The sequence below is a fragment of the Malus domestica genome, chromosome 08 (genome assembly GCF_042453785.1).
Source record: "Malus domestica chromosome 08, GDT2T_hap1".
Taxonomy (NCBI): domain Eukaryota; kingdom Viridiplantae; phylum Streptophyta; class Magnoliopsida; order Rosales; family Rosaceae; genus Malus; species Malus domestica.
This window is the reverse complement of record NC_091668.1, coordinates 7,011,735-7,155,913: the sequence shown is the minus strand read 5'-3', so window position 1 is coordinate 7,155,913 and position 144,179 is coordinate 7,011,735. Positions and strand designations below refer to the sequence as shown.

General features: G+C 37.6%; 7 protein-coding genes, 4 long non-coding RNA genes and 1 pseudogene across 14 annotated transcripts; 3 read left to right on the top strand and 9 right to left on the bottom strand.

Moving 5' to 3' along the window:
* Positions 1–394: 394 nt before the first annotated feature.
* LOC103441251 (F-box protein GID2-like) lies at positions 395–1,697 on the bottom strand. Its single transcript, XM_029106851.2, has one exon. It carries the CDS (start codon positions 1,218–1,220, stop codon positions 630–632), a length of 591 nt encoding a protein of 196 aa, XP_028962684.1. The 5' UTR covers positions 1,221–1,697; the 3' UTR covers positions 395–629.
* Positions 1,698–27,273: 25,576 nt separating this feature from the next.
* On the top strand, positions 27,274–104,408 carry LOC139198241 (uncharacterized). The gene is made up of 3 exons (XR_011583593.1): positions 27,274–28,269; positions 104,000–104,178; positions 104,310–104,408. It is a non-coding gene; the product is annotated as an uncharacterized lncRNA (long non-coding RNA).
* LOC103441077 (MFP1 attachment factor 1-like) lies at positions 36,663–37,387 on the bottom strand. Its single transcript, XM_008379771.4, has one exon. It carries the CDS (start codon positions 37,286–37,288, stop codon positions 36,812–36,814), a length of 477 nt encoding a protein of 158 aa, XP_008377993.3. The 5' UTR covers positions 37,289–37,387; the 3' UTR covers positions 36,663–36,811.
* LOC103428793 (cytochrome P450 81Q32-like) lies at positions 45,215–48,528 on the top strand. The gene is made up of 2 exons (XM_008366910.4): positions 45,215–46,248; positions 47,767–48,528. The coding sequence occupies exons 1-2, from the start codon at positions 45,334–45,336 to the stop codon at positions 48,382–48,384; spliced, it is 1,533 nt and encodes a 510-aa protein (XP_008365132.4). The 5' UTR covers positions 45,215–45,333; the 3' UTR covers positions 48,385–48,528.
* LOC139198372 (uncharacterized) lies at positions 57,152–60,923 on the top strand. The gene is made up of 3 exons (XR_011583820.1): positions 57,152–57,711; positions 60,511–60,578; positions 60,672–60,923. It is a non-coding gene; the product is annotated as an uncharacterized lncRNA (long non-coding RNA).
* Positions 64,217–67,035, bottom strand: LOC103421124 (putative cyclin-A3-1). Of its 2 annotated transcripts, none has more exons than XM_008359157.4 (8): positions 66,536–67,035; positions 65,792–66,024; positions 65,627–65,702; positions 65,446–65,522; positions 65,300–65,333; positions 65,057–65,218; positions 64,842–64,976; positions 64,217–64,749 (listed from the first exon to the last, which is right to left on the bottom strand). In XM_008359157.4, exons 1-8 carry the CDS (start codon positions 66,833–66,835, stop codon positions 64,678–64,680), a joined length of 1,089 nt encoding a protein of 362 aa, XP_008357379.3. In that variant the 5' UTR covers positions 66,836–67,035; the 3' UTR covers positions 64,217–64,677. The 2 variants fall into 2 exon arrangements, with proteins under 2 accessions (XP_008357379.3, XP_008357380.3); XM_008359158.4 differs by having other exon boundaries at positions 65,057–65,206.
* Positions 76,862–79,596, bottom strand: LOC103441076 (cyclin-A3-2-like). The gene is made up of 8 exons (XM_008379770.4): positions 79,100–79,596; positions 78,631–78,863; positions 78,462–78,537; positions 78,274–78,350; positions 78,127–78,160; positions 77,882–78,031; positions 77,663–77,797; positions 76,862–77,570 (listed from the first exon to the last, which is right to left on the bottom strand). Exons 1-8 carry the CDS (start codon positions 79,406–79,408, stop codon positions 77,499–77,501), a joined length of 1,086 nt encoding a protein of 361 aa, XP_008377992.3. The 5' UTR covers positions 79,409–79,596; the 3' UTR covers positions 76,862–77,498.
* Positions 80,394–82,918, bottom strand: LOC103441248 (probable LRR receptor-like serine/threonine-protein kinase At3g47570; annotated as a pseudogene).
* On the bottom strand, positions 83,637–87,036 carry LOC103441247 (probable LRR receptor-like serine/threonine-protein kinase At3g47570). The gene is made up of 2 exons (XM_070826750.1): positions 84,378–87,036; positions 83,637–84,167 (listed from the first exon to the last, which is right to left on the bottom strand). The coding sequence occupies exons 1-2, from the start codon at positions 87,034–87,036 to the stop codon at positions 83,806–83,808; spliced, it is 3,021 nt and encodes a 1,006-aa protein (XP_070682851.1). The 3' UTR covers positions 83,637–83,805.
* On the bottom strand, positions 101,258–102,360 carry LOC139198244 (uncharacterized). Its single transcript, XR_011583597.1, has 3 exons — positions 102,271–102,360; positions 102,125–102,191; positions 101,258–101,451 (listed from the first exon to the last, which is right to left on the bottom strand). It is a non-coding gene; the product is annotated as an uncharacterized lncRNA (long non-coding RNA).
* Positions 104,409–107,215: 2,807 nt separating the features above from the next.
* Positions 107,216–108,557, bottom strand: LOC139198261 (uncharacterized). 2 transcript variants are annotated; one of them, XR_011583628.1, is made up of 3 exons: positions 108,278–108,557; positions 108,078–108,144; positions 107,216–107,409 (listed from the first exon to the last, which is right to left on the bottom strand). It is a non-coding gene; the product is annotated as an uncharacterized lncRNA (long non-coding RNA). The 2 variants fall into 2 exon arrangements; XR_011583627.1 differs by lacking the exon at positions 108,278–108,557 and having other exon boundaries at positions 108,078–108,271.
* Positions 108,558–116,352: 7,795 nt separating this feature from the next.
* LOC108173858 (MADS-box protein AGL24-like) lies at positions 116,353–120,211 on the bottom strand. Of its 2 annotated transcripts, none has more exons than XM_070827011.1 (11): positions 119,546–120,211; positions 119,348–119,401; positions 119,180–119,195; positions 118,825–118,886; positions 118,589–118,622; positions 118,445–118,506; positions 118,219–118,321; positions 118,040–118,081; positions 117,550–117,686; positions 116,778–116,971; positions 116,353–116,631 (listed from the first exon to the last, which is right to left on the bottom strand). In XM_070827011.1, the coding sequence occupies exons 1-11, from the start codon at positions 119,728–119,730 to the stop codon at positions 116,519–116,521; spliced, it is 1,002 nt and encodes a 333-aa protein (XP_070683112.1). In that variant the 5' UTR covers positions 119,731–120,211; the 3' UTR covers positions 116,353–116,518. The 2 variants fall into 2 exon arrangements, with proteins under 2 accessions (XP_070683112.1, XP_070683113.1); XM_070827012.1 differs by having other exon boundaries at positions 116,353–116,610.
* Between the last annotated feature and the right edge of the window lie 23,968 nt (positions 120,212–144,179).

The window sequence follows — 144,179 nt, the reverse complement described above, 5'->3', positions numbered from 1 at the left end:
CTCTCAGATTGAACACATAATCTATTGAAACAAAACAAGATGCCCATTCTGAGAATGCAAGCAAACATTACAACAGAAACCAATGCGGCAGCAAGCAGTCTGGCAATTCTCCAAGAAATTCGAGCACTTCCAATACATACGACAACTTCGTCCTTCCCAGTTGCCGTTCGGATCATCTCAATTTTCTAACCTATTACTACACTCATTCCTCTTGTCCTTTTCCTATTCACGCCCATGCGAACCTGCCAAATGCCCAGAACCAAGCCTTTTATTACAACCGTACCCCCTCCGATTTCCCTTTCTGTTTGTTCGTATTCGCCAATCGAATCTCCGGACCGCCAATCACAATCACCAGCGCCAAAATTCCTCCAAATCCCCCGAAACAAACAAGAAATTGAAGCAAACCCAAATTCCAATACATCAAATTATGGAATTACAGTGCATAATGATTCAGAAATTACCTTAATTTACACAAAAAAGCTTCAAAGTTTAACAAGAATTACAGATCCATTTTTTAGGGAAATTTAGAGGAAAAAACCCAAATCTAAAGAGGGAAAATCCAACTGAAATTACGAAATATATAGATATATAATTATATATATAATTTTATTTTGGGGTTTAATTTCTGATCATCTTCCTCTGTTTGCGTAGTTCATCTTCTCGTAAAACCGAATCGAGAAGAGCGAGAGGGACAGATTCACCTCGTCCTTTCCCCACCGAGCGCTCGGCGGCTTCGGGTTCAGCATCGGCTTCACCGGAGCCGCCGCCCAAGGCGAATCAGAGGAGGACGCCGCCGACGAGAATGAAGGGACGGAGCTCGAGGAGGAGGAGGCCTTGCTGAGACGCCAGATGTAGTGGGCGTGAAGCCGCCGGAACCCACCGAGAGCGAGGACCACAGATCTCAGCTGCTGGCTGCCGCAGCCCGTGTTGGCCCAGTGCCTGGTGCATATCAGCTCCCAGAGCCGCTCATCCTCCGCCGTCTTGTGCCACTGCTTGCTCACGCACGACGCCATCCCCAACGTCCGCGCATCCACGTGCTTGAACACCTCGAAGATCAGATTGTCGTCCAGATTCGAAAACCCCGCCCCTTTCAGCTCATCCATGTCAACGCAGTCAGCCACCTCCACCTCCTCCTCCTCCACCTTAACCCTCTTCATCTTCACATCCGCCAAGCTCTCCGTCGCCGCCATCGAATCGTCCCCCGATGATGCTCGCTTCATCGAACGATTACAACCCACCAGTCCGAATCTTCGAACCGATAGCTTCCACTCGGGGGTTTCTAAGTAGTTCCGGGAGGATTTGGTGGGGAATCGGAAAACCCAGAGCCCAAATTGTATGAGCTGTGGGATGTCTGGAAAGAAGAGGTGGGTAATATGGAGGGTGGAGTGTGTGTGGAGTGGCCCAGTGGGGACCTGTTTCCGTGCGTTTTCGAAGACGACAATTTTCTGAAATGAATGCGCCTTGTTTTGGTTTTGGGTTTCTGTCTCTGTATTGACGAATATGTCCTGCTCCTCCCACTTCTTTTTACTCTGCTTTTTCTCTTTTACCTGCCTAATTTGTTTCTTTCTCTGTCTGCTTGCTTCTGTTGTTTCCTGCGCTAACAACAAAAATTAAATTAGATTAATATAAAACGTGTCGCAAACTGTGTCGTAATTTGCGCATGGGATTAAATGTCAAAATGATCTATGTATCTTACCTTGCCGATCATTTTAGTCTTTGTATTTTTAATTTAGCCAAATTGGTGTTTACCATAGTCAATTCTAGATAATCGGTTACCAGTCATTTTAGTCTTTCTGTTTTTAATTTAGCCAAATTGGTGTTTACCATAGTCAATTCTAGATAATCGGTTAAATGACCGTTAAATTGACATGTGCCTTGTAAGTAAGAGGACAAAAATGTAACTTCACTATAAACTCATGCAAGATCAAACGATTAAGATGACCATCTCACATGCAAAGCACATGTCAATTTTAATGATCTTTTAACGCATTGTCTAGAATTGACTAACGAAGGTAAACACATGGCCCATTTGGCCAATTTGAAAACTTGAGGACCAAATTGACTAGTAAAGTAAAATACATGAACCATTTTGCCATTTAAGCCTTGCAAATATATAGGTTAAGATCCGGGACACATACTTTTCAGGGCTCACTCGGTAATATATTTCTACGATTCAATTGATTATCTTTTATGTCTTTTCTTAAATGTTATTAACAAAAAAATCACCTAAATCAACAAACATATGACTGATGGATTAATTTAGGTTTCTTTGTAGAACCGTATCTGTCTATTTTATAACTACAAATAAATGTCTTAGTGATTTTATATTTGTCTAATATTTTGCAAAGATGATCTATGAGTGAAAGATTGAAATATAAACAACTCAAATTCTTGAAAAAAGTTACGCAATGAGAGCAACAAAAATGTATCACAAAATGTGTAAAACTCTGGTCCATATACATATGTAACTTCTAAGATAGTTGTAAGAAAATTTGAAAATTCTTTTAACCCTATTTAATATTGAATGAAACAGAAAATGAATCCGTGAGATTGACAAAGAATATCTAAACATTCATACAAATCAAATCTAGCAGCCAGAACAAGAACAAGAACATTGACAGGTACCATTAAATTCCACCCAGAAATTCGAAGACATTTTGCCAAGATTTTTTTTTTAAACGACATTATGGTAGGATAACTACGTCTACGTATACGTATACTAATATTTTTGGGAGTAACCTTGTTAGGTTTTATAATCCTCTAAAGTCGGTGAGAAGCTTTGGTTTAACTTGGTACGTGCATCAATTAGACAACTGCACGTGTAGACTTGGCTTTACCTTTACTAATGGAACATAGGTTTGTATTTTTTTTTTTAGTACATCGATATTTTTACATTAAGGGAATGGAAGAGTTCGGCAAAGTCACACAATGAGTAGCCTAATTTGGTATCGAATTCGCCATATATGAGATTTGAACCTAAGACATTTCATTTCCAAATGAAGTAAAATACTACCAGACCGTAATTACTAAATGACGTGGTTTGTATTTAGATATGGCAAAATGATGCATCATCTTGTAACATGTCATGTATGGAAAACCTCAGAGAGCGTTAGGGCGGGAGGGGAAGCCAATCAGCCATTGCCTCCGCCACCCTTTGTACTGTTTTATTGGTTGGTCACTTTGCTTGGTCGAATGAGCAAATCTTTTGCTGAGAATCGCCTATGAAATTGACGTACCCACCCAACTTTCTTGCCCAAGTCAACCCGATATTTATCCCGTTTCCTTCATCTTTTCTATGTTTTAATGCCTCCCATTAGGTTTATTACGATGAAAATTTTATTTGAACTTATATAATTTTATTTTTTTATCAAATTTATTCTTTACGGTTATAATATTTTCAACTAAATTATCAATATCCCTTTAAATTCAAATTACTATCTAAATTATCTTCACAAACCTAATTCAATATATAAATTTATCTTTACATCTATTAAAAAAATAAAAATATACATTGTCTCCTTCCAACAGGTATATCATCTTTCCTTTCAATTCTACTTTATTTAATAGAAATCGAAATCGAAGTTAAAATAATAAGTTAGTTTAAGTAGACCATTTCATTCAACATTTGAAGAATTGTAAATATTTGAGCCAAAGTATCATAGAATACCAAAAATCATGTATGCAAACAGCAAAAGAAAGGCGGAAAAAAAATCGAAACAGAGTACTCATGTTGATCAATCCCTTTCTCGTTCCCACCATACTACCAAACTTCTAACTCTGACAAGCTCCCTTCCATCAAAGAATTTGGCACTACCCAATTAGTTAAAACCCCAAAATTTATCGGTTACTCAGAAATAAAGGTTGAAACGTGAGAATTAAAAACATCCAAGTACTGCTACTAGAACTACGTCACAATGATATTCATCTTTACTTATAAGTGATAGGTCTTAAGTTTAATTCTCGCCAAAGGCTTTGAACTACTTTATTGCTAGCTCATTTTGAGACTAAATCCACCATTTTTCCTTAATACAGATAATATCGATTGTTAAAAAATAAAAACAACTAAGTACCAAGTGATGGGGTCCAAATTAGTTTGCTTTCATGGCCAAGAGTCAAACCTAGACCACGTGGTTATATTCGAGATGTAGATTTATGTAAATTTAATGTCACAATACATTCGTTAAAAAGAGTTATCCTCTATGAAAGCATTTTAGAGTTTTGACCAAAACATAACGTAACAGAAAAATTGCGTGATGATAAGGGTTTGATTATTAAGTGTAAGTTTATTGATAAATTTTAATTTTATTATTAATTTCATTTTGTATTTGATGATAATTATACAATAGGATAGAAATGACGATTCACACTCAAAGTTTAAGTTGGATATGGAGTATTAATTATTTTTAAGCGGATTAAGCAGACGATAGTTTGACCATATCGATTTATAGAGGATGTGCTTTTACCCCCGCACTCTAATGATAACCTATTAAAACTCACTTTGATAGTGTGGACTAGACTTGGCATTCGTTCCGTGTTTTTCATGTTCGTGTCGTTTTTGTATCATACCCGATATCTTAATGGGTCATAACATCCGTTAAAGTAAACGGGTAATATGATTCGACCAGAAATCGACCTGTTAATATTATCAGATAAAGTGATCCGACCTGTTACCCGTTCAAGAAAATATATTTTAAATCAATAAATAATGAAAATGAAAAACATAATTTGACCCAAAAAAATAAAAAACATAATACTAAATTAGTATATGCATACCATATTGTCACATAAATATTACTCATAACATAAAAAATAAAAACATATGTCATTCAAGTATTACGTACTCCAAAATAAGAGCCTAATGAAAAAACATTAGTATATTACTATAAAAACCAAATGTTCAAGGATATCCAAAATGAAAAGAGCTGCGTTTCAAGGTTGATGAACCTTGCATGTTTATATATGCTTTCACATTTTTTGCATACTCCAAAATAAGAGCCTAATGAAAAAACATTAGTACATTACTATAAAAACCAAATGTTCAAGGATATCCAAAATGAAGATAGTTGCGTTTCAAGGTTGATGAACCTTGCATGTTTATATATGCTTTCACATTTTTTAGACTTGTACATTAATGATTATGAATTTTATTTATTTTGAACTCCCTTAAAAATACTATTTGTAAGGGTTTGTATGGTTTTAAAAATTCAAACGACGATATACCCATACTCAAAGCGGAGATGATGCAATCACGAGCCTTTGCATATTTTTTCACATTGTTCGCACTTTAAAATTAATTATTGTAATTTTTTTAATACGTTTGGTATTTTTAAAATATCTGATACTTTTATTTTTAATGTGTTTTATAATTATACTATAAAAATAAATAAATAATGTTTAAATTTTAAATTTATATAGAATAATAATATAATAATACATATTTAATATACAATTATATATATACACAATGACCATTGTATTTTATAGTAAGTTTTTTTAGTAGTTTAAAAAATTAAAATCATCGAAATAACTTTTTTCTTAACATGTCGAAACAAGTTACCGCGTGTCACCTTGTGTAAGCCTGTTAAGAATCCGTTATTAAAGGGTTCTTATCGTGTCACCCGATAATAATCCGATTAGTTATCGTGTTGATCAAAAACCAGTTATTTTCGTGTCGTTTACGAATCGAATTAACAGACCGTGTAAAAAATTATCAGATTTAATGTGGACGTCGGAGTATCTTTATTGGCTAGAGAATTGCTTCTTCTCTTACATCCAAGCCCGAATTCCCTTCGTATTATCGTTTTAATTAAAATAAAAAACTTACTATGCTAGAGAAAACTCACAGACCAATTGTTATTTTGCACTAAACCTTTTCTACCTGGCTGTACAAAGCATTTGACCGATCCTCATTGCTCACAGTGGACTTTACCGGGTACAAAACTAAGCCCAATTGATAAATTTAGGTAGAAGCCCAACTCAATTGCAAGATTCTAACACAACTTGAGATCCTATTACCATCTCCAAGTTAGTTGTCACAAGGCCCAACGGCCCAACCCAAACAGGGGATTGACTCATTTCTTTACTTGCAAATAACGGATCATAATTGTAGAAATTTATAATCGGAATTGTTCGATTTCTTAATCTTATTTGGAGATCATTCCTACAAAAAATTATGCAAATTGGATATCGTTTAGTCATCCCATGTATCAGATAAATAGAGGATTCATCTTGAATATGTTACTTGGTATTCATACGGTCAATTTGCTCCACACAATTTTGGACTGCTAAACGATATCTAATTCAAATAATGTTTTTGCTAGAAATGATTTTCAAATAAGATTAAGAAATTTAACAATTCTGATTATAAAATTTATATGGTGAATATATGTTATTCATAAAGGGTGGGATATGTGCATTCCCCGTGAAGGAATGCAAGTTTGTAAGTATTGCAAACAAACTTTGGAAGGAAACTTGTGAAATATTACATGCATGCTAAAATTAAGAAAGAGCTATTTACACACTCATTTTTACGTTTAACACACCTTTATTAATTTTTAGTCATTGATCTTCTTAAACTCATTTGATTTGACGGCCGAAAATTAAGAGATGTGTGTGAAAAGTAAAATAAGTGTGTGAATAGCACTACCTTAAAATTAAAGTGAAGTGATAATTTTCATTGTATCCAGCTCCTCATTATTTTTTAAAATTTCCAACAAGTACAACCTCACTTTTGCCATCACGAATCTTATTTCCCGCATACAACCACCACTCCTTGTTTACACTTCTCTCGTTTTGAGGGAAATAAAAACTTTAATTTAACTTGGACATGGACATGGAGACAACATCAAGCTTGCCATCCCAACAACATTTTAGGAGACCAAAAGAGTAAGCGGTAAAAAGAGCGCATTTCTGCACAAACAACTGCCAAATGTTGCTCAACAGAAACAAAAAAAAAAAAAAACTTGAAAGATGGAAACTCTGAATAAAATTTCAAATTAAAAAGAAAAGTATGATGATCCATCGGGGCAATTGCAGCACGATGAGTTATTTGATGATCTAGTGGCCAACCCTAAAGACTCTAGTAGTAATTGTATAGTTGGAGTCAGTTAGACAAGGGTGAATGTGTAATTAGTTTCTGAATGTTGAGGTCAATTATGTCAATAGAATTGTATCTATATATACTGATGTAAATGTCTTGTTGAGTAAGAAAGTGAAATAAGAAGAAGATATTTTTTATCTCTGTACTCTCTGGAAGATAAGACTCAATATGGTATCAATCGCCACCGCCTCACGGCCTTGGTGAATCTTCGATCCCTCTGGTCATCGTCTTCCTGCTTGGTGACTCTTCGATCCTCTCGGCATCTTCGATCTGATCTCTGGTTCGATCTGATCTCACAGTCTCACGGATTTTCTGCTCAGATCTGATCTCATGGCTTCTCCGCTCCGATCTCTGATCTCACGGCTTCTCTGCTACGGTCTCTGGTTCGATCCGATCTCTGGTGCTTCTTTTCTGTCATTAGTGTGGTTATTTGGTTGAATCTTGCCTGTATCTTCCACCATGGCGTCTGATTCGTCATCTTCTCTCCCAAATTCCTCTTCTCCAAACCCTAATTTGGTGCAAAGCTATACCTCTCTCACGATTCAGAACATTGGCAGTATGGTTCTGATCAAGCTTAAGAGTTCAAATTATCTTCCATGGCGAGCGCTCTTTGCCCCAATTCTTCGTCGCTACAAGCTTCTCGGTGTTATTGATGGTTCTGAACCTTGTCCCTCTTCTCTCTTGTCTGATCGCTCTGTCAATCCTGCGTTTGAACAGTGGTACGAAAAAGATCAAAATCTCTTGATTTGGTTGAACTCTACACTCTCGGAGGAGATTATTCCTTTCACAGATGAAGTTTCTTCTTCTCGTGATTTATGGCTCAAATTGGAACAGAGGTTTGGTGGCATCTCCGATGCTCATATTCATCAGCTTCACTCTCGTCTTCAATCTCTTCAGAAAGGCTCTCAATCGATCTCTGAGTATCTCCAGCAAATTAAAGCAATTTCTGATTCTTTAACAGCTGCTGGTGCCTCTGTGTCCGATCGTGACTTGATTGCTGCTACATTGCATGGTTTACCAGAGGAATTTGACTCATTTGTTGATTCTATTACTCTTTGCCTCTCATCTACTACTTTGGATGAACTACATGGTCTTCTTCTTACTAAAGAATTGTCATTGGCTCGTCGTAAGAAATTAGTTACGGCTGAACCGGTTCATGCTTATGCTGCTCAGAATCAACCACCTCTCCTTCCTACACCACATTCTTCTCAAGCTTATGCCGCTCAACATCACCCTATGCAGAATTCTTCTCGCTACAACTCTAATCGTGGACGGAACAATAATCGCTTTCCCAACAACAGAGGCAATCGAAACTATCAGGGCAACAATAATAGGGGCTCTCACTCTAATTCTGGTTTCCAAAGGTCCAACAATCCTGGTTTTCGTTCTTCTAGTACTCCTGGAGTTCGTAACAATTGTCAAATTTGTGGATCCTCCAGTCATGAAGCTATTGATTGCTATGATAGAATGAATCCCGATATCTTTGGTAGAGTACCCCCTACTAAACTTGCTGCCATGTATACTCATTATGCTTCCAAACCGTCTCCTTCATGGATTTTAGATTCTGGTGCTACATCTCATATCACCCATGACATCTCCAATATCTCTTCTCCTACTCCCTACACTGGTGAAGATAAGGTGTATATCGGCGATGGAAAAGGTTTGTCCATTCATCATACTGGCAGTACATTGTTAAATACTGCTCATGCCTCTTTTAAGTTGAACAATGTGTTACATGTTCCGCAAATGAAGCACAATTTACTCTCTGCATATCAATTTCTCAAGGATAATTCCTGCTCTTTGACTTTGCATTCCAATGGTTCTGTTGTTAAGGATCGTTCTACGGGGAAGATGCTTTTGCAGGGAACGGTTAACAATGGTTTCTATACTTTTCAAGGTATCCCTGTTTCTTTCTCTTCATCTTGTTCATCCCCTCATGCTTTAGTCGGTACTAAAGCCCCTGTGAATATTTGGCACAGTCGCTTGGGGCATCCTTCCTCTGCCATCTTCAGGCGCGTTCTATCTGCAAATAAGCTTGCACTGCAGGGAAAACACTCTGTTGATTTCTTCTGCTCGGACTGTGCAGTTGCTAAGAATCACAAGCTCCCATTTCATCCCTCTAGTTCTATTTCTACTACTAGTTTAAGTTTGTTACATTGTGATGTTTGGGGTCCTGCTCCTGTCATTTCTGCATGTGGTTACCAATACTATCTTTTAATAGTGGATGATTACAGCAAGTACTCTTGGTTATTTCCTTTAAAGGCCAAATCTGATGTATATTCTACTTTTGTTGTATTCAAGACCTATGTTGAGAATTCTGTTGGTAATAAAATCAAATGTTTGATGTCTGATTCAGGGGGTGAATTTACTAGTAACAAGTTTAAATCTTTTCTTCAAGATCATGGTATATCTCATCAGCTCAGCTGTCCTCACACACCTGAACAGAATGGCTGTGTTGAACGGAAGCACCGCCATTTAGTTGAGACAGCACGAACTCTATTAGTTGCCTCGAAAGTTCCTCATTTGTATTGGGTTGAATCCTTCTCTACTGCAGTCTACCTGATCAATCGCCTGCCTATTTCCAGCTTGCATCAGTCTCCATGGGAACTTTTATTTCACTCTGTCCCTGATTATTCCAAGTTGAAGGTTTTTGGTTGCTCATGTTATCCCTGGTTAAAGCCATATGTTCACTCCAAGTTAGATGGGAAGAGTACAGAATGTGTATTTTTGGGCTATAGTTTGCAGCACAAGGGCTATAGATGTCTTGATCCTACTACTCAGAGAATCTATATCTCCCGCCATGTTCAATTCAATGAAAACAGGTTTCCATTTCTTTCTTCTTCATCTGTGGTGGTTTCTCCGGGATCTCCCTCTCCACATTCCCCTTTTGATTTACACTTCTCTATTCCCCAGCGACCTTCTCCAGTTCAATCCATTGTCCCTTCCACTGAGCATGTTTCTTCTTCCCCATCATCCTCCAATTCTGTCTCACATTCTGCAGCTCCTCCTACTCATCCTCCTGTATCCCATTCTACAGCTCCTAATACCCATCCTATGCTTACTCGTTCAAAGGCTGGTATCTTTAAACCAAAAGCATATTCTGCCACCAAACATCCTTTACCTGTTGATGTTGATTTTGTTCCTTCCACATACTTACAAGCCTCCAAGTATGCCCACTGGAGACAAGCTATGCATGACGAGTTTAATGCTCTTCAACTCACTGGTACTTGGCATTTGGTACCCCACTATCCGTCTCAGAACATTGTTGGCTGTAAATGGGTGTTCCGAATTAAGAGGAAACCTGATGGTACGGTGGACAGGTATAAGGCTCGGTTAGTAGCCAAAGGATATCATCAAAAAGAGGGTGTTGACTATCAAGATACTTTCAGTCCAGTAGCTAAGCCAGTCACCATTCATATTTTATTAACCTTGGATGTTCAACATGACTGGTTTCTCCATCAATTGGACATTAGCAATGCCTTTTTACATGGAGATCTCAAGGAAGCTGTTTTTATGACTCAGCCACCTGGTTTCATTGATTCCAATCTTCCTACTCATGTCTGCCACCTCAAGAAATCTTTGTATGGTTTAAAACAAGCCCCCAGGGCTTGGTTTGATAAACTGTTCCAAGTCCTGTGCACTCTTGGGTTTAAGCAGTCCTCATCTGATGCTTCTCTATTTGTTCTTCAAGCTTCAGCTCCTGTTCTTGTTTTGGTCTATGTCGATGACATTCTTGTCACCGGCCCAAATACCATTCTCTGCCAACACTTCATTCACAAACTTAGCCAAGCATTTCCTGTTAAGGATATGGGCCCTCTTCATTATTTTTTGGGTTTGGAGGTGCAGCGCAATTCTGAAGGCCTCTTCATGCATCAAAGTAAATACTCTCTTGATCTTCTTCACAAGGCAAATATGGCAGGTGCCAAGCCTTGTGTCACTCATCTTCGGTACCACTAAACTTGATCACAGTGGCCCTTTACTCTCTAATCCCACTGAATATAGATCTCTAGTGGGTGGTTTGCAGTATCTCACTTGGACCAGGCCTGATCTTTCCTTTGCTGTAAACCAAGTTTGTCAGTTCATGCATTCCCCACGGGAACAACACCTGCAAGCTGTTAAACGCATTCTCCGGTTTCTCAAAGGCACTCTTACCCAAGGTCTTTGGTTTAAAAAGGGCTCTCTTGCCCTCACTGCTTATTCTGATGCTGACTGGGCCGGTTGTACTTTTGATAGACGATCTACTACTGGCTTCTGTGTGTTTTTGGGTCCCAATCTGATCAGTTGGAATGCTAAAAAGCAACCCACTGTTGCCCGGTCCTCCACCGAAGCTGAATATCGTGCTTTAGCACATACTGCAGCTGAAATCACCTGGATTTGCAAAGTTTTTTCTGATATCCACTTTCCTCTGTCTACTGTTCCAACTCTTTGGTGTGATAACATTTCCGCCATTTCTCTTGCCTCCAATCCCGTGTTTCATGCTCGGACAAAGCATGTAGAAGTGGATTATCATTACATTTGGGAGTTAGTATTGGCGCATTTGATTAAAGTGCTTTATGTCTGCAGCCAAGATCAATTGGCTGATATTCACACCAAATCCCTTTCAAAACACAGATTCTGTTTTCTGCAATCCAAGCTTCCTCTTGGCCATTTTCCTGTCCCAAGTCTCAGCTTGAGGGGGTGTAAAGACTCTAGTAGTAATTGTATAGTTGGAGTCAGTTAGACAAGGGTGAATGTGTAATTAGTTTCTGAATGTTGAGGTCAATTATGTCAATAGAATTGTATCTATATATACTGATGTAAATGTCTTGTTGAGTAAGAAAGTGAAATAAGAAGAAGATATTTTTTATCTCTGTACTCTCTGGAAGATAAGACTCAATAAACCCCGCCTTTAGCCGGACCAGAAAATACTTTAGCCGTGGTCAACTTCTTGACTGGAGCTCTAGGAGACAGATTAACATGCAGAAAAGCATGGCCAGCCCCTCTCCTACTAGGACCAGAGTATGCTTTCACTATCTTCAACCTGCTACTAATTGAACTACTAGAAGATATCAGCTTATCTACGAGAGACCTCGAACCTTCGATTTCCATGGCGGAAGAGAGGATGAGGAGAAAGATGATTACAGAAAAAATGGAGAACTTCATTTGGAAGGCATGATTAATGGTGCCAATCATGCCATGCTGCTTCATTTTGTTTTGATATATTAACGCAAGCAACACATTGTGCAAGTATATATATATATATATATATGACACGCAACAATGGAGGCACAACCCTAAAATATTGGAGGACTTTTGGACTCTTGTGAAACATGATCTGTTTGTTTATTGTATTAATCATTCTTCCTCCAACGCGATCTTATAACAACCCCAATTTAAATTTTTTGGAGGCTTGTAGAACCAAAACATGCAAGCCATTGAGTTGGTTAAGTTAATTCCCAATTTTTTTTTTAATTTGGTTGGTACACGTTTCTTCTGTAGTTTTCGGTCATATATATATGAATAGATTTTTAGTCTTTAAATATGTACATGATTCACATGTTAGGCTTAACGACCACATTTACTGTTAAAATTTCAGAAAGATGGCCGTGATCTACCACTGTCCTATTAATCACCCATGAAATCGATAGGGGTAAGGTTTTCATGCAAAAGGCTTGATACAATTTAGAAGTGGAACCATTTAAATATAAGTTATGATTTGTTTTGTAAGATGGCTGACATGAGACTTTATACATTATTCAACGTGTCTTTTATATCAAAACTTTGCGTTTGTCTGTCATCTACATGATATATATGAGAGGGCGTACTATATATGCAATCCCAACTCCAATAACCTTAATATATAATCTATCAGTTGGTCAAGTCTGGTGGATAAATAATCAATATATAATCTAACCATTTATAGGTTATATCATTATTGCTCAATTAAGGTTCTATAGTATGTTTGGTTTCTGTTTATTATATATATTAGCATATAAACATCCATTCCGGCTGGTTCAAATAAAATATGAACAAGGAATTAACTCGAGCTATATCTAATACATGTATATATCTAAATCAGAAAGAAAATGTACAACACTGAGTTATAAGTTCCTTTCGGATACATTCATGGAATCGACCTCAGTTGAAAAAAGTAGAATTATATATATATGATCCCGTGAACATATGAATATATGATGGAGGATGTCAAGTGTCAACTGGGCAATCAGACGCCATCTTCGGCAGCTCGTGCCGGATACGGTGGTCCGTGGTCCTCAATTGCGGTCGCCGTCTTTGCCTGACATATCACTTAATAGTACTACTCTTTGGTTTGCAATGCTCACGAGAGCTGTGTTGGTGTTAATTTAGTTGACCAGAAACTAAAAACAAAAACATGTTGGAGTTCAAAATATATCATATTTCCATTCCTTTACATGCCAATTAGGTCACCATTTTATGGCGCATATGATACACATGTAACTCACCCATAAGTAGCAATTTTGTTTTAAGTTTATGACTTCAGTTGTCATTTGTCAACCTCATGAATCACGAGTTAGGGTTGCTAATTTTTTAAGGGCCTTATATTTCTAAGCTGTATTAACAAAATTGAAGTTGAGGTCCGTGTGATTAGCAAGTAATCTTGTCCAAAAGTTTGATCACAGTTGTACGGTACCTTGAAGATATACACATTTGGATCGAAAACAATAAATAGTCTATACAATGTGATACGCAAATTTAACAAAATTTGCTATATAGGCACGATTTTTCTGATCCAAGTATTTCATTTCAGGTTCGATATATGTTTTGAAATTAGGGTTCACTGAATTAACATCTTATTGTAGGTGACGAACACTCTGATATTGATTGAAATATTCATGTATTGAGAGAATGCATTCCGCAATAGGGAAGAAGAGACATTGCATATTTGGGGATGACTATTTAACCTGTTAAACTCAATAACCGTGAATAACTGCTTGAATGGGATGGATTTGGGGATGAAAAATTGGATATGTTTTAGATATGGAGAAAAATCGTGAATATTATTCGGTTACTGTTTCTGATAAGGTTATAGGGGTCTCTAATTCGTATCCATCCTCAAATCCACTCCGAATAATAATATATAATATATTCACAAGTATCTAAATTATTTGATAATTTGTTTCGTCGTTCTCCCGTAGTTGCTATTGTATTTGCTTTTGTCATCCTTTTCTTTTTTCATTAGACCAATTTGCTGTAATTTGCTATCATATTTGTCTTATCATGAATGCCTCTAAAAAGTATTGTTATGTTTTTGATGATTTGGATGAGGATATTTAATGACAGAATTAGTATCTATTAAATCATAACGTGTTAGTTGAATGAATATATATATATATATATATATATATATATATATATATATATATTGCATTGATTAAGATGGATAACACCATTAACTAATAGTGCATCCCTTACCCAGTGGGTATGGCTATGAATAACCCCGATGGTTAATTTGAGATTTTTGTCCCTATATCAAATCGTTGTCATCCCTATGCATGTTCTTATAAGTTTTTAGGCTCTCCTCAACTTTTTTCAAACTCGAGTTACGAAATTATGTATTAACCTAAATTAAATTTGCTATCTATTATCATTGGTAGCAGAATTTTCATAATCTGATCGCTTTTGTCCCTATTTTATGCCCTATTGACTATATGTAATTGTCATGCTCACAGAAGCTTAATTTATATACTTTTCTTTTTCTTTTGTAAAAGCTTAAATTAAATTATACACTTTCTACAAGATTTTAACAAACGGTCTGCATTTTATCCATAAATTAAACAAGTGGGTATCCGTGGCATAGTGTAATAGAACATCTACGAAACATCAAGTGGCATGATGGCATGGCTTGGAAATCAAAACGTCCAACTTTGCTGTGCAATATTACATGCTCCAAAGGACCAAATTTAATCACAAGTGACGGTTTTATACCAACTCCTCTTATTCTTACTTACCCGTAAAATAAGAGTTAGTTAGAAAATCCCCAAGTGGTCTTCCACACACTCAAAACAATAGCATGTTTTTGAAAAAGGGCTCGTTGAAATTCTTGCACAACCGAATGCCTCCCCTTGAACACCCTTTGAAATTAGCTCTCTTTGGATTAATTTAAGTATATGCTTTGAAAGTAAGAAAACACACCTAATATACACGTACGTACCCCTTTTTAAAGCAATTTAGCCAACCTTGATTTTGAAGAATCACTGTTCCTTACTCCCCATTTGCCCCGCACTACATACATCACCGTCTTATCTTTTATTTTCAGAGTAATATATTAGACTAATAAAATACTAATCGTATCTTGCATTTACACTATGACACATAAGTTAATAACACTACATAATCGTGTGATATGTGAAGTTCACCAAATCTTGCATGCAATATGTGGTTGTAAGGAGTTTGACTACTTTCAATATTGCTAATTGGTTTTACTGAACCTTAACTTCCTTCAACGCATCAAAGTCAGGTTGGTCCACATGTGAAGCTTAATAGCCACATGTGATTTTTGTCACCCAATTTAATTATGTTCTTCACGTATTAAGCTTGAAAGTTCTCTAAATGTGGGCATGTGTGTATGCATGTGAAAAATTGTTCTACAGCGGATCAAACCTTAGATGCCCTCTTGAACTATTCTTAATTAACTTTATGGTGTAAACTCAATTTTCTCGATGACAATCGTCTGATACTGTTCAACAAATAATAATAATAAAAAAAAGAATTTCAGAGAAAAGGAGATATATGTCATGCATGCCATGTCTAAAAAAATATGCTTTCAATTGTCCCTCTCAAATTGTCTGTCCTGCGTTTTATGAACAAGGATAGAAATAAGAATATGGAAAAATTAGTTTCCGGTCCTTAGTTTCTAATGTCTATTAACTAAGACCTTATCAGTTTTTAAATTTTGATCAAATTTCATATCATTAATATATTAATGAATTACATGTAAGTTACATAATTTTTATAAAAAAAAAATTAGTAATTGATTTAGAGTTTTAATACTCACACCCTTATTAAACTCCTAATTAATTGTCAATTCAAACATTTCCCAAATAAAAATAAATAAAATTAGAATAAGTTTGTACCGATTAAATTTTTATAAAAAACCGATCCATTCTTAAATATACCAATTTGTTAAAAATGTACTCATTTTTTTTATATAAAATTTCATTCAATCTTTTCTCTAATCCATTTTTAAACTTATATGGATACATTCTATTTTCGTTGATTTGAGAATGTATCCATGTCAATTTTAATAGAAGAAATTTAATAATGTTATTAAAGTTTTTTTTTTTTTTTTTGTGCTTTTATAAAATGTACCCATGCTTTGGTACAAAAATTTTTTGGTTAGTTTTGATGAACGAACCCATGTATACACACACACACACACACATATATACATATACACACACACACACAATATATTGGAGAGTATAATTCATCTTTAATATTTTTAATCCCATAAAATATGGGTTTCATTTAAAATCTCATTAATATAAATAACTACAAATTTTATTTTTAATTTGAAAATATAATAACCTACATAAAAATACATTATTACACTAATGTTAGGGATTTCAATCAAAAATTAAAAACCACCAAGGTTTCCTAAGAATATAAAGAGACCGCGTTACAGATGTAACACCACACTCGCGTTAGATCGATCATAGACGACGACGGTGTGAATCCATATTAATTAGGGTATCCAACATGACCATGGAAAAAAGTTCTTAGTCAAAACACACACACACTTAAAGATTTTCCGACCAACGAATATTTGCTTGCTCTTTTCGTTGCTGACGTACAATGGTTTCGTAATATTTAAATTCAAATTCCAACAGCACAAACGAACCAGAAATTTCAAAGTAAAAGCTCACCTCCCTCGCCTTGCTTGCCACGTGATCTCACACCAGTAAACTATAACAAAAAATAAAAGTAAAAAAAATACAGGAAAGCAAGGGAAAGTCAAACATCTTGTTGTTTTACCCCACTGCATTAACAGCTAAGCCACACCGTCATCAGCAACTAAAATTCTTGTATATATGAGAGTGGTGAGCCCTTCCTTCTCGACACAACAAAGAAAATAAACCAACCAGAAAAAAGTGAATAGAGATTAAAGATTTTGTTAGTTGAAACTTGAATATGTCAATGAAGAAGAACTCGGCAGGATCAAGTTCCAACTGCGTGTGGGTTGTAATGGGGTTGATGGTGCTGATTGTGTCGTCGCAGTTTGCTCAAGTTGATTGCCGAACCCTAAAATCGACGACGGCGAGTGTTAATGCCACCACCACTAGTGGCGGTTGCAAAGGTGGTGATGGGGCTGAGGAGGCAGCAGGAGGAATGGCTAGCTTTGCTGTTTCTTCTAACTACAACTCGAGCAGCAGTACGGATCTTTGTCCTTCGATGAGGAGCTTGGCGTTTAGATTGGCCTCTGGACCTAGCAAAAAAGGCCCTGGCCATTAGCTTAATGAATTCCAGCCTCTCTCTTCTCTCTCTCTCTTTCTCTCTCTCTCTAGATCTCTCATTCTTTTGTTTGATATTTATCTTGTTCATCATACAATGGCACAATTACGCAATCCGTAAAACAGATTATGGCTTGTTGTTAGTTATAATGGAACGCAATTATTACCCTTTGTAAGCATTGCAAACAAACTTTAAAAGGAAACTTGTGGAATATTATATGAATGCTAAAATTAAGTGAAGTGATAATTTTCGAATCCGGATCCTCTTCGTGAGTATCCGGAGATCCATAAATCTTATCCGTTCATTGTATATTGTGCGGTCAGAAATCATTTTAAACTTTTTTTTATTTAAAATTAAACATAAATAGTAACTAACAAAAACTGACTATACGATGTACGATAAATGGACATAATTTACCAATCATCCGGATCCTCACAAAGAGGATCCTCCTGTTGGATAATTTTCATATCCCAACCCTCATTTTTCTTTTTAAATTTCCAAGCACAACCTCACTTTTGTCATCACAATTCTTGTTTCCCGTGTACGACCACTACTCCTTGTTTCCCCTTCTCTCATTTTGAGGGGAAAAACTTTAATTTAATTTGCACATGGACATGAAGACAACATTATGCTTGCCATCCAAACAACATTTTAGGAGACCAAAAGAGCAAGCAGGAAAAAAACGCATTTCTGCCCAAACAACTGCCAAATGTTTCTCAACAGAAACATAAATAATAATAAAAAGACGGCACTATGAATAAAATTACAAATTAAAAAAAAAGTACAAAAAAAAAATTATGATGATCCATCGGGGAATGGCAGCACGGTGAGTTTGATGATCTAGTGGCCAACCCCGCCTTTAGCTGGACCGGAAAATGCTATAGCCGTGGTCAACTTCTTGACTGGAACTCTGCTAACTTTGAAGATTGAGTCGATGAAGAATAATTACAATAAGAGAGAGGAAGCGGGAAACTTAGAGAGAGAAATGTAAGGTGTATTATGTTTTTCAGATTACATTGATGAGTTGTACAAAAGGGATTATATAGTAGTTATACAATGACAATTACATAACTATCCTTAACCACCTCTAACTAACTAAACCAATACAAACATGACAAGTGTATGTATATAGCTATTAAGCTCCACGAGAAAGGTTAATATGCAGAAGAGCACGACCAGCCCCTCTCCTACTAGCACCAGAGCATGCTTCAACTATCTTCAACCTGCTACTTATTGAACTGCTAGGAGATATCAGCTTATCTACAAGAGACCTCGAGACTTCAATTTCCATTGCGGATGAGAGGATGAGGAGAAAGATGATTACAGAAAAAATGGAGAACTTAATTTGGAAGGCCTGATTAATGGTGCCAATCATGCCATGCTGCTTCATTTTGTTTTGACTTATTAAGGCAAGCAACAGATTATGCAAGTGTATATATATAGGACATGAAACAAGGGAGGCACGACCCTAAAATATTTGGAGACTTTTGGACTCTTGTGAAACATGATCTGTTTGTTTATTGTAGTAATCATTTTCTCCCTCCAACCCGATCTTATAACAACCCTAATTTAAATTTTTTTGGAGGCTTGTAGAACCAAAACATGCAAGTCATTGAGTTGGTTAAGTTACTTCCCAATTTTCTTTTCTTGAATTTGGTTGGTACACGTTTCTTCTTTAGTTTTCGGTCATATACAAATAGATTTTCAGTCTTTAAAAATGGTACATGATTCACATGTTAGGCTTAACGGCCACACTTACTATTAAAATTTTAGAAAGATAGTTGTGATCTACCACTAACCAAATCGATATTGTCCTTATTAATCACCCGTGCAATCAATAAGCGTAAAGTTCCTCGATACAATTAAGAAGTGGAACCATTTAATTTAAGTTATGATTTGTTTTGTAAGATGCCTGGCATGAAACTTTTACATTATGCGAAAGAGATCATGCTATGTATACAATCCCAAGTCCAATAACCTTAATATATAATCTATTAGTTGATCTGTCTGGTGGATCAATAATCGATATATAATCTAAACTCACTTACAGGTTGTATCATTAATATTGCTCAATTAAGGTTCTGTAAAATGTTGATTTCTGATTATTATATGTATTAGCATGTAAATATAAATTCCGGCTGGGTCACTATAAAATATGAATAAGGAACTAACACAATCTATATCTAATGCATATCTAAATCCGAAAAGAAAATCTACAACACTGAGTTATAAGATCCTTTCGGATCCATCATGTGGAAATCGATCTCAATTGCAAAAAGTAGAATTATATCTGAGCCCGTGAACATATGAATATATGATGGAGAATGTCAAGTTTCAACTGGGCAGATCGGACGCCATCTTTGGCAGCTCCTGCTGGATACGGTGGTCCGTGGCCCTCAATTGCGTTCGCCGTCTTTGCTTGACATATCACATAATATGTAGTACTACTCTTTGGTCTGCAAAGCTCACGAGAGCCTTATTTAACACGCTGTGTTGATGTTGAAGTAGTTGACCAGAAACCAAAAACAAAACATGTTGGAGTTCAAAATATATCATATTTCCTTCCTTTACATGCCAATTAGGTCATTGTTTTATGATGCATATGATACACAACTCACTCATAAGTAGCTGTTTTGCCTTAAGTTTATGACTTCAGCTGTCATTTGTCAACCTCATGACTCACGATTTAGGGTTGCCAATTTTTCTTGGGCATTATATTTCTAAGCTGTATCACCAAAATAAGTGGAGGTTCATGTGATTATTAGCAAGAAATCCTGTCCAAAAGCTAGATCCCAGTTGTACCGTACCTTGAAGATATGTACACATTTGGATCGAAAACAATAAATAGTTTATACAATATGATACGCATTTTTATCCAAATTTTCCTAAGTAGACCAGATTTTTCCCACATCCAAGTTTTTCATTTGAGGTTTGATATATGTTTTTGAAATTAGGATTTAGTGAATCAACATCTTGTGAGAGAAGAATAATTAAGTCTGCTGAAATTACAGTTGTCCTAGAGTTAGTAGCGTGCTTGGTTAGGTGATGATCGTTGTGATATTGATTTAGGCTGAAACTAAAATATTCATGTGATATGATGATATATATATATATATAGACACACACACACACATACGAATTCCAATTGAGCGTATGCAACCCGTATTAGGAACCGTGCGTGTTCTTATAAGGAATTAGCCTCTCTTTATATAAGCAATTTGTTTTGTAGTGACCTAAATTAAATTTGCTATGGTAGCAGAATTTTCATAATCTGATCGCTTTTGTTCGTATTTTATGCCCTATTGACTTTGTAATTGTCATGCTCATGGAAGCTTAAATTATATACCATTTTTTTCTTTTAAAATATCTTAATTTAAATATACTTCTACAAGATCTGATCAAACGATCTGCAATTTACCCATAAATGAAACAACTGGGTATGCTTGGCATATTGTAAAAGTAACACCCAAGAAAACATCAAGTGGCATCGCTTGGAAATGTACAATATTACATGCTCCAAAGGACCAAAGCTAAACACATGCCACGGTTTCATACCAACTCCTCTTTTCCTACTTACCTGTAAATTAAGAGTGAGTTCGAAAATCCGTAAGTGGTCTTCCACACACTCGAGAAAGAGCATGTTTTTTTATTTAAAAAAGGGCTCGTTGAAATTCTTGCACAACCGAATGCCTCCCCTTGAACAACCTTTGAAATTAGCTCTCTTTGGACTAATTTAAGTATGCTTTGAAAGTAAAGAAAACACACCTAATATACACGTACGCACCACTCTTTTTTAAAGTAATTTAGCCAACCTAAATTTTGAAGAATCACTGTTCCTTGCTCTCACCTTTGCCCCGCACTACATACATCACCGTCTTATCTTTTATTTTCAGAGATATATTAGACCAAAGGTAAGGGGTTATAAACTACTGATGATATATATCCTGCATTTATATTATAACATGTGACTTAATAACACAATACATGACTGTGCGATATGTGAAGTTCATCAAGTCTTGCATGCATGTGGTGGTAAGGAGTCGGACTACTTTCAATATTGCTAAGGGGTTTTACATTGGAACCTCAACTTCATTCAACATATTAGATCAAGTCGGTCCACATGTGAAACCTAACAGCCGCACGTGATTCTTGTCACCCAATTTATGCTCTCAACTTATTAATTAAGCTTGAAAGTTCCCTAAACGTGAGCATACATGTATGGATGTGAAAAAATATTTTACAATGCACCAAACTTTACATGTTTAATTTTACAGTATAAACTCAATTTTCTTGACAACAATTTTCTAAGACCGTTCAACAGAGAAAAAATAGATTTTCAGAGAAAAGTAGATTTGCATGCCATTTCTAAACAAAAACTGCTTTTAATTATCCCTCTCAAATTGGTTGTCCTGCATTTTTATTGGGAAAAAAAAAGAAAGAATAAAGAGAGACCGCGTTATAGCACACCCGCGTTAGATCGATCATAGACGAGGACCGTGTGAACCTATATGAGGGTATCGAATGTGACCATGCAAAAAAGCTCCTGCTCAAAACACACACACAGATACACTTAAAAGATTTTATGGACCAACGAACATTTTCTCGTTGCTGACATACAAGGGTTTGGCAATATTTAAAGTCAAATTCCAACAGCACAAACGAACCAGAAATTTCAAAGTAAAAGCTCACCTCCCGCGCCTTGCTTGCCACGTGATCTCACAGAAGTAAACTATGACAAAAAAGAAAAGAAAAAGTATTGTTAGAGAGACCAAAATTTTAAGGGTAAATTACATAGTAGTCCTTTAGGTTTGAAGTCTATTGCAATCTTATACAACATCTTTAAAACATTTCACTTTCATACCTCAAGTACTATTTTATTTCAATTTCATACAACCGTTACATTTTCCATCCATGGATCTATTAAATGCTGACGTGACTGCTACATGTATGCCACGTGGCTGTCAAATGTCTACCACGTGGCAAATAAAATAATTTTTTAATTTATTTTAAAAAAACCTGTTTGCCACTTTTTTTTTTCTCTTTCTTCTTCTTCTCTTTCTCTTTCTTCTTCTTCTTCTTCTCTTTTTCTTTCTCTTTCTTCTTCTTCTGGGTTTGGACCCTTTTTTTTTTCTCTTTCTTCTTCTTCTCTCTCTTTCTCTTTCTTCTTCTTCTTCCTCCTCCTCCTCTTTCTTCTTCTTCTTCCTCCTTCTTCTTCTGGGTTGCAGGGGTTCGGTCCCTTCTTTTTTTTTTTTTTTTTCTTCCAATTTCAGTTTTTTTTAAAAAAAATTTTTAATTATTTTATTTGCCACGTGGCAGACATTTGGCAGCCACATGGCATATATGTGGCAACCACGTCAGCATTTAACAGATCCATGGATGGAAAATGTAACGGTTGTATGAAATTGAAATAAAATAGTACTTGAGGTATGAAAGTGAAATGTTTTAAAGATGTTGTATAAGATTGCAATAGACCTCAAACCTGAGGGGCTACTATGTAATTTACCCAAAGTTTAAATTAAATTATGTAAACCAAATAATGTAGTTATTAATTATTAGATTATTAATCAAATATCGATTAACGTGCTTATTTCTTATTGGTGACACGTCATTTAATATATAAATTTGATTTGAAAATTTAGTCCTACTAAAATTACTTAATTAAAAATGAAAAAAACACACAGGAAAATAAGGGAAAGTCAAACATCATGTTATTTGACCCCACTGCACTCATAGCTAAGCAACACCGTCATCAGCAACTAAAATTCTTGTATATATATGAGTCGGGAGCCCTTCCTTTTAGACACAACGAAAATATAAACCAACCCGAAAAAAATTGAATAGAAATTAAAGATTTTGTTAGTTGAAGATGTCAATGAAGAACTCGGCAGGATCAAGTTCCAGCTGTGTGTGGGTTGTGGTGGGGTTGATGGTGCTGATTGTGTCGTCGCAGTTTGCTCAAGTTGATTGCCGAACCCTGAAATCGACGGCGAGCAATAATGCTACCACCACTAGTGGCGGATGCAAAGGTGGTGATGGGGCTGAGGAGGCAGCGGGAGGAATGGCTAACTTTGCTGTTTCTTCCAACTACAACTCGAGCAGCAGGACGGACCGTCGTCCTTCTATGAAGAGCTTGGCGCTTAGATTGGCCTCTGGACCTAGTAAAAAAGGCCCCGGCCATTAGCTTAATGAATTCCAGCCCCTCTCTCCTCTATCTCTTTCTCTCATTCTTTTGTTTGATATTTTTATGTTCATGCTGCATAAAGGTGTGACTTTTTGGATCTTGTTTATGATCCGCCCAGGATTTTCTCATATACACTGGTAATTTTTCAGTCTTAGTTCATCATACAATGGCAGAATTACGCAATCTGTAAAACAGAATATGGTTTGTTGTTAGTTAATTAATATGTTTGAAATATTAGTAACTGGATTTCGTTAATTCCGGTTTTTACTTTCTGATGGCACCTTACATTGGTGTTTCCATTGTGTTTATTCCATGCACCTGAAGAGTATACCAAATAATCAAAACCTTGCTCGGTTTCTATTTTCCTTCCATGAATAAGTTGAACTTCAATTCTTTCTTTTTTCTTAGTTAAAAGTTGAAATTTTTTTATTAAGAACTTTGGATCACATAATCACGTAATATTATTAATCAATTTGTTATAATATTAATGGACAAAAAAATCATATCGTCGCAGAATGTTACTAACTCATATTTTATAACATGAATTGACAAAAATATATCATCATTCAATGTGGCAATCACACTCAAATTTCACATTGATTAATGTAAGAGCGGGAAATGGAGATCCTTTTCGTTTCCTACTCTTTGGCATCGTTTGGTTTGTGGAATGTATTTCGGTACAGATATTGCTTTGAATTGGTCTTAATAGAAAATAAAAAACCACATTGAACGTTTAAAAATGTTTTGGAATCACCAAAGTTGATTATCTCAAAAAGCTAGCCTAAACTCAAAAAGCACTATAAAGAAAGAATCAAATATGGTGTGTAAATAATATATCAATATAACACCACCCACTACCTACCTACGAGATAATGACAAGCGTTCCATCTTTGACGCTCAGTTTTAATTTCATTTTAATCTTTAGTTGAATAAGTAGACCTCTAAATCGGCTACATTAGTACGTATCATTGTAGAGATTCATTAGATCTCTAGTTGTACAATATGGGTTTTATGTAAAGTTTAACCGTTGTAGAGATCTATTAGATCCTTATATACAAAATTTAATCGTTGATTTTTTAAACTACTGTATTAAGGAAGAAAAACTGCTGAAATCAACGACCCAATTAGCAACGCACACAAATTCATCCACTAGTTTAGACAACGGCCTGCTTACTTAGCAACGTCTCATCCTAAAAAGTCCAAGTCCAACCCACCTTAAAAATAATCAAATGCCTAACTATTCCAAGTCCAACCCACCTAAAAAATAGTTTGACAACATTCTCTTGCGGATTCACCCAGGACTGATATATTTGACCAATTAGTCAAGCATATAAAATAAATTGAGTTATATAATAACTTAAAAGTATTTGATTATTTTAATTTAATTAAAACTTGAAAATCTTGCAAGTAATAAATTGTCCTAATGAATAAGATTTTTTATTTTTTAAGCATTACGGTTTGGGTTGAAAGTCAAATTGACCGTCTCTCTCTTCTTATTTAGATAAAGTGTAACATATAGGATTGTAATTTGGCCATTTTTTCAAACTTTTTTTTGGATTGAGCTACTTCTACTTCTCCTTGGAGTATATACTATTGGGCAACTTGGAACAAAATACAAGTATTTTAAATCATAACCAGATAGATGGCATAAAAATGTAGAAGCTCCGAGTGTGTTGTGTTGGTGTCAACTAGTTTTATTTGTCCCACATCGCACAATGACAGTTTTGCGTATGAATTTAAAGACATGACTTCTCCAACCATTGGGTACCCGTTGTGGGTCTAGTTCTCATATTCCATTGTGGTGTCAGGACTATGTTATGTGAATGTTGTCACATAATATTGTGTTACTCGTATATATAACCTAGCTTTTATACCATAAACAAATTTAGATTAAGGCCCACCAATTTTTTGTGGCAAAAATTAGTTCACATATGTTTTTTTGGGAATTGGATGCCTCGGAATCCTCTTGACAAGACAACATGGGCCGTTGAATTTTGATCCAACGATTACAAACCAATTCCTTTTTTTTTTTTTGTAGTATCAAGGTTTCGTTATTCACATATTGGAGCCAAACTTTACAAGTTGTAGAGTTTACCTATATTCTTTACTTTTTTAACTTCAAGAATTTTGTTACGTTGTCGAGTGTATATTCTTTTGTAGTATAAGAGTTTTGTTATTCACATATTGGAGCCGAAAGCTTCGTAATCAATAAGTATTGTCCTATTTATGTGCATAACCGAGCTCCATGACATAATTGGAGCAATCGGTGAGGCCCTATATTTTAAATTTGGGTAATGTTAGGAAAATTAAATTTTAGAAACTAAAGGACTTGGAAGTTGATAGTTGGTTTATTACTTAAGCGTTGATAAACGTGGTTACTCTTATTCGTGACACATCATTTAATTTGAAATTTTTATCTTCAACTTTAGTCTCCCCAACATTATCCTTTAAATTTTTACTTGAAAAGTTTATAGCCATGTCATGTGAATAATTTTTTAGAAATTCTTTTACTAAAATAATATTCTAATCTACTTTAATACACACAATAGAGAGATTTAAAATTAGGTGCAAGTAGACGATCTGATTAGACACATTACTAACAGTCTTAACTTATATCTATTTCTTAAGAAATTCTTTAAAATTGATGCTACAAAGCATGATTATATACCAACAATTATAGCCCTAAAGTACATAATGTAGGCAAATGTTCTTTGCTGATCAGAGCATGCCAATTTCCAACCCGCTCTGGGAATCACAAAAATAACCCCAAGTTTCATAGCAAATATAAACACCCTATCAAATGAGTCCTCAAAAGAGCCATTAGTTTTCTAATTGAAGCATCAGATTCTAACAGAGAAGGATGAATTAAGAAAGGCCACTGCTAAACACAACATGGGGAGTGATGATGTAGTCGTCGATCACGTTATCCGGGGACGGATGACGAAAATACAAAGCTTTACGGAATTCTGAATAAAGAGGTAGAATATACAGAACATCTGTTTGGTATTTTCATCATACATCTTCAAAGCTTGATGAGGCATCGCATAAACCATCTAGCATGCCCAACCGCTGCACTCCCAGAAAAGAAACGCAGACAAACAAGTAAAGGTGTGCGGTCATCAAGACAAACAAGGTTTCAGCTAACTGAAAGACTAGAACAAATATCAATTCTCTAGACAAATTGGGAGCTAGTCCAAAGATTAAATTATGTACATAGGCCCCAAAAAACCATGGAGAAACTTGTAGTGTGAGGACATCAGAAAGCTAGAGAGCGACAGGGCAGCAAAAATCGCTTATTGTCAAACGAGACATGCACTAAAACAAGGCATCTGCAAGAGAAACATCCATAGCGGTAGCAGCAACACAATTAGAGTTACATGACATCAACCTAACACAACGACAAATCTTCCAAGGTGTGAGCCCGGAACTCACGATACTAGTGTAATATATACTCAACCATTTCACACCAATAATACTCTTAATCAAATCGTAGTTGACCTCAAGGAAGTTTGAACTTCTACAACAACAACAACAACAACAACAAAGCCTTTTCCCACTAAGTGGGGTCGGCTATATGAATCCTAGAACGCCATTGCGCTCGGTTTTGTGTCATGTCCTCCGTTAGATCCAAGTACTCTAAGTCTTTTCTTAGAGTCTCTTCCAAAGTTTTCCTAGGTCTTCCTCTACCCCTTTGGCCCTGAACTTCTGTCCCGTAGTCACATCTTCGAACCGGAGCGTCAGTCGGCCTTCTTTGCCCATGTCCAAATCACCGGAACCGATTTTCGCTCATCTTTCCTTCAATTTCGGCTACTCCTACTTTACCTCGGATATCCTCATGCCCAATCTTATCATTTCTCGTGTGCCCACACCTCCCACGAAGCATCCTCATCTCCGCTACACCCATTTTGTGTACGTGTTGATGCTTCACCGTCCAACATTCGGTGCCATACAACATCGTTGGCCTTATTGTCGTCCTATAAAAATTTCCCTTGAGCTTCAGTGGCCTACGACGGTCACATAACACGCCGGATGCACTCTTACACTTCATCCATCCAGCTCGTATTCTATGGTTGAGATCTCCATCTAATTCTCCGTTCTCTTGCAAGATAGATCCTAGGCAGCAAAAACGGTCACTTTTTGTGATCTTCGCTAGATTGCTCCGGTCATTAGTGTGGATAAGTATATAAATGAATAGAGATAGGAAAGCAAACACAAGATGTACGTGGTTCACCCAGATTGGCTACGTCCACGGAATAGAAGAGTTCTCATTAATTGTGAAGGGTTTACACAAGTACATAGGTTCAAGCTCTCCTTTAGTGAGTACAAGTGAATGATTTAGTACAAATGACATTAGGAAATATTGTGAGAGAATGATCTCGTAATCACGAAACTTCTAAGTATCGGAGTGTGGTATCGTCTTGACTTGCCTTATCTGTCTCATAGGTAGATGTGGCATCTTCTCTGGAAGTATTCTTCCTCCATCCAGGGGTGGTATCTTTAACTGGTGGAGATGCACAAGGTAATGTATCAATTTCACTTGAAGCTTACTTGTAGTTTCAGGCTTGGTCAAGCGCGATACAAACCATGTAGTAGGAGTCCCCCAAGTCGCCGAGCTAGGGGATCTGCTGAAAGAGGTGACAGACAAGGTAAGCAATCAGAGCTCCGGCTGATTGTTCACCTTCTCCCCATCTTGCAGCAGCATGAAGGATAAAGAGAAGAAAAATGAGAAGAGATGATATAGGATACTTTTGCTTTTGAAGAAGTAACTTTCCACAGGCTTATTCTTGAACTGAGCTGGAGGGTTTTCTGGTTTCCTCCAGAGCCGACTGAAGAATTTGAGGGTCAAAACAAGTCCATCAAATCTAGAGTACGTTCGACCCTGCTGATATGGGATACTTTTGCTTTTGACAGAGTAATGGATGTATCGGCACGTGTGCTGTTACGCTTATCTCCACATGCTTCCTTGTATCCTTCGCACTTGCCCTATCTGTTCCTCAAGCAGATGCGGTATCTTCCCTGGAAACATAAGATGTTGAAGATGAGTACTCGAGAGCAATGCCAGGTAAGTAATCAGGTAAGGGGTTCCAGGCAGTCAGTTCCTGGCTGGAAGCTTGATTCCAAGTGCTGACTGATTGCTCTCTTTCTCCTTGTCTTGCAGGTAAAAACAAGGCCAAAGGAAAAGACAGGGAAAAAGCATGATATGGGATACTCTTGCTTTTAACCCTGATGATATGAGATATTCTTGCTCTAGTAAAGCTTGTTTGCAGAGGTATTATCGGGGGGAAAGAAAGCTGAATATTTCGAAAGGCTTCGTTGGGAGTGCCCTCTCAGATATGAGGAAGGGTTGAGCATTTTTGCAGGTCTGCCTGTCCGTTGGGGATGGAGGTCGACATATATAGGAGTCTCCCTAACAACAAGTAGTAATGCTATTCCTTTACCCTGCTTGGTCATAGCACGATAGTGGGAGCTGCCAGCTTCACATGTTTTAACTCTGTCAGAGCACTTTGAAAAAGTGGTCTGTGGTATCTGGCTCTCGAGAGGTCTTCGACAGAATGCCCATAATTTCCGTAAAGCTGAGTGTGCGTGTGACAGGTGCTGACAAGGCTAGAAAAGTAGGTGTCTCTTCGATTTCTGAGATCGGCCCTCGTGGTCTCTGAGCAGCCCAGCTTTTGAGAAAGCGAGCGTCTCTTCGATTGATTCGGAGAACGATGCATCTTCGAGTTTTAAGAAAGCAATCATGCTGGGGGTCTGGCTCTCGAGATTCGGGGAGCAGTGTCACTTCGCTTTTTGAGAAAGTAATCATGTTGGGAGTCTGGCTTTCGAGATTCGGAGGGCGGTGCCTCTTCGATTTTGGAGCAAGCAATCTTGTTGGGAGTGTTTTCTCGAATGTGAGTAAAGGTTGGGCATGTTTGCTAGTCTACCTTGCCACGAAGCACAGAGGTTGACACACAGGGATTTTCCAATTATCCAGCAATGGTATTGTTCCTTTACCCTCTCTTCGATTTTTGAGAAAGTAGTCATGTTGGGAGTCTGGCTCTCGAGATTCGGAGGACGATGCCTCTTCGATTTTGGAGCAAGCAATCTTATTGGTAGTGTTTTCTCGAGTGTGAGTAAAGGTTGGGCATGTTTGCTAGTCTACCTTGCCACGAAGCACAGAGGTTGACACACAGGAACTTTCCAATTATCCAGCAGTGGTATTGTTCCTTTACCCTTGTGGATAATAATATGGTAGCTAGACCTTCAAAATTTATGGGTCTAAACTTTGTTAGTGCTGTTTCTTTGCTATTCTTTTACCTTTCTTGGTCAGAGCGATGTAGTGGGAGCTGCAAGCTTTACGTGCTCAATTTTGGCAGAGAACTTTGGCAAAGTTATCTGTGGTACCCATGAGCTATTGTTGCGTGTGGGAAGTGGGTGATTGAACAGTAAGATTCATGTGTTTTCTACTTCCTCAGAAGTCTTCGACAGAATGCCCATAATTTCCGCAAAGCTGAGTGTGCGTGTGACAGGTGCTGACAAGGCTGGAAAAGTAGGTGCATCTTCGATTTCTGAGATCGGCCCTCGTGGTCTCTGAGGAGCCCAGCTTTTGAGAAAGTGAGCGCCTCTTCGATTTCTGAGATCGGCCTTCGTGGTCTTTGAGCAGCCTAACTTTTGAGAAAGCAAACGCCTCTTCGATTTCTGAGATCAACCCTCGTGGTCTCTAAGCAGCCCAGCTTTTGAGAAAGCAAACGCCTCTTCGATTTCTGAAGCTCCGTCGAGTGCAGATTTTTATAGGGGCTGGCATTAAGTTCCAAAGCACACTTGAATCTCCACCAGTAGAAGCTCCATTCTTGCACTTCTAAGATCTTGATTTGTCCAACCTCTTCTCTCTTCAACACCTTTGAAAATGTCTGGCCCCTCCGACCGTCGTTTTGACTTGAACCTTGTTGAAGAGGCAGCCCCGCCTTCTCCAGACAACATATGGCGCCCATCCTTCGTCTCCCCTACTGGTCCTCTTACCGTTGGGGATTCCGTGATGAAGAATGATATGACTGCTGCGGTGGTGGCCAGGAACCTTCTCACTCCCAAAGATAACAGACTACTTTCCAAACGGTCTGATGAGTTAGCTGTTAAGGATTCGCTGGCTCTCAGTGTTCAGTGTGCAGGTTCTGTGTCTAATATGGCCCAACGCCTATTTGCTCGAACCCGCCAAGTTGAATCATTGGCGGCTGAGGTGATGAGTCTCAAACAGGAGATTAGAGGGCTCAAGCATGAGAATAAACAGTTGCACCGGCTCGCACATGACTATGCTACAAACATGAAGAGGAAGCTTGACCAGATGAAGGAAACTGATGGTCAGGTTTTACTTGATCATCAGAGATTTGTGGGTTTGTTCCAAAGGCATTTATTGCCTTCGTCTTCTGGGGCTGTACCGCGTAATGAAGCTCCAAATGATCAACCTCTGATGCCTCCTCCTTCTAGGGTTCTGTCCAGTACTGAGGCTCCGAATGATCCCCCTCCGGTGCCTTCTCTTTCTGGGGCTCTACCGACTGCTGAGACTTCTCCTAAGCAACCCCTGTGAAGGCTCCCTCTTGTTTGTTTATTTTGACTCATGTATATGTACATATTTGTAGCTTATCGGGGATATCAATAAATAAGTTTTCCTTCATTTCAACGTATTGTGTTAAATACACCAAAACCTTCTTCGCTAAGTTCTTTGAATTTTCTTTTGTTGAAGCTTGTATGTTGAAGCTTTCTGAGTGGAGCATTAGGTTGGGGTAGTGTCCCCTTAATTTCCCGAGTGAGGAAAACTTCTCGGTTGGAGACTTGGAAAATCCAAGTCACTGAGTGGGATCGGCTATATGAATCTTAGAATGCCATTGTGCTCGGTCCTGTGTCATGTCCTTCGTTAGATCCAAGTACTCTAAGTCTTTTCTTAGAGTCTCTTCCAAAGTTTTCCTAGGTCTTCCTCTACCCCTTCGGCCCTGAACCTCTGTCCCATAGTCGCATCTTCTAATCGGAGCGTCAGTAGGCCTTCGTTGCACATGTCCAAACCATCGTAACCGATTTTCTCTCATCTTGCCTTCAATTTCGGCTACTCCTACTTTACCCCGGATATCCTCATTCTTAATCTTATCCTTTCTCGTGTGCCCACACATCCAACGAAGCATCCTCATCTCCGCTACACCCATTTTGTGTATGTGTTGATGCTTCACCGCCCAACATTCTGTGCCATACATCATCGCTGGCCTTATTGCCGTCCTATAAAATTTTCCCTTGAGCTTCAGTGGCATACGGCGGTCACACAACACGCCGGATGCACTCTTCCACTTCATCCATCCAGCTTGTATTCTATGGTTGAGATCTCCATCTAATTCTCCGTTCTTTTGCAAGATAGATCCTAGGTAACGAAAACGGTCACTCTTTGGTATTTCTTGATCTCCGATCCTCACCCCTAACTCGTTTTGGCCTCCATTTGCACTGAACTTGCACTCCATATATTCTGTCTTTGATCGGCTTAGGCGAAGACCTTGAGATTCCAACACTTCTCTCCAAAGGTTAAGCTTTGCATTTACCCCTTCCTGAGTTTCATCTATCAACACTATATCGTCTGCGAAAAGCATACACCAAGGAATATCATCTTGAATATGTCCTGTTAACTCATCCATTACCAACGCAAAAAGGTAAGGACTTAAGGATGAGCCTTGATGTAATCCTACAGTTATGGGAAAGCTTTCGGTTTGTCCTTCATGAGTTCTTACGGCAGTTTTTGCTCCTTCATACATATCCTTTATAGCTTGGATATATGCTACTCGTACTCCTTTCTTCTCTAATATCCTCCAAAGAATGTCTCTTGGGACCCTATCATACGCTTTTTCCAAATCTATAAAGACCATGTGTAAATCCTTTTTCCCATCTCTATATCTTTCCATCAATCTTCGTAAGAGATAGATTGCCTCCATGGTTGAGCGCCCTGGCATGAACCCGAATTGGTTGTCCGAAACCCGTGTCTCTTGCCTCAATCTATGCTCAATGACTCTCTCCCAGAGCTTCATTGTATGACTCATTAGCTTAATACCCCTATAGTTCATGCAATTTTGTACGTCGCCCTTATTCTTGTAGATAGGCACCAAAGTGCTCGTTCGCCACTCATTTGGCATCTTCTTCGTTTTCAAAATCCTATTGAAAAGGTCAGTGAGCCATGTTATACCTGTCTCTCCCAAAACTTTCCACACTTCGATTGGTATATCGTCTGGGCCTACTGCTTTTCTATACTTCATCTTCTTCAAAGCTACAACCACTTCTTCCTTCCGGATTCTACGATAAAAAGAGTACTTTCTACACTCTTCTGAGTTACTCAACTCCCCTAAAGAAGCACTCCTTTCATGTCCTTCATTGAAAAGATTATGAAAATAACCTTTCCATCTGTCTTTAACTGCGTTCTCTGTAGCAAGAACCTTTCCATCCTCATCCTTGATGCACCTCACTTGGTTTAGGTCCTTTGTCTTCTTTTCCCTTGCTCTAGCTAATTTATAGATATCCAACTCTCCTTCCTTGGTATCTAGTCGCTTATACATATCGTCATAAGCCGCTAACTTAGCTTCTCTCACAGCTTTCTTCGCTTCTTGCTTCGCTTTTCTATACCTTTCACTATTTTCATCGGTCCTATCCTTGTATAAGGCTTTACAACATTCCTTCTTAGCCTTCACCTTTGTTTGTACCTCCTCATTCCACCACCAAGATTCCTTTTGGTATGGGGCAAAACCTTTGGACTCTCCTAATACCTCTTTTGCTACTTTTCGAATACAACTAGCCATGGAATCCCACATTTGGCTAGCTTCCCTCTCTCTATCCCACACACACTGGGTGATTACTTTCTCTTTGAAAATGGCTTGTTTTTCTTCTTTTAGATTCCACCATCTAGTCCTTGGGCACTTCCAAGTCTTGTTCTTTTGTCTCACTCTTTTGATATGTACATCCATCACCAACAAGCGATGTTGATTAGCCACGCTCTCTCCTGGTATAACTTTGCAATCCTTACAAGTTATACGATCCCCTTTCCTCATTAGGAGAAAATCTATTTGTGTTTTTGACGACCCACTCTTGTAGGTGATCACATGTTCTTCTCTCTTCTTAAAGAAGGTGTTGGCTAAGAAGAGATCATATGCCATTGCAAAATCCAAGATAGCTTCCCCATTCTCGTTTCTCTCCCCAAAACCATGGCCACCATGGAAACCTCCATAGTTGCCTGTCTCTCTGCCCACGTGTCCATTTAAATCTCCTCCTATAAATAACTTCTCCGTCTGAGCAATTCCTTGCACCAAGTCTCCAAGGTCTTCCCAAAATTTCTCCTTCGAACTCGTATCCAACCCTACTTGAGGTGCGTACGCACTAATCACATTGATAAGTTTTTGTCCTATTACAATCTTGATTGCCATGATTCTATCTCCTACCCTCTTGACATCTACAACATCTTGTGTCAAGGTCTTGTCCACGATGATGCCAACACCGTTTCTCGTTCTATTTGTGCCCGAATACCAAAGTTTAAACCCTGAGTTTTCTAGATCCTTTGCCTTACTACCAACCCACTTAGTTTCTTGTAGGCACATAATATTTATCCTTCTCCTCACCATAACTTCCACTACTTCCATAGATTTTCCCGTTAAGGTTCCTATATTCCACGTTCCTAAACGCATTTTACTCTCTTGAACTCTACCCTTCTGTCCTAGCTTCTTCACCCTCCCCCGTCTAATAAGATCAAAGTACTTCTTTTGTGTGTCCCGTGTAAAGTTGATAGGAGCATATGCTCCCAAACAACTTTGGGTGGAGTCGTTCGAAAAGAAGTTTCTATGGCCCCCTTGCTCATTTAACACTGCATCCGGGTGCCGATGGAGATACAGCGACCCTTGCTCATTTATCACTGTGTTCGGGCCACACAGCGCGCCACTTACGGGTGACGCCCTAGCTTTAGCGCGATTTTGTTCTGGATTCATTTTCATAAGGATTCGACGTGATCATGGAGTGCCGGCTGTCGACTACCTGACGCCCTCCCCCTCCTCCTTTATCCGGGCTTGGGACCGGCAATGTAAGATACATAGGCGGAGTTAAGTTCGAACTTCTATGAACTATAAAATATCAAGCAAATAACATTTACCCAAAAACATTACTCGCCTTTGCCTTCCAGATTATCTACTACGGGTGCAACAAAAAGAGAAAAAAATGAAATGAAATAAATTAGATTTGCTTATCACAGATAATGCAGATTACTTTTGAGTTTAACATGCTTGAACAACAAAAGAACTGGACAAGAAAGCTCTGAGCAAGAGCAACATTAGACAATCTCACTTTCACCCAAAGCTTAATTTGACAAGAAAATCGAACCTTTCCAAAAATGATATCCTGTACATTTGCTCACATTGGTTCCACAATTGTGAACTTTGTTTCCATAAACGAAACATAGAAAATAGTAATGACTACTTCTAAAATAAGGTTTAAAGCAATGAAGAATGGTTCTAATGAACTCTCATACCATTGCAATCACATCATATGGACAATCTAAACTCTCAAAACAGTACAATGCAACAAAAGTTCACCCAAAAATAAAAACAGACCAACATTCAGCGTCCTTGAGTATTACTCTCAACCCGGAGACATTCGTCAAAGTGGTTTGAGATGTGGTACATATATTATTGTTCTCCGGATTGCGTTGTGGATTTGGTGTCTTCGTTTGTACAATACCCATCCTTGGAAAATTCTACTCCTCATTCAAGGTGTATACGTCGGGCAAGAACCCCAGGAAAAAATGGAGTACAAAAATTATCAAAGACGACCAATGCGAGTGCAGATCCAACTACTTTCATCCATTCATAGTGCTCTGCAATGTGTCTATGACAATAATATGATGTGGCTATTAATAATGAATTTTGAATTACCACAGGTTACCTTCTCTGTGTGGTCTACATTATTTGTTGTTTGGTTAGCCTATTGTCTCTTTAGGAGGAGGCTGTACACCTGAGAGTGGAGTTTATGGATGTGACTTCAACTTAGCTATGGTGTGCTTCTCTCGTTGTTCGTCCTTTTAAAGTTGGTCCTGACTGAAATGGAAATGGCAAACAAAGATTTAAGGCTAAAATTGGCTGAATACAAAATGTGGAGACACAAGACACAGAAGTTGTCGAACCAATGATGGCTTTAGTCTAATCAAATCATCGGTTCAATAACTTATGTGTCTCTACATTTTGTATTCAGCTAATTCTTGAAAGATATTTACTTAACCTCAAATCTTTATTTGCCATGACGTGTGCAACTTTTCTATTTTTCAATCATGACCAATCTTAGGAGGACGAACAACAAGAGGAGGAGCACATTGTAGCCACATGCATAAACTCTGCTCTCGCGGGTACGGCCTCCTTGTGGAGAGACAACAGAATAACCAAACAACCAACAATGTAGACCACACAGGAAAAGTAACCTATGCCAATTCAAAAGTCATTATTAATAAGCCTCCACCATATTATCATCATAGATATATTGAAAAGCATCATGAATGGATGAAAGTAGTTGGATCTGCACAGCATTGTTCGTCTTTGATAATTCTTGTAACATATTTTCTCTTGGGTTGCACACCTTAAACCATCTCAACTCAGGATGCGAATTTTCAACAGAGACATCAAATCCACAACCTACACAGCACAATCCGGAGAACAATAAAAATATGCAATATTATCTACAACTGGTTTGACTGGTTTGACGAATGTCTCCGGGTTGAGAGTAACAGTCCACACATCAAGGCAGCCACTGCAGAAGGACGCTGATTCCCCGTGCTTTTCCAAATGCACCCGCACCCACTTGAGTACAAAACCTTCAGCACAAACATCTCCGAATAAAGCAGATCAAGAATCAGTAGATCAATACCCTCAACGGAAACCCAGAAAATTGAAGATTGCGAAATTACCTAATAATTTAAATTTGGAAGAGGTCATTAAGTATATAGGCATCACAAGAAATCCATGATTAATACGAAATAGATCTCGATATGAAAGCCCTAATACGAAGCTAAAAGTGACCTAACACACATGGAGAGATCAGTACTCTTCCGCCTTAACATCCTCACCGGCGGCGGCAGCAGTGGAGTCCACCACAGAGCTTGCAGTCTCGGACTCCGCCGCACCGTTTTCAGCAGCGGCGATCCTGGACTTGACGGTGTCGAGCATGCGCTTGCTGATCTCCTTGGAGTAAACCTGCAGGATCTGAATCCCGTCTTCCTCGGTCGCCGCGGAGCCGCCGGCGGCAGCGAAGGCGTCGGCCTCTATGAGGCGGGCGGTGGTGGAGGCCTCGTCGGCGGCCATGGTGCCGTAGCGCTTGGAGAGAGGGGAGGGCGTACTGAGGGTCTCGATGAGGCGGTTGACGACGGCGTCGCGGGTACGCTGGGTCGGCGGCCATATGCTGAAGGAGGTGAGGAGGCTGGGCTTCCCTTTGTGAGCTGGTGCATCGTGGTGGCGATGCTGTTGAGAGATTTGGTCTTGAGGCGCTGCTGCGGCGGTGCTCTCGGAGTCCGACATTTCGATGAGGATTTGTGGAGGCAAATACTAACTCTAAATTTCAAAAATAAATATAAAGAGAAAATGAGAGAGTAAATAAATTGTTGGTGAATTGAATTCAAATGTGGGAGAGAATTTAGAGTTGATTTTTATCACAAATGGTCCTTGATATTAATTAAAGTCATCATTTTGGTCCCTCACTTTTAAAATAAATCAATGTCGTCTTTGACATTCACTACGGTACATCAATTTGATCCTTCCATTAAAATTTCATCAATTATTCAATTAGTTTGTATGTGGAACCCACAAATCCAAGAAAATGATGACACATGCATTTACACAAAATAAGGGTTTTTATCGCAAATGATCCCTGATTTGATCCAACTCCTCATTTTATTCCATATGTTTCAAAAATCAATAAATATGGTTCATGACTTTCACTACGCACATCAATGTAGTTATTCCGTTAGAATTTCATCCATATTTTTCGTTTGTGTGCTGATGTGGTTCCATTAATCCAGTCATATGGCTCCATGTGGATTAAGTACAAGAAACTATTTTTTTAAGAGTGAACCAACGAATGAGTATTCCGCGCTGGCATTTTTCTCACATCTCACAACCCTAAATTGAAAAAAAAAATCAATCTAAATTCGATACAATTGAATCCAAATTCAATTTAAATTTGATAGGATTATAACCAACTAGAGAGAATGAGGAGTGAGTTCATGAGGCCAAGTACTTTAGTGGTGTCATAGTGTCTTCCTTTTCTTTTTTAGCATACCCTGATGAAAATGACGATGACTATTTTTTCTTTTAGTTTTGATTGTTAGTTTCTTATTTTACTTTTAGTGTAACGAATCATCCCCGAATGTTACGAATTTTATGACGTGAAATTACAAAAATGTCCTTCGAGGCAAAAACGTTGAATTTTGTTGACCACATTGTCGTGTCACGTAAGATTCATTTTCTTGGTGTATCCTTAGAGTACTCATAGCTACGAATGCATGGGCGCAAATGGAATGTAATTTGGAATTATAACGAAGAAGTTATAGGCGATCGAAGTTGAGGGCAAAATTGTCATTTGACCATAAATCTATAAGGCTCCAGATTTGATGGATCGGCAATCTGGGTGCCACATGGATGGTTGAGATGGAAAGAAAAGGAAAGAAAGAAAGGGGACGACCAATCAGAAATGAGAGAAAGAAGATAAAGGATGGGGGACGACCAATCAAAAAGCAGAGAAATGAGAGAAAGGAAAAAAGTGAGGAAACAGCCAACCAAACCCCTAAACTCTGACCCGTTTCAGACCCATCGACCCGATCGCCAAACCTGTTTTCTACGACTATTCCGATGGATTTTTCAGCTTTCTTCACCTTCCCATCACTAGCAAACTTCACCATGACATCCTAGCATCCAATTATAGCCAAAATCGACGAGATTTCATCATGGTTCCACAAAGAACACCCATGTCAGTGTTGTGAAACCTTAGCCGGTGATCCACCAATTCTGAAACGTTCTCCTCCAATTATCACCACCATTAGGCACCTCTTGAGCCCAAGAGCAAACCCCAAACAAGTTTGGGGGCGGTGGAACACTGGAGTGGACGAATGGTGGTTTGCCCATTTTTGGGTTTCCAGCGGATCGAGGGTGATGTGAGGTGTTTCCCGGCCGAATTGGACTTCGGCCCAGGTGCATTAATGGGAAGCAACACCATCCTCACTAGTTTGAGAGGCTTCTGGGCAATGGGAAAACTTGTGAGTGGAGCCCTTCTTAAATTGCATATTTTTATAAATTCCTAGGCTTGCATGCCTTTCATATTTCATGAATCGAGCATGGTTTCTATTATGTTTTTACGCATTTCTATATTACGATTTATTTGAATTAGATTTATTTATTTATATTGCTTTTACGAAACCTTTATGAATTATTGGTTTTTTCATATATGCATTATATGGATTTACGGAATTGAAATATTATGAATTTATGAATATGATTTATATTGCGGATTTCTTAATATAAGTTATGAATTTTTGGATTTTCGTATATGAGATTCTATGGCTTTCGAATATGATTTATATTACGGATTTATGAATATGGATTTACGAGATGAGATTTTGAGGTATGTTTTCGGTATGTATCTAGTGGGTTATCATATAGCACATCCACACAACACATGTATGTAGATGTCTATGGGCATAGGACATCGTTGAGGAGATTCATGTATATACCTCTGCTCCGACGTAACTCGAAGTCGTACAATTTCAACTTCGGGTGATGGACCATGGTTTCTTCACCGACATAACCTAGTGTCGTACAATTTCACCTCTTCACCTTCGGGTGATGAACATGTATTGCTTTTGGGGGAATAAGGAGTTGATGATATTGATGATATACCCATTAGCTTCACTAGCCCGGGGCTAGTGTCGGTGTGTGATGTTATATATCATCTTCTCTGGCATAACCCGGAGTCGTATAGCTTCACCTTCGAGTGATGAACATGTAATTCCTTTGGGCGACTATGATACCCTTAGACAGTACAATATGATGTATTTTACAGATTTACCTTCAGGTGATGATATTCATTTCTGAGCACGTTTTATATGTATTGATTTTATGAACGTTTGCATAGCATGTAGAGTTTTCGAGAAAACCTATATGTAGTATTATACTGGTTTTCAAAACAGGGGGTTAGTAAGTTTAGAAATAAAATTGTTTTCCTATTATTAGTAGTATTATAAACTTTGGTCCACTCACATTTTCTGGTTTGCTCCCCCTCAGGAGTTAGGATCGAGGCACACAATCCTGGCACCAGGGCATGTCCGCGTAGGGATCTTCAAGTCTTTTCAGGGTAGGACCCATTCCTTGGGTTATTCTTTCACATTATTTTTTATAGTCGTATGCTCTGAACACATTCATACATTAGTAGATTTCTTCCCAATCACATATTTTAATTTGCATGCATGTTTAAAATGGTTTCGTCACCCTAGGGTGTCGACCAGCACGTGCTTACCCTGATAGTTGGGGATATCGGGGTTGGGGCGTGTCATTTAGTTTTAAATCTTAAAAAAAAAAAGTTTCTTGTAGCTAATCCACGTGGCACCATATGCTTGGATTAGTGGGACAAAAATACTAACGAAACTATAACAGAAGGATTAAATTGAATTGCGGTATTGAAAGTCGTGGACCAAATTTATCGATTTTTGAAACTCAGGGACCAAAATGAGGAGTTTGATCAATTTCAAGGACCATTTGCGATAAAGATTCTTATTTTGTGTAAATCCACGTGTCACCATTTCATTGGATTTGTGGGTCCCACATACAAACTAATAGAATAGTTGACGGAATCTTAACGGAATGACCAAATTGATGTGCAGTAGTGAATGTCAGGGACTACATTGATTGATTTTGAAAGTGATGGACCAAAATGATGAGTTTGGTCAATCTCAAAGACCATTTGTGATAAAAACCCTTTAGAGTTATAGGCGAAGATTGAAAGCTTAGAAGGATGGATTACCTTAGGCGCGTGTTTACGTACACGGAATCAAAATGAGTTGAGTGGGAATGATTCCAATTCCGGATCAACCCTTCGTTTATCATCCCAACAGGAATGAATAGTGATGCGGGCCCCAGGTAAAATGAGGAATCGGTTTCCTACTTTTGGAGGAATTCAATTCCTCAGGGGAGGTGGGTTTGGGCATGGCAGAATGGGAATCAATTTTATTGGTTGCTGGGTTTGGTTGGTTAAGGTTAGGGTCTTTGGTTTGAATTAGGCCCTTCGAATGAAGTGGCGTTTATGTTTTCACATTTACTAAATAGTTTGGGCTAATTACGTTTTACAATTTTTGGCTTTGCAATTATTTTCAAAATGAGATCACATAATCTCAAATTTTCATATTTTTTATATCGTACCAATTCGTACCTTCAATTGTTTAATCGTCTGATTCTTTATTAAAATGACGACGTTGCAATTCTATGACATGTTTATGAGCTAACACGTAACCACATTTGCACCATGTGGACAAAAAAAACTTATCATTATTTTTTGACTATCCTAAATCGGTGCATTATGTCCCAAAACAACAACCAATTGAATAGTTTGATTTAATGAGTGCAAGTGCAGCTTAGATGTCAACCTAAAAGTAGATCCCACAGGTAATGGAAGATTAGACGTAACAGTAGTAACCCTCAATTTGTCATATGCCGAAATAATCACATTTTAACATAATAAAAAGGTTTATAACAAATTAAAACTTTAGAAAATAGAAGGGTACCTTAAAAATCTAGGAATGAAATTTGATCGGTCCTTTTTTCATTCTAAAAGATCGGCAAATATATTTTTCTTAGGACAAAATGATTCAAACTTGAAACCAAAGTTTGGAATTTACTTTTGATTTTTACAACGAAGATGGCATGATTTTGGCGTGGTTTGCAAATTGCCTCCAAGGGCTTGACTTCATACAAAGTTTAGAGCCCTTTTGAGATTGCTTCGCTAAAATACGCTTACACGAATACGTCATTATGAGAGGGTGATTTTAGTATAAATACGTTGAATTTTTAATTTGGAACACTCATGTGCAAGCAGTTCTAAAATGAGAAATCCTAACAGGACTCTCTCAAAATGGGACTCTCTATGAACTTTTTGTCACCTCACAGTTAACTCAAATTATGTGCCAACATTATAAAACGTTCTGTCAAATATGAGGTGTCAAAGAGTTCATAGAGTCTCACTTTTGAGAGTCATCTTAGCATTTCTCTTCTAAATTTTATTTGAAGATGCACTTAAAAACATTTTTGGTAATCAAACAACGCTTTTAGTCATTATTCACGTAAATACTTAATGGGCTCAATTAGTTGTGATGAATTACTTGGGCTTGATTTCGTTGCCATGAACCTTAGGCCATCTCCAACCGAAGGAGGGCTAGGGGGTTCATTGTAGCCCTCTGGCCCTCCAAGAAATTAATATTTTAATGAACAATTCATGACCATATTTCTTACCATCTCTAACCAAGGGCCAAAGGGACATAGGGCCAAACATAGCTCTGTCACAAAAAATCATCTCCAACCGAGAGTCAAAGGGTTATAGGGTCAAACACAATTTATTATTTAAATTTTAAAAACTACAACAACTTTGGGCCCAAAGAAGCATGAAGTAGGCATTTAAATTTTATATTGTTAAATGTTTTTAAAAATATTGTTTAAGTTTCATGTTGTTAAATGTTTTTCTTTTATGTTGTATAATTTTTATGTTGTTTAATATTATTTGATGTTGTTTAATATTGTTTAATGTTGTTTCATGTTACTTAATGTTAATGTTGTTTAATGGCTTAGTAAGTTATAGAAAAAAATATAGAATTTTTATTTTTTTAAAAAAATTTGTAAAAAAAATAAAATAAAATAAACTGTAAAAAAAAAGGGTAAATTAAAAAAAACTACCTCAACTATTGTCTCTCGACACTATCATACCTTATCTTTTAAAATTGACAATGTCATATCTCATCTTACGAATTTGGTCCAATGTCATACCTCCGTCGGTTTTTCTGTTAATTTCTCTGTTAAGTGCTGACGTGGCTAAAGACGGGGCCCTCTCTCACCTTCTCTCTTCTCTATCTTTGGAGCACCTGCATCCCTAAAATCCCAAAACCCCTCCCTTTTTTGCCTTTGCAATTCTCCCCCGCAGCCCCTAACAACATTCACCCCCAACCCCCACATTTTCTCGTCCCCTACCTTTGTCCCTCTTTCTTTTCCAGAACCCTCTCCCTTTCGAAGATCTTCAACCCTAACCCTAACCTTAACCCTAACCCTAATTCCCCAATTTCAAACAGAAACCCCCACTCTCATACTTTGTCTTTCCCAAGTCCTTCATTTTCTTCAACCCCTTCAAAAACTGTTCCATAAACCTCTTCCCACCCATCAACCTCTTCTCCTTCACCGACTCCCAATCCCCTCCCAATTTCTCCTGCCTTAGCCTCTCTAATCTTTTCAATGGCCCCCACACGAAAAACCCATTCGAACCCGAGCCAGAAAAGCCCGAACACTACACCCAGATGCTAAAGCGGTTTTTCTGGTAATGCGAGAACGACCCGGATTACAAGCATGCCCCGGAAGTGGAGAAGATTCTGAACAAAGACCCGATTTTAGAAAAGAATGAGAACCCAACTGAGGAGGAGCTTTAGGAGAACCAGAGGTTTTGAAGAAGTTTCGGGAGAGCCCGGTGGTGAAGTTTCTGGCTCAGGAGGAGACTTAGTGGGGACAGTAGCGAAAAAGCAGAGAAAAAGAACAGGTAGTGCGAGGACTGTAAGAGATCGGAGCCTCATTGGCGAGGCGGCGGTGCGTGGTGCTCGTAGAATGACCTCGGCACAGGTTAGTAAATACGACCGTCGTATTAGATTCACTGTGAGAGGGAAAAGGTTTCAGTCGAGTTTTTGGAGATGGAGCAAATGATGGTGAAAATACAAGATCGTCCTCCAAAGCAAAGGTGTGGGGGAATCTCCCTCAGGTGCAGACTTTGTGTCAAGAGAGAGGAAGAGATAATTAAACTCTGGGATTTTGGGGATGTAGGTGCCTATAGAGAGAGGCGAGAGAGATGAGAGAGAGGGCGAATCCCACAATTTTATATAAAAATAATTTTTTTAATTTTTTTTAATATTTAATTATTAAAAATATATTTAATTAATTTTTAATCCAATTGGATTAGTGAGTGGGCCCCGTCTCTAACAGAGAAATTAACAGAAAAACTGACGGAGGTTTAACATTGGACCAAATTCGTAAGATGATATATAACATTGTCAATTTAAAAATATGAGGTATGATAGTGTCGTGAGACCAATAATTGAGGTAGTTTTTTGTCATTTACCCAAAAAATATTAAAAAATAACGGCTAGCTGACGTCAGCTAGTTACCATTGCATTCAAATTATGGACCGGCCGGTTGGCCCTTTTTTGTCTAGTGGGGCCCACGAGCCCTTTGATTTAGCCCTCGGTTGAAGATGGTTTTCGGGCTATTTTCGGCCCTCTGACCCTCTGGACTCTTCGGTTGGAGATGGCCTTAATGTTCCACAATGGCTCTCCGTCTAATTTGTCTCCACCATGATTTTTGGTTTTTAAATAAGGTAAGAGAAATTTTTATTTTTTCAATCAAAAAATTATTCTAAATGAAGGTGTGAATGGCCGTTGTAATAATTAAGCAATTAAATATGACTACTTTATTGTCAAAAACAAAATCTTTGGTAGGTTTGAAAAGTTTGATAGTGTTTGTTAGACATTTTGTCTATAAAATATTGAAGAACAAAGAGAGAAGAAACATACGGAAGAAATGAAAGAAAAAGAGAAAGAAAGAAGATGTATGCATGAAAAAATATCAATGAGCCAAGCTAGAGAGGAAGAGAGAAAATAATGAGAGTTATTATGTACGCATATTATTTCAGATAAAGAAAAAATGTACTACTGTTGCCCCCGATGACTTAAACACATTTGTCGAACCTCGTAAATATTGTGTCTTATTTACTTTATATTCCACTGCATACATACGTCGATTTCATACAAAAATAAAGTTATACCTAGTCATTTGAAAATCGAAAATCGGACAAACCAAAAAAATCCAAATGTTAAAAAACACACACCGCCTATGGAGAAGAATCATGCCAAATTAGAATTGAAGAAGACAAACTAGTCAGCGAGATATTTTTCAGTGTGACTGGTACACGGGGTAGTAGACTACGTGTTACTAAACAAATTGTAGGATATGTGTGCTAAAAAGTTAATAACTTAATAAATAAAATTTCTCACCATTCCTATTAAAACACGTGATATACCACTTATATTCTCGTCACAACTAAAAATTTCTCCGACAACCACATTCCTTCTCGTATCTTACACTCCAAATTTTCCTTCTCGGATCTTACACTCCAAATTTTACTCTCTGTTTTATCGATTCTTGCTTACCAATTGCCAAAATATTTATAAAAATTATGCAGTAAAAGTTAAATTAAAATTATAAAAACAAATCCACCAAGAACACTTGAAATTTATAAAACTCCACATTTACATAAAAAAAAAAAAAATCAAACAATGAAAAAAATGGAAGAACAATCACCCTTCTTCTGGTACACTACTACAGGTATCATCATCATCTTCCTCACCTTCCTCACCAAATTTAAACCAAAACACAAATTTACGAGTCTGCCCCCATCCCCGCCGTCTCTTCCAATCATCGGCCACCTTCACCTTCTAAAACATCCAGTCCACCGAACCCTCCACTCCCTTTCTTCAAAGTTGGGTAAAATCCTCCTCCTCAAATGGGGTTCGCGCGCAGTCCTCCTAGTCTCCTCCCCTTCCGCCGCTGAAGAATGCTACACCAAGCACGACGTTGCCTTCGCCAACCGTCCAAGCCTGCTCGCCGGCAAACACTTCCACTACAACTTCACAACCGTCGCGGCGGCATCCTACGGCGACCATTGGCGTAACCTCCGCCGCGTCATGACTCTGGAGTTCTTCTCCTCCTCCCGCCTTGCGGCGTTTGCAGCCGTCCGGCGAGGAGAAGTCCGTCTCTTACTGAACCAGATCATGAAGAAGTCAAAGGTCGAACTCAAGTCCAAATTTACGGAGCTTGCGTTCAACGTGATGACGATGACGGTGGTGGGGAAGCGGTACTTCGGCGAAGACGTGGCAGACGATGAGGAGGCGAAGAATTTCCGGGAGGTTATGAGGGAGGCCGTGCACCTATCGGCGGCGACGAATTTGGGAGATTTTTTGCCGGTTTTGCAGTGGATGGATGCGACGGGTTTGGAGAAGAAGATGGTGAGGCTGATGAAAAAGATGGACGGCTTCTTGCAGAGTTTGATTGAGGAGCGCCGTGGGATTTTGGCGGCGGGTTTTGAAACGAACGGCGCAGAATTGAAGAAGTTGATGATCGACAACTTTTTGGCGTTGCAACAAACAGATCCCCAATTATATACCGATGAAATCGTCAAGGGAATCATTTTGGTAAATTTCTTAATCCTGCAACTTTTTTGTTACACAAAGAGAATTTAGGCTAAAGACATGATTCATTAATAATTTGGTATCAAACTATAGTGGCGGAGCTAATAAAAGAAATTAGAAAAAAAAATTTAATATCATGAAAATTTTTAATCAAATAAAAGAAATTAGAAAAAAAAATTTAATATCTTGAAAATTTTTAATCAAATAAGAGTGATGGAGCTTTAAAATTTGTATGGAAAAATTAGTATTGAGAGAAGTCATAATAAATAGAACCTGCGTTGACATCTTACACAGCATTAACAATAGTGTTATAACTAGTTCAAACTATTATTATGAGATTTTTCTTTTCATATTATTGAATCTTCCTCCTGAGTGTCTATACCTTGTTTTATATGAACTAACAAAAAAAAAAAAATTGGTTTAAAAGAAATCAGAATGGTTTATATATGATAAACTTTATTTTAGGTGGGGGTTTAAAAAACCAAAAGGTAGTTTTCTATCAGGTGTCGACCATAGGACCTGAAGATACCTCCAAGGTACAGATTCCAGATTGGGCAAAAATCGGTAGACAAAATCTAAGTTTAAATTTTAGAATGCGTCCGGACTACCCTAGTCTTTATGTGGCTCCGTCACTATCTAACCAATCGAAATTAAAAATGAATTTTTTCATTTTAAAAGTAGAAAATACTACAAAAATATAGTTCACTAGTATTTAGGTAAGCTGCAACTTAGGTCGTGTCAATTTGAATTCAAGTTTATTGTAATGTACCCAGGCACGCATGTACATTGGGACCAAGGTGGTCCTACAATTATTCGGTTTCTGGAAAATATATATCTAAAAATTTTTTTAGGACCCTTGGAATGTTTGGGCACGAGTCTCTTTTGTGTCTATCAAGTGTTTGATGAAATGTCTGTTAGACATATCTCGACAGGTTACATCAATAGCAGTCGACAAATCCTCTTGATATCACTCATCGGATTGTTTTGACATGTGCGCAACCTGATTTGGTTGACAACAACAAACTCACCGACGAAATGCTCAATGAATATACTGAAACGCTTTGCACTCTGTTTCTACCTAAAATATTTGTATTTTAACATCAAAACTTCCCAAGGTTCGAATTCTGAATCAGCCACTGAGCGTATCTTCTACTATTGAGTTTATAGTTTTCCAACTTGATGAACTCGAATTGTAAAAGTAAGTTAGGGTTCGATTGATTGTTCAAGCCTGAGTTGCATCCCTATAGGCCTTACCATTAGTCGCGTCCAATTTCATATGGTTAAAACAAAATTTCTGTCATGCGTTCCACATGTACTTGATGTATTGATCAAAGAGTTGAGTGATTATGTGTTACCAGGTGCACATCTGCTTGTATGTATCTTTCATCTAATGGTCACATAAGCACATGTTTGTACTTCGAGTAAACATGATCACGTTACATATGACCAAGTCACATCACAGGTGTGCACAGTAGACACAATAACAGCATTATAATTTCGACTAATCAATACTAATTGTAGGTGTTGCTGGTAGCTGGGACAGACACAACATCAACAACCCTAGAATGGGCAATGGCACTATTGCTAAACCATCCGGGTGCAATGGCGAAATTAAGAGCCGAGATAGATACCAAGACTGGATCTGATCATCGTCTGTTGGAAGAGCAAGACTTGCCAAACCTGAACTACTTGCAAAATGTGATCAACGAAACGTATCGTTTGTACCCTTCATTTCCAATTCTAGTGCCTCATGAAAACTCAGAGGACTGTGTGGTAGGGGGGTTCGACGTGCCGCATCACACAATGCTCGTGATCAATGCATGGGCTATCCACAGGAACCCTGAGATATGGGAGGACCCCGAAAAGTTTAAGCCGGAGAGGTTTGAAGGGTGGAGTGGTGAGGGGTCCGAAGGGTATAAGCTGATCCCATTTGGGGCTGGAAGGCGACGGTGTCCTGGGGCCAGCCTCGCGAACAAGTTGGTTGGGTTGGCGCTGGGAAGCTTGGTTCAGTCGTTTGAGTGGGAGAGGATTGGTGAAGAGGAGGTGGACATGAGTGAGGGTTTGGGGCTTACCATGCCAAGGGTCAAGCCCTTGGAGGCTATTTGCAAGCCACGCCCAATCATGCTATCTTCCATGTAAAATTCGACCATAAAGTCCAAAGCACAATACTACTGCTACATTATTCCCTTTGCTTGGTAGTAATCAATATGTATGGATTGACTGTAATCAAGTTCAAAGTTATAGTTCTTATAGTTAAATCTATCAAAAACTGTACTTGTTTAACTGAATTTTTTGTATAACTGTTAATGTTAGTGAAAAACACTTCAATTGATATAGTTAAAAAGAGCAAATCTTAAAAGATTCAAATGATGGAAAAAAATCCGATAGTCCAAGAAGAGTCGGGCTTAATAACAGTTAGGACAAAACAGTGGCTTAATTATCTTTTGGCATTGTCTACCATCGTGAAACATTTTAGTTAAATAAAAACTAAATCAGAAAAATACCTTTAATTTAATAAACAATTGATCAAAATGATTTGACAAAATTGAAGGTATTTTTATCATTTTATTTTGTTTGATAAAGATTTTTCATGAAATAACCAAAAGATTGATAGTTGACAAACTCAAGCATCAGTTCTATTAATTTTAAATCTTAGAGATCAAAATAAAAGGTTATGTCAATCCCAGATATCATTTAAGCTAAAAAAACCATATCTTTTCCGCACAGATTTCAACGGACAAAAAACAATTTTCGATTTTGCTTCTCAATGCAAGAATTCCATGGCAGCTGCCAACAGCATACAGGATAATCCTAAATACAACCACCTCATCATCTTTATGTAAATTTTTCTTAAGATTTACTAATATAATAACCTTATTTCTGACAAAGATAACTTTCTACGTGAGTTTATATTATTAACATGAAACGTCACAATTATAGTATATTCATGTTATTGCTGAAGATATATAATAAGAAGCCCCATTAAGAAGACACATATAAGTAGCAAACAAGTGCATTGCGACCAAAATCGTGGCTACTAAGAAAATATCACGCTACATACTATATGTAACAACTCATCTCTCAATGGTACATTGCAAATCCTGAAAAGGACCTAAAACTGGAGAAGTGGAAAGGACTGGAAATGGACAATCTACAAAAGCAACAGGCAATTTCAGGTTCACTTCAGGCTTCTTTTCTAAAGGGGTAAGGGCCCTAGGGGGCTATATAATAATAATAATAAACAAGTTCAATTTACACATTGATTTCGTATACGAAACAACAAAATAGATTGAAGAGGAGGACATACTAACTTAGCCAACTGTTCCAACTCACGTTTGCTATGAAATTAATAAAGCCATTTACCAATGAAGCCTGTTGAAAGTTGACAAAATGAGTGCTTGCTTACGCCTTAATTTTTTTGTTTCTTGACGTTAATTCCTCAACGATTATGGAGAGGGTCTGAAGCGTTAGGAACTCTCCTCTTGCTTGAAAAGAAGACCTCAAACGAGTGCTTTGGATTCAAACGATGCTGCTGCTGCGGCGGCTGCTGCTTATTATTCTCTTGTTCCCCTGGTAGCTTATTCGGTGATGCCGTCGAGTAGTTCAGCTTCTGCACATCAAGTTGCATTGTGCTTTCCTTGTCCCCGGAGGCCAGCATTGTGAGAAAGACTAAGATTATTACGACGAACTGCTGAAATTGCATAACTGAGACTTGTGGGGGGTTTCAACTTTCAGGTTTAAGAGAAGAAGAAATATGAAAAGAGGAGGTGTCCGAAGAGGGAGTTTTAAAAAGGCAAAGTGTGGAAAAGCCACATGGCTTTGTTTGGAAGTCGAGAGAGAGAGAGAGAGAGAGAGAGAGAGGAAAATAAAAGGTGATGTGGTGCAATTGAGTATACCCTGCAAACAAGGGACACTTCCCACGAGAACTCATTTTTGTTTGCTTTTCTTTTTCTTTTGTATAATATTCTTTGTGTTTCACGAGAACTTTTCCTGGCTTTCTTTTTCTGGTCAGAACCCTCCCAGGCTTTCCAGTCCCCTTAAACAAGGCACTCATGCATCTCACTCCACTCCAAGCCAGAATTAAACTAATAAGGGTTTTTTTTATTTGTGTGTTATTAAACTAAGGATTAATTGCAGTTGTGTTCCTTAGTTTTGGAATGGTTTCGCTTTGGTTCCTAAATTATTTTCCATCTCAAGTTGGTCCACAAACTTTCAAAAACTGTATATGATAAGGAGAATAGTGACATTTGTTATAGAAGTTGACGACAATCTTGTGGCTAGGCCTTGAATGCGGGCTGGCTAGTGTTCTAGGCGAAATTGCACATTGCATCGACCAAAATGAATGACAACTACACAAAGACAGTAGATATGTAGCAAAACATTAAATGGCTCCAACGACCAAACCTATTGGTCTAGGTCGTTGATATAATCAGGGTATTTCCTAAGACAGCTTAACTCTTTCAAGATATTTCGAAACTAAATACGGATCTGAACCAAGGGAGACAAGAGAATGTTTTCAAAGCTCTAAGTTTATCTCGATCTAAAAATCTTCTAACAAACAGCTTCTTGTATTCCTTTTGATATGCAACGTGATTGTTTTGTCAACTTTTGTAATAGATTGCGAGCAATTGTCCTCGTTAAACATAATTGCAAAAGTTCATGGACCAAACCATGAGGAATAAAAGTTTGAAGGACGAAAGTGAGGAACCCAAAAATAGAGTATAGAAAAGTTGGCTCTTGTGCTAGCTAGTTGTTTGGAGGGGTTGTGATTGTCGGGTTTGGATATAGGCCTGGAAATATATGTGTTGCTTTTTAGAACATCGGAAAGAGTGAAATCATCATATACATCCAAGGGCTTTCTTCTTCATGCAAAAGGTTGCCATACGAATATCTCTTGCTTTTTCTCCTTTTCTTTGTTATTTAAGAAGGAGACATATAATATAATTCTTAATTATTTGCTTAAAGTAGACGATCGATTAATTGAGTGGTCAAATCATGCGTGAGTCTCTTTCCAAAGTTTTGAATCTTTCTTTCTTTTCCTGCTTTATTTGAGCATTCCTTTCCCTTCGTTCCCGACGAAGTGCCAAGACATACGGCATCCATTTGCTCAAAGATCCAGGCTGCTTTCTCTGACGACTGATACGCTACCCTGACTGGTAATTTCATGCATGGAAAGCGTACGTCTTGAAAATCTTGGACGGACTTGGAAGCAAGAGTTCAGATAGATTTTGTTGAGTCTTTTTGTGTTGAGAGATATGCAGCAGAAAATCTTAATAGTGCAGAACGCAAAGGAGGCATCTCTGTTAAGGATATAATAGGACCATCAAATGATAATGTACCTGATTAAACTTTACTTAGCTGTTAAGTTATGACAGTTGGTGTTGGTTAGAATAGTTTGGGGATATAACTGATTGTACCTCTTTATATATGGGTGTGTACACATTCTGTTGAGATATAATGAAATCATTTTGTTCAACAACTTCTCTCTCTACAATTCCCTCTCTCACTACAATTATTTCTCTCTGCCTTTAACCTTTCTCTTACAGAACTATGAGTTTCTAAATGGTATCTTCGCCATAGTCCACCGACTTCGATCCCCCGCTTCCATTTTCTTGAATTTTCTCACTCTTTCTTGTTCTCCAAACAAGTCTCATCAGCCCTAATTTTCTCAATTTCTTCTCTAATCCTCTCAATTTCTTCATTTCTCTTCTCAAATCTAGATTTTCCAACGGTGATTGCTACGAACTTTACAAACTCCTCTTCTCTGGTGGCTAATTCTGGCTCTCATGGCGAGGTGAAACTCAATCATCACAATCCTTCCGATTCTGAAACGATTCAAGCTTTTAGGGCTTGTTAATGGCACCGATCTGTGACCTCCTCCATTTGTGACTTATTCTTCTGAATTTTGAGTTCCTAATTCAGCATATGAGACTTGGTGCGAAAAAGATCAAATCCTGATGATTTGGATTAATTCGACATTATCTAAAGATCTTCTTCCATTGACGATTGGCATGGATGATTCGAGATCTCTCTGGCAATCTCTGGAGCGCCGCTTCTCTGGTGCTTCTCGTACTCAAATTCATAACATACGCTCGAAGATTCAAACTATCTAGAAAGGCGACTCTTCGATGACTGATTATCTCAATTCTCTCAAGGAATTTTCTGATAAACTTGCTACGGCTGGGGAACCGATCTCTGAATTCGATCTTGTTGCCTACATACTTTATGGTCTCTCAGAGGAGTATGAGTCCTTTGTTGATTTGATTGAAACAAGAACTGACCTGTCAATCTTGATGAACTACACATATTACTTCTTAGTAAAGAAATTTCTCTTAAAAAATGCAAGACTAGAGAATCTTCTTCCTCCTCCTCTACATTGTTTCATGCCTACACGGCTCAGCAAGGCTCCTCTAGTTTTAATAATTACAGAGGCAACACTCGTGGATGATTTCAAAATCGAAACCGATACAGTCAAAATCGGAACTTTGGAGATAATCGCAACAACAACAACAACAACTTATAAGGTATTCTTGGTTCTGTTCCTTCTTCAAGATCCACATTTTCTAGTCAAAACTCCAACAATTATATTATGGAAGATCTCTTCAGTGTCAATTATGCCTCAAGTATGGCCATGAAGCTCTCACTTGTGACAAACTTTCTCAGTTTGCATCTTAACGATCACATGTTGGGCCTCCCACTAGCATGACTGCCACTACTTCTCCTCCATCGACCTATTGGTTAATTGATAGTGGTGCCTCTCATCATGTGGCGCCTAATCTAACTTCTCTCAACTCTGTCATTCCTTACACTGGCAATGATCAACTCTTTGTTGGCAATGGCAAAGGTTTGTGCATTTCTTATACTGGATCTGCTTTAATTCGTACTAAAAATGCTACATGTCGCCTCAATGATGTGCTATTAGTTCCCAAAGCATCACATAACTTGTTATCAGTTTACAAGTTTGTCTATGATAATTGGGCTTCTTTGACATTTGACGCATTTGGATTTTATATAAAGGACCTAAGAACTGGGAGGATACTCTTCCAGGGCCTCTGCGAAGGTGGTTTATACCCTTTCTACTGGGATACATCTAATTGTACCTCTGGAATTACACTCTTTCCTCAGGCATTGATGATAACTAAGGCAGATATTCATTTGTGGCATAGAAGACTCGGCCATCCATCGAGTATAGTATTGCATACTATTGTCAATAAAAACCCACTTCCTGTTATTGGTTCTATCAATACAGGTTTTATTTGTATTGAGTGTAAATTGGGGAAGGCCTTTAGGTTACCATTTTCTACTTTGCCTTGTACTTCTACTAGGCCCTTTCATTTACTACACACTGATGTTTGGGGCCTTTCTCCCATTGCTTCATGTATTGGCTATAAATACTACCTCATTTTGGTAGATGAGTATACTAAATACAGCTGGTTATATCCTATGGTTTATAAATCTGATGTCTACTCAGTTTTCAAGACTTTTGTTCTCAAAGTTCAAAACCTTTTTTTATTGTAAGATACAATGTCTAAGATCAGATTTAGGGGGCGAGTTTTTAAGCAAGAAATTTCAAAGCTTTCTTAATGAGCAAGGCATAACCCATCAACTAAGTTGTCCTCGTACCACTGAAATAAATGGGTGTGCAGAGAGAAAACATATGCATGTTGTTGAAATGGGTAGGACTCTTCTTTCTCAGAGTGGGTTGGCAACCAAGTTTTGGGTCTAGGCTTTTCAAACAGCTATCTATCTCACAAATATATTGCCTCATCAATCATCTTCTATTAGTTCATGGGAACAACTTTTCAAAGCTCCTCGAAGATATCATACCCTTAAAGCCCTTGGTTGTGCTTGTTATCCCTGGTTACACCATTATTCCTCTCATAAGCTTGAAGCAAAGAGTAAGCTATGTATTTTTCTAGGGTATACTCTCAATCATAGTGGTTACAGATGTTTTGATCCTATGACTAATAAGGTTTATGTCTCCCGACATGTTACATTTGATAAGCAGCTGTTTCCTTTTAAGATTGGCATGTTTTCAGTTTTTGACTCCCCTCCAGTTGACCCATCTCCAAGTTTTCCCCTCATTACTGTCACCATTCCAATTCCTTCTGCAACAAGTAACTCTCAATTTGCCAGCCAAGGTAGTTCATCACAGAATCAGGTCTCTACAACACCTAATAGTTCTACATCTCCCTTATCTACTTCTTCAAGTATCCTACAATTTACTATACCTTCAGTACCTGCCCATGTGCCTACTAACTCTCACTCATGATTACAAGAGCTAAGGCTGGCATTCACAAACCAAAGGACTTCACTGCCACAAAACACTTTCTTCCAACTTTTATTGATTCCCTTGCTTGTCTTCCTCCAACACCTACAACATTTCTGCAAGCCTCAAAGAATTCCAACTGGATGGCAGCCATGAAGGAAGAATTCCAAGCTTTGCAGTCCATTGGTACTTAGGATTTAGTTCATTTTCATCCGAGTTTAAACTTGGTTGGCTGTAAATGGGTGTTTAGAGTCAAACTTAGGCTTAATGGCTCCATAAAACGGTATAAGGCCCCGCTTAGTGGCAAAAGGGTTTCATCAGCAAGAGAGACTTGACTTTTCTGAGACTTTCAATCCTATTGCAAAGCCAACAATGATATGAATTCTATTATCCATTGTTGTTTCATATGATTGGTTTATCTATCAACTTGATGTCAATAACGCCTTCTTGCACAGTACTTTAAAGGATGATGTTTATATGATCTAGCCACCAGATTTTGTTTATTCAACCAAACCACAACATGTCTGCAAGCTTAACAAGTCCCTCTCTAGTTTAAAACAGGCTTCTAGGGCCTGGTATGAAGCATTCTACAAGGTAATTCTGTCATTGGGATTCTTACTTTCTTACTCTGACACTAGTTTGTTTATCAAAAAATGATTTTACCATTACTTTCATCTTAGTATATGTTGATGATATCATCATCACTGGTAGCTCCAGCTCAGTATGTCAATCTGTTATTGCTTAGTTACAAACTCTGTTTCCTGTGAAGAATTTGGGTGATATTCACTACTTTTTGGGTATTGAAGTTCATAGGTCTGCTAAAGTGTTATTTCTAAATCAGTCCAAGTATGCACTTGATCTGTTAAAGAAAACATATATGATTGGTGTCAAGCCTTGCTCTACTTCTGTTGGTTCTGCAAAATTGGATCACTTAAGCACTATTATCTCATATCCTACATTTTATCGATTAACTATTAGGGCTTTACAGTATCTAACTTGGATACGACCTTACTTGGTATTTGCTATGAATCAAGTATGTCAGTATATGCATGCTCTTAGGATCATTCACTCGCTGCCAATCAAACAGATACTTCAATATTTGAAGGGTACCATTGATGTAGGTCTATGGTTTACCAAAGGGTCTCAATGCCTCACTACGTGGTCTAATGTGGATTGGGCAAGATGGCCTGTGGACAGACGATCAACTAGTGGCTACTTTGTCTTCCTTGGTCCTAATCTCATATCCTGGACTGCAAAGAAGCAATGCACTGTTGCCAGGTCCTTTACTGAGGTTGAGTATTGCTCTTTTGCCAATACAGCTGCAAAACTTAGTTGGGTTTGTAAAATCTTTCAGGATATTTCCTTTCCCATTCTCAAGACTTTTGCAATGTGATAATAAAAGTGCAATTGCCTTAGCTTTCAATCTTGTCTTCCATGCTCGGACTAAGCATGTGGAGATTGGTTATCATTATTTCAGAGACAAGGTTCTCTGTGGCAAAGTTAGTGTGCATCATGTTGCTTCTCCTCTTCAACTTGCAGATATTTTTACTAAGTCTTTGTCATCTGATCGATTTGCAAAGTTAACTTCCAAGCTTTCAGTTAGATCTCCTAACTTTAGCTTAAGGGGGTGTGTTAAGGATATAATAGGACCATCAAATGAAAATGTACCTGATTAAACTTTACATAGCTATTAAGCTATAACAGTTAGTGTTGGTTAGAATAGTTGGGGATATAACTGATTGTACCTATTTATATATGGGTGTGTACACATTCTGTTGAGACATAATGAAATCATTTTGTACAACAACTTCTCTCTCTACAATTCCCTCTCTTTCTATAATTCTTTCTCTCTTGGCCTCTAGCCTTTCTCTTACAGAACTATGAGTTTCTACAATCTCTACTCTATTTCAAAGTAGTAACATAACATGTGTTTGATCTTTTTATCACGACGACTAATTTTGTCGCGCCATTCTTCTTTTCCTACGTACTCTTTTTTTTTCTTGTAACCTTTATATTGGATACATAACAGGAAATATGGAACATAAATAAATGTGTAAAAGAGAAAAAAAGTATGTAAAAATCATACTATTATTGTAAGTTTGTGGTACAAACCTGGAATCACATGTGATCACAATTTCATCTTAGGGACAAAGAACCCATTTTTAGACTGGATTGTATTTTTAGCCTTTTAAACCTAACAAATATTTCCAGTTTCCATTTTTGATAGTCATTCTATTTCTTTTTAAGAGAAACAATACGGAATTTATTAGAAATTAAGGGGGCATACAAACGTCTAAGAGAGTGTCTTGAATAAAATCAGGAGGCTCCTTGAAAAAAGTGGGTATTAAGGTGATTTTAAAAAAAAATGGGCATAAAAAAAAATTGGGAGAGTTTTAAAAAGTTGTATTGAAAAAAATTGGGAAAGTTTTTAGTGTTTTGTAAACACTCTAAATCAACTTTATTTCAAAGTTTTGGATGAAAATAAGCTCAAAACCTGAAGCTGCAAAAAGCAGCTTCAAATAACCAACTTATAGAAAAACACGGGTGAACAGTAAAATCTGCAATGAATTTTTCAATAAGCCCAAAATTACCCTCCTTTCCTCACACTTTCAGCACACCTCTCGCAAAACCCAAACCAGAAAACTTCAATCCTAGCAATCTCTCTCATTCTCCAGGTCGTGTTCTCCGGCTCGGCGTCCTTCCTCTATTAATCTTCTCTTGTCTAAAATTTCCTTATTTATTTGTTTGGATTTTTAAATTTGGGGATGGGAGAGTGAGAGTGAAAGAGGGGTGGGGAGAGCAAAGGGATGAGTGTTTGGGTGTCGGGAAAAAAAAATTGGGGATGGAGGATAGGGAAAAAAATTAATTGGGGAAGGTGATATGGTTTGTGGAAAAAAATTAATTAGGGAAAAAAAATTAGATTTTGTGGAGGAAACAAGAAAAATTGAGAGAGAAGTAAGAAAAATTGATTACTTCTCTATTATTTTTTTTTAGAAGGTCTGCTTCTTATTTATCTTAGGGTTTAGGTATATAAGAAAGGATAAAGCTCTGCTTTACTTCTGATCTGTGAACTTTGCTTCTGATTTGTCCTACAACGTTCCCTCGTCTTTTGCGATTCAGCACACCCCTCTACGACACCGTTTCATCGTCTTCTTCAAGCTCTCGCAGTCTCTTCTAAAACTCCAACCTCCAGGTCAGTGCTCGTATCTTATCTCTCTCACTCCATCTGCTATCGTGTTTTATATATTTTTTTCTTTTCTAAATTCTTCATTTATGTTAATTCTTTTTAATTAGTACTAGGCTTTAGTTTTTGGTTCACGGTTTTGGTTTAGGTTGATTAATATCCTTTTTTTCATTTTTTTCATGATTTCTGCCAATTTTATTTGTCTAATTTTTGTTTATTTGTGGAAAAATATGGTTAGATTTGGTTCCTTCAATCGATTTATATATATTTTTTATCATGACAGTCATCCAAAAATGATGCAGAGTACTATCTGTGCCTATATCGTTTACAACGATTATGTATTCTATCTGTGTTTACTAGCTAGGATTTTGTAAGTGCTGTTATTGTTTATTCCTTGAGTCCATCTGTTTGGATTAAAACTTGATTTTTTGGCCCAAGGATGGAGTCGGCCCAAAAGGAGGCCTGGAGGAATAGAAGATCAAGGCCCGGCCGAAACTTGGGAAAGCAGGAAAGGGCCTTTTCTGACTTGATACAATTCATAAGGGCCACTTACCTACCTACCCAAGGACCAAGTGGTGTAGACTGATCAGACTGCACAGCCCATAAAGTAATTTATGGTGGCATTACATGTAATAAAACTGATGAGTCATCACCCTCAGACCGCATTCGGGCAAAGCTGTCGCTACAAGAGCCAAACCGAGTCGTCTATAAAAGGAGGAAGAGAAGACAGGAATAAGGAGACTCAATCAAACAAACAAAGACACTCAGAAAAACAAACAAAGACACTCAATCAAACAAACAAAAGCACAAACTCTGCTCAAAAAGCCATATTTGCCTTTCAAAACAAAGCTGTAATCAGCCCAAGCCTTCATCCCCGCGGGATAATCTTTTCTCCCAACCTCTGTAATAGCTCTGCTACCTTGTTCGAACTTGTTGTAGTATCGATTCACCTTTTGTATTCTCTTCTCCCCTCTCCCACTCTAAGCTTTCAGACCTTTGACAGAACTACAAAGATAGGGACCTGCAAGACGATCAGCCTTAATTGATAAGGTTTAATCTTGCCCGACCTGCTTTGCTCTGTCTTTGTCTTCTCTTTCTTTAAAGTCTAGCAATATGTTGTATATTTCCAGTTATATGCAAGTTGTTTCTAGCAAAATCACGATGACAAAGCTTTCTCAGTACTTGGATCCGATTTGAATATATCTTCAGTGTTTAAATCAGATCCAAGTCCTATGCCCTCAGGCATGTAAATCTGATTAGTTTAAAAGTCCTTGGCCTCAAGGCATAAAAAAGAACTTTATGTGGACTTAACCCATCCACGACAATCCTTGATAAACGAGAAGTCCGAAGTTACTTGGGGCGCAAGTAATCGACCTACCTCTTGGTTTTATTTCTATTATATCATGATTATCATATAACGCTTAAGCATGGAATGGATTCTGATAGGAAGCCTCAAGGCCTATACCTAAGGCCCCACAAAGGCACTTATTTGGATTCATTCTATTCTGCGGTCTAGGTGGTTTGAGTATAAGAACGGACTCTAATGGGAAGCCTCAAGGCCTATACCTAAGGCCCCACAAAGGCACCTATTTGGGTTCGCTCTACCTCTCAGACTCGGATAATCAGAAATATAATAGTTATAAGACTCCGACAACCATAAAGACCAAATATAATATGCTCAAGTACTGGTTTAGTTTGACAGGAAGCCTCAAGGCCTACACCTAAGGCCCCACAAAGGCACATGTTATATCTAACACGGTTTCTCGGGCATATGCATATTCACAACTAAAACGTGACATCCATTCGACATCTACCATGCTGAAGATGGCAGTGGCACGCCTGAGCACTAAAATGTTAACCTTGATTGTGAGCCTCAAGGCCTACACCTAAGGCCCCACAAAGGCACCTCTCAAAGTTAACGCTGTCCTTCTCTTTCAGCCTTGCCCGAAGAGTCTTGCCCGACGAGACTTGCCCGACAAAGCCCGACAGGAAAGCAGAAGTCCGACAGCAGCCCTCAACCTGCGCCGAACCTCCAGGGGAGTTGTGTGCTCGTCGGCCAGGAAACATTCCCGACGGGAATTCCTGCCACGAACACCATCATTTTGTAAGTATGGGTGCTGCACACTGATAACAAAAGCAGGGGTGTTGTCATCTCCTTAAATATCTCTTCCACCTTTGTAATCCGCATGTTATTCTTGGTAATACAAAGAAGATATCATTCAAAATTCAACATTTGAGTTGACTGGGTGAAAGGTTGTGAAGAGGCAAGAGTGAGATTCTCAATACTTTGTGATCCATTTGCCGCATCTGATATGTACAGGCAAAGGCTCATCGTAGAGACTGCTTGTAGTCACTAATTGTAGTTACCTGAACCATTATGTTTTTCTTCTCCTTGTCCAGTTCTTTAAATTGCAGAGAATGCTTGTAGTCACTAATTGCAGTCACCAACACTACTAACAATATGCTAACTATTATTCCCAAGCCATCATACATACCTTTCGGCATTCCTTCAGTTGCAATTCCAACACCCATAGAGACCGCAGCAGCAACCATGAGGATAATTAAAGTTAAATCTTGTAAGGCTTCCCATTATTTATCGTCTAGTTCTGTATCCTGTATGGAATAGGAATGCCTTTTACTAATTAGTATTTTGGGTCTTTCTTCGTGCTCCCATGTATAACATAAGTATGATCATATATGCTGCAGAATCCCGAGTTTTATGCTTTTATTCATTTTATTTTAATAAAATGAGAATTAGTTTGCCTACTATACCTGTATTTTTCATCTGGCTTACCATTTGTTCTGTTTTCAGCAATGTTGAGCTCGGTACAGCATGTGGAAAGTACTTCCGGGTGTCTTGCCTTAGCATCATTGATGTAGGTACTCCATAGTTTTCGTATCATTCTAAGCAATTTGTTTGCCGACCTGTGAAAAACTGATTTGGCTAACATTGTCATTTGGTATTATCTTCAGGTGATTTGGATATTATCAAGACGCTGCCTGGTGGTTAGTGAAGGAGAGTAGGATGATACCTCTATGTTGAGTGTAGTGTTTTGTTTTGAGACTTGCCCTTTCTTTTCTCTGAATGAAATTCTCGATTTTCTTTGACAATGTTGTGTTGCTAAGTTTCCAAATGCTTAGATTCTACCATATGTGTAAGGTGATCTTCGTTGTGACTTGATGCATGGCATATTGAGATTCATTAAAGTTAATTTTGTTACATTAGATACATCCCATTCGGGGTTTTTTTCTTCGAACCTTGAACTGAAATGTTTATGTCTAAGTAGTTAAGCCAAAAAGAGCATGGTATGAAATGCTGGATAACAAGATAGGTTTTAGTTTGGTGTGGGATTTTGCTTCTTTAGAAACCATTTTTGTTCATAAGTGTTATTAAATGGTTGGTTTGGTATTGCTGTGCTTTGAAAAAAATAAAGTATATTTAGTAATTCACCTTTATTTGTTAAGAAAATTAAATTAATGGCATATCTAGTATTATACATTTTTTGGTCATTTCACACAGTCACATCTGTTTTACATAAAAGTTTACCGAACATTATAATACTGTTTTTTTTTTCAAAAACACTTTTACAAAAAAGTTTACCAAATACTCTGCTATTTTATTTCACATATGCTTATTCTCATAGCACAGCAGAAGCAGTTTTTTTTTCAAAGCACAACAATACCAAACCAGCTCTAAGCCCTGGTTTGGTATTGAGGTGATTCTGAAAAAAATGGCTATCAAAAAAAACTGGGAGCTTTTTTATGTTTAGTAAACATTCAACTTTAGTTTTTTTTCACAGTTTTGGGTGAAAAAAGCCAAAAACACAAAGCTGCAAAACCCAGCTTTGAAAAACCAGTATTTTTTCCACATCTATTTTACATAAAAGTTTATCAAACACTACAATACTGCTTTTTTTTCTTTTCAAAAGCACTTTTACAAAAAAGTTTATCAAACACTCTGCTGTTTATTCTCACAACACAGTAGAAGCAGTTTTTTTTTTCAAAGCACAGCAATACCAAACCGACCCTAAGTCTTCTTACTTCAAGTTTGGCCCAACTATAAAAAGTTCATAAAGCTCAATCCAACCAAAAGGCCACGCCGGCTGCCGCGGCTCAACTGTAACATAATCAAGATTATAAAAGAATACATAATTAAATTGAGATAATGAATTAAAAAAATTAAGTGATATAAAAAATAAAATAAAATAAAAAGTCACAAAATCATCCAAACCGTCTAAACCCACCTAGCCTACTTAAGTCAACTTAGAGGAATCAAGCGAGTCTAGACAAGCTAGATGGGTGACTAGGCGAGTTTAAATGCCCTTTCTTATTTTTAAACACCAAAAAATTAATCATTTCGGTGATCAATCGCCTAGTGCTTAGATGATCTCAACTGGCCTAGCCGGCTAGTTTTAGCACATTGATGTTACATAACTAACAAGGGCCTTAGCACCGAATACGCTGGACGCCCAATGGTCGTTTTTATTACTTATAGTTGAAAAAGGGGTGTGATATCTACACACCCATTTTTACTTCTCACACACCCTTCTAATTTTCGACCATCGGATCGGATGAAATGAAAAAGATCTAACGGATAGAAATTAACATGGGTGTGTGAGAAGTAAAAAATGGTGTGTGGATAGCACACCCCGTTGAAAAAATGTCATACTTTCACACACACTGGAGGCCCAATGGCTGTTTTTCTCTACATAGCCGGTAAGAGAGCACCCCCAATGGAGGCTTTATCTTTCACGAGGCTACTACATTTCAAGCTTTAGTGAGAAATTTCATCCCCAATGAGCCAGAAAATAGGGCTAGATTCACCACTTGGGCTAGCAACTTTTTTTTTTCTAGTAGCATAAAATTGAGCTACATCTAGCTTCAAAAAAACAATGGATCCCATAAAAAAAGTAGCAACCCATGTGTGCAAAATTCCATCACTCTCTCTCCACTTTCAAATACACTTATACTCTCATTTTATTCTTTTTTAAAGAATTTCAAATTGATTTAACGTTCATGGGCATTAGTGGGTGAAATTTTCAAATAAATTTTTTCAAAATTTTATCTTACTAATTTACCAATTAGTGCTAGGTAAATTGTTGTATTGTACTTGAAAATCAAATCAGAAGGCGAAGTGGAGGTTTGTATTTTTCAACGGATAAGATTGAGATAAGAGAATCTAATTCAACGGATGGTTCATAAGTGATAAAATCTAACTTTGTAACAATTTGAACTTTTTTAGGTTGAAAGGTTCATAAAAAAAAAATAAGATAGCACGTCTAAAAATCAACTTAAGAAAAGTAAACAAAAAAATATATATAATATATATCGCATAGTCAAATTACTACATAAGTAAATATATATAGTCCCATAAAGAGCTATATCCACCACTTTTTCAACCCCATATAGAGCCCCTCACTGGGAATGCTCTAAGTAACAGCCAAGGTGCAAGACTGGCTACTGAAATTGTATCTGGATCAAAATTTTTGGGACATGGGGGTAACATAGCATATTGGGAGCATTTTTGCTCAACACTATAACTATAGTGTATGTTCACCCTACAACTTATCATCTTCTATGTGTCCTTCACTTAATGTTAGTTATTTTTTTTTTCAAAATTGGAAAATATTCATTTAATATTAAAAATAACCATAGTTGGTAGTAAGGACACGTGACAGATGTGTCTAGTAAACATACACCATAGTTTGCAGTAGCGAGTAATAAAACTCCCAAAATATTCCATGTTTATATCTCAATGTATAACATAACTTCTTTTTTTTTTTTCACATATTACCAATTATTTATGGATTGTATGCTTTTAATATGATATTGAAACGGATGATTTATTTGTGTCACATAATAATATTAATTAACGATTTAAGTGTGGAATCCTATTTTAAGAATAAATAACATTAACATTGAGCTCGTTTGGAAGTACTTTTGGAATCAACTCTTAGTAAAGATACAAGTTAATACTGAAAAAGCACTTGAAGTGCTTATTGCAAATAACTTTTGAAACCCAAAAACAATTTCACTAAATTTTTTTTTAGTCATTCTAAAAACATTTTCAACTTGACCGTTATTTATTTAAATATGTCAACCCTCTTGCTTGTACTCATGACACGTGTATTCCACTAAAACGCAAAGCTAAAAGTTTAATTACTTTCTATTTGACAAACTAAATTTTAATTATACTAACAAAGAATTTTAATATAATTAAAATCTTAGTTTGAGTGCTAATGGAGGAATCCGGATTCTCACTGAATCCTTTTTTTAAAGATCTTGAAGATTCGTGAATCATATTCGTTCATCGTACATCGTGCGGTCAGAATCATTTTAAATATTTTTATTTAAAATTAAATACAAACAATACCTGATAAAAACTAATCATACGATATACAATAAACAGACACGATTTACAAATTCTCATAATCCTCACCAAAAGGATCCGAAGAGGATCCTGTTGGCTAGTAGAGTACACATAGGATGAGAAAAGTAAGAAGATTGATACAAGAAGGTAACTAAGAAAGTTGCTAACATTTCTCATATTGTCTAATCTAAACACGGGGTATTAGAACTTGAGTGCCAAATGTTGTGTTGGATTGCCAAATACATATCTTTCAAGCAGAATGCAAGTGAAACAAAAGGAGGAAAAAAGATATGGATCTATAAACAACATTTCTAATTTTCTACAGATTGAAAACACGAGGAACATTACGAGCTTGCACACCCATTCAACATCAACCTGCTAATCTAACTTCTCTCCACTAACAAATAATCTACCAACTGACCAAAGAAAATTAAAACCCTAGTGGGGAATATCTAAGCAAAACCATCGAGAGTTGAAACCCTACAAAATTATATCACAACGATTAGCATGAGCGGCGGCACCAGAACGGATTTTGACAAACTTCAGTTCAAAGAACTGCCTCCAAGATTCATCTTGCAGCTAAACCCTAGTCTTGTTGTACTCGAACAATCATGCCTTCGGATCTTCGAAATAGTTTGTTGGTACTTCTGCAGGTGAAGAGATAGTCGCCACGCATTTGAACTGTTTTAAGAAAACAACGCAATTCAGAACATCCCTATGGTGCGGAAAATTAAATCAAAATCAGTAGGGTTAAAATTTTAGCCTGAATATACCTTATGCTGTTTGTACTTTCGTCTTATGGACTGTAGAGACGCTCCTCTTTTACTACGATGCAAGTCGTATATGATAAGAACGCATTCCTTTAAATCAGCTGGTTTATATCCGGAATATCGTTGCAGGGACAAAGTCTGCAATAAGCAAACAACTCAGCAATTGCATTCAATATTTTGAGTTGAATGATGTTAAAAGTTCTCTAACAAGTTCTTACCCAAGGATGATCCTTTGGCCGGATCATAAATCTTGTGAGAAATGTAACGGACGCAGCCACCAAGGAAGGCAAAAACTGAACACATTCATAATCCAACAAACTTAACTCTGCCAGGTAGTATCCCAAAAACTCTAACTGCAGGTTAGGATCCTGTAAAGACCACTAAACAATTTGTTAGCTTCCCACATGAACTGACACCCAAGTAGCAGAGAAAAAGAGAGAAGAAGGAGAGATTTTGCTTACTTTGTAGCTCTCTTGAGCAAATCTAGTGAATCTCCTGCAAACCAAAACGTGAATGAACGTTAATCAGTCTAATAAGCTATCAAACTCAGCATCTCAAAAGCATATTGATAAATATGTCCAAGAAAAACAGTACCAAGACTTCTTACCTTAGTAATGTTTTTATTGTAGGACTTCCCAAGTTGAAATTTAAGGACTTGAGTATATCAGCCTCCATTTTTAACACCTTTACAATGAGAACAAGTATTAACTAAACTTTTACAATTACAAAACCAAAGGAGATGCGATACATTAAAATCTAAGATGAGGAATAGATATACAAAAATTCACCTCGCCCCTATCATACGTATTATCTGTTATGTAGCAGAATTGTTCTACATGTGGAGGACTGATCTCTTCATACTTTCTGTTTGCCACATTAACCATAAGATTACAAATTTCGATCTATGTCAACAAGAAACATCACTTAAAAATTTCATTGATTCGTGGACTTACGAGGCAATGAGCATTGAAGAAACACCGAGTAACTGAAGCCTTTTCCGGTTGAGAACATTCAAAGACAGGAATTTATCAATATACATAACGGTGAGGAAAAGAGTGTCAGAAAGGAGTTTATATTCCTCTGCAACTTCCACCAACCAGTCCACTAAGATTCCTCTCATATTAGCAGTGACATCTTTTTGAATCTTTGTCATGTAATCGGGTGAAGGTCTGCGATTTTTATCCGCCTGAACATTAACCCGTCATCACCATTAGCCCAGATGCCCCAAAACCCAAAAGAACCCCAAATGCCAATTCAAATCAAAGCTAAAATACATAGACCGCAAAACTTACTTAATTAAGCTTACACTTTTTGCATATCAAAAGTACATAAACTATCACCAGAAAGATTCAGCCTTTATCCTTAATTCAAGTTTCAGAGGAACCAGAAGAACCACTGGTAAATAAAAAGCCCAAAAATTAACAAAACCCACCTCCCATTTTCCAGTAAATTCCACTTCAAACCAAACCCAGGACACAGATACTGCAGAAATTCCTGAAAACAGCTTAATCTTTGACTAATAAAAAATTCACATAAACCAATCACTAGAAAACTTCAGCCTTTATTCCTAATTCAAATTTCAGTGCAACCAGAACCACTGATACATCAAGAACCCAAAAATAAGAAAAACCCAACTCCCATTTTTCCAATAAATTCCAGTTCGAAAGAAAGAAAGCTGCAATTCGATAACCCTTTACCTCGAGCTTCTGAAGATACTCATAAATGTCACGAGCATATGGCACACACAGTTGGGGGTCATCCGACGACGCATCAATGTCCTGGGCCGCCTTCGCGGGCACTGATTTTTTCGCCTTGCCTTTGGCGCCGCGTTTCTTGATCTGCTTCTCTGCCCCGAAGCTTTTATTCACCGGAACAACAGCATTCGTGAGCTCTCCTAGCACCACCCGTTTCTTGGTGGCCCGCTGCTCCGGGGTCACAGCTTCGGCCCTCCGCTTCATCGACCTCGTCACACGCACGCAGTTCTCCTTGTCCGCCATGGCTGCCTCTGCTCGAATCTGTGAGTTTCGAGGTTTTGGGTCAGAGGTTCAGAAAGAGGAGGGGGGAGAGTTTTGTAGCGAGTAAAATGAGAGCGCCACTTTGAAAAGTAAAGTTGGCGCCTTTGGGTTTCTGCTGCTTCTGAACGTTTTGGTTCGCCCTTTGCTTCAATTTTGGTTCAATTTTTGAAATTTTGGAATGTGTCTTTTGCAATAGAGTTAATTAGATTTAACACTCAAAATTTGAATTTCTTTTATTAAATATCCATGCCTTTTAAAATTTTGATGACGGCGCTTTGGTACATTACGTATCGTTCGATACGTGGAACGGGACGAACGGAGTGGGACGAGGCGTTCTGTCCCACGTTTGGTGCGCCTAAAACGGATCGAACGTACTGTTCCACTTGACGAATTTTGGATGAATTTTCGTTCCGCTTCACCCCTTGGAACGACTTGTTCGACATCTGTGGAACACAAAATTATAACATCTCCGTCTCCTTCTTCTTCCTCCTTGTTTCCAATGGAGAACATCTTTGCTCCCTTTCCGTTCCGTCCCGTCCCATCCCGTCCCGCCGTTCCGTCTCGTCCCATCTGCATACCAAACGATACCTTAGGCCACATCAATATTTATTATTTTTTAAATTAAAAATAATAATTGTATTTTCTAAATTAAAATTTTACATATTGATTTCTAAATTTGTCCCTTTAATTAGTTGAGAGAATTTTTTTTTATCCAGTCATTTTTTTTATTCATGTATTTTAGGAGTTTTGTACTCTTTTTTAGGAGATAATTTTGGTTTTTTCGCTCAACATATTTATCCAATTATCTCTTTTACTTTTTGTTTTCGTTCAAAACATTTTTTTATCCTAAAATTGAAATGATGGATGCTTAGATTTTTTTTGTTTGTTTATTATTTAGTATACTTTTGTTAGATAATTATTTTGTATACATTTGAATTTGTACATATTGTTGATTAGTGATAATGGTACGTTTATTGTTGGTTATTATATATTGGTTTTGTATTGATTAGTACATTTATTTTTAATTTTTGGGTGTACATATCGTTGATTGGTACGTTTTGTTTTAGCTTTCGGTATGTTTTGTTTTAGCTTCTAGTATGTTTAGTTTTGTTCTCGTTGATTGATAGGTTTTTTTCACGATTTTGTTATGGTACCATTTAGTATCATATGGGTACGATTAATATTATACATATCGTTGATTGGTACATTTACTTTTGTTCTTCAACGTTGTTTACTAGTACATTTATTTCCAATTTTAGTAGGTTTGTTTTCATACATATATTTTTTATTGGTATGTTTGTATATATTATTCTCGATGTTATTTCCTTATATAAATTGCTACAAAAATTTATATATGGATTACTATAAATATCTTAAATGGTATTTTATTTCTTCATTGAACGGAAAAAAAAATCAAACAGCAGGGTATTTTATTCCTTAATAAATTGTAGAAAATCATTTTTTTTGGTATAATTATCTTTAGAGGGAATCAAAGGAGCTAGTGTCACATCCTAGCCCGGGCCCCCACCACATCCCGACCTGTAACACGATATTGTCCGCTTTGGACCCCGACCACGCCCTCATGGTTTTGTTTCTAGGAACTCACAAGAGAACTTCCCAATGGGTCACCCATCATGAGATTGTTTTCACGCGAACTTGCTTAACTTCGGAGTTCCTACCAAAAGGCCTTGTGCTAGGAAGAGATAGAAATATACATATAAGGCTTACAGGATCCTCACCCTTGGATGATGTGGGATCTTACAATCCACCCCCTTAGGGGTCCGACATCCTTGTCGGCACACATCCGGTCAGGAGTTGGCTCTGATACCAAATTGTCACATCCCGACCCAGGCCCCCACCATATCCCTAGCTCGCGTCCACCGTAGCATGATATTGTCCGCTTTGGGCCCTGACCACGCTTTCTCGATTTTGTTTCTGGGAACTCACAGGAGAATTTCTCAATGGATCACCCATCATGGGATTGCTCTCGCGCGAACTCGCTTAACTTCGGAGTTCCTATGAAACTCAAAGCCAGTGAGCTCCCAAAAAGCCTTGTGCTAGGTAGAGATAGAAATATACATACAAGGCTTACAAGATCTTCACCCCTGTGCGATGTGGGATCTCACAGCTAGATTGTAGGAAATTTGTTTTAATATCTTTGTATTTTTTTTCTTGACGTGAAGAATTTAGGCAGTGGTAAGATATGTAATTTTGGTACAAATAAAGGATAGTTATGATAGATGAGACTCCAAATTTGTAGGAAAAATGTTTAATTAAATCTCTAAAACCTACAAATGTTTAGTCTATAGAGTTGAAACTCAGGCACTTATATCAAAACACCCCTTTGCAATATTCATTCGGGCATTTGGGTCAAGCTATTTTTTTCTTTTTCTTTTTTATTTTACACTTATCGAAGTTTTCAAGACATTAATAAACAAATTATTCTTAATGTTTGATAATGTTCTGTTGGATAATGCTCGTGTCCTCTCTTACGAGGACTTACTTGTCTACTCATTTATGATTAACGAACTTTTATCGTTCAACATTATAGTCAAAACCGTTCATTCTCTTTATTATCATTTAACGATTATAGTTGCAAAAAATTATTTACTTTGAAGATCGTTTAGTCATTCATATGTATTAAACCTATCAACAATTTTGGTAAGTAATATCTTCAAGATGAATGGTTCTTTTATTTTTATGCATATGAGTAGCTAAAAGATTTCAAAATTAAATAAGTTTTTGCTATATGATATTTAGATGATGATAAAGAAAATAAACAATTTCACATATGATGTTTGAAAGGTAAAAATTCCTTAATTGGAAGTAAAGAACCATTTTTGTTTTGACTGGCCATTCCAACAAAAATAAAAGACCCACGTTTGAAAAACAAATAAATAAATTAAGACCCAACAAAAATGATGATAATAATCATAATAATAATACTCCACTTTACCAATATTATTTTAAAGTTTGGAAATAAAAATTATTATATATTTATTTCGCCTCTCACCTCAACCTGCCATCATGTGTTTGAAAATAATTTGTGTGAGATTTAACTGGCTACTGAATTTTGCTAAATGATACTACAATCCTTTTAAAATTCACCACGTGTCAAGCTTTAAATATAATAATATATTATTATCTTATATTTAACATTCTAATAATTATATTTTGTACTAATAATATATAGGGTTCTTTAGATATAGACCCTAATTGTACTAATAATACATTCTCATAATATATTTTGTACTAATAATACTATCAGATCAACCTAATTGTTAGTTTACTCTCATTCTCAAATCTTTGTTTGCCATGTTGTGCGCAATTTTTCTATTTTTCAGTCATGACCAACCTTAGAAGGACGAAGAGCAAGAGACCACATTGTCGCTAAGTTGAAGCCACATCCATAAACTCCCTTCTCCGAGTACAGCGCCATGAAGCAACCCACATGGTAGACCACACAAGGAAGATAACATGTGGCAATTCGAAAGTTAATATTAACAGCCCTACAATATTATCATAAGAGCAGTTCCACCGGAGATGGAATAGCCTAGCATCCAGGCAAAAAACTAAGCTGGCACCTTGTCAATTCACTTCAGCCTAGCAACTTGCCTGGCACCTAACCTGGGCCAGCCCAAAATTGACTGACCAAGGAGCCGGGCTATTTGCCTAGCGCGTGCATCTCACTCGCGAGTGGGTGCAAGTAGGGGACAAGGGTGCAGGCGGTGGGGCCTGCTGTCAGCCCACTTGTGCTTCGCCCTGAAGGAGGCGACGTGGCCTTCTCAATGCCGTTGGATTTCCAACGGCTAGTTTTTGTAGACCGTTAGATTTCTAACGGTAAAAAAAAATTTAAATTTGACTTTTAAAATTGACCGTCCGATCACAGATCAAGGATCCACATTTTTTTCACCAAAAATAAAAATAATAAAAAAAGGCCCAACGGTTAGAATTATGACCATTGGCCATGTAACAGCACCTTGGCTCTTGGATTTGAATATTTTTCAAATCCAACGGTCCAAATTAATTAACTATATTAAAATTTATTAAAAATTATTGAAAATTACAGAAATTTTTTTTAAAAAATAAAAAAAAAAAATTTAAAAAGTTATTTTTTTTCCTATAAATACCTAACCCTTATCTTCCACCTTACACCACATTTCAATATTTCCTACACTTTCTACCAAAGCTTTCATATAATTTTTGTGGGAAAAAAAATACCAAAAAGCTCATCCTTAATTTTGTTTTCCATATAAACCATACATCCATACATCCAAATTTGGTTAAAAATCTTATCCAAAAATAAAACTATTTTTTTATTTATTCTTTTAAAAAAATATAAAACATTTTAAATAGGCTGGGTGCCAGCGTATTATGTAGGTGTGGAGATCGTTTGTGCCAGCGCATTTTTAGACTGGGTGCCTGCGCATTTTTTTAGGGGTGGAGAATGGAGATGCTTTGGCCTATTACTGTTCATTGAGGTCTATTACTGTTCACTTGAGTGGATAAATGCGTTGAGTGTTGGCGCAAAGTCTTTAGGAGTGGAATTGCTCTAATAGACAAATTGTAGAGCCCATAAATGGGTGAAAATGGTTGGATCTGCACTCGCATTGGTCATCTTCGATAATTCTTGTAATCCATTTTTTCTTGGGTTCTTCCCCAGTTTAAACCACCTCGACTTAGGAGGAGAATTTTCCAAGGACGAGTATCGCACGTGATGCATCAAATCCTCAACTCGCACAACGCGATCCTGAGAACAATAACAATGTGCAACTTTATCTCTAACCGCTTTGATGAATGTCTCCGGGCTAAAAGTAATAGTCCACATCTAGGCACCCACTGCAAGAAGGACACTAATTCCTGGTGTTGCGGATGCGTTGGGTTGGCTGCCATATGTTGAAGGAGGTGAGGAGGCTGGGCTTCCCTTTGTGAGCTGGTGCGTGGTGGTGGTGGTGCTGTTGGGATTGGGGCTCCATGCCGGAGGTTTGGTCTTAAGGCGGAGCTGTGCTAGTGTTCTCGGAGTCCGACATTCCGATGAGGATTTGTGGAGGTAAGTAATAGTCCACATCTAGGCACCCACTGCAAGAAGGACACTAATTCCCGGTGTTGCGGATGCGTTGGGTTGGCTGCCATATGTTGAAGGAGGTGAGGAGGCTGGGCTTCCCTTTGTGAGCTGGTGCGTGGTGGTGCTGCTACTGTTAGGATTGGGGCTCCATGCCGGAGGTTTGGTCTTAAGGCGGAGCTGTGCTAGTGTTCTCGGAGTCCGACATTCCGATGAGGATTTGTGGAGGTAAATACCAACACCAAAATTTTTATAAAAAAAACGAGAGATTCAAATAAAGGAAATTTTAATGAAAAGCTTTCGGTACTGTACACTTAAACGAAAAACCACATTTTTACACTAAAAAGTCAATCATTGTACTTGTTTGGACCCGAATTTACATCTTTGGCCCATGCAATTAAGGCCGTTGAGTAAGTATAACTTCATACCGTCGGATGAGAAATAGAGGTAATTCATTTTATTATTATTAAAGGATAATGTTATGATGTTTTATCATAATTATCTTTTAATAATATTTTATTTTTATTTTTATGAATGATGAGATATGAATTTCCAATTGAAAACATGTCAGCACAGTTCAAGTTGATATCCGGATGTGGGTGTGCGGCACAGTTCAAAATGGATTTTAAAATTTATTTAGGTAGGATCAGGATACATGATGATGGCCTTAGGTGATGGATAAGACAATGAGTATAGGAAGGCTAAGCTTTTGGTGGAGATATGATAAGCCTAGGTGGTAATGATGATACAAGAAACCTAGGTAGACTAGGTTTTTGCATGGTGATAAAGTTTTCTACTGGAGGTTTTTAATTAGATTAGAAGCCTAGATGGGCTAGGTTTCTGATGTGGTATGACAAAGCCTAGATAAGCTTTATGTTAGAAGTTGCGAAATCTGAAGGCCACAGATCAGATTTATCTCAGCTAGTTAGAGTTGCAGTCAGACTCTGCATAATTATCTAGCCGTGCCAAGCAAGCATACAATCACTATAAATACAGATGCAATGACAACGGAAAGAGGACCTTAAATTCAACACACAGTTGCCCTGCGTAAATTCTCTCAACAACCTTGAAACTTTTTCCTTTTTTTCTTTCGCTGACACACCTTCAGTTTGGATAAACAGCACTGTGAAAGCAACCAGTGATATCTTCAGTCGGCATAGATAGGACTGTCATCGTAGAACCATCCAGTCCCGCAGCATCTTCAGTCGGCATAGATAGCACTGCGTCGAGGGTGACTGGTTATCTATCTAAGTCTCGGTCGAAAAGGATTCCCGAATCCTTATTGGTCGAGGTCATCTCATTAGTCTTCTCGGCGAAGTGAGGTGTTACAGTTTATTAGGCTCGGCACATTGCACGCCGAGTTAGTTTATGATTGGATATTCTCAAGTGGGATTTAGAGTTCGACGTTCCGACGGTCAAAGCACGTTTATTGTTAAGACATATATCCGCTTTGAATATTTGTGCCCTTATACTTTGGTGTCGATTCGGCGTGAGTTTACTCTAACGAATACCATCACTGTGACCGAATCCGACGACGACGATTTGTAAACTTTGTAAGAATAGTAGCCTTGTCTTCAGGTTCGAGAACCTAAGAGGCCAAGATGTGTTCCTTCTTCGGTCGCAATCGCAAGACACAGAAGTCGCCCGCGCACTCAACACAACATCAGCATATTTTACTCCTCGGCCGACGAGTTGGCATGCCCCGCATTCAACCGAAGGACGTGGTTAGCTCATAGATTACTCGGCATGCGCGCCACGTAGGCTTGGTAGTTTTTAGAGTCAACAATATTATTCACTTTACCCTTTACTTTGTCCTTATCATTAAAACTCAAAGTTTTCAAACCATTTTCATTAGTTTTCCTTTAAATAAATTGTAGGTGAATTCAAATGTGAGAGACATATAGGTGAAGACTAAAAGCTTAAAAAGTCAATTCAATCCACCAAAAACAATTTTATTTTTAATTTCGGATATGATTTTTAACTAGCCTTGTCATGTTTCAAGTTATTATCCGAAAGTACAATTTTTGTAGATAGATTTTCGAGTAGATTTTTAACCAATTCTGTAGTGACACGTGTCTAGATTTCCGATAAGATTTTGAATCAATCTCATTGCAACACATGTCAGTATTTGTTTAGAATCCTTAAGAATATATTTCGATAAGATTTTTAACTAATCACGTCGTGCCATGTGACATTATTTACAACCTCATCATTTTTTCTGTTTTTACATATAAAATCTACATCCATCCTAAAGTCTAGGGCTGGTTTCGGTTCTCAGCGGTTCGGTTTTTTCCCAAAACCGAAACCGAACCGAAATTTCGGTTCGGTTAAAAAAATTTCGGTTTTTTTTTTGTTCTGTTTTTTTTTCGGTTCGGTTTCGGTTTTTTCGGTTTTTTTTTCTTTTTTCTTTTTTTTCCTTCCCTCCTCCAAAAAATAAAAAAATTGAAAATATGCAAGTTCACATTCAAAGTCACTTCATCGTCATCCACATGAAAACCTACAGGAATGAAATCAATTTTACACATCTAAAACAACACAAATACACGCTTGGAATGTTTCAAAAATCGGACAAGGTGAATCCTCCTCATCTGATTCACTGATCTTCATCAACTCTTCGTAAGCCTCATTGTACGCATTTAAAGCTTCCCCCGATAAGTTCATGACTGAAGTTACCAACCCTAGAGCGAAAGCTGCAGAACCAAATCCTTAATCCAACATACCCAAAATAAATTGCAGAACCAAAATTTCTCACAAATTAATGAAACCTCAACTAATAGTGTTCATAACTGAAGTTACCCAAAACAAATTGCAAAACCAAAACCCATGAAATTGAAAAGCTACAGAACCCATGAAATTGAAAATAAATTTTGCAAAACGCATCAAATTGAAAACAAAATATGTAGAACAAACATGAGAGAAATTATTATAAGACTAACCTTGCAAAGGAATGAAGTAGTGGGTCGAGACTCGAAACAGCAAGAGGTCGCGGGTCACAGGTCATGGGGGTGAGAAATTGAGAGCAAATCAGTGACGACGAGTGAGACGGCGACACTTGCAGGTCGCTGTGAAGGAAAAAGACGAAGCGGAAGAGCGGCGGAGTTGGGAAGGAAGGAGAGCGGGTCCAGAGTACAGAGGAGAGTGATAAGGGAAAAGGGTCGTGCCGTCGTGGGTCGCCTGAGAGATTGAGAGAGACAGAGCGATTGAAGTTGAAGACCCAGCGAGAGAGAGAGGAGGCTCGGCTGCGCAAGAGGGTTACTGGGTGGGTTAGGGTTACACTGGAGGAGGCAGGGAACGAGAGAAAGAGGAAGGGAATGAAAAAAAATAAAAGGTATGGCTGCTAGTGGCTAGGGTTTTGTTGAGTTCTCCAAAAAAATTAAAAAACTTCTCAGAAATCCTGGAGGTTCGAACCCATGCGTTGGGGCTTGAAAAGGTTCACCGAAACCAACTTAGCAACAAGGTATGTTTTGTTATGATTGTATGACTAAACTATTTATAATATTTAAAAAAATAATTAAATATATATATATAGGTTCGGTTCGGTTCAGTTCGGTTTCCGAACCTCAAAAACCGAAACCGAACTGGTCAGATTCGGTTCGGTTCGGTTTGACAGTTTCGGTTCGGTTTTTTTCGGCCTCGGTTCTGTTTGGTTTTCGGTTTTTTTCGGTTTTCGGTTTTTTGAACCCACCCCTACTAAAGTCATACACCAAAATCAAAATAACTCAAAATCCTTCTTTATAGTTTATGAATCTAGTGGACACTTATTTCTGCTATCTAATGGAAAATTACATGGAGACTATGGAAGCTATATTAACGATTTTAACCCCTGAATCGATGAATCATCATAAATAAAATACACAATATCGCCCGTAATAACTGAAACATGTACCTCTACGATTTATAATTGCCATCAACTTCATGACTATAATAAAACACTTGAAATCTTTTTAATAACTTCGAAATTAAGAAGAGTAAAATTGCAAAGTTGGAAAAAAAAAAATCTCTTAAAATTAAAATGAGAAAAACGAATATCATGGTCTATTTTGAGCATTGTCAAATTAACTAGAATAATATATTTTGAAATGCATATCTCTATACATAAGTGTTGAGGATTATAGACGAATCTATATCTCCACCACATTGCAAATAATGTTTTTCCTTAACCTTCATAACAAATCCAATTAGAGTTGGCTCAGTTGGTAAGATCCCTGTCCCCCCCCCCCCCCCAAAAAATTAGAGTTGGCTCAGTTGGTAAGATCTTTGCCTTGTGTGTCGTCGTCCCCCCAAACAAATATTTGATTCTCATTGTCACCAGTTGGTGCATGATATGTAAATTCTTTGGTTAATCCATGCCAACGACAGTTGGTAGTTAAGTGTCATGCATAAATCATTTTGGCAAGATGTTATAGGTATGCCCTAACGTTGATGGTGAGAGTAACCAATCTTTCCCTAAACTTTTAAAAATCAAAATCTAAAGAACTAATTGTTTTTTTCTTTTTCAAGTTGTACTTCTCAAGCACTATAGTTTTTTTTTTTTTTTAAGCGACAATTAATGGCAAGCCACAGTTATCCAACCCTTCCGAAAGCCGGAAAGATTCTCAAACGCATTTCAACCTCCCTTGACCACAAGTCTGGCTTCCACACCAACAACAGGTTTCAAACCCAAAACCTTCAATTTTTAATTTAAAGAAAATCTCACAATCCGCTCTTTACTATTAAACCACCAATAATTAAAAGAATAAATTTGATTTTAAAAAAATACTTGCCGATTGATATGTTCCTCATTCATAAATTCTCAATCATTTTAATCTCAAATATCATTGGTTTGTTATTTTACTCTCATTTTCCCTATTAAACAAACTCGCACTTCCATCTTTCAATGTATTTCTTACAAAAATTTCAAATGTACCATGTAATTAAAATTTGAGATAATTTATGGAGAAATATACTTGGGTAATAGCTCATGATTTTCTATTCTCAATACAACCAAACTTTACTTCGAAGTCAGCAAACTTGCAAATTTGCATCACTAACACTTCTATACCTACGAAATACTGTCTACCACTATAACCTAAACATAATTTTCAAAGCTCAAAAGGGAGCATAAGCAATGAACATTCTTGTCCTCTGTTCTGGGAGATCATTAAATTAGTTTCATCAATGGGAGAAGGCTTGAAGTGGGCAAGGCTGGCTGTTCAGTTTGACAAGGCAACGCTCTTGCTCATGTGTATAGTTCCATTTCCATCTGTGGCTCAAAAATGCTGGCTTGGACAATTAGATCCCATGCATACATCATAGCAACACATTTGGGATGGAATGGCCCCTTGGTTCAGTGCTAGACCATAACCCTGCATCACAGTTCTTTCAGTGTTGATTCGACAAATGATGCGTACAGAACCAGCTTGTCCAAAGTCTACCATGGAGAAGTTTACTCAAGTGCAACTGGTCAAGATGGCCCGAAAATGCCATCTCCTCAACAAATGGCAATTGGCCACATTACCAGCCTTTCATTAAGCTCGCCAAATACAACTTAAAGCCAGATCTTCCTATCACACTGGATAAGACCTTGCCAAAAAGATCACTCTTTCATGCTTTCAGATCTTGAAAGAAATGAACTGGTATTTCTTGAGGGCAAGGAATATGTGCCACTTGTTTGAACTGCATTCGAAAAATAAATTGACTCCATTAGAACCACTGTTTCCAAGATTTGGAAAATAAGAGAAGGTCAAACACATTTCTGATAAAAGTACCTTAGGTTGTTTGTATTTCTCTTGAATAACATTCAAATTTCTTGCTCTTCTTCCCAAGCACATGTCATGTATGGCAAGAACACATTCTTTCAAATCAGCTGCTTTATATCCGGTATACTGTTGCAGCTCTGGACACTGAAATGAATGAATGTATCTTAGTAATTGCTTTTCATACATGGAACAATAGAAGTCAACATAAGTAATTCATCAAATCCTTACCCAAGGATGTGTTTTTGTTTGAGTCATAAATCGTGCCAGAAAAACAGCTGACGCAGCTACCAAAGAAGGCAGGAATTTGACAAGCTTGTAATCCAACAAACTCAGTTCAGCAAGGTAGGCAACCAAGAACTCTAACTGCACAATGGGAGTCTGTAAACCACACAAAACAGTCAACCAGTCAGTACAAGAGACCATAAACTTGTCAAATCCACATATATATGTTACAGGACAGAAGGAAAGCTTACTTTGTAACTCTCTTGAGCAACATCAGTGAATTTTCTGTAAAACAATTCACCAAAGGGGTAAATCAATCAGCCAAAGTCATTTAAGCTTGGAAACCAAAACAATGTACCAAAAAGAGTGAGTTCTTTGAATGTCAGGTTCATCCTTACCTTAAAAAGGTCCGAGTAGTCGGATTGCCCATTTCAAATTTTAGGGATTTGAGTATATCAGCCTCCATCTTGATCACCTTTACAACCACCAAAAAACCACTTAGTATAAAGCACATGTATCTACTTGATAAACTGTTGCAAAAAGAGACAACCATCGGATATAAAACCAAAAATAAAAGATCAAATACCTCTTCTTTTTTGTATGTATTTTCAGTTATGTCACAGAGCTCATCCACATTAGGAGGATCAATCTCTTCATATTTCCTATCAGTTAAAAAAGCATCATGAATTTCAGATCAAAAGAAACAGAATCAATCAGGCAAACTAGCGAACAGATCCACAGATTTGCAGGCTTACGAGGCAATGAAGATTGAAGAAACTCCGAGAAGCTGAAGCTTCTGCTTGTGGACGACATTCATTGAGAGAAATCGATCAATGTGAGAAATGGAGAGATAAAGAGTCTCTGGGAGGAGCTTGTATTCCTCTGAAACCTCCACCAACCAATCCACAAGCACCGCTCTCATGTTAGCATTTGCATCCTTCTGAACCTTCTCCATGTAATCAGGCATCGGTCTTCTTCTCGGCTCCGCCTGAACAACAACTACTCAGTATATGGCAAACCCAAAATCCCCAATTCACAAAACATAAACCCTAATTGAGATTAAATCCAAAATGTTGCAGGATTTATCAACATTGGAATTACCATTATCAAAATTGAACCCAAGAACCCTAGCCCAATATGAAGATCGAATCGAACAGTCCGGCACCAGTCTAATTATCGAGTGAAGAAATTGAAAAGTTAGAAAAAGATGGGATCTTTCAGTACCTCCATACGGCGGAGGTAGGCATAAATGTCGGAGGCGTACGGCCCACAAAGCTGAGGGTCCTCCAACTCACGCGCCGCCTCGGCCCTTTTTTCCTTCTCGGTCAAACAACTCGGTTTCTGCAGCTCAACCCGTTTAGAGTTCCCGGAAACGCCGACGCTAACCACATTCGTAACATCTCCGAGCACCGGGCGCTTCTTATTAGCCAAATGGTTATCCTCCGTCAAGGGTGCCATCGCCCTCCTCTTGGCAGCTGCGCGAGTGGTGATCCGACTGCAGTTCACTTGCTCCGCCACAGTGGTAGAGACCATTGCTCCGAGAGTGCCGAGCTTTGGACTATACTCGCTGTGGCTTGGAGAGAGAGAGAGAGATGAAGGTGTGAGAAAGCGAGGGGGGAGATGGGGATTTGTAGAGGAAGTTGAAGACTTTGAAGTTTTGAGAAAGAAAGGGAGAGCGCCATGTTTCAGGAGCTTCAAAATTTTCTGCTTTTCGCGCTGTTTGATTTGACGTGATTTTTGGAGCGTTTAATTTTTTATTAATTTTTGGAACGGTTTGTCGCGTTCGTTTGGTCGAATTTCAAATTTGGGGAACGCACGTGACTTTCTCATGAACCGGATTTCAAATTTTGGTTTTGCGGTGGGGTTTTAATTGGATTTTTAAAAGTTAAAAAGATTGCGCGCTTTGCAAACCTGAAATTGTTGGGTTTTTCTTTGGACCGGTTTGTTTTTTCGGTCTGATTTGGCTTACGAATTTTGAAATTTCAAAAGTTCGAAGCAAAAAATATTGTACTTCGCGGGTCCGGTGATTTGGTTACCCGGGTGAGATGGATTTGGATTTTTTTTTTTTCCTAAACCTAGAATTCATTTCTAAAAATAAATGTATTGTACGTATAGATTAAGTCAATTGATAAGACATGTTTTATTTCATTTCATTTGAGTTTGAATCTCATTTTCCGTAAGTTTAGATCATTTGAGTTGGTTTCTTGCATTTTAGTAAGATCGAAAACATGTACGTGATTCTCTTAATCGAAAAACAGATTTAGTCTAGACTAGTTATGTTTTTACTCTACTTAAGGCTTCAATTAAAACTTGAGTGTTTCTCCATTTTTTGTTAGACGCTTGTCAAATTCATTATTTTTATTTTTGAATTTTTGAAATTTGAATCGATCGATCTCCAAATATGGCGGAACAAAACAAGTTGGAAAGAGTACATGACTATTGGTTTTGATGTGTTATTCACAGCAATATGAAAAAACCAGCCTCATATATCCGAGCCCCTGAGAGTGCGAGATTCAAATTTTCGAAAGATCTTATCTGTAAACTTATACATGAATGTGCAATTGTTGTTCAAGTTAATGCTTGACAGTTGACACTCTCAACGTTGAAAAGGGTTTGTCTAGCAGTTTCTAGCTTGTAAGGTGCCTTCCTCAAGCTACTGCGTCCGTCAGGCGAAGCGCAAGTGCAAGAGAGTCCAACTTCGAAAATTAAGACCAGGCAAGTTCTTCTGGATGAGATATGGGCCTTCAGTAGGCAGGCAGCACAGAGTCTAGCACTTTGATCATGTTGTGAGGGAAGGCTGATTGCACCCATCTGATGAGGTTTTCGCCTCCTGTGAAACTTTCGTCGTTGGACTTTTTCCAGTGAAGGGCTCCAACAACATCACTCCGAAACTATACATGCATTTCCCGTTGTTGACGGGTTCTGGCCGGAACCATACTCTACATTGTTGTGTTCATCCTCAAAGTCAGCAGATTATAAATCAAGCACATTTGCTATAACAACAATCATGATTAACTAAGATCGAATATCAATCTACAGGACTTAATATATGAACAATATGCAAAATATACCAATAATTGCCATGGACTACTGGACATATAACTAAATATTTTTTCAAGTGAGAAGACAGTATAATTAGTACTAACCTGGGGGTATGGATCGTATGGAACCCTTCAGGACATTGGTGGAGCTGAGAGTGTTGAGTGTTCTCTGTTCTCTCCATGAGCACCTTCGCCAGCCCGAAATCTCCAATCTTTGCAGTCACATCTCCGTCCAAAAGAATGTTGCTAGGCTTCGAATCACAATGTACAACCGGAAATATTCAATGGCACATCAATGTCCAACGACACAACATCACTGGCCACATTGAATCTCTCCAAAATATTCAATCCATCTCCATCCGCATTCTTTTTCTTACCTTTTATCCAATCTTCCAAGCTCCCATTACTCAAATACTCCTAAACCAACGCGAGAAAATCCGTGTTGTAGTACAATTTCTTCAGGCAAAGGTCCACCTAGAAGGTTGGTAGACAAATTCAAATTTGTGCTCAAGCTAAGAAGGTTTAGAAATATCTCTCTGGAAATGCTTCCGTTGAGCGAATTGTCGAATAAGTCCATGGAAAGCAATTTCTGAAAGTTTGAAAATGCAAGTGGTATACGGCCAACAAAGTAATTTCCAGATAAATCAATGTGGTTCTATTTCATGATATTACCTAAGGAGTTTGGAATTTTGCCAGACAATTTGTTTCTTGCAAAAGCATTTGCAACTCTTTCAGATGCCCAATTTCTGATGGGATTTCACCAGAAATTGAATTGTAGCTCACATTTCGCATAGTTAAACTATTGAACTGACCATTTTTTTTTGTTGTTGATAAAAACGATAGATTTTCATTTCATAGATGAAAAGACATACAAAAGGAGCAAATGCTCAGTCCATTACAGAGAGGACATCCTCGAAAAGGACGTCGGCTACAAAACCCGGAGGGGAATCTAACCAAACAAAAGGACTAGCATTTCTAAGTGCATGGCAGGCTAGGCGATAGGCAGTACCTTTGGCTTGACGACGAACGTGGGTAGAAGAAGCCACTGAATAGACCAATTGAGACAGGTATGTTATTGTTACCATAAATTCGATTCTCTCCCATGTACAATTTCGACAGAACCTTGGAGAGGTTGCCAATGGACTCTGGAATTACGCACTTCCAACCGAATTTTGTCAATTGCAAACCAACTTAACCGACTGTTTGTCAAAGAAGTAATGAAATTAAGAGCATTGTCACCAGAGCTAACGATCCAATTGAAACCAATGTTTTACATTTCGAGGAAGGGAAGATTTCCAAGGCCTTGAGGAACTGAACCATCATGAAAATTGTTGGACAGTCGGAGCTCTCGAATCCTTGTACTGTTGTGCAACAAAGGCGCTGGAATTTTCCCTGTGAACAGATTGAAACAATTCGAAAGTAGAGAAGGTTGCAAGCGTGACACCAATGTTGGTTGGAATCTCACCCCGGAGTTGGTTTGAAGCTACAGTGAAGTGAACTAGCGAAGAGATGTAGTAAATGGACAAGACAACAGTACCGGTGAGTTGGTTGCCGGCAAGATCAGTTTTTTGAGCTCACGAAGAAAACCTAATTCCATTGGGATTATACCGGTGAGACTATTCTTGCCAAGATTCAAACTTGTGAGGGTGGAAGAGAGGTTGCTTATGGATCGCGGGATTGGACCGCTGAGATTATTTCGTGCCAAGTTCAAGACTTAAAACTGTCAGGCTACCAACATGGTGGCTTATGGAACCAGTCCGAAGCCGGAAAGATCAAGAGAAACAACCCGTTGAGTCCCACTGGTTCAGTTGCATGAAACGCCGGTCCAGTTGGCGCTGGGTGATGAGCTTTGGTTCCAGAAAGTTGGAGGGACATTGGCCATTGATTTGAATGCGATCAACGCCTCCTTGTCGGTGACAATGCTTGGAGTGATTGCTGAGTTAACACTCAGAACAATGCATGCAAGAACAGAGAACAATGTTACGGTGATTTGAAAATTCATGGATTTCTGGGGTTTCCTTCTGAACTCGGATGGAAAAAAGATTAAAGCATGCATGTGTTCAATGCAGAAACTTATACGTAGGATGCTTGGTCAAATTTGGTGTGCAGTGATTTGACCGTTTTGTCTAATTACCAGACTTGTTACTTTTGAATACCCGGAAGGAAAAGTACCCATTTCATACAACCAAGTGCGTGTGTTGTCTTAAATTCTTGTTGTTTTGAGATAAGCTCCCATTGGTGGTAGTTGAGTCTAATGCTCAGTTCCATTGATAATTCTAATCTAAGAAATTATGGACACTGCTTTGAGAGTTGGGTTCTTGTACCATGCATTGTTGTTTAGTTTGAATAATTTTTGTGGAACAAAAGTTTATTGTTGTTAACTTGTTGAACTTTTAATGTATAATTGATGAATGACTTGCTCTAGTGTAAATTGTGATATATGTACTTCTTGTTTCAGTATGTTGTAATATTTGAAAGATCATTGCATTTGATTTTAGATGTATCTTAGGATCGGAGTGTGACAATTAATTGGCGTTGGTTATGGGATCACTAACATTTTTTATATGATTTTTGGTTATTAAAAATGGTATCAAAGTCCAACTTAACTAATTGCCTAGATGGGAATCGGGGACTGTTGTTATGATGATGACTTTTTTTGGGTGAACGGAGGGTTGAACCCATAATCTTATTAAAATAAAAAGAGAAATACAAATGAGGAGGACATAACGCCAAACTTCGTTGAGGAAAAAAAAGCATAGCAAGTAATACGGCAAAGGAATCAAAATCAACCACACGTACAAAAAAAACATAATAAAGCTTATCTGAAACGATAGTTGGTAGAAGCAGAAATTATAAACACACAATAAGCAGTACATAAACCGGCAGTTGTTAAAATTTATGCTTGGCACTCTCAACGCTGAGAAGGGTCTTTCTGGCAGTTTCCAATTTGTGAAGGGCGTCCCTCAAGCTAATGCGTCCGTCGGGAGAAGCACAAGTGCAGGAGAGGCCAACCTCAATGATTGGGATGATGCAGTTATGTTCTACTTCTGGGATGATGGGGTCGTTTAGCAGCTCAGAGTCTAGCACTTTGATCACGTCGTGAGGGAAGGCTGACTGCACCCATCTGATGATGTTTTGATCTCCTGTGAAACTTTCATGGGTGGGGCTTTTCCCGGTGAAGAGCTGCAACAACATTACTCCGAAACTGTATGCATCTCCCGCTGTCGAGGGTTTCTGGTGGATACCATACTCTACAGTGTAGTGTTCATTCTCCAAGTCAGTATATTAAAAAACACACATATTTGCTTAAACAGCAGTGATTAACTGGTACCCAGTGTCACTCTACAGTACGTATCACGAAAAATGGACCAATTATTAACACAATAGGTGTCATGGCCTATTGAAAAATAACTAAATATTCTTTCAATTGAGAAATAGTTCAGAACTATATAATTACCAACCTGGGGGTATGTATCCTATAGAACCCTTTAGGACATTTGTGGAGCTAATTGACTGTTGAGCAATCTCTGTTCCCTCCATCAGCAGCTTCGCCAGCCCGAAATCTCCAATCTTTGCATTCATATCTCCATCCAAAAGAATGTTGCTCGGCTTTAAATCACAGTGCACAACCGGAACTTCGCAATCATGATGCAGATAATCCAATCCACACGCCACATCAATGGCCACATTTAGTCTCTCCAAAATGTTCAACCCATCTCCATCTTCATTTTTTCTCTTGCCACTGATCCAATCTTCCAAGCTCCCATTACTCAAATACTCATAAATCAAAGCAAGAAACTCCATGTTTTTAAAGTCCAAGCTCGAGCATGAGGTGATCAGTTTAACAAGATTCCGATGCCTCACGCTCCTCAAAGCTTCACACTCTGCCAAAAAACTCTTCCAAGATGCTCTCATTTTCGCATCAAGCACCTTCACTGCAACCTCAGTTCCTTCTCTCAAAAAACCTTTGTATACAGTCCCAAAGCTTCCACTTCCAATCAAATTTTCGGTGTTGAAATTTCCAGTTGCCCCTCGTAGCTCTTCATAAGTGACCATTTGATGTTGCCCTTTTAGTAGCAAACCAGAATTAGTTTCTATAGTTGTTGCTTTGCCGCCTGAGCCTCTTTTTTTTCTAATATGCAGCAAAAGACCAACCATAATACATACTGCCAGTGTTGCCAAAACAATAGTAGTGATACGAACTCGGACAAGTACCTTTCTCCTGCGATTCACACATGGGAAATGCATGCATAGCTTAGGGTTGCCTTCAAGATGGACACTAGAGACATTTCTGAAAACTCCACGATTAGGAATCACTCCTTCTAATTGATTAAATGAGAGGTTCAAGTATCGAAGGATGTGTAGGTCTTGGAGTTTATCAGGAATAGAGCCCGAGAGCTGGTTCGAGGAGAGGTCTAAAATCTCAAGACCTCTAATTTCTCCAAGAGCATTTGGAAGGGGACCAGAAAGTTTGTTTCTGGCCATGAACAATCCATCTAAGCTTTTACACTTTTCAATTGAGCTGGGAATCAACCCCGAAAACTGGTTGCTGGAGAGGTCTATAGTGACAACACTTGTTAGATGTCCTAATTCTTCAGGCAAAGGTCCACTCAGAAAGTTGTTAGACAGATTGAGAATGGTGCTCAAACTAGGAAGGTTTAGAATTTCTCCGGAAATGCTTCCATTCAGCAAATTGTTAGATAAATCCATGGAAAGCAGTTCATGAAAGTTGGAAAAAGAAGGGGGTATGCGACCAACAAAGTAATTTCCAGATAAATCAATGTTGTTCAATTTTCTGAGATTACCTAGTGAGTTTGGAATATGGCCAGACATTTTGTTTCCTGCTAAACCAAGCATTTGCAATTCTTCCAGTTGGCTTATTTCAGGTGGGATTTCACCAGAAATTGAATTATAGCTCACATTTAGCAAAGTCAAACTACTAAGGTGACTAATTGAGGAAGGTATGTTACCGTAGATTCGATTCCCTCCCATGTACAATCTTTGGAGAAATTTGGAAAGGTTGCCTATGGACTCCGGAATCAAACCCTCCAATTGATTATCATCGACCGCAAGGAACTGTAGACGGGTGCTGTTTGTCAAAGAAGTAATGAAATTTAGACCGTCTTTTCCATAGCTAACAATCCGATTGAAACCAATGTTGTACATTTCAAGGAATGGAAGATTCCCTAGGCCTGGTGGAACTGTTCCTTCATGAAAGTTGTTAGACATGCGAATTGATCGAATTCCAGAGATGTTGTGTAGAGAAGTAGGAATTTTTCCAGTGAATTTATTGAAACAATTTCTGAAGAACAAAAGATTTGGAAGTGTGTCACCAATATTGCTAGGAATCTCACCCCACAGTTGGTTTGAAGCTACAGTGAACAAAACTAGAGAGGAGATGTTGTATATGGATGGGGCAATAGTCCTGGTGAGGTGGTTACCGGCGAGGTCGAGTTCTTTGAGCTTATGGAGGTGACCTAATTCACTAGGTATAGTACCACTGAAACTATTTGTACCTAGATTCAAATTTGTGAGGGTGGATGAAAGGTTGCTAATCGATGGTGGGATCGCACCCAAAAAATTGTTTCGGGCCAAATTCAAGACTCGGAGATTTTTCAACTGGCTGAGATTTTGAGGGAGAATTCCTGTGATGTTGTTTGAGGAGAAGTCGAGGCTTTCAAGTGCCATCATTAGGGTTATGTTTGATGGAAGTGAACCTTGTATGGTGTTGGAGCTTACGTTGAGTGATCTCAAGCGAAAAAGGTTGAAAATTTGAGTGGGAATTGTTCCGGTTAATTTGTTGTTTTGGAGTTGGAGGGAATGGAGGAAGGAGAGGTTACTAATGTGAGGGCTTATGGAGCCTGTGAGTCCCAAGCCTGAGAGGTCAAGAGCGACGACTCTCTTGCCATGTTTGTTGCATACAACTCCAGTCCAGTTTGTGCAGGGGGATGAGCTTTGGTCCCAAAAATATGGAGGGAGATTGGTCGTTGATTTGAATGAGATCAAGGCCTCTTTGTCTGTGGAAATGCTTGGAATTACTGACTCTATGCTTACAAATAAGCATATCAGAAGAACAGAAAATATGGCAAATTGTGGCAATAGATGGAAGTGGAAATCCATATCTCTTGGCTTTATTTTTTGTTTTTGGATTTGGAACTACAAGATGGGTTTTAAAGGCGAGGGAAAGCATTGCCGGTCGGTATGCATGTTAGTCAACGAATTAGTCAAGGAATTAACTTGGCCCTCTGAGCAGGAGTTCCTTCGCAGAATACTCCGTGCTCAGCTAACAGAACTTGTGCTCATAATCGAAACTGTAAATATTATTTTATACAAATTATCTCTAAAAATCAATCAAATATGACATCCTTTAGTTATTATAAAAACACATAGACGTCTTAGGTAAAAGCATTATGAGGTAAATTTTAAGAGTTTAATTTGTTGTTGTATTCTTCTCTGTCGGAAACAATATATACATACAATCCTAAACATAACTTGTAGTAGAAGAGGCAATTAAGGAATCCTAGCAAATTAAGGAATCTTAATTTACGTACTAAAAACATTTGGTTGACTCGCGGCAACATTACAAGTCATTAATCTATTTACTATTAATTGATTAACTAAGCTACTTTAATTTTAATTGATTTTTTTAAAGATGATTTTTACATATTAATTTATAATATAAACAATTAAGCATGAATCTATATAAACCGATCACAAATTATTTTAAGGAGAAACTCTCATCAACGTCAAACATTTCTCATTAGTCAAGGTCTATCAGGGCAGGATTATTTTCTTAATTGCCTTTGGTCAAGTGGGATTCTGTTTCTAATTAATCAATACCCACCAGCACAGTAGACTCATCGCTAAAGAAAGATGAGGTTCCAGCATAAAACTAATTGGTAATATGGGGAGTAGCCCAATTACTTATAAGCACATGCAACATCTCTCATTTACTCAATGTGGGATTCACTCTCAACAGTGTTGAATATCCCACATCGGCCAGAGAAAGAAAGAAAGAAGAGTTTAAATATCTTAACCCTACTCTAACTAATATTGAGACATTTTGTGATAAAAGCTCACACCTGATGGACTGTGCAGATGATAATTACCAAGTTGGAGACAATATCAGTGTTGTTAGTAGTGGGTCTTCGAGCCGTCTCTCTAATAATTCGACATTGTATCAGAGCTAGGGAGCAGGCTAGTATGCCACGTGATGGGTGAGTCCTTGTGGCTCCACGTGGTTGTTGATAGGTGGATCTCCCACGTGTGACCCACTTATTAGGTCACATGAGGGGGGTTTTGGCCCGTCTCTTCAATAATTCTACAAACACGCATTTTCATGTGTGACAAATTTTAAAGCCTAGCATGTGGATAATACAAATCGGGTGACGTGGCTCCACATGGTTGTCGATGGGTGGATCTCCCACGTATGACCCACTTATTGGGTCACATAAGAGGGTGTGTTGGCTCGTCTCTTTGATAATTCTACAAACACGCCCCTTCATGTGTGACAAATTTTCAAGCCTAGCACGTGGTTAATACAAATTGGGTGACATGGAGCATGTGGCGTCATTGAGCTTCACACGCTCGACAAACTGCTCTGATACTGTCACATCCTAGTCTCGACTCCGTCGTAGCACGATATTGTCCGCTTTGGGCTTACCATTCCTTCACGGTTTTGTTTCTGGGTTTCGACACGAGAACTTCCCCTAGGGATGAGGGGTCACCCATCCTAGGATTGGTCTCGCTCAAACTCACTTAACTTCAGAGTTCTTATGGGATCCGGAGCTAATGAGTTCCCAAAACGCGTCTTGCAATGGAAGGTGAGCATGTACATATAAAGCCAGGGACCAACCATCACCCTGCCGATGTGGGATCTCACAATCCACCCCCTTGGGAGCCCGACGTCCTCGTCAGCACACTAGAATAGACGGTGAGTTTGGCTCTGATACCAAATTGTCACATCCCAGCTCGGCTCCGCCGTAACACGATATTGTCCACTTTGGGCCACGCCCTTATAGATTTGTTCTTGGGTTTCGACATGAGAACTTCCTAGGGGGTCACCCATCTTAGGACTGCTCTCGCTCAAACTCACTTAACTTCGGAGTTCTTAGGGATCAGGAGCCAGTGAGTTCCCAAAACGCGTCTTGCAATAGGAGGTGAGCATGTGCATATAAGGTAAGGGACCAACCCTCATCCCGCCGATGTGGGATCTTACAATCCACCTCCCTTGAGAGCCCTACGTACTCGTTGGCACACTCGAACGGACGGTGAGTCTAACTCTGATACCAAATTGTCACATCTCGGCCTTCGCTGTAGCAAGATATTATCCGCCTTGGACTTACCATTCCCTCACGGTTTTGTTTCTGGGAACTCACGAGCAACTTCCCAATGGGTCACCCATCCTAGGATTGCTCTCTCCCAAGCTCGCTTAACTTACAGAGTTCCAATGGAATCAGAAGCCAATGAGTTCCCAAAATGTCTTGTGCTATAGGGAGGGGAGCATGTACATATAAGGCACATCACCCCCTCTCCGCTGGTCGATGTGGGATCTTATAATCCACCCCACTTAAGGGAAACCCGGCATCCTCGCCGGTACATCCGTACCGAACGACAGAGTGGCTCTGATACCATTCTGTCACATCCCAACTCGGCTTTGCCGTAACACGATATTGTTTGCTTTGGGCCACGCCCTCACAGATTTGTTCTTAGGTTTCGACACGAGAACTTCCTAGGGGGTCATCCATCATAGGACTGCTCTCGCCCAAACTCACTTAACTTCAGAGTTTTTATGGGATCCGGAGCTAGTGAGTTCCCAAAACGCGTCTTGCAAATGGGAGGTGAGCATGTACATATAAGGCCAAGGACCAACCCTCACCCGGCCGATGTGGGATCTCACAGATACCATCAAGAAAGTTGCATGTACATATAAGGTCAGGGACCAACCCTCACCCCGCCGATGTGGGATCTCACAGATACCATCAAGAAAGTTGAGGTTCCATTATAAAACTAATTGGCAATATGAGATGTAATCCAACTACTTATAAGACAAATAAAATCCAACATTTCCTCGACGTGGGATTCATTATCAACAATGGTTATTAATGAAATTCATTGAGTGAAAGAAATGGGTCTTTAATTTGTAAATATTTCTTTTGCTAGACGTGTTTGAGGGTACAAATGATTTGATGCGTCGAGTCTTCAACCTCGTTCATCAAGTAGATTTTTGAACTAGTATAGGAGGCTTAGGAGATGACTTTACGTCAGTAAATAGAGAAATGACACATCAGATTATATCAACTTGTGACACATGCGCCCTCATAATGTTAGGAAACCAAAATATTATCATGCATGTGATATTAACATTATATGACATATATATTTACTTGGTGATTAGGGAAATGATTATACACACATTGTTTTTTCTTCATATCATGTGATATTAACATTACATGACATATACATATTTACTTGGTTAGGGAAATGATTTATACATACATTAATTGTTTTTCTTATGCACACTGTTTTTTAAAACCGTCGACTTTTGATTCTACTTTATTTGAAGTGATTTAAAGGTCATATTTTAACACGAGTGTGCATAGGAAAAAAAAAAGTGACAAAGTATAACTAGAATTTAAATTGTAGTAACAGTAAAAATTACACATAATTTAAGTAAATTTGTAACATTCTAAGACATATCTACTTAGAATCTATGCAGGTATAGTTCCATCCGTTTTATAATCCCTCATCCAAATTAAATATCAGAGATATTTCTAAAATATTAACCTACTTGTAGCCTACTCCCATCTCCAAACCTCTCCACCTCATAAAGCACTCAGCCGGCGGTCTCATATGTCTGATTCAAGTGTGTGGTCAATGTTCACCCATGCATGCATGACCTTTTCAATTAAAACAAGTCTTCATACAAAACGCTAAATTTGGTGTGCAGGATTTGATAATTCCATGCAATGTCTAATTAACAAATTTAGAGCATCTTCAAAAGGAGATGTCAAATATAATATGTCAAAATTTTTTTTGATGGTTGATGTGGCAAATTGAATACAAGTGCTAAATTCTCTTCTTTTCCAATGAATGTATCAACTATTTATTTTATTATTTTATTGGGTCTAGAGTTACATTAACTATTAAAAAATAATAAAAATTAATTGTAGTTTTTATTCTATTGGTTGTTAATAGGACCCATGTATTAACAAATTCAATTAAATATATTTGACTCCTTCTTTGTTTGATGTCAAGCTACAAAGTAAGGAGTCAAATGACTCACATGCCATATTATATATGGCATATTCATTAGAGAACATCTAAATGTCTTTGAATCCTATTTAACATATTTGACTTCATCTTTGGAGATGACTTGAGTACCCAGCAGAAGAAAAATGATACATTGCACACCATCAAGTCTAGCACGCGTGACCTTAAATTCTTTATGTTTGGAGATAAGTTTCCATTGGTGATTGTGAGTTTAATGGTCAGTTCCATTGATACTTTTAAGCAACGTAGTTATTATGGGCAGTCCTTTAAGAGTTGGATGCTTGTAGTTTAGTTCAAATTAATTTTATTGGAACAAGAGTTTATAGTCAATTTGCTGAATTTTTAATTGATGTATGACTTCGTTAAATCGTGATATCTCTACTTCTTTTTTTATCGTTAATATTCTAAAATCAGAGCATTTGATTTTAAAAGTATCTCAAGATCGGAGCATGATACTAATTGGCCTTGATTATGGGAAACACTAGCATTTTTGGGATAAATAATACTTGTGTTCTTCCATGGGAGAATGCACATGTCCCATCTTATACAATAATGTATCTTAATCGTATAAACTCTATAATCGGAATCGTTCAACTTCTTAATCTTTATTTGAAGATCATTCCTACAAAAAAAAAAATATTTTAATTGAAGATTGTTTAGTTATTCAATTGAATGCAACATATTGACGGTGTGCGTACCAAGTAGCATATTCAAAATGAACTATTCTTTTATTTCATACATTTATATGATTAAACAATTTTTTTTTCGAATAATTTTTTGTAGAGATGATCTTCAAATGAAGATTAAGAAGGACGGTTCAGATTATGGAGTTTATACCATTAAGATACATTATTTGTATAAGGTGGGATATGTGCATTTGACAATGGGGAGCATAAGTATTATTCTTTTTTAATAAGCCCAACCTAACTAGTTGCCTATGTGGGAATTGGTGGACTGTTGTTATGATGATGACACTTATTTATGGTGAACAGAGGGGTATTATTTTAAAATAAAATAAAATTTACCATTATTAAGAAAATGGGAAGAGTTTGAAACTATTACATAATCTAGGAGAAGGAAAATTTCAAACTCGAGATGCATGTGCAAAAACGCAACATCCTGATCATTACGATATTGGAGTTGAAGACACCCTACACCAAACTAAACTACAGTGCTATGATGATGACTCTTTGCCAATGAAATAAAAGGCGCTAAACCTTACTCAAACACATATTTTCTATGTGACTAGTTTTTTTTTTTTTTAAATCTAATGGCATTGTTGTCAAATAAACATTTGTCATGTATTCAGAAAGTGTATTACCCGTCCAATGACCGATTGTCACTAGGTGAAATACTGACTGGAGAGAATGATGCAGTGTGATACATTGAACATAAAAATCAAATGATAACTCTAAGCTAGAATCCACTAGCAAACTTCAATCCACAAAAAATTGAGAAAACCTCAAAGTTTAATATAGGATGATATGAATGATAATTGTTATATAACCCTAAAAATTGTTTAAATAGTTGTAGAATACCCTACCTCCAAAAGAAAATAAATTAAGAAATATTAAAATCAATAAACCTTCTAAAATTTTAAACCACAAAATTAAACTTAGTGGTGAAACAGGTTTGAGCGTGTGAAAATAGAAACGGATCACCTAAATTTCCGAAAACAAAAGCTTGAACCTAATAGGGCACAACTTTGGGTTCGTCGCTCAAAACTACCCAAAAAGTCCAAACATTCACTTTCAAATATGAAAGCAGCAAATAATCTATTTGCCTTGAATTTCCAATCTCAAATCACTTCCTTATGTAGAGGTTGTCTTCTTTGAATTTTATTGCATGTGAAATTATAAAGACACCATTAATCAGTACATAAACTAGCAGTTGTCGCTGCAGCCTGCAAGGGAAGTATTTTTATCCCAAAAAAGATGCACGAAACTGACTCCTGACTTGAACGAGATCAAGGCCTCCTTGTCTGTGGCAATGCTTGGTGTGAATAATGCCGAGTCTCTACTCACAAATATTATGCATACATGCACAAGAACATGAAATATGGGAATATGAGGAAATGTGCGGAAATGCAATTCATACTTTGGATTTATTTTTTGCTTTTTGAAATTCATACCAAGTGAAATTTACAAGCCAGAGGTGTATGCATGAGAGGGGAAGCTTGATCGGTAGGTTCTTATCCAACACATTTGGCATGAATACATGCTAATCAAAACGTGATTATTGTCGAAGAGCTAATCTTGTCTAATCTTACTTCATTGGACTTATTAAAAAAAAAAATATATATATATATAAAAACTAATTAGTCAAAGACTCTCACATATGGGGCCGGATTATCATTTTCTTGTTTAATTTGTTGAGTATTGTTAACCTGGGAGTATTTCTGACCTTGCAATTAAGTGATTGAGGTACTAGGCGTTTGTTTGGTCAAATTGTGTTTGCTAGGCGTGCTTGACGCTTGATGCGTCGAGTCTTTAAAACTTGTTCATATGCGATAGATGACTATAGCTAGGTTTTGAAAGAGGATACTCCTTTCATCAATATTAACGTGTAGAATGTACAACTTTAGGGGTTTATATTTGATGTGATACTTGTGCAAATTTCTCTTCAAATTAAAAATTTAGTCACTGAAGAATATATACTCAGTGGGTTACCCCTTGTATCGTCCAACTCCTATAAAAAAAATCACTCTAGCTAGTGCTCTTAAAGAGAAACCATGTAGAACTAGAACGTACGTTGTAATATGTCTGTCTGGACTGTATTTTATAAATGTTCTCTACCTTCTGACCCCCCCAAAAAAAAAAAAAATCATTCAAAGACTATCATTACTCTTATATTTATTAGGTTTTAATATTAACTGGTCTTTCTACACGCGCTTTCGCGCATACAAAATGTGGGCACAACTCTGTGTTCGTCAAATTGATTTGCTCAAAACTACCCAAAAAGTCCAAACATTCACTTTCAAATATGAAAGCAGCAAATAATCTATTTGCCTTGAATTTCCAATCTCAAATCACTTTCTTATATAGAGGTTGTCTTCTTTGAATTTTATTGTATAGAAATTATAAAGACACCATTAATCAGTACATAAACTAGCAATTGTTGCTGCAGCCTGAAAGGGAAGTATTTTTATTCTAAAAAGATGGACGAAACTGACTCCTGACTTGAACGAGGTCAAGGCCTCCTTGTCTGCGGCAATGCTTGGTGTGAATAATGCCGAGTCTCTACTCACAAATATTATGAATGCATGCACAAGAGTACATGAACTATAGCAATATGAGGAAATGTGCGGAAATACAATTCATACTTTGGATTTATTTTTTGCTTTTTGAAATTCATACCAAGTGAAATTTACAAGCCAGAGGTGTATGCATGAGAAGGGAAGCTTGATCGGTAGGTTCTTATCCAACACATTTGGCATGAATACATGCTAATCAATACGTAATTATTGTCGAAGAGCTAGTCTCGCATAATCTTACTTCATTGAACTTATTAAAAAAAATAATTAAAAAAAAAAACTAATTAGTCAAAGACTCTCACATATGGGGTCGGATTATCATTTTCTTGTTTAATTTGTTGAGTATTGTTAACTTGGTAGTATTTCCGACCTTACAATTAAGTGATGGAGGTACTAGGCGTTTGTTTGGTCAAAATGTCTTTTGCTAGGCGTGCTTGACGCTTGATGCGTCGAGTCTTTAAAACTTGTTCATATGCAACAGATGACTATAGCTAGGTTTAGAAAGAGGATACTTTTATCATCAATATTAACGTGTAGAATGTACAACTTTAGGGGTTTATATTTGATGTGATACTTGGGCAAATTTCTCTTCAAATTAAAATTTTAGTCACTGAAGAATATATACTCAGTAGGTTACCCCTTGTATCGTTGAACTCCTATCAATAAAATGCTCTTAAAGAAAAACCTTGTAGAACTTGAAAGTACGCTGTAATAAGTCCATCTGGACTGTATTTTATAAATGTTCTCTACCTTCTGATAAAAAAAAAAAAATCATTCAAACACTAGTATTACTCTTATATTTAATAGGTTTTAATATTAACCAGTCTTTCTACATGCACTTTTGTGCATATAAAATGTGGGCACAACTTTGTGTTCGTCAAACTGATTCGCTCAAAACTACCCAAAAAGTCCAAACATTCACTCTCAAATATGAAAGCAACCAATAATCTATTTGCCGTGAATTTCCAAACTCAAATCACTTTCTTATATAGAAGCTGTCTTCTTTGAATTTTTGCATGTGAAATTATAAAGACACCATTAATTAGTGTTGGAGAATAATTTAGAAACAGAAATAATAGAACTTGAAATACTTATATTTTATTACTCAAAAATACTTGCAATACAAAATGATACACAATAAATACAGAAAATTAAAATGATACTAACTTGAATGAATCAAAGGTAGAGGCTAGAGCAAAAACTATGTCATTCGAACAAAATTTCTGTCCCACTCTTGTGCTTGTGGTTCTACAACGTCTGCTCGATCAGGATACAACTACCTAATTCTATAACCCGCATTGGATTATAGAATTTTAGCGAATTGCTTTGTGGGTTTACTCTTTCTGGAAAGTTTGTACAGGAGAAAAGGAGAGCTAAAAGATGATTTTTGATGGAACTGAGGACTCCAGTTATATAGGCTCTTTCATACCTCTTCAAATACATTTTGGATGTATCTGAAGCTATACAACTCTTTTCAAAAAGTTGTGTCTATTAATCAAAACGTTTTTATTAATTTTAATTCAAAATTAAAACTAATTGATCAGATTAATTTTAATTCTTAGGCCCTAAGCACCCCAGGGCCCAAGGCCTTTCTCTTGATTAATTAATATTAATATTATGGTACAATCATCAAGCCTAATCCATACAATTAGTGGCCCAAGCCTCAATCATCATTCCAAATGGTCCAACACCTAACTAATATTGTAGAAGACAAAACATATATAAAGGTCCCCGATGTGGGACAAAAGTCTCCAAACTTCCAACAATACCCCACATTTTGAGACGACTATTTGGTCCTAGAGAAACTAAGATACGAGAGTAAACAATAGATGTAACATACATAAGGAGATGTGTCTTTTGGACTTGAACCTACCTTAGTATATACTTATCGGATTTACTAGATGATGCAGTGAATATAAATCTTGAACTGTTCATCTCCGCAGTAAACCAAGACAATAAGCAAAACATATGTCACACCAACACATCGCAAATTCATACGTTTGTGTTCATTTTGGTCCTGAACAAATCCTGGATTCATGAGAGTTATAGAGAATGTAGTCATGTAATTCTCATAAATGCGACCCCACATTTACTCTCATATATGTGATATTGATTAAGAATAGGCTGCTACTATTCCACATGATTTACAAGTACTAATACCATTAAACTAATGTATCCTACACCCATCAGCAATCACACACTTCGTCCATCATAGGAATGGGTATTTAAGTGTGTTTCTTCTTTGAATCATGCCCAACCAGTTTGCCTATTGAACTTAGACCATGTGATCTCCAATCAACTAAGTTAGGTTTCCGTTTGGCAGTTTCATTTTACTCTATTGGTTTTAAACCCATTCCCCTCGATGTATGCTTAACTTGCTCTCTAGACAAACCTTTAGTAAGAGGATCCACAATATTATCCTTTGACTTAACATAGTCAATAGAAATTACACTACTAGAGAGCCATTGCTTTATTGTATTATGCCTTCGTCTAATTTTTCTATAATTCCCATTGTATACACTATTTTTAGCTCGATATTGTGCAGCTAAACTATCACAGTGTATACATATTGCCGTTACATGTTTAGGCCATATGAGAACATCTTCCAAAAAATCTCTTAACCACTCAGCTTCTTCTCCAGCTTTATCGAGAGCTATAAATTCCGATTCCATTGTTGATTGGGCTATGCATGTTTGTTTGGAAGATTTCCAAGATATTGTTGCTCCTCCCAAAGTAAATACATATCCACTCTTGGATTTCGTATCAGTACTATCGGATATCCAATTCGCGTCAGTAAATCCTTCCAGCACATGAGGATACCTTGTATAATGCAACACATAATTCATTGTATGTTTTAAGTATCTCAATACTTGAATTAAAGCTTCCCAATGATCATGCCCAGGATTGCATGTATATCTACTCACTGAGTATGCTATATCAGGCCTTGTACAGTTCATAATGTACATAAGGCTTCTAATAACTTGTGAATATTCACGTTGATATATAGCATCACCACTATTTTTCTTTAGTTTGCTATTGGCATCAAAAGGAGTAATTGCATCTTTACTTTCCAAATGACCATACTTTCTAAGTGTTGCTTCTATATAATGGGATTGTGTAAGAATATAACCTTATTGGTTTCTTTTGATTTTTATACCAAGAATCACATTAGCTAGACCAAGATCTTTCATATCGAAACTTGATTTCAATATCTTCGTGGTTCAATTTATTATCTCTTTGTTAGTTCCCATTATAAGCATATCATCTACATATAAACACAACATAACACAAGCATTATTTTGAGTTTTTATATAGACACACTTATCACACTCATTTATCTTAAAACCATGTGTGATCATAATATGGTCAAAATTTTCATGCCATTGCTTTGGAGCTTGTTTAAGCCCATATAGCGATTTCACAAGTTTACAAACTTTGTGTTCTTGACCTTTAACCACAAACCCCTCGGGTTGTTCCATATATATTTCCTCATCTAAGTCTCCATTTAAGAATGCAGTCTTTACATCAATTTGATGTATTTCCAGGTTATGGAGTGCATCTATAGCAATTAACAGTCTTATTGACGTAATTCTCGTTACAAGTGAGTATGTATCAAAGAAATCCAAACCATGTTTTTTACGGTATCTTTTAGCTACCAAACGACCCTTATATTTGTCAATTATACCATCAAGTATTATTGTCGAAACGCTAATCTCTCATAATCTTACTTCATTGGACTTATAAAAAAATAAAAAAATAAAAGTAATTAGTCAAAGACTCTCACATATGGGGTCGGATTATCATTTTCTTGTTTAATTTATTGAGTATTGTTAACTTGGGTCTTGGGGGGGGGGGGGGGGGGCGGGATTATCATTTTCTTGTTTAATTTATTGAGTATTGTTAACCTGGGTCCTGGGAGTATTTCCGACCTTGCAATTAAGTGATGGATGTACTAGGTGTTTGTTTGGTCAAATTGTCTTTGCTAGGCGTGCTTGACGCTTGATGTGCCGAGTCTTTAAAAATTGTTCATGTGCAATAGATGACTACAGCTAGGTTTAGAAAGAGGATACTTCTAGCATCAATATTAACGTGTAGAATGTACAACTTCAGGGGTTTATTTGATGTGTTATTTGTGCAAATTTCTCTCCAAATTAAAAATTAAGTCACTGAAGAATATATACTCAGTAGGTTATCCCTTGTATCGTCCAATTCCTATTAATAAAATCACTCTAGTGCTTTTAAAGAGAAACCATGTAGAACTAGAACATACGCTATAATATGTTAGTCTAGACTGTATTTTATAAATGTTCTCTACCTTCTGACCCAAAAAAAAAAAAAAAAAAAGTTCAAAGACCAACATTGCTCTTAGAGTAACTCCAGCGTGGGAGCCCTCCCCCCAGGCTATTCACTATTTAATCCACCTACTGAACAGTAACTGCCCTTAATAAATAGTAATTGCCTTGGCAATTGTCTTTTGCATCCCCACCTCTGCATTGAATAGCCCTGACAATTGGTAATAAAATATTAGTAATTTTTTTATTTTTAATTAATATTATATTATTTATTTTTTATAAATTTATATTTTCCTTTTGGTCTTCCCGAAACTTCTACCATTTATCTTTCTTCTTCCTTCCCACTCTCTCACTCCTCTCCCTTCTCTCCTCTGTGCCCACCTAACCCTCTTCGATCCCCCGCACATCCAACCTTCCCCTCCCTATTCGATTCCACTCTTCTCTCCCTTGATCCTTCCATACCCTACCCACCTCTAGCTCACCACCATACCCTAACCCCACCCATTTGACGGCCGGTGGTCAACAAAACCCAGATTTACTGCCAGAGAGTCGGTTTGACGGCGGTGGAGAACAAAACCCAGCGGGCCGGAGAAGACGGTGGTAGGGAGCACAAACCCAGCGGCCAAACCGATTTTTTAATATTTTCAATTTTTTTCTTTCAATTTTTGTGTTGAATATGGCCTCTGTTATGGAAGATTTGGTCTGATTTGGATTTTTTTTCTACATTTGTTGTGGATTCGGATCCCAGGTGCCATCAGTCTTGGTGACGAACTCGGGCGAGAGCCGTTGAGTTCGAAGCCAGAGTTTTACATTTTTTATAAATTATTTATATTTTTATTAATTTTATATTATGATGATGTCATCCTGACGTCAGCCCACGTCACATGGCCCTCGGGCTCTCGGGCTGGCAATCCCCCTGCCGGGCTTGTTGCTCGGGCCTCTCCTGTCCCTCGGGCTCCCATACGCTGGACCCTATCCCCCCAACAATTTGGCCCTGTTTGCTGGCCTGTCCCCCGAGCAACCTTCCCCACTGGAGTTGCTCTTATATTTATTAGGTTTTGATATTAACTGCTTTATTTACACGCACTTTCGCGCATATAAAATGTATTTCTTTTATTATTTTTTTTAAATTACAGTACACTACGTTCAATATACATAGTTCAATATTAACCTTCCCAATTTGTATTTGTCAATGGTGACTCTATTGCAGACGCTGGTATCCTTTATCAGCATTCTCAATCCCAGGCAGTGCATGTCCAAGGTCTTGGATTCACTGACATATAACCCCTACCATTTTATAGCATATGTTAATTGAAAACAATTAGTAATTAAGACAATATTCTAAACATCTAGTTTTCAATAATGTTAGGAACATAAACCATGTGATATAAATTAGGTAAATTATGCAAAACTACCTCAATTAGGGATCAAACTACAATCTCATACCTCATATTTTAAATATTGCACTGTTATACCTCAACTTATGAATTTGTTGCAATATCAGAAATCTGTTCAATATTCTATCAAATTGGCTGTTAAATGATGATATGACAAGAGTGGGACCCGCTCTATATCCAACTGAAATAAAAAATTAATTAATCATTAATAAATTATTATTTTTATTCATTACTCTCTTTTCATTCTCCTCATTACTTTGTTTCTCAACGTCTCCCTTTCTCCAACTCTCTCGTCCTTCTCCTTTCTGCAAAAGAAGCAAATCAATGACGGCGTCTGCCGCCGTTCCCGTCAAAGCCAAACTACCCACCAAAGTCCCACCCACCCAAACCCACCATCAACGTTAACCCCCGATCTCACTCAACCATGAAAGCCAACCACCCCCACCCTAAATCGCCACTAGCCCACCGCCAGAGCCTCTGATCTCTCTTGAATCAAGATTCAGATCTGCATAAGAGATTAAACCCTTTGAACTCTAGTTGACCATAGCTGAGACTTGTGGATTTCAAGTTCTTTAATATCACCAGATCCTCTCCAGATGTATTTAGAGCAATTCCAGTGTAGGAGCCCTCCCCCCAGGCTATTCACTATTTAATCCACCCAGTGAACAGTAACTGCCCTTAATGAATAGTGCATTCCCCTGGCAATTGTCTTTTGCATCTCCACACTTGCACTGAATAGCCCTGTCAATTGGCAATAAAATATTATTATTATTTTATTTATAAAATAATACATAATAATTTTATTTGTAATTTCGGATAAGATTTTAATCGTTCTCGTTACGCCACGTGTCATTATCCGAAAAGCCAATAACAATAAAATTTTTGTATTTTTGTATTTATAAAATAATTCAAAAGAATTTTATTTGTTATTTCGGATAAGATTTTTAATCGTTCTCGTTGCGCCACGTGTCATTATCCGCAAAGACAATTATTGGTAATGGATTTTGACACACCCCGACCTGGAAAAGTCGAAGTATGCTGGCCATCACCGTGAGGTGACATAACCATAAGGGTAAGTGATGTAAAAGGTGAATAAAATTAAAACCAGGTAGGACTAAACAGTGAAAGAGTGCGCAATTCGTGGGTTGAACCCACTACAATTATTCAGAGCGTAATAGACAGTGAGACTACGAAAGAGTAGTCAAAGCAACCCAAAGTACACTTATTACATAGTAGTGATAAGTTCGTACGTCTAAACAGAAGGAAATGTCAGAACTGCCGTGATTCCTCGAGTGCCACAGAGAGTACAATTATTTAGGTCCTGGAGGGGCGAAAAACAAAGTTGAGTGGGTCAGCAAAACAATGCTTATAAGAAAACCTTTATCTTTGAATATACTAACCCCTCGCCGTAAAACAAGTATAGTTTCCTCAAAACATACTACGTAAGTATGAAATCCAATATATATCAACCATATAACCAGAATTATGCCAAGTCAATGATGTATCGTATGCCACAATAATAATCATGTGATAATCAATATAACTAAGTGCTCATCCATCTAAGCTGACACACAAGTTCGGACAGATGGTTTCTGGCGCGAACAGGACTGGGTGTAATCAATATGCTCTAGTACTACGATCACGTGAAGACTGGTGCAAAAGCACATCACATACAAGTCGGATTGCCTGATGCAATCTACCCGACAAGACTGGCACCTAAACTTGGATCCAAGGTGAGCAAACGGTGCGGATGTGAACATACACGTGAAGGACTGGCCCTGGCCCTGGGGCGAGTACTAACACCGGGTGCAGCAAGATGAGCATGTACACAAGTATGTATGAATGCCATGACAGTAATATCACAACCATATAGCAGCATTTATCACAATTTATATCACAATAATGATACTAGGCAATGTAGGCATAAAAATGAAGTAAATACACATTTATGGAAACTATAAATATATATAGGTATAAAACAACTGCCCACTCACAAGTACGTCGTTGGGTCGTAGCCCCCGAGCCTAGCTTGGCTTCGAAAATCCTCGGAATAAGTTTCCCCTATATGTGAAATAACTAAATATCATTAAGTAACGTACATAACGGAAACCTACATAAAACGCTCATAGTTTGCTCAAACCTAGGGTATAAATATATGAAATCGATCTACTCGACGACACGAACGCGTACGTACCAACCACGCGCCGGTCGGAGACTGGACGCGCCCCCACGCGCCGCCCAAAGTGTCGGTCCACATGCGCCCACGCGCGTCTTCTTCCTCGGCTCGCCGGACTGGTTTCGTCGGTTTCTGGGCAGTTTTTCAAATTGCCATAACTTTGTCATTTCTTCACCATTTTCAACGTACTTTATATCAAAATGAAGATATTGACGAGAAGAACACATATATACCTGTCTCGACCCTTAACTCGCCGGGAATTCACCGGAAAAAGCCTCGAAAGCCGTCGGACTCGCCGGAAACTGGGTAAGATTCAAATGAGTATAACTTCTTTATTACTCAACGAAATTGGGTGAAACTAAAACGAAAGTTGTAGTTCTCGAAGAAACGAAGAGAATGGTACCTCGTACAACATCTAACTCTCCGTGGTATGGCCGGAAAACGCCTCGAAAGTTCTGACCAAACTTTGAACTTTCCGATCTCTGTGTTTTTGGCGTCCAAAACTTCCAACGAAGCACTCCGAGCTTCCTAAGAACCTCCTTAAGCTCACTATGAGCTTAAAAACTCCTAAAAATCAACCAATAATTATTGCATGAACAGTGACTCAAACGGAGGTAAGTGGTTCAACGTGAAAACAGTGGAAATCTTACCTGAAACTAGTATGGATGAACTCGTATTGACGAGATGAACACGATGGTGATCTTTGTTTCCTCGATCTATGAAGATTTGATGAACTTTGGTGATGATCCGTGTATAGAGAGAGAAAGGGAGAGGGAGTGTTCGAAGGGAGAGAGAGATAGAAAGATGCTTTTCTGATTTGAGGGAGGGGACAGAACATACAGAAAAAAAATGGGATAGTGGAGACCGAATGATGAAGGGAGGTGCACGGGTAGGATTTTACACTTTAAAATTTTACGCACACACGTACTAGCGTGTACAATTTAAATGCGATAGCGAGAAATAAAATGGAAAGCGTTAAGAATAAGTCCACGTCTCTTGCCAATAAGGGCATAATCGTCAATACATATACTCGGAGAGAAATTACATAGGAAAATTTGGGACGGGTCGTCACAATCTACCCTCCTTATAAAAATTTCGTCCCCGAAATTTCATTACTAACTACTATCAAGCCATAAAATAGACGTGGATACATATCTCGCATACGCTTTTCTGTCTCCCAAGTGGCTTCCTCCGCTGAGTGGTTCCTCCACAAAACCTTCACTATCCGCACGGTCTTGTTCCTAAGAACCTTATCCTTCCAATCAATGATAGTCACTGGAACCTCGTCACTTAAATCAAACATTGTCCTCAATGTTTCAAGCATAAACTCACACAAAACAAGCAAACAAACAAACTACGAATAAACATGACAAGTATGGTAAAGTAAAAACCAGACAGAGTAGAGTTTAAGAACGTAAATCTGGTTTTGGAGATAGATGATCTTGTTGACTTTCCACAACTTTGATCTTGAACTGGATTGGAATTCATGATCTTGTTGACTTTCCACAGCTTTGACCTTGAACTAGATTGGAATTCATGATCTTGTTGACTTTCCACAGCTTTGACCTCGAACTAGATTGGAATTCTGAGTAGAGAATATGAGAGTTCCTTGGTTTCAATTCAGACTCCTTCTGCTGGGTTAATTTGATTGTGCAGTCTGCATTCTTCTCTGCTTGTTTCTTCTGCACGGCAGGCAGCATGAAGGATAAAGAGAAGAAAAATGAGAAGAGATGATATGGGATACTTTTGCTTTTGAAGAAGTAACTTTCCACAGGCTTATTCTTGAACTGAGCTGGAGGGTTTTCTGGTTTCCTCCAGAGTATAAGGCCGACTGAAGAATTTGAGGGTCAAAACAAGTCCATCAAATCTAGAGTACGTTCGACCCTGCTGATATGTGATACTTTTGCTTTTGACAGAGTAATGGATGTATCGGCACGTGTGCTGTTACGCTTGTCTCCACATGCTTCCTTGTATCCTTCTCACTTGCCCTATTTGTTCCTCAGGCAGATGCGGTATCTTCCCTGGAAGCATAAGATGTTGAAGATGAGTACTCGAGAGCAATGCCAGGTAAGAACCAGGCCAAAGGAAAAGACAGGGAAAAAGCATGATATGGGATACTCTTGCTTTTAACCCTGATGATATGAAATACTTTTGCTTTTGATGGGTTGTTTGCAGAGGTATCCCAAGGAATAATGAACACCGAGTGACTCGAGAGAATTTGATGCGAATACATTCTCGGAGATGAAGAAGGTTTGAGTGAGGCTGCCTTGCTGTGAAGGTTGACATTTATAGGCATTTCTTCATAACTGGAAGAGGCACTGTTCTTTTACTCATGTCGGTACCCGTTGGAAGATTGAACAGGAAGAGTCACGTGCATTCTACTTCACAAGAAATCTTCGACAGATTGCCCGTAATTTCCGTAAGGCTGAGTGTGCAGGTGATAGATGTTGACACGTCGGGATAAAGCATATGCCTCTTCGATATCTGGAATCGGCGCTTCGACAAACTGCCCGTGATTTTCGCAAGGCTGAGTGTGCATGTGACAGATGCTGACACGTCTGGAAAAGCAGATGCCTCTCCGATTTCTGAGCTTGCCTCTTCGAGTTCTGAAATCTGTCGACTGCAGAAGTTGCATGTGACAAGTGCGGACAAATCTGGAAAAGATGATGGCCCGTGGTTTCTGAACAAGCCCAGCTTTTGAGAAAGCAAACCTCTTCGATTTCTGAGATCGACCCTCGTGGTCTCTGAGCAGCCCAGTTTTTGAGAAAGCTAGCGCCTCTTTGATTTTTAAATTGGCTTCTTTGATCTCTGAAATCTCGCCGAGCTGATTTAAATAGAGGCACGCAGTTCGTTTCAAAGCACACTTGAATTTCTGCCTATAGAAACTCTCTTCGTGCACTTCTAAAATCTTGATTTGTCTGACCTCTTCTCTCTTCAACACCTTTGAAAATGTCTGGCCCCTCCGACCGTCGTTTTGACTTGAACTTTGTTGAAGAGGCAGCCCCACCTTCTCCAGACAACATATGGCGCCCATCCTTCGTCTCCCCTACTGGTCCTCTTACCGTTGGGGATTCCGTGATGAAGAATGATATGACCGCTGCGGTGGTGGCCAGGAACTTTCTCACTCCCAAAGATAACAGACTACTTTCCAAACGGTCTGATGAGTTAGCTGTTAAGGATTCTCTGGCTCTCAGTGTTCAGTGTGCAGGTTCTGTGTCTAATATGGCCCAACGCTTATTTGCTCGAACCCGCCAGGTTGAATCATTGGCGGCTGAAGTGATGAGTCTCAAACAGGAGATTAGAGGGCTCAAGCATGAGAATAAACAGTTGCACCGGCTCGCACATGACTATGCTACAAACATGAAGAGGAAAATTGACCAGATGCAGGAATCTGATGGTCAGGTTTTACTTGATCATCAGAGGTTTGTGGGTTTGTTCCAACATCATTTGCCTTCATCTTCTGGGGCTGTACCGCGTACTGAAGCTCCAAATGATCAACCTCCGATACCTCCTCCTACTGGGGCTCCGCCAACTACTGAGACTTCTCCTAAGTAGCCTTTGTGAAGGCTCTCTCTCTTGTATTTTTCTGTTTAATGTTCATTTTATTTTTCTGCTTAATGTTCCCTTTTCAATGAATTTTTATATATATAAAAAAAATTCCTTGTTTACTTGCTTAATGAATTCAACAAATAAGTTATGGATATTACGGTCTGCAGCCCGCAATAACGATAACTCACTGTTGTCTCGATAAGTAAGCAACAATTCTTAAGGGTGCAATATTATCATCTTGCTCTTCATTAGAAATATCTATATATATGCCTCGATCGTGCTCCAACATTACTCTCTTTGGCAACATCGTCAATAATAAGAAATTTCTACATCACGATCAATTAAAACTCTAGCAAAGTAACTAGGAATGTTTAACGTGCCCATGGTCAAGCCCGAAAGATTCTGAGTATCTTGTAGCTCTATGTCCCATTTGTCCACATGTAAAGCATACTATGTTTTCCCGCCTACACTCTACAAAGTGTATGCTATTGTACTTACGGCACAAAGGTACATTTCCTCTACCAGAGTCACCTCGCCTCTGTAATCTAGGATCTCTAGTAAATCTACCACCTCGCATCTGACCAATGGTACTAAAATCTCTGCTAGTAAAACTAAAATTAACTCCACTTCCTTTGAAGCTTTAAGTCTTGCGAGGTTCTTGAGACACATGATCTTTACCTTGGTCATCTTTCCTTTGATTCTCATTCTTTTCCTTATCTCAAATTGTAAACTCTTGTTTCTTACCGTCTACATATGCCAGAGGAATAAACCTTTTCTTAAACAAACTCTTTAAACAATTCTCATTCAGCTGTTTCCTCCGGTGACATCGTATAAGACTCCTATCTCCACCAAGATGCAATTTCAATACTCAGAAACCAGGTAGTCATCTCGACCTACCTTTCCAAAAGAAAGATTCCCTTAACTTGCAGAATCTGATACGTTTTTTTTTTTTTTTTTTTTTTTTTCTAAATGATTACGCCATCGATTTGTTCCCTCCGGTCTTTCATTTCCATAAAGTGATTCAGATTTAACTGATAACCATTCTCAAAATGAGTCATTTGGGAAGGACGGATAACAGACTGAATCACATTAATAGTAGTTTCCCATAACTAAGTTAAATCGGGGAAACTAAGCTCATCTGAACAAAGTGGTTATCTACGAGGCGGTAAGTTCTGACAGAAGACACTAGGGAATTCTCAAGATGTCCAGGGTTGCAACCTAGAGCTCTGATACCAAGTTGACACACCTCGACCTGGAAAAGTCGAAGCATGCTGGCCATCACCATGAGGTGACGTAACCATAAGAGTAAGTGATGTAAAAGGTGAATAAAATTAAAACCAGGTAGGACTAAACAGTGAAAGAGTGCGCAATTCGTGGGTTGAACCCACTACAATTATTCAGAGCGTAATAGACAGTGAGACTACGAAAGAGTAGTCAAAGCAACCCAAAGTACACTTATTACATAGTAGTGATAAGTTCGTACGTCTAAACAGAAGGAAATGTCAGAACTGCCGTGATTCCTCGAGTGCCACAGAGAGTACAATTATTTAGGTCCTGGAGGGGCGAAAAACAAAGTTGAGTGGGTCAGCAAAACAATGCTTATAAGAAAACCTTTATCTTTGAATATACTAACCCCTCGCCGTAAAACAAGTATAGTTTCCTCAAAACATACTACGTAAGTATGAAATCCAATATATATCAACCATATAACCAGAATTATGCCAAGTCAATGATGTATCGTATGCCACAATAATAATCATGTGATAATCAATATAACTAAGTGCTCATCCATCTAAGCTGACACACAAGTTCGGACAGATGGTTTCTGGCGCGAACAGGACTGGGTGTAATCAATATGCTCTAGTACTACGATCACGTGAAGACTGGTGCAAAAGCACATCACATACAAGTCGGATTGCCTGATGCAATCTACCCGACAAGACTGGCACCTAAACTTGGATCCAAGGTGAGCAAACGGTGCGGATGTGAACATACACGTGAAGGACTGGCCCTGGCCGCGAGTACTAACACCGGGTGCAGCAAGATGAGCATGTACACAAGTATGTATGAATGCCATGACAGTAATATCACAACCATATAGCAGCATTTATCACAATTTATATCACAATAATGATACTAGGCAATGTAGGCATAAAAATGAAGTAAATACACATTAATGGAAACTATAAATATATATAGGTATAAAACAACTGCCCATTCACAAGTACGTCGTTGGGTCGTAGCCCCCGAGCCTAGCTTGGCTTCGAAAATCCTCGGAATAAGTTTCCCCTATATGTGAAATAACTAAATATCATTAATTAACGTACATAACGGAAACCTACATAAAACGCTCATAGTTTGCTCAAACCTAGGGTATAAATATATGAAATCAATCTACTCGACGACACGAACGCGTACGTACCAACCACGCGCCGGTCGGAGACTGGACGCGCCCCCACGCGCCGCCCAAAGTGTCGGTCCACGTGCGCCCACGCGCGTCTTCTTCCTCGGCTCGCCGGACTGGTTTCGTCGGTTTCTGGGCAGTTTTTCAAATTGCCATAACTTTGTCATTTCTTCACCATTTTCAACGTACTTTATATCAAAATGAAGATATTGACGAGAAGAACACATATATACCTGTCTCGACCCTTAACTCGCCGGTAATTCACCGGAAAAAGCCTCGAAAGCCGTCGGACTCGCCGGAAACTGGGTAAGATTCAAATGAGTATAACTTCTTTATTACTCAACGAAATTGGGTGAAACTAAAACGAAAGTTGTAGTTCTCGAAGAAACGAAGAGAATGGTACCTCGTACAACATCTAAATCTCCGTGGTATGGCCGGAAAACGCCTCGAAATTTCTGACCAAACTTTGAACTTTCCGATCTCTGTGTTTTTGGCGTCCAAAACTTCCAACGAAGCACTCCGAGCTTCCTAAGAACCTCCTTAAGCTCACTATGAGCTTAAAAACTCCTAAAAATCAACCAATAATTATTGCATGAACAGTGACTCAAACGGAGGTAAGTGGTTCGACGTGAAAACAGTGGAAATCTTACCTGAAACTAGTATGGATGAACTCGTATTGACGAGATGAACACGATGGTGATCTTTGTTTCCTCGATCTATGAAGATTTGATGAACTTTGGTGATGATCCGTGTATAGAGAGAGAAAGGGAGAGGGAGTGTTCGAAGGGAGAGAGAGATAGAAAGATGCTTTTCTGATTTGAGGGAGGGGACAGAACATACAGAAAAAAAATGGGATGGTGGAGACCGAATGATGAAGGGAGGTGCACGGGTAGGATTTTACACTTTAAAATTTTACGCACACACGTACTAGCGTGTACAATTTAAATGCGATAGCGAGAAATAAAATGGAAAGCGTTAAGAATAAGTTCACGTCTCTTGCCAATAAGGGCATAATCGTCAATACATATACTCGGAGAGAAATTACATAGGAAAATTTGGGACGGGTCGTCACATTTCCGATAACATTTTTAATCGTTGTGTCAAGGCACGTGTCATTATCTGAAAAGACAATTATTGGTGATGGATTTTTGATAAGATTTTTAACCAATCACGTCGTGCCACATGTCACAATCCGATTACAATTTTTGAGGATAGATTTCCACCAGATTTTTAACAAATCACGACATGCCACGTGGCATTATCTACAACCTAATCTTTTCTGAATCCTTCATATAATCCACCATCCATCCTCATAAATCTCACACCAATTTTCTCAAGATCTCTATCATTATTCATAGTTTCTGCTTCCTTCTTCGCCAAAATCCCTATCATTATTCATAGTTTTTGCTTCATTCTTCACCAAAATCCCTATCATTATTCATAGTTTCTGCTTCATTCTTACAATGTCTTATTCTTCTTCTTCAAAGATGATGTGGGAAATCGATCAAGAAGAGGAAGAATTGTTTAACCAATCAGAAGGAATGTTCAATGTTGGGGATTGGGCCCAAAATGAGATGGAAGAGGATGACGAGCGTAGACGGAGAGATGATGAATCAAGAATGGCAGGAGCCTCACAATCCCGTCGAGTCGTCCAAGCCGTGGCTCATATCTGCAGGCCCAACCGTGCTGTAAACATTGATAGAAACAGGCAACGATGAGGTCAGGAGCTCTTGAACGATTATTTTGTTCGTAACAGTGCATTTCCTGATACATACTTCCGACGTCGTTTTAGAATGGAACGACATTTGTTCAACAAAATCATGGGCGCTGTTTGCAACCATGATTCTTACTTTGTGCAAAAGCCGGATGCTTTTGGTGTTATGGGTCACCTGCCTGAGCAAAAAATTACTGCTGCTTGCGGATGCTTGCATATGGAGCAGCTGCAGACCAAGTGGACGAGATAACGAGGATGGGAAAATCAACCATTCTTGAGTCCCTAATGAGGTTTTGTTCGACAATCGAATCTATCTATACCGCAGAGTACCTCCGGAGACCTATTCATATGGACTTGCAAAGGTTTCTGAAGAAAGGCGAGATGCGAGGTTTTCCAAGAATGATTGGAAGCATTGATTGTATGCACTAGACTTGGAAAAACTATCCAAGTGCATGGCAAGGCGCTTATGGGGACATAAAAAGATCAAAAAGTATCATTTTGGAGGCGGTGACGTCTTTTGATACATGGATTTGGCACGCCTTTTTTGGGGTTTCGGGAGCTCAAAATGACCTCAACGTCCTTGCCCAATCCCTAGTGTTCAACGATGTCCTGCAAGGAAAGGCACCAAAAGTCACGTATGAGGTCAACGAATATATGTACGACGGGCCATACTACCTAGCTGATGGCATTTACCCAAGGTGGTCAACATTTGTCAAAACAGTGCCACGTTCGCGAAGTGCAAAGGAAAAACACTTTGCAAGATGTCAAGAGGGGCGCAGGAAGGATGTGGAGCATTGTTTCGGTATCCTCCAAGCTCGTTGGGCGATCATCAGAGGTGGTGCCAGATTGTTTGATGTAGAGTCGCTTCGATCTATCATGATGACGTGCATCATTCTTCACAACATGATTGTGGAAGATGAGTACGATTATGAAGCCGTTGATGAATATGAACCAGACACGATGAACAATTCAAGAACACGTATATATTGTGCTCATGACACCACCGATGAGCCCATGCAACACTAGCCATTAGAAAGGGATGGACGTTACAATGAAATGATCATTCAACGGTATACTGCACTTCAAAGGCCATATATGCACAATGCCCGCCAAATTGACTTGATAGAGCACCAATGGGAATTGAGGGGTGCTAAAGATACTTAAGTTCATTAGTGTTTGTTTTTATTTGGTGTGTTTATTTTATTTTATGTGGTGTGTTTTTTTAGTTCATTTAGTGAGTTGAAATGTAATTTTATTTGGTGTTTGTTTTTATTTGGTGTGTTTTTATGGTGTGTTGATGTTATTTTATTTTGTGTGTTTAAATGTGTTTTGAATAAAGTAATAAATTCAATAAATTGGAAACAACATAAAGTACTAAATTCAATAAATTACCAAATGAAATAAATATACTTTTAGTTTAAATAAAGTACTAAATTCAATAAATTGGAAACAACATAAAGTACTCTATTCAATGAATAAGAAATTACAACCCTAATTGATTGGAAAATTATGGGTTCGTGAATGGATAACCATCACCTAACCAATTTATGGTGCTAGGATGATCTTCTCTTGTCGTGCTAGGATGATCTTCTCTTGTCGTGCTAGGATGATCTTCTCTTGTCGTGCTAGGACCATCTCCTCTTGCTCTCGCTTCTCTTGCACGCCTCCTTCGCACCACGTCCGTTTTCTCCGACTTCCAAAAATATTTAGAGTCTGGAGACTTCCCTTCTAAAGGCTCATTCATAATGTCACGATCTCGTTCAACCATTCTTTCTTCTTTTCTATGTTCCCTTTCTTACCGAAGTAGTTCTCTTTCTCTCTCATCAGCTTCAAATTTTTTCTCAAAAGTTGTAGCTTTTGCATCATTTCTAGCCTTATTAGCCTTAAATTTAGCCATTTCTTGGGCCAAATTCAATTCACCTTGGCTGGCAAGTTCTTCCATATACTTTGCATAATCATTCTTGGAAGCATTACCTTTTCTCTTTGAAGCCTTCTTACCTTGAGGCCTAATTGGAAAACGGGTCGACCCCGACGCTTGTTCAATGGGGGGTGTTTCAGGCACTTCTTCATAATCATCTTCATCATGATCATGCGAGGCATGCTCGGGTGTAGAGTGTAGAGGGGTGCTGTTCATGAAAACTTCTGGACCGACATGCACAACTCTAAATTTAGGACAATCTTTGACAATATTCCAACATTCAAACCGGGTGAATGTTTTGTTTTTGCTTTTGGTTTTGGCACCATACCAAGCTTGTGCTTGAAGTTCCTATACAATGCGGGAGAATAAATAATTATAATGAGAATAGGTAACAAATAAATAATACAAACAAATAATTATAATGAAAGTAGGTAACAAATAAATAATACAAACAAATAATTATAATGAAAGTAGCTAACAAATAATTATAATGAAAGTAGGTAACAAATAATACAAACAAATAAATATAATGAAAGTAGCTAACAAATAATTATAATGAAAGTAGGTAACAAATAAATAATATAAACAAATAATTATAATGAAAGTAGGTAACAAATAAATAATACAAACAAATAATTATAATGAAAGTAGGTAACAAATAATACAAACAAATAAATATAATGAAAGTAGCTAACAAATAATTATAATGAAAGTAGGTAAACAAATAAATAATACAAACAAATAAATATAATGAAAGTAGCTAACAAATAATACAAACAAATAAATAATATATTGTTACTTGATCCGCTAAATTTTTCCCACTTCGAAGATTACCACTAGCTTGTGCCAAGGCATCTCTCCACGTACTAAACGATTGACTAAGTAATTTCCAACGACTGGACATCGATTCTTTAGTTCTTTGCCCACCCATTTTCTCAAGATAATTGGTATGAATAAGACTCCACATTTCTCGCAACTGCATCTCATTACCCGTAATCGAATCATGAGTAACTTGAACCCAACTAGTACACAACGCAACATCTTCAAGAAGCGTCCAATTCGTACCTGCTTGAGTAGTCATTTTGTTGGAAAAAAAATGGATTGAAACTTTGAGAGAAAGATAGGAATATGGTTGAAAGTAGTTGAGAAAATATGAACTTGTGGTGTATGGTAGAAGATAATGAGAAGGTATTTATAGAAAAGTAAAATCAAATTTTTTTATAATTTTTCATAATTTTTTTTCGGATTTTTTACATTTTTTTTAATTTTTATTCACCTAATTAATCTCTGCCGTTGGATTTAAAAAAATTTAAATTCCAACACTCCAGATTGTGCCAAGTGTCACAACGGTAACATTTTAGATTTTAAAATTGTTTTTTTTTAATTTACAAAGCCTAATAACGTGGACCGTTGATCTTAGATCAAACGGATGAAATTAAATGAGATTTTTAAATGTTTTTTACTGTTGGAAATCCAACGGTCCATAAAATAGGACCGTTTCAATCGAACGGACATGGGGAAGCCACGTGGCTTCCCCAACGGTAACTTTTCTCAACTAACGTCGCGGGCCCCAACCCTGTTTTTTTGTCGGATGACTCACGCCCACACGCGCGTGAAACGCACTCGCCTGACGCAGCCCTCGGGCTGACAATCCTTGACGGGCCTGCTCCTTGGGCCTCGCCTGTCGCTCGGGCTTCCCAACGCTGGAGGTAATCCCCCCCAGCAATTTGCTACTGTTTGGAGGCCTGGCCCCCGAGCAACCTCCCCCGCTGGAGGTGCTCTTATGGGAGAGCCTGCGGACCACATCTCTCCTTGCCGTTGATTGAAAGTAGATGCAAATCCCAAAACCCAAAGCATCACCTCTACCGACTCTCAGTGATCTCTCAAATTCGAAAATATCAACACCACGGACTCAAATCACCTCACCATCGACTCTGTCTATTCCACTCTCTCCCCGTCATAACTCTTTCATCCACCTTCCCCAATTACAAATAAATCTGGAAAAGAAAAAACAGAAAAAGCAGAGGACGAAAGAGAGAAAAACGGCTTCAAGCCTTCATCCATTACTCTCAACCTTTCATTTCTAATCTGTCATCATTCATGGCTTTCAATCTTTCCTTAATAATTATTTAATTTATTAATAATTAATTAATTTTTTATTCCAATTGCCTAAAGAGTGAGCCCAGCTCCTGCCACGTTATCATTTAAAAGCTAAATTGAATGGGAAAGAGATCCTCTCTAGATCCCTTCCATCAAATTCATCCAATCAATCAATTCGAATCTTGAAATTTGATCTAACGACTATAAATAGGAAACTCCTTTAAAAGTTATAATAACTTGAGCTGTTAGATCAAATTTCAAGGACCCGGATTAGGTGATTGGGTGGAATGGATCTGGAGAGGATCCCTTCCCAATTGAATAAATATTTAACAGATGTCTGACATTGCAACGAATTCATAAATTGAGGTATGACATTGCAATGTTTAAAACATGAGGTATGAGATTGTGTCGGGTATTTACGCTATAAATTATTAGCAATAACAAATACCAAATTATCAAACAACAACAACAAAAACAAAGTCTTATCTCATTATGTGAGGTCAGCTGTATAAATCTTCAAATGCCATTGCGCTCGATTTTGCATTAAGTCTTCCGTAAACTCTAAGTACTCCATGTTTGTTCTTAAAGTTTCTTTCCAAGTCTTCCTAGGTTTTCTTTTACCCATTTTTCCTTAAACATCTGTCTCATAGTCACATTTTCTAACCAGAGTATCTGTAGGTCTTCGGTTCACATGTCCAAATCGCATTAACCAATTTTCTCTCATCTTATCTTCATTTGTGGTCACTTCTACTTTACATCAAATATTCTCGTTCCTAAAATGGGGAAAGAGCCTTAACTTTTTCTTTTGACTTCTTGTTCTTCGCTCTATAAATTCTCATCTTTTTTTATTTTTATTTTTTATTTTTGTTTCCTCTTCTTCTATTTTGCTTTGTAATTCCCATTCTTCGATGGAGTGTAGTGAGGGAAACGCGATGGCCAAAGAGAGAAAGTCGTGGTATAGAGAGACAAGAAGTCGAAGTGGTGAGAAAGTTTTTGCGATTTTGGGTTATATTTGGATTTTCTTCCCAGAAAAATATTGCACTCCACCTAGGCAACCTGTCTAGGTCGCCTAGGAGCGCTTAGGCAGCCGTCTAGGTCGCCTAGGAGCACCTAGGCTGGCGTCTAACAGCTCACCGATTTTTCCTAACGTTTTGGACATAACGCAATGGCAAACCGAATCCTAGCTCTTAGGCCAATTTTTAGAACAATGGTTTTATCCTTGTATAAGGTCTTCCAACATTCCTTCTTAGCCTTAACCTCTTCATTTACTTCTTCATTTCACCACCAAGATTTATTTTGATGTGGAGCAAAACCCTTGGACTCTCCTAATACCCCTTTTGCAACATTTCAGATACAATTAGCCATGAAATCTCACATTTGACTAGCATTCCCCTTTGTATCGCAAATGAATTGGGTGAGTACTTTCTCGTTGAAAGTGACTTGTATTTCTCATTTTAGATTCCACCATCTAGTTCTTCCATATTTAAGGGTTTTGTTCCTTTTTCTATCTGTTTTAATACGTACATTCATCACCAACATGTGATGTTGGTTAGTCAGACTCTCTCCCGGTAAAACTTTGCAATCCTTACTAGTTATATGATCCCTTTCCTCATTAAAAAGAAATCTATCTATGTTACGATGACATACTCTTGTAGGTGATCACATGCTATTCTCTCTTCTTAAATGAGGTATTGTCTAGAAAGAGATCATAGGCCATTGCAAAATTCAAAATGTCTTTCCCCTCCTCGTTTCTCTGTCCAAAATCATGACCACCATGAAACCCTCTGTATTTGCTTGTCTCCTTGCCTACATGTCTATTTAAATCCCCTATTGTGAGTAGCTTCTCCCTGTGAGAGAGTCCTTGAACCAATACTCCAAGATCTTCCCAAAATTTGTCCTTCAAACTCTCACCTAACCCAACTTGAGGTGCATACACACTAATCACATTGATGAGTTCTTGTCCTAGTATAATTTTGATTGCTATAATTTTATCCCTAGCCCTTTTAACATGTACATCTTTTGTTAGAGTCTCCACAATGATGCCAACATTGCTTCTCGATCTGTTTATGATCGAATGCCAAAGCTTAAAACCTATGTTTTCGAAATCTTTTGCCTTAAGACCAACCCACTTAGTTTCCTAGAGGCACATAATACTTATCCTTCTCCTCAATACAACTTCAACTACACTTACCACATTTTTCACATCATATTTGTATCATCTCTTTAATAGAGGAATGGCGTATCAACATATGTGGGTTGAATCTCTATTATAGAGATGATACAAATGTGATATGAAAAATATGATGAGAGTAACTTTTTTTTTACTATGTAAAACGTCATGCATGCATATACTATATAGCATGATAGCAACAAGGGAAAAGTTCATTACGGATTCTTACAGTTCTGTATTGACATTCAACAAGGTAATAAGACTCGAAGGAAAAGCAGTAAAATCATGCGAGTAGTAACCACAACATATATATATATATATATATATAATGTCAGAGTTGTATATATATATAAAATGTCAGAGTTGGTTTTGATCTTGATTGGGGTGCAAGATGCTTGGTGGTGGATTGAACTGTGACGACATATAGAGTCCTCGTCCCCCTGAAGACGCTGCAGGAAAGTGTTCATTTTCTGTCAATAAATTTATTTATTTTTCAATTATTTCAATTCCTTGCACGATGACTTGGTCATTGTTTAGTTGCATGAACTGTAGAGAAATAATAAAGGTGCTTTTTTTTCCAAGGATATAATTATCAGAACATGCAAAAGAGAAATACCTGTCGGATAGAAATCCTTCCACGCGGACAAGTTGACATCGATAACTTGTCCTAATTCTTGACGCTGCAAACTATTATTGTCATCCTCCAAACCATTTCCTGTGCTGCGATGCTCATCAACACTCCTATTTTGTCCGCTAACAAGTGCTGATTGGAAAGCTATGGCGTCAAATCTACTTTCAGCTGGCTGATCTCTAATCCTCACCAAGCGGAAAAAATCATTGATTTAACTAACACGAAACTAATAAGTTTTCATTAACCTATATATAACTGTAATGATATATAGATTAATATATGTGTGTGTGTGTATATATATATTCAGGTTCTTTAAAGGAAGCGATTTTAGTTTTTGCAAAAAAAAAATGAAGATTAATTGTGGGACTTACTCATATCGAACTTCAATGATTCGAATCGTCTATTTTATAAGTTTCGATTTATAAATCATCCTTCAAAAAATTCAATTCAATCCAAATTTGCCCTATTATATTTGTTTCGATGAAATTTCAATATTTATTAGCATAATGTTCATCAAATAAACTCAATTAGATGCCTCAAATATTTTTAAATTGGTTAATATTTTACAAAGATAATCTATGAGGTTCATTGAATGATAAACAATTCGACCTGTGAAGTCTGATGTAGTGTGGTGCCCCCAACTAATTCCTTTTTTTTTTTTTGTTGGAAAAAAAAGGGCATCTATTTCTTTAAGGGCGCTCTCTGTATATATGCATGTCTGGCCAGTAAAATTCGTATATAATATATTTATAATCACCTTAGGGGAAGAAAGCCATTTGAATTCAAAAAGTTTACAATCTGAACTTGTGGATCTCCTTGTAGAAGCCAATCAACTAGAATATTGTGTGGACTTCCTGTAACAAGTTCATGTATATTTGTTGTAGCTGTAGGTAGCTGCAAACGTATATACACAGTTCAACATATTAAATAATGAATACTTTATGTTATTTCCTTCTTGGCATGCATACTTGAAGTATATGCTCTTATGACGAGTTATTAATTTTTCGGCGACCATCATTACGGGATGTTATTACTTCATTCACATTATAATATATGTATTAGCATAATATAATCTAGAAGTGAGACATCAAACTTTCTCATCCACAAATGTTATACCACCTGTAAAGATAACATCATGTGGCTAGCTATGTCCGCGACATGCTTATAAAGGTTTCTCCATATAAAGTTAGGACGAAAAAAGTTTACTATAAAGATAAAGTACACACAAAAATGCTACTTTAACAGACCTGTAGTATTGTAGCATAAGAATCATACTCCTCCAGAACTTGCTGTACATGTTTTGCCATGAATTAATGTCATTAGTTATAAATTTCAGCTGAAATTAATATAAACGACATGCATAGTAACAGGTGTAGTTGCAGCTAGGAGCATACCAGCAAAGTACTGTATTCAGTATATAACATACCTTGCGCACGCGCAAACGTTTTAGAGTTTCCTCAAGGATCTGTTCCCGGTACTCGGCCTCATGCAATGTCCTGATTTCAGAGAGATCCTCTCCTTCAAAGATCCTGCTATCGACACTTCACATATAAGAGGAATGCATACATAGGGTGCTTGCTAATTATAGTAATTTGTCGGTGATCGGAGACATGAGCGCTATAGGGTTTAGGGTTTTGTAAATATAGCAGCACCTTAGTCGATTTCCCATTTCTTCCAATTTTGATTTGCAGCATACGATGTCTTGTTGAATCTCCTGTAATTAATTCAGAAATAGGGATTTAAATATGAAGCCGTGTCAATCAACTTGTATGTGCTTGAATATGTTCATAAATTACCTCCAGTTGATCCGAATCAGTACCACTCATCGGACTGCATCCATCGATTACATGAAATCATAGCAACAATCACCATACGGTCAGTACAATAGAGTACTACTGCTATACTCACCAACTTTTGTTCACCAAATAAATTGACTAGCTAATGTATCATTTGACCAGGAATTTTGGTAAAAGATTACATTAGAAATTTAACTAAGCAGGGTGAAGAACATAGACAAGTAGGGAACCAAGACCTGGTTGCTTGATAGGTTTGATCAACTTCCCTCCACAATTTACCAAGAACGCTTTGGAGAAACTGCATATTTAACCATCACTTCAATAAAAATCTGAAAGAGATAAAGATATTAATTGATGAAAGGAAATTAATTTTGCAAACAATTTTCTCTTTTTGCACACCCATGTTTGTTTTTGTTCATTGATTTTCTTTTTCTTTATTCAACTCAAATGCTAGAAATAAACAGGAGTGTGCATGAGGACAAAAAGAGTGTGTGAAATTGTTTCCTAATTGAAAACATATATATACAAATAAATAAACAAATTTACATATAATTCTTGGAAGGATGTAACTTATGAGTGCTGCTTATTTACCTCTTGATTAAGCTGACTTTATAATTGCATAAGTTGATCCAAACGGAGAGCAAGGCATCGTACCAGAAGGGTAAATGAAAAACCATGCATCAAAAGGAACACAAGAAATATTACATGCTCCGATCGAATGTGATCACAACCATAATCTGATGGTCAATATCTGCTTACCGTCCTCGCCGATTGGCAGGAAGATTAATATACCGTGCCAGAATCTCTTCAATGCTTCAGTACCATCAAACAAAAAACAAAAGAACAAATATTCCATGACATATATTAGCATTTACAGATTAATCTGACTGCTAATTAAACAAAAGAACAAAAAGAATAACAATATTTCTTGAACAAAAAGAATAACAATATCACTACCTTTTATTTCCAGAGAAGAGACTAAGTCTCCCAGATGAAGAAAATATGATGAGAGCAACATCAACATCGCAGAGAACAGAGAGTTCATAGGCTTTCTTGATAAGCCCGTTTCTTCTTTTTGAGAAAGTGACTTGCCTATTGGTCGTATTCTCAATCCTTTTGATCTGAAGCTTCACTCTCCCCATATTTAACTATGCAAAAATAATAAAAAATTCTTGCCCCTTTCCTGTTCTATTTTGTGAAACCTAGCAGGCCAGCTATATAGCTGTATGGTAAGGGATAAAGAGAAAGAGGATAAATCTTTCGCTCTCACATAGACATCTCAAAATCGAAGGTAGGAGAAGAAAGTAAAGGAGAGAAAGATATGGAGTAAATATACTAGTTTATGTTAGGCCATTTACGAAATTAGCTGACAAGAGAGAGAAAATAAGAGAGCGATCTGGCGGTGCAAGGTTAGGCAACCTATGAAAAAAATCTATCAGTGATAGGATAACATCACTCCATAATTAACAGTTTAACCTAAATCTGTCCAAGCCATATTTGCAACGTACTTTGAGCACACACGAAAGATTATTGTATAGAGAGGGCTAATCATGATTGACTATTTTAAAATTATATTATCAGGAACTTCAGCTTTCATTGTCAACCACTTCCGAAAATAGATTGGAATAGTAAAGTTAAAGTTTTGAAGATAACTATAAAGATTAAACACAAAAGAAGTTTTCCATAAAATAACATTTTTATGGATATTGTTGTAGCATGAGTCATGAGTGAATAGGGAGCTAGTTTGCAAATGCCAAAGAAAAAACAAGTATGCTGACCTAATACATGATCTAAATATGCAGAGAGTACTAGACAAGGGCTTGTGAGAGGGGTCCCATTTAGCACATAGAGAGCATACGGTGCGCAGGTTTTCGCATAAATGTCGAGGAATATTTTTCCGCAACCAACAGTTATCGCTCACTCCCACGACGCACCTCTGCATGTTGGTGTCTCCGATCACATCCTTTTTGAACTTGAGTCCGAGAATTTGTTGCCGAGCATTGTGTATAACTTTGATCTGACACTTTTGATGCCGAGGACTGTGTTCAAAAGTTAAAATGGGGGAAATCTGTCCGAGTTTCGATTTATGCTTTTAAGATACATTGACAAAGTTCATGTGAGTGAATGCTTCTGATGTAATAATCTTGGAAGAAATTCTGGTTTGTATTCAAGAACCAAAGTGCCGTAATCTAATCTCCACCCCTGAAGGAATCTGTTGTGTTTCCAAAATTAGCAGATACAACGTGTGCAGCAATGTTTTTTTTTTTTTTTTTTTTGGATAGAACTTTTGACACACCTCTGCATGTTGGTGTCCCCAATCATCCTCATCCCAAGTTAGAATCTAAGGGTGTGTTTGTTGCATCGGACTATCTCGGATTGGATTAACTTCAGGAACTAAGTTAGACTAGCTTGACTTAGACTAAACAGGATAAAAATAGTAAAGTGTCTGGTGCAATGACGGACTAAGTATCGGACTAATAAATTGACCCAATTTTTTTGTTAATAGGAGAACAGGAAATTAAGAAAGAAATGCAACGCCACATTCCAGAACTTTAGAATTAAACCCAAAATAAACAAAATTAAACCCAAACAAACAAAATTAAACCCAAAAAAAGAAAATTAAAGAAATTTAACGTCAAAACTAAACTCAGAACTGGAATGATGATGGGCAGTGTAAAGCACTAGAAAATGGAGATGAGCAAAGCATGCCAGTTATGACAAAGACCACACACTGTATATTCCTTCGAGAATGAGACTTTGAGGCCCTAACAAAATTAACCCAGAACTCAAAATTAAACCAAAAAAAAGAAAAGGAAATGAAAGAAATTAACATTAAATTAAAGCTAGAACTCCACCCTGCAACACCAAACCCATATAAGTTTTCCTACCAACCAAACAAAATTAACCCATAACCCCAGAAGGTCCAAGAATGCTTTAGAGTGTGCGACTGCAGCACTATTCCTTTCGGTGGCTTCGATGACACCGAATCTTGGTCGTCGACGATCTCTTCTTCTTTGAGCTCGTCGTCGTCCTCCCTCGACGATACCGAATCTTGGTCGCACAAAAGATGAAGGTGGGTCACCGTCGACGGCCTAGCCATGATGACGGCTACGCAGAAGAAGATGGAGCGTGGAAGGACCGGGGGGGGGGGGGGTTTAGCAAGCGAAAGTGGGGATTGGATGTTGGCCTGGTTTCCTTCTTATAGTCCTTGCTAATACCAAGCGAAAGCGTGGGATTAGGTTGAGAGCTTTAGCGAAGCACGCAGGGACTCGTAGTCGAGGCGAGTCCCATTTATTTTAGTCCCACAACCTACCAAACGTAGGATTATAGTTCTACTTCAGGTAGTCCAAGCCAATCCCTAGGTGTAACAAACGTGCCCTAAAGGGTAATAATGTAACAATTACAAACTACAGTGGGAGCTGGGCTACATGTTTTATAATTTACAACACTAAAATTTTGGCTTGTAGATTTCATTACTTACAATAGTGTGTTTCGAGGGTTTTTAACAGATTCTGCAAACGAGACAATAGTGAATATCATGCAAAATATTGGAATCCACCCTGGATGTTCTCAATTAACTGGATGTTTTTCTTTTCAATGACATGCAACTAATCATATACCTGATGACAGCTTTTACTGACAAAGCATTTATTTTTCATAGAACAAAATAAATTTTAAATACTTTTTAATATAAAGATAATAACAAATTAAATCAAAATTAGATTATTTTTTTTATTTTGTAAAAAAATGCTCTGTTTATATAAATAAATAATTAATTAGAGGCAACGAGAATTGTACTTGTTGCAAGAGAGATTTTTTAGTGTGATCGGTACACAGGATGGTACATCACGTGTCATTAAATAAATAATAAAATATATATGCTAAAAAGTTAATAATTTAAAAAATAAAATTTCTCACTATTTCTCCTGTTGCAAAGCAAAGTTGGCTGAGATCAAAATTGACTAATAATTTGATTTGAACAAGACTTGAGAGACTGCTTCCGCCGCTTCCAAGCTCGCCAACCCCCACACCGCCAACAATATTTGAACAAGATGTCAGCGTAATATTTGTTGAATAGTAAAGCTAAAGTTTTAAAGACACCCACAAAGATTAAACATAAAACAACAAGATTTTGTACAAAAATACAATTTTATGGATGAGGTTGTAACATGGCTCATGAGTGAACAAAGAGCATACGGTGCGAGGTTTGCATAAATGTCGAAGAGGAATTTTCTGCTACTAAACACTTAGCAAATACAACATGTGTTAGCAAACATTTTTTTGAACAGAACTTTTGACGCACCTCTGCATGTTGGTGTTTCCGACCATCCTCATCTCAAGTTACTCAAGTTAGAATCTCAAGCTACAACTACAGTGAGAGCTGCTTGGGATGCAGGTTTCATATTTTTTGGCCAACATTTTGATATTCGAGGGTTTTTAAGTCTATCTCCAACCGAAGGTTGGCCAGAGGGCTTGTTTTAGCCATCTGACCCTCCAAGATACTAATATTTTAATGAACAGTACAGTGTCATATTTGCCTCCATCTCTAACCGAGGACCAAATGGCCAGAGGGCTTGTTTTAGCCCTATCACAAAAAATCATCTCCAACCGAAGGCCATGTAAGAATATGAAGGTTCTAGATAGTGACAAGTGTCAAGAGATTAAGAAATAAGCAAAACAGTTAGGATTGTTTACTTAGTGTGTAAGGAAAAGCTGTGACTATAAATACTTATAATTGTTCTGTAAGATTCATTCATTCAATACAATCAAAGAACTATTCAATGATAAAATCTCTCTCTCTCTCTCTCTCTCTCTCTCTCTTTCTCTCTCTCTCTCTCTCTATCTCTTGTGTCTTATTTTATGAGAAAACTCCATTGCAAAAGCTACATTTTCTGCATTCTAACATGGTATCTTCGCTGGTTGAGGGTTCGTCTTCTCCGTCCTGAGTTCCGTTCTGCTTCCGCACATCTTCTCTGGAGATTGGTACATAATTCTCTTTCTTATTTGATCCTGCAAGTTCTTATCTATGTGAATTTGCGATCTGAGGTTTGCGTCTGCTGATTGCTCGCCATATGTTTGATGAAATGTCTGACTGAAGATCTTCTCTTTCTGCTCTGCAATTATCTACTCTTTCTCTTGATTTTGATTTCGTCCTTTGTATAATCAAGATTGTGAAGTTTGAAACCCTACTTTTTCAAAGATTTTCGTGAAAATTCCTCAATTCGTTGAAGCTGTTATAGCGATATGGTGACTTCTACTCAGTTGCAAATTGTGCAATCTCCGATTACGAATCTTATTCCGAATGTTCATACATCAGTTACTGTGAAATTAGATGATACAAACTATCTCGTTTGGCATTATCAATTACAATTGCTGCTTGAAAGTCATGGCATTCTTGGCTTTGATGATGGATCTCGTCGATGTCCTACTTGATTTGAGCAAGATTCCGAGGTTGAAGGAGTTGAAACTGATGACTTTAAAATCTGGAAAATCATACAACTCATCATTGCCACACTTTCTCCCACTGCTATGTCTTGCATTATTGGGTGTATGACTTCGTATGATATGTGGACCAATTTGAAAGATAGGTTCTCTACTGTCACCAAGGCTAGTATTTTCCAGATGAAAACTGAGTTACAGAACATTAAGAAAGGTACTGATTCTGTTTCTCTATATCTTCAACGCATCAAGGATGCTAGAGATCATTTGTCTGCAGCTGGTGTGTTTTTTGATGATGATGATGTGGTGATTTTAGGCCTCAAGGGGTTACCGGCTGAATATAACACTTTCAAAACTGTTATTCGAGGACGAGACAATGTTATCTCCTTGAAAGATTTCAGAGCACAATTATTGGCTGAGGAAGCTACTATTGAAAATCATACAGTTTCTGAAACCTTTGCAACTGCTATGCTTGCTCAAAACAACACTGGCAAAGGCAAAGCATTAATGCTTGGTGATCATGTTGTTGGAAGTTCCTCTGATGGTTCATCTCACTCTTCAACTCACAATTCTGGCCCTTCTCATACTGCTAATTCTGGAGGTTTTTCCAATATCAATGGCGGTTTTTCTAATTCTGGTTTTCGAGGCCGAGAAAGAGGCAGAAACAATTTTTACTCAAACTCCTTATTCAATGGTGTTCCTAATAATGGTGCTGGAATTCTTGGTTCACCAAAGCCTCATATATCTACTTGTTCCGAGCATGGTTATGATATTCCTGTATGTCAAATTTGTAACAAAAAGGGTCACATAGCTTCCGATTGTTTTCAAAGGCATTCTACTTCCACATCTTCATCCTCCAGAGTTTAGTGTCAGATTTGCTGGAAGTTTGGACACACTGTCATTCAATGCTATCACTGGGCTAATTTTTCTTACCAAGGGAGACCACCATCACGTACTCTCACTGCCATGCACACCACTTATCAGCCTTTTGCACCTCAAGAGTCTTTTTGGGTGGCTGATACCGAAGCTACCTCACATATAACCTCGGATCTTGGTAACCTCACTCTGGCAGAACCATTTCCCAGCAATGAAACAATAACCACAGCTAGTGGTTCATGTTTGAAAATTTCTCATATTGGCTCCAATACCTTGAAAACTCCTAGCTATGCTTTTGAGTTGAAGAATATATTACATGTGCCTCGTTTATCTCAACATCTGTTGTCTATATATCGATTGTGCAAAGATAACAAATGCAGATTCATTTGTGATGAATTCTGTTTTTGGATTCAGGACAAGGTCACCGGGACAATCCTTCTTCAATGACTGTGTAGAGATGGCCTTTATCCTATCCCTTTTCATGTTCCCCAATATCTACTTTTTCAAGCACAAAAGTACACTGCATCATTTCAGCAGCAAGCATACTATCTTGGACATCATGTCAAAATAAATTTGTGGCACAAACGATTAGGGCATCCATATAATATTGTTGTCTCTACAATGTTAAATCAATCTAAAATCCCTACATCTGTTGATAATGTGTCTTCTGTTTGTACATATTGTCTAGAAGGCAAGTTAACCAAACTGCCATTTGTTTTTCCTGCCAATAAAGTTGTAAAACCCTTAGAGGTTATTCATAGTGATGTTTAGGGGTCTTCTTCTACTTTCTCAGTTGAAGGCTACAAGTATTATGTCAACTTTGTTGATGAATGTACCAGGTTTACCTGGATTTTCCCATTAATCAATAAAAGTGAAGTTTACAGTGTATTTGTTCACTTTTATAACTTCTTAGTCACCCAATTTTCAGCCTCTGTTAAAGTTTTTCAAAGTGATGGTGGTGGAGAGTATACAAGTCATAGATTTCAACAATTTTTACTTGATAAAGGTGTCATACATCATAAATCATGTCCCTATACTCTAGAATAGAATGGTCTAGCTGAAAGAAAGCATAGACACATTCTTGAGACAGCAATTACCCTTTTACAAACTGTTGCATTACCATCAAAATATTGGTTTCATGCTTGTGCCATTTTTGTTTATTTGATCAATAGGATGCCATGTCAAACTCTCAAAATGTCATCTCTTTTCTATTGTCTGTTTGGTACTTTACCTACTCTGTCTCATCTTAAAGTGTTTGGTTATGCATGTTTCCCACTGCTCAAACCTTATAACTCAACCAAGTTACAACCTAAGACAGTCTAATGTGTTTTTATAGGGTATGCAAGCCAATATAAGGGTTACTTATGTCTTAATCTAGTTTCTGGGAAATTTTTTGTTTCTAGACATGTTTTGTTTGATGAGGACAGTTTTCCTTATTCCTCACTTGTTAACTCTGATAGTGCATCTTTATCACATATTACACCACCATCAAATTCATTACACATTTCACCTTTGGTCACTTCACAAAACATCATTGTTTCACCATTTCCTCTCCCAGTTGTTTCTTTACCCTCTCAAGCCACAGTTTCCTCATCTGTTACAACCCCTAATGCCTCAGAGTGTTCCAATACATATATTCCTAGAGCTCCAAAGTTTTTTTTCTAACCCATTACTTACTCATACATCTTCTACACAGTCTGCTGTCCCTATTGATCCAGATTTTCAACCTAAAAATCTGCAAGTTGTCAATCTGATTCCTACTGTGAATTTGCATCCTATGCAAACTAGATCCAAAAGTGGGATTAGAAGAAGAAGGCTTTCTCTGCTACTGTTCAGTCTTCAGTTGATGTTATAGAACCTTCATCTTTCAAGTTTGCCAATACAATTTATGAATGGAAGGTTGCTATGCAAGAAGAAATAGATGCTATCCATGCTCAAAATACTTGGACCTTGGTTCCAATGCCTCCAGATAAGAATTTAGTGAGCTGTAAATGGGTTTATAGACTCAAGAAGCATCCAGATGGTTCCATAGCCCGATACAAGGCTCAGTTAGTAGCTAAGGGCTACAATCAAGAAGAAGGTATTGATTATACTAAGACTTTTAGTCCTGTTGTGAAACCTACTACAGTGAGGTTGATTTTGGCATTGGCTGCACACTTTAATTGGTCATTAAGGCAGTTGGATGTTAAAAATGCATTCTTGCATGGTGATCTTCATGAGGAAGTCTATATGTCTAAGCCTTAAGGGTTCCATAGTACTACTCATCATTCTTATTATGTTTGTAAACTCAACAAATCGTTGTATGGGTTGAAACAAGCTCCACGAGCTTGGAATGAGAAGTTTACAAGCTATTTGCCTAGATTGGGTTTTAAACAGTCACTTGCAGATCCTTCCTTATTTGTTCAACATTCTTCTCTTGGTACTGTGGTGCTTTTATTATATGTGGATGATATCATACTTACTGGGAGTTCATCTGCGTTGATTAATGCAGTTATTACAGATTTAACAAAGGCATTTGATATGAAGGATTTGGGGCAGTTGCACTATTTTTTGGGTTTAGAGATCAGCTATGTATCTACAGGTTTGTTTGTCTCTCAAACCAAGTATATCAGGGAGTTACTTCAAAAGGTTGATTTACAGGATTCTAAACCTTGTGCCACTCCCTATTTACCATCTCATAGACTACTTAAAAATGAAGGAACTCCTTATCATAGCCCTGATCAATATCGAAGTGTAGTAGGTGCTTTGCAGTATTTAACTTTCAGTAGGCCTGACATTGCTTTCTCAGTCAATCAGTGTTGTCAGTTTACGTATAATTCTATGGATTCTCATGTTGTGGCTGTTCAGAGGATTTTGAGATATCTTAGTGGCACTTTGGATTATGATCTTCATTTCCAAACTGGTACACTGCACTTACAAGCTTATAGTGATGCTGATTGGGCTGGTGATCCTAATGATAGGAGATCTACCTCGCGTCACATTGTTTATCTTGGTTCTAGTCCCATTTCTTGGGCTTTTAAGAAGCAACACATAGTTTCTCGGTCATCCACAGAGGCAGAGTACAGAGCTCTTGCCATTGCTGTAGCTGAGTTAGCTTGGATTCGGCAACTGCTATGTGATTTACTTGTTCCTCTTACTGTTGCTCCAGTGATATATTGTGATAATATTTCGGCTATTGCTCTTTCTTCTAATCCTGTGTTCCATTCCAGGGTCAAACATATAAAAATTAATTATCACTTTGTTTGAGAGAGGGTTATTCGCGGTGATCTCAATGTTCACCATGTTTCTTCAAAAGAGCAGTTTGCAGACATCTTGACTAAAGGCTTGTCTATTTCTTTGTTTAGCCATCATTGTTCCAATCTTATGCTTGGATCATCCAAGCATATGATTGAGGGGGGATGTAAGAATATGAAGGTTCTAGATAGTGACAAGCGTCAAGAGATTAAGAAATTAGCAAAACAGTTAGGATTGTTTACTTAGTGTGTAAGGAAAAACTGTGACTATAAATACTTGTAATTGTTCTGTAAGATTCATTCATTCAATACAATCAAAGAACTATTTAGTGATAAAATCTCTCTCTCTATCTCTTGTGTCTTATTTTCTGAGAAAACTCCATTGCAGAAGCTGCATTTTCTGCATTCTAACAGGCCAAAGGGCTATAGTATGGAATATGAATAATTGAAATAAAATGAGATAAGACAGTATAGAATGGTGAAAAATATGTGAGAAATGGTGTAGGAAAAAAATTAGAAATTAAAAAAAAAAAAAAAAAAAAAAAGGTGGTATGGGACCAAAAAAGTTCCTAAACCCTAAACCTAAAGTGGGCTGAAAGGACCAAAAAAAAAAAAAAAAAACAAACAAACAAAAAGCAAAATGGGCTAGCCAGTGGGCTGGTTGGCTGGTTGAAGATGGCTAGCCGGTTAGCCCTTTGGCCTGTTTTTGTCCTGTGGGGCCCACAAGCCATTTGGCTGGCCCTCTAGACCATTCGGTTAGAGATGGTCTAACAGATTTTGTAAATGAGGCACTAATGAATATCATGCAAAGTATTTGAATCATCCCCTTGATGTTTTCAGTTAACTGCATGTTTTTCTTTTCAATGACATGTAACCAATCATATACATGATGACACTCCCTCCATTTTCTTGGGTTAAAGTGAATATAAATGGCCTTACTAAAGGTAACCCGGGTCTTGCGGCATGTGGTGGAATTTTCTGAGATTCTGCGGGTTATTTTCTTAGTGGTTTCTCACTGAGCTTGGGGCATCTTACATCCATCTATCAATGTTTTAAAAGGCGGAGGCATGGGCGAGGCGTCTCATGGACAGTCCTGCCTAGGCGAAAGCCTTGAGGCATGAGGCGAAGCCTCACGAGACCTAAATTTTATTAATATATATTATACACAATTATATATAATATATAAAAATATAATACTTTGTAAAACAAATATTCATTGTTATTCAAAAGTGCACATATCACAAACAAATTGAACCCACATCACAAACAAGTTTAACCAAGCAATCAAATTAATCAACAATCAAACAAATAGAGTGGAAATCAAACATTTTTAGTCTTAAGTAAGTGCATATTTATATGAATTATGAGAGTTTTGAGTAATATTTGAGAAGATATGTAGTCTTAAAAAAAATAAGGATAAGATAATGTATCTTTTAAATAATATAACTTTAAAAATTAAAAACAAATAGATGTTTATCTTTTTTTTTTCCTGCTGGTAGAATATCCAAGAAAATATGCTTCTTTATCTTAAAAAAATAATAAAAACTAAAACTAAAAGATGTTTATCTATTTTGAATATGAGAAAAAAATAATATAAAAAACAAAAAGTGAACATAAAGGAAGATAGTAGGATAATAAATGTCAGCAAAGTAGGGTCATTTTAAACTTAAAAAGAAAAAAATATTAAAAAAAGGAAAAGAAAAGGTGCTCGTGACTTCATCTTCTTCACTAGAAGATTGCAACTTCTTCAGATAAACGGCCCCTGATCAAGAAATTTCAGATCTGGGCAACTCAAAAAAAAGAAAAAATGGACGCCCATTGAATGCCCCAGGTATGCCCAGCCACCCAAGCGCCCCTGACAGAGCTTAGGTGGGTTTTCGCCCACTCCCACAAAACAAAGGCAATTTTCCCCACGCCCCACCTCCAAGGCTGCCTAGGCGCGACTTGGGTGAGTTTTTTAAAACACTGCTTTCTATGTGGAGCTTTATGCTACCATTCTTACTGTGGAGTTAGCTCACGCGTAGGGTAGGCAACATTTATGGCTTGAAAGTGACTCTTCTAACATGATATCTTGTTTTGTTTCTAGTTTTTTTCTCCTCTTTGGTCACTCCAGACTCGTTGGAATAACTGTACATTTCGAGAATATAATGCAGTTGTTGATAAATTGGCCAATTTAGGGATTATCTCATCTTCACTTGTTTGGCATGCCGCTCCTCTAAAGATTCTTCACTTTTTGCAATCAAATTTCTTGGGTATGTTGGCCTACAAGTTTCTCTCCCCTTCTTGATATGTGATTTTCTTTTACCTAATTTTTTTGGATTTTCCGTTTTTTGTTTTGCAACTTGTCTTGTAGGTTCTTACCTTTTAGGTTTTAGTTTAGAGAGGTTTGGTCCTATGTCCATCTTCTTTTTTTCTTGTATTTTCTTTTTTCAAGAGGGTTAAAGTCTAGTCCCTCATTTCTTCTTGTATTTTAATTTTCAAGTGGGGTAAGGTGTATACCCCCCTTCTTTTCTTATATTTTATTTTTCTTGCTTTATGAGCGGTAAGGTTTTTGTCCCCCCTTGATTAGGTATAGCATTTTTTCATACCAATAAATTTTCCTCGTAGCGCGATAATTTTTTTTTATTTTTTAAAATATAAAATATACTTGCATTTCCTAACAGAGCATTTTTTTTAGGCCAAATTTTTTTCTTGATCATTGTGGTGATACCCTGCTTTTAAATAGACCCATGTGGTGAAAAAGCTATTAATTGTAATCATGTGGTGAAATTCGTTATCAATCATAGTTCAAATTGGATTTTTCCTCTTTCTTCTATCAATTCTAGGGGTAAAATTGTTATTTTCGTTTTTATTGATTCCATCAACCAATCATAAAGCACCATATGGACATAAAAAAATTATTTTTTAAACTTTTAGAGCTATAATAACAGAATAAATAAATAACAAAATTACAAGGTTCATATTATCAGACTTTCTCATTTCAAGAGAGCCAATAGTCCAAATTCAAGATTTAAAAAATCACAAAGTACCTCACTGTGATTAGGTTACAATATAATTTATTATGCAAATATTGAATTTAGTTCCATTTTAAGAACTGTGGTGGACGGTATGGCTTGGTTTATGTGAGAGAGAGGGGGAAGGTGGTGGGTGGTCGCTATGGTTGACAAGGGTAGGGATTTTTTTCTTTCTTTCTATTTTTGTTGATCATAAAAAAGTGGAATCACCAAAAAGAAAAGAAAAAAGAATGGAATGACCTTTTTACCCCTGCACATGGATGGGATTTTGACAGAAATTTCAATTTGGATTACGATTGATAACAAACTTTACCACAGAGTTAAGATTAACACTTTTCACTATAGCGGTCGATTTAATAGTGTCTCACCACCGAGATCAAGAAAAAAATTTAGCCTTATTTTTTATTTCAATTTATTATTCTTTTTATAAAACACTAAAATTTTTAAGTACTTTTTAATCTAAAGATAATAACAAATGAAATTAAAATTAGACAAAGTTTTTTAATAATGCACTATTTAAATAATAAATAATTAATTAGTGGTAATAAGAATTGTACCAATTCCAAAGGAAAGCTAGCTTCTATGATGCACGGATACTTTTGTTTGGTCCTGTATCCCGTATCTGATACTTGATCGGATACGATACTTGCCCGATACTCTCGGATACTCGTCCGACAGGTATCCTGGTTGATGGACACGAATTTGACATAATGGATATGCGTATCCTACATTTAGGATACATGTATCCTGCTTTTAAAATACATTTACACTTTCAAAAAAAGGTAATGAGGAGGAGAAAATTAATAGGAGACATCTATAATTGAAAGTTGCTAAATACAAAGAGCTTCCCTCTAATTAAAATCATGAATACGACTCTCACACTTCTTCTACTGTATAAAGATGATTAGATTTCGAACTTTCATTCTCTAACAACTCAAATGTAATTGAATTTGAATGATGAACTATGTTTTAAAATGTATATTTTTGTTGCTATATACATTTTTATTTGCCGTATCCATAGCGTATCGTATCTTAATTTTTGAGATTTTCCGTATCGCCGTGTCGTGTCGTATCGTATCGCCGTATCCGTATTCATGCTTCATAGGCTAGCTTGCATCAATATTGACTCATTTGATTTGAACAATATTTGAGAGAGAGAGAGAGTGTGCGCACGCTTCCGCCTCTTCCAACCTCCCAACCCCTACACCACCAACCCTTAGTCATTGGCGTTTCGGCAGATACGACTTCGGGTGAGATGACGCTCTGTGATATGATCATCCAACGGACCAACAGCTTCACGATCATCGTGTCGTCATGCATGAGTATAATTTCTATCTGACGTTTTTGACGCCGAGGACTGCGTTCAAACTAAAATGAGGGCAATCTGCCCAAGTTCCGATTTATGCTTTTAAGATACATTGACGAAGCTCAAGTGAACGAATGCTTCTGATGTAATAATCTTGAAAGAAATTCTGGTATAGATTCGAGGACCAACGGGTCTGCAATCTAATCTCTTCTCCTGAAAAAAATCAACGGTTTCCATCCTTGAAGATTGACACCAATTAAGAGATTGAAGTTGCGCTGCATGAAGAGTCTATTGGATATCTATCAACAATCTGTGATAAATTTATATATGCTAATAAATAAAGAGTGTATGAACAATGAACTAATATTAAACAGAAATATTGAAGATCGAGGCTTGCGTACCGCAATGTCCTTGAAACAGAAATTTCGCCCCTACTCAGTGCTTGTAGTTCTCCAGACGTCTGTGTCACCAGGATTCAACGATCAAGTTAGAATTTCAGCAACGGAAAACTTAACTTCTGGCGAATTTCTTTGTGGTACTCTCAGTAAGAATGTTATGGATCATAGAAGGAGATTTATGTTTTTCTGTGTTATAAATGTCATGCAGATGGATGTATATATATTGTGATTATGCATGTTCGCAACAGGTATAAGAATGAGATATGACTGTTGGGAGACATCTCTTCAGATGGGGTGCTGTGCTCTCTGCGTTTTTTCATTGACTTCAGACTTCATCTGAAAAGATGAGTCTGTTCAAATAAAAAATAATTTAATTAAATTCGAAATTAATTAAAAATAATTAATTAAAGAATTTAATTTTTAGAGCCCAAGGCCCATATTTTGAAAATTAATTATATATATATATTAATTATAATTAATTATATATTAATTATAATTAATTATATATTAATTATCAATTAATTAGTGCACCCCAAAACTCAACCCCAAGGGTGAGCCCAATTGTATTCTCCAAGGCCTATTTCTCCAATCATTTTCTATAAAGGACAAAGCCTTATAAAGTGATAAAATCTTTTGGGAATGGCCAATGTGGGACAAAGAAATTTCAACTCAAACTACTCAAATTTCCAAGAGAGTTTGTGTCATATCGGAAATATGGAATTGATCAGAGATAAATGGGGACCCTATATTATTGGTTCAGCTGCTTTGGTTGAATTGTTTCAACTTTCAACCCATGAGCTAACTTCGCACCTTAGATGGCGAGAGTCCAGCAAGCGAAAGCATCACTAGCTTGAGCTCTGACCCTAGTAACATGAGACACATGGAATCTCATGTGAATCAGCAAGGACCACCATGCAAGGTTAAATAGTCCTGGGTGATCAATAGTGAAGTGGTACTGGAAGGAAAGGGTGAAAAGAACCCCTATCAGGGAGTGAAATAGAAAATGAAACTATAACCTCCTAAGCAAATGACCACCTTGCAAGGTAAAATACTCATGGGTGATTGATAGTGAAGTAGTACTGGGAGGAAAGGGTGAAAATAACCCTTATCAGGGAGTGAAATAGAAAATGAAACTGTAAGCTCTTCAGCAAAGGGAGGAGCCCAAGACTCTGACGGCGTGCCTGTTGAAGAATTAACCAGCAACTCATAGGAGTGGCTTGATTAAGGAAACCCAGTAGAGAAACAAATTACCCTTTGGATCGACTAAAATATTTCCTCTTTTTCTTTATTAGTCTAGCGGGTATCATGATGTCCATTTCTTTTTTTTTTTGGTCAAGGTGAAACTTTTATTAAACAGCAAACTCAAATTTACAAGCAAACCAAAGACCCAAATTACACCTCTAAACAACCAAAAAAGGGCCTAAAACAACAGAAAAATAGAAAAATGGCCCAACAATAGTGAAGCCCAAAAAAACACCACAGCAGCCAAGAAGTTTCCATGGTAATCTCCACCCACAGAATTCCAGGCCAGCCAACAAAAGTGTCGTTAACCACCGAGTATCGCCTCCTTAAACACCACCTCCAACCCCGAACAGCTACCAGAGCACATGTCATATCTCGACCTGGGATCCTCCACATCCTAGGCTCGATTCTGCCGTAGCTCGATATTGTCCGTTTTAGGCCCCAGCCACGCCCTCACGGTTTTGTTTATGGGAACTCACTCGAAAACTTCTCAGTGGATCACCCATCATGGGAATGCTCTGGCCCATTCTCGCTTAACTTCGAAGTTTCTATGGAACCCGAAGCCAATGAGCTACCAAAAGGCCTCGTGCTAATGGAGGTGAACATGTACATATAAGGCATAGATGATTCACTTTTCTGGGCAATGTAGGGCCCTAAGGGGATGGATTGTTAGATCCCACATCGGGCCTCTAAGGGGGGTGGATTATTAGATCCCACATCACCTAGGAGAGTGGATCCTATATACCTTATATGTACATGTTCACCTCCATTAGCACGAGACTTTTTGGGAGCTTACTGACTTTAGTTCCGTAGGAACTTCGAAGTTAAGCCAAAATGGGTCAGAGCATTCCTAGAATGGGTGACCCACTAGGAAGTTCTCGTGTGAGTTCCCAGAAACAAAACCGTGAGTGCGTGGCTAGGGCCCAAAGAGGACAATATCGTGCTACGGCGGAGTCAAGCCTGGGATGTGGTGGACCCTGGGTTGGGATGTGACAGCATAACCATAAACAAGAGATAGTCGACAGCTAAAAGTGATAAGCCAACTATTAGTAGAAAGCTCGTGGAAACTCATGAGCGATACTGCCAAAAATGGCAGACAGCAAGGAGAACATGGTGGTGTTGAAAACACCTAAGCCAGTGAAAACACTGAAACTTTACACAAGAACTCATCAGGAAATATGGCTGAATATCGGGCCAAGGAAGAGTTGGGAAGAGGTATACCGATGGGAGTTGAAGAATATGATAGGCCGGAGTGAAAAATGGGGAGAAACATCAGTAGAGGCAAGGAAAAAAAGAAGGAAAAGATAGGAAAGAGGACTCGGCAATCAACCCCGGTGGAAGCTAGGGCAGGTGCCATTGAAGAAGAGCCTTTATCTTTCCTTTTCCTGTTGAAGACATGAAAAACTTGAAATAACCATTAGTGATTGTTAAATGCATGTTTATATCACACATTTGGGCAAGAGATATAAACTGCCATTGACCTTCATTGTATAGCCATCATTCAAGATGCCATACACTGATTAAAACTACCAACAATTTATACATCCCCTTCTTTGGAAAAGAATGTGAACATTTCATGAGTTTTAAACCACAAATATTCTTCCTTTACTGTAATCAAACAATGTTCTTAATTGTTCATAACATTTTACTGCAAACCAAACGGTCATTATAGGAGCAGAAAAGATAGAAGGGGTGCGCTATCCACACACCCTATTTTACTTCTCACACACCCTTTGATAATTTCTGTCCATTGATCTTCAATTCATCTGATCTAACGGCCGAAAATTAAAAAGGTGTGTGAGAAGTAAAATGGGGTGTGTGGATATCATATCCCAAGATAGAACCGGAATGTAAACGAGATTGAACCGGATTGTAAACGAGAATGGACCAGATTAATGTAGTGAACAAGCAAACATCTGTAAGTGTGAGTTCATCTCCACACAGGTATCTTTAACTGCTTAAATGATCTTCGATCATGTCTAGTGTGTCGAATAACTTGTTCACCGATGTATCGTTTGCTTGTTGAGACTGAGCAAACCCACATCTATAAACTTCATTGTTGACATTGGGGTAGATTATGCTATTCCACTTCTCAATCTTATGCTTCATTGGAGTTGGAGAATGATCCAGACCTGAATTACAAGTCAACTCATTGGGTTCGAAGTTGAACAATTGGATTGTATGGTAGGTCTTGTTGCAGGTAACTTAATTCCTTTTCGCATACTAAAGCATCGGCACTGTGGACCTCCCGTCGTACCCTCGAGCCCGGGATAATGGTATCTGTCTTAGAATCCAAAGTGATATAGTTATTAACAAATGAGATACCAGCAATAACCAAAACAGTTGAGTACCATGTTATCCCTGTCATGCAATTTAACTATACAATGGACCTAGGGCCTGTTAAGTTGACTCTGATACCAAATGTTGGAGCAAAAATTTAACTTAACATGAACCCTATATCACATGTTAATCTATATGAGTAGAAGACTTACTTGTTGAAGACATGATGGTTGTAGAAAAAACTCTTCTACACATTTAGAGACCTTTATATTCTAATGGTGATAGACCCCGAACGTAAAACCCTTTCTCTATGAGTAGGGAATTCATTTATATGATGCAATGGTAGCCAACTTCCATCTATCGTGGAGGGTTGGTTGTTCACCCGTTGCACCAAATCACAACCATATATGGAGTGGCTTTAGAAGCACGTTGGATGTCTTTCCTCAATTATAGGATGTTGATTTTACACGTATTCAAACTCTAATGATTTGCATTACCAACATATTACTTCTCCTTTATCACAACTAATTGAGTCCACATAGGATCCCACATGGACGTTAACTTGTGGTTTCAAGCTACATGTCCATGACAAAAACATTCCTTAGTGATCACATTGAGTTATACGCAATTAACATCTTATACGCATCTACCAGTAATCATTGAAGCTTGAACTCCAGGAAAAAATACATGTAATAGTATTGTATGCACCCTGGAATTACAATCCTCGAACTCATAATACATTCCAAATAATAGACTTCGACCTACATCACACTTCAAGCTTCCCACATATTAACCTAATATACCTTCATTGATTGAACATTGAAATTTAATCTTCAATCACTGGACTTTTCCTTCCAAGCTTCCTGCATAATAGACTCAACTAAACATGTTCTTTGGAACAATGATTAGTCATTTAATTGCACATTTCAAATTTGAATCAACATAAACATTGTCAATAATAAGCTTGAAGGAAACTAACTCAATCTATCGTGATACAAGGCACAATGAAACATGCAATAGTTTCCTTTACTCCCACATTTTAGCAAACTCCATGGAATCATGCACTCCCACATTTCAGCAACGTGGGCATCCTTATCATGCACTCCCACATTTCAATAGACGTAAAATGTTATATCCTAAAAGATCGCAAACTATTCATACATTCCTCTCTTTGGAAAAGAAGATCACAAACTTATGCGCAAACTATTCATACATTCCTCTCTTTGATGAAAAACATAAAAACATATGTACACAAGTCGATACTACAAAATCTTGCGCATAAGTTTTCATGAAGAAGTAAAGGTTAGTGCAAAAAATATTGTTATGATTACAAGTAACAAGGAAAAATGTAAGCATGCACCAAGTACTCATTCATGCAACTTAACTTAAGGAAGACAAATTCAAGCACACGTGAAAATTTATACACATATTGCAAAAGTTAATGAGTGTGAAGCTCAATTTTCTTTTCACTAATTCTCTCTTTTGGGAAAACACTCATAAATATATTCTCACAAATTATGAGCCAAATAAAATTGCTTAATAGTTTAGACATAATAGAAAATATACCATAACCAACATAAAGTCGTCAAACTGAATTTCAATAATAAGTTACACTTATTTTAAATTTTACCATTATTACAATTCATGGCAGAAAATTACTAAAATTTGCAGAAACATATTTGACATATATATGCTAAACATATAAAAAATTCAGGTCATTTGGTGACCAATATACATGTCATTCATCCGACTTTAATCAAGATACGCAATTTGCCAGAAAAAAAAAATTATGTGCATCTATCATAAATATATACATCCATAACAAATTCAATTTCACATCATTTCAATTTTGATGTCCAAAGAAAACTCAAGTAGTTAAATTCATCCTCTAAATAAGCATCATAGTTCAAATTGAAAAGATTTACAAGTGTAATACTTCAACAATGCGTACCTGGGCAATCCTTGATTAATCTTTATGAGTCCAATATTTTTGCATCAACAAGTCTCATAAAGAGACATAGAGTATATCATGATGCAACCAATTTCTATGCCACAAAACCACAAACTATAATGGGGCTCATTGTGAAGACATGGAACTTAAGGCCCAATGAAACTTTATGAAACTATTTTAATTTACACCTTTGGGCAAGAAAATTAATTAGTTTGTAGTACTAGATTATATGTCACAAGAGTACCTTCATGAAAAACTTCAACACCTGCGGGCAAGATGAAGCTTTCATAACTCTTGTGAAATAAAATCCATACTATGCAATCTTAATTAAGATACAAGTTTGATCAAAGTAACCTTAAAAAAACTAAAGTTTTTTTGGACTTTTTGTTAGTTTTTCTTAAAAACAATCTCTTACATTAGCTAAGTCACTGCGGCTTGCTTAGTTGACGCAAACATGTAAAGAAATGGATCTACTCCAACCTGAAATAAGTCAAAAGTCACATGGATTGATTAGCTGTAAGGGACAAATTATGATAACCTGATACTTTGAGTCTTGCCAACAAATGACATTGACACAGTAGTCTCCTTCATGACTTCCTTTAATATTCAATTAATCTCACAAAAACTGTCAGCATGCTTGAAAGAGATTAATCACAATATAACAAGCCATATTAGGATTGTAATATCATACTCTATCCACGTGGATGCCAATATTATAAAGCATGCTGAAAATAATTAGCTACCTCGAGGACCTAGTTTATATTCTCCTGTGGATGCCACATGTTAGAATTGTACAATCCATTTTTCTTCTCTTTTGACACACATATGTTGATAAATATCAACGAATCAAAGCGCATTGTCCAATTTCTACAGGTGAGAGAAATGAATGCTGCAAAACTAAAAAAAGATTAAAACCAAATTAACATCGATAATTCTCACATTATCATGGCATGTTAGAATAAATTTCACAGCACATACTTTTAATTTCATATCTCATGCATGTACACATATATCATCACTACGTGTTTATTGAGAACAACAATTTTAAGGATACTCCCACATATTGCTACAACCTTAATCATTTGTGTACATATGTGCTTCATGTTCTCGTAAATGCAAGCTTCTGAATGTGTGATACATGTTTTTGGAAAGAAAATTACAGCACACCCAAAAAAGAAAGGGAATCAACAAGCAACATAGTTGACTATCTTATGGTGTTAAGTATGGTTTGGTATTGAGGTGATTTTGAAAAAAAAGCAAGTATCAAAAAAAGCTGGGAGTATTTTTGTGTTTGGTAAACTTCCAACTTCATTTTTTTTCCACAGTTTTGGGTAAAAAAAAACCAAAAAACAGAAGCAACAAAACACAGCTTTGAAAACTGGCTTTTCAGCTTCTGCGCAAACCTCATTTCTAAGAGGTGCTGAGCGCTTTAATGAAACTTTCATGTACCCAAAATGACCTTAAGCAATTAAAACTTCACACAGAGATTCAGAGATTTACCCAGTCGTCGATTAGGAATGAATTAGTCTTTGATTAGTGTAATGGCACCGGTGATGCTTCGTTGGTTTCATGGTAGAAAATACAGAGCATGCATTAGCTCCAGCCCTTCGAATTTAACCTCAAACTTCACAGATAAAGTCAAAAGAGATACCCAGAGTTGAGATTTGGTGATTGGTGTAGATTCAGTCTCGAGTTCGCTGGAAAAATGACCAAGAAAGTCACTAGATTTCTGGGCATCAACACATAGGGCATTTAGGGTTAAATCCCAAGAATTTCATGCCAAAATTCAATATGCAGGATACAGAAGTTGTACTTGAGATTAAATGAAGGTTGAATTGAGTTTGAAGCACCCCAATTTCATCAAGCCTCAGGTCAACTCATCGAAGAGTTTTTCACCGAGAGGGAAGGGTTGGCTTTCTTCACTTTTGAGTACTTGATCTTCACATGAAACGCCACCATTCGAATCCATAGGTCAAACTACACCTAAAACAGGGATATTGGTATGGATTTCACTCGAAAATGGGCATTGTGATTCTCTCTTAGAGAGAGTGAAAGTATCATAGTTAGAGAAAGAGTTAGAGAGAAAGGAGAATCTTACGGGAAAAAGGGAAGAACGAGAGAAGAAGAGGGAGACCAAATAAAAGGAGTGGCCCCCTCAAGGCACACTAAATAAGACCAAACCCTTTTTGGGCATTTCACACAGTCACAGCTGTTTTACATAAAAGTTTACCAAACACTATAATACTGTTTTTTTTTTTCCAAAATCACTTTTACAAAAAGTTTACCAAACATTATGCTACTTTGTTTCACAGTTGCTTATTCTCACAACACAGCAGAAGTAGTTTTTTTTCAAAGCACATCAATACCAAAGCAACCCTTAATATCGTGATAAACATTAACTGAATCAAATCCTTAGCCAATCATACTTAAATACTGGTATATAGTGTGTATATATTGGAAATAATAATTAAAAAATAAAGCACTAATTGTACTGCATTGCTAATGCTCGTCTACCAGGTTATACTTCATACATATATTTGTGTCTTTGCATAGGATCATCTCAAGTTAAAGCAATGTAGGACAACTCAATGCTTATTTAAACACACAATATGTCAATTTTGCTTCATGTTTGCAAAACTCAAAAATTTTAATCCATTTTGGTTATTTCACACAGCAACCAATAATATGGCTGTTCAATTCAATCAATATATGTTTACTATACATTATCATAGAACACAACAGATTGAGAAATTGATTTACACGAATTTACTTTACCCATTTAAATGGAAATCAAAGGCTACAGACTTACTCATGTAAGGGTTTTGTCAGGCATCGATCACATGTAGAAATAACATGGATGATTCTTACTCCCATAGATGACTCAATTACATGCACTACAAACCAATATCAAGTATTTCTATTTTTCCTTTCAATTACTCTCACACACACACACACACAATTTTTTAGTAATTGATAACTTGATAACAAGAAATCTACGGGGTTTTGGATCAGATTAAACCAAAATAGTGGCAGGTTGATTCCATCAAAATTTAGATGCCAATTAGATTAAAACACGCATAAATATATCATAATTTAGTCAAACTCTCAACCTGTGACTCACTAATTAACATTATCAGTGACATTAACAACAAATTAAACAAAGTATCACCCACATATTTGGTATTAGTTAGTAAACTCAAATACCAACAATCTGGAGACCGAGAACGGGAGATGAAGCGAATGCGGGAGTGGGTGTGGCGTGATTTGGTGCACTTGGGTGTACGCAACATCTACACCTATCAAGAAGATCGTCTTTATCTTTCCTTTTCCTGTTGAAGACATGAAAAACTTGAAATAATCATTAGTGATTGTTAAATGCATGTTTATATCACACCTTTGGGCAAGAGATATAAACTGCCATTGACCTTCATTGTATATCCATCATTCATGAATCTTATCATGCAATTGTTACAAGTCTTTGGACAAGAATATGGCCTGATCTACTTGATGCCATACATTGATTAAAACTACCAACAATTTATACATCCCCTTCTTTGGAAAAGGAATGTGAACATTTCATGAGTTTTAAACCACAAATATTCTTCCTTTACTGTAATCGAACAATGTTCTTAATTGTTCATATCATTTTACTGCAAACCAAACTGTCATTATAGGAGTAGAAAAGATAGAATCGGATTGTAAACGAGATCGAACCTGATTAACGTAGTGAACAAGCAAACATCTACAAGTGTGATTTCATCTCCACACAGGTGTCTCTAACTGCTTAAATGATCTTCGATCATGTCCAGTGTGTCGAACAATTTGTTCACCACTGTATCGTTTGCTTGTTGAGACTGAGCAAACCCATATCTATGAACTGCTTCATTGGAGTTGGCGAAAGAGACCCGAATTACGAGCAAACTCATTAAGTCCGAAGTTGAACAATTCGATTATATGGTAGCTCTCGTTGCAAGCCACTTCATTCATCTTCGCATACTAAAGCATCGGCACTGTGGACCTCCCGTCGTACCCTCGGACCCGGGATAATGGTATCTCTCATAGAATCCAAAGTGATACAGTTATTAACAAATGAGAAACCAGTAATAAAAAAATAGTTAAGTACCATGTTATCGCTGTCAAGCAATTTAACTATACAGTGGATCTAGGGCCTGTTAAGTTGGCTTTGATACCAAATGTTGGAGCAAAAATTTTAACTTAACATGAACCCTATATCAAATGTTAATCTTGTTGTGCTAGGATAGCACCAAACCCGTTGGAACCAATTCAAGCTAACCCACAGGAAATATATCAAATGAAATGCAAGAACAAAATATTAAAGACACCAAGATTTTAACGAGGTTCCTCAACAGTCAGTGTAACTGGAGTACGTCCTTGGAGCAATAGGAGCTCATCCAATAATCCACTATCAACCAAATGGGAGTTTACAAAGTGTTGGCAATCTCACAACCCAAATAACCCAATACACCCAATAGCTCTCACACACCACAGAAACAAATAGAGAAAGAAATATAATGAATAATTTCTTCTCTATACATATAGCTCAAAGCTATTACAACAATAACTATGATGGATGATTGCTAACCAAAAAGAAGAGCACCTTCTTCTTCTTTTCTACTCTCAGTTTTCTGCTCTCTGCAGCTCTCTTTGCTCTCTCAAAGATGGACTACTAAAAACAGAAAATGCTGCACACTCCTTCCTCTCTCTTTCTCACTTCCGTATGCTAACATTCATCAATCCTAAAACAACTAATAAACAAAACTAAAGTAAAGACATAATGATTACTTTACAAACATCATCATGACTTTCCTTTTTTCTTTTCAACAAACATAATCATGATGTCTTTCACTTTTTTTCTTTTGGTTTGTTTATTAGGAAAGGTGATGGCCACTTGGCCACAATTCAACAAATCTATATGAGTAGAAGACTTACCTGTTGAAGACATGGTGGTTGTAAAAAACTCTTCTACTCATTCAGAGACCTTTATATTCTAATGGTGATAGACCCCGAACGTAGAAACCTTTCTCTATGAGCAGGGAATTCATTTATATGATGCAATGGTAGCCAACTTCCATCTATCATGGAGGATTGGTTGTTCACCCGTTGCACCAAATCCTAATTGTGTATGGAGTGGCTTTAGAAGCACGTTGGATGTATTTTCTCAATTATACGATGTTGGTTTTACACGTATTCAAACTCTAATGATTTGCATTACCAACCTATTACTTCTCCTTTATCACAACTAGTTGAGTCCACATAGGATTCTTACGTGGAAGACAAAGAGGAGGGCTTGGTGGGAGTTTTTTGTTAATTTTCTGCAAATAGTTTTTGAGAAAAAGAAAGTGAACAGAAGAGCAAAAAGTAGAATAAGAAGATTGAAGTTTCCATTGATACGTTGATATGCTGGAGCTGTTTTTCCATTGATAAGTAGATCAATATCTTATTATCTTAGCAGTTGGTCACCATGAGTCCAACTGTTGAAACCCGAGGATGAACACTCAAGAAAACTTGTGAATGAATGTTTGTTTGCACACTCAATAGCTGGGAGAATATCTGTTATTCAATTAAAAGATCAACAATGGCATTAAATAGCCTTACAAGAAACTGAAAGCTAGAAATAAGCATCCTACATTTTTAACAAACCTAATAACGCAGAACACGACCAAAGTTAGAAGCAAATTAAACAACTTGTCCCTAAAGAATAAGGATTATTAACAACTACTGAAAGCAACCCTACAAACTAGGAAACCTAACCCTAATGGATAGGAAATCCTAACAACTTCAACATCCTCCCTTAAATTGAATGTTGTCAGCAATCAGTTTACATCCATGAG

Bases quoted from the DNA above. Each gene is read 5' to 3' on its own strand.
- LOC103441251 (XM_029106851.2), bottom strand. From the start codon at position 1,220: ATGAAGCGAGCATCATCGGGGGACGATTCGATGGCGGCGACGGAGAGC.
- LOC103428793 (XM_008366910.4), top strand. From the start codon at position 45,334: ATGAAAAAAATGGAAGAACAATCACCCTTCTTCTGGTACACTACTACA. The intron at 46,249-47,766 runs GTAAATTTCTTA...TACTAATTGTAG, and splicing joins TCGTCAAGGGAATCATTTTG to GTGTTGCTGGTAGCTGGGAC.
- LOC103441077 (XM_008379771.4), bottom strand. From the start codon at position 37,288: ATGTCGGACTCCGAGAGCACCGCCGCAGCAGCGCCTCAAGACCAAATC.
- LOC108173858 (XM_070827011.1), bottom strand. From the start codon at position 119,730: ATGGGGAGAGTGAAGCTTCAGATCAAAAGGATTGAGAATACGACCAAT. The intron at 117,687-118,039 runs GTCTGTTAAAGT...ATACGTTTGCAG, and splicing joins CTTATGCTACAATACTACAG to CTACCTACAGCTACAACAAA. The intron at 116,972-117,549 runs GTGATTATAAAT...GGTGAGGATTAG, and splicing joins AATGGCTTTCTTCCCCTAAG to AGATCAGCCAGCTGAAAGTA.
- LOC103441076 (XM_008379770.4), bottom strand. From the start codon at position 79,408: ATGGTCTCTACCACTGTGGCGGAGCAAGTGAACTGCAGTCGGATCACC. The intron at 78,864-79,099 runs GTACTGAAAGAT...GTTGTTGTTCAG, and splicing joins CCTACCTCCGCCGTATGGAG to GCGGAGCCGAGAAGAAGACC. The intron at 77,798-77,881 runs GTAAGGATTTGA...CATTCATTTCAG, and splicing joins AAACAAAAACACATCCTTGG to TGTCCAGAGCTGCAACAGTA.
- LOC103421124 (XM_008359157.4), bottom strand. From the start codon at position 66,835: ATGGCGGACAAGGAGAACTGCGTGCGTGTGACGAGGTCGATGAAGCGG. The intron at 66,025-66,535 runs GTAAAGGGTTAT...GTTAATGTTCAG, and splicing joins AGTATCTTCAGAAGCTCGAG to GCGGATAAAAATCGCAGACC. The intron at 64,977-65,056 runs GTAAGAACTTGT...TGCTTATTGCAG, and splicing joins GGCCAAAGGATCATCCTTGG to ACTTTGTCCCTGCAACGATA.
- LOC103441247 (XM_070826750.1), bottom strand. From the start codon at position 87,036: ATGGATTTCCACTTCCATCTATTGCCACAATTTGCCATATTTTCTGTT. The intron at 84,168-84,377 runs GTTGGTAATTAT...ACTACACTGTAG, and splicing joins TATAGGATACATACCCCCAG to AGTATGGTATCCACCAGAAA.